This window comes from Chanos chanos, chromosome 10 (genome assembly GCF_902362185.1).
Source record: "Chanos chanos chromosome 10, fChaCha1.1, whole genome shotgun sequence".
In the NCBI taxonomy this organism is placed as follows: Eukaryota; Metazoa; Chordata; class Actinopteri; order Gonorynchiformes; family Chanidae; genus Chanos; species Chanos chanos.
The window spans coordinates 3,377,119-3,513,978 of record NC_044504.1 but is presented as its reverse complement, the minus strand read 5'-3'; the positions used below and the strand labels follow the sequence as shown (position 1 = coordinate 3,513,978).

The window sequence follows — 136,860 nt, the reverse complement described above, 5'->3', positions numbered from 1 at the left end:
AACTCCATACACTATAATAACCTGTTTGTTTGTAAGGAGTTTCACTGGATCCAAATGATTTTACCAAATGCTGTGGGGAGGTCTACATTGATAACTGATTTAATTCTCTTCACACACTGCAGTCTGCAGTCAGGTCCTAATAAAACTGTGAGACAAAAACAATTAAACAGGCAGTTAGCGGAACCCTGCAAAGAGTTGTTCTTCAACAGAGGACCAAGGTGACAGCCAAGATTAGTGCCCTCAGTCAGGAACTAACACTCCAGCTCTGACAATCCAATCCTGACAAACACCTTTTGCCCAACTGTTCCCTTCACCCTGATATGGAAATGAGATTTTTCCATCTCACTTCCCCTGTCTCGAGGGAGACAGAGAGAGAGAGAGAGGCTGTCGCCTTGGTTAGCAAGGAGTGCACATCATTGTTAAAATTATTTAATGGAGTTTGAAGGCAGTGGGCAAAATTTTATTCCCCGATGTTTCCAGGGACACTTGCATCACTGTCTCGGCTGACAGTCATCAGCACTGGAGGGATGGCAAGCGTCACTGCACAGGTGAAAGGCGGGTAAAAACAGCCAATGAGAAAGCGATGGCGGAGCGCAGGTGAAAGCGGCGAGTTTAATTGGTCATGACTGTGACTTAATACTCCAGAAATAGAAACGTCAATTAGGATAAAAGCACACTGGCCCGCGATATCTATCTGTCATGTGGTGCGTCTGCAAGAAGCTCATTTTGTGCTTGGACAATTCACATAAATCGGTTTTATCTCTGCTGCTCAGGTAAATCAGCTAACTAATAGTTTTCAGGTGTGGTTGGTCAGGGCTTTGAGGAAATAACCGGTTCCGCCTCCTAGCCTGTCACACGGTCGAGAAAAAATGAATATGCTAATTTCATTCTGAAACCTTCGGTGCACCGTGACAAAAATGTCTGCTATGCCTGAAAACTGCGAAAACTATATCCAACTCAATGAATTCCATGCCATCAAATGCGTCTCTGTGACATTAAATCCATACTTTGAAAATCAATAGAGGTTGCCTGCCCTTGACAGCCAAAAAAGGGCACGTCAAGTCGAACAGAGAACACCGTAAAAAAAGAATTCCCTAATCTGCGACAATTAATTACTGCGATTTCACACCATGCTTCTCTGCAGGTACTCGCGAGGACTGAATATCTATTCAACGGTCTCTTTATCTCTTGTTTCAAACACAGGGACGGGAATGAGAGTAATTTTTAGCCCGAAATTGCTCTAGCCACAGAGCCCCTGTGAGATGGCTGTTCGTTCATAAAAGGCTTTGAGCTTTATTGACCTCTGTCTGCCCACACAAACCCGGTTTACCCTTCACGATAGAATAGGCCTTCGCCCAACTCTGAGAAGACATTAACGCCGCTCACAAGGCACAAACAACATTAAAAGGAAGGATTTATAAAGAGGCTCTGGAAAAAAGAGACAAAACAACTATTATTATTTTTCTTCCACAATCCGAGAAAGCCTGAAGCATGAACAAAATAATAAATATAACTGTCGGTTGTCTCTTTGGTGCCATCTACCGGTGGTCTCTGGTGTAAATTACGGAATGAGATCACAGAAATCCTGCGGTGGTGTCGAGAGCATACACAATGTAACAGCCTTCCTGGTGCTTTCATTTTTTTTTTTTTTAATTTATTTATTTTTTGCCACACTGGGGCGGTAATTTCTTTTTATTCACATCAATAATACATTATTTAAAGCAGTAGCTAGGGCTCTCTCTCTCCCTCTCCCTCTCCCTCTCTCTCTCTCTCTCTCTCTCTCTTTCTCTTTGACATGTTTTTGGTAGGCTAGAGATTATTTGGGGTAAAAACACAAATACCAATTATAGGGTCTCAGTTTCCTTCCCTTCAGGTGGTGAAATCTAATTTAAATCATGAAATGTAGCCAGCATAATTGGATTGAAACATTCAGAGGAATGCTCGGCAGATACCAGGGTGCAAAGCACACTCTCCATTTCCATATTCATAAAGGGCAAACTTGGCTTCTTCAAGGTGTTCTGGTTAACATAAAATTATTCCAATTTGCAGAGTGAATATGAAATTAGTGTGATAATATGACTGTTTGAGTTACGTGGTATGTTTGACAGTGTCAGTCCCTTTGGCAAGTGCAGGTTTTGTAGCTGAGTCTCTTTGAAAATGAATACATTAAAAAGAGTGCCGACCATCTGAGCACGATGACACTGTATGTTTGAATAAAATGGGACGACGGACAAAAAAAAACAAAAAACAGATTCTGTGTTAAAGAGAATGTTCCGGAAAAGAGGCTCTGACATTTCACACCTTTTCGACAGCATTCTGTCTTACTGTACTGCCATTGATATAACGGGGAGGTTACGTCATTAATCAAGCTAAGGTTCACAACAACCTCTGGTGAACTGTCGTCAGAATGAAAAGTCCCAAATCTTTGTCGAAAAAATCCCTGTCATCTGATGAAGATGCATTTCTTACTCATTCTCTACTCAGAAGGCTGAAGAACTCAAAAAGACAAGCTGGTGCCAGCGTTTGGAGAAGAAGATGCGTTCTCAATAGGAAGGGGGGGGGGGGGGCTCTGAATCAGCTGCCAAGCATCTCAGTGCTATGCAAATGGTTCTTTTGATCTTCTGCTGGTTCCAAAACATTTAATATGAACATACAACAAATTAATGTTTCTCTCTCTCTCTCACTCTCTCTCTCTCACTCTCTCTCGCTCTCTCTCTTTCTCTCCTCAGCTCAACAGAGAAAAAAGACAGGCTTTAGAGGCAAAGCTTCGAGTAATAATATCACATACACATACGCATTCAAATTCGACTGGGGTGATATCTGATTCCACCATTATAAATCCACCGAGAGCCAATTACACAGATTTTGTGGATAATTCCAGTGTGTCCTAATAGACTAATTAATTTTTCATGAAAAGGATGAAGTGAGTTGGCGTTTGTGAAATGTGTCTCATATTCCATTACAGTAATTGGTCTTTGCTTAGCAAATCTTTCTCTAGTTTCCCATGGTACCTGTGTGTGGCAAACAAGAACCCCCCCCAAAAAATCTCTGTTTTTGAGATCAATGAAAGAATCTGCTCTGATCTTATAACTAACCTGGAGTAATATGGGACTGTAATCACCTGTATCATGGCATAGTTTGTATTGCATCATGTTGTCTTGCACTGTGTTTTTCTAGTCTTAGTATGTTATGTCGGGCTGGGCTGCGTTGTGCTGTGCTGTGCTGCACTGTGTTTTACTGTGCTGTGCTGGGTTAGGCTGTGCTGTGCTTGTTATGTTTTCTTGAATTTTTGGGTGTTGTCCTATTCTGTGTTGTGTCGTGCTGTGTCATGTTGTGTTGTGTTGTGTCATCTCGTGCTGATTGTGTTGTTTTGTATCATGCTGTGCTGTGCTGTGTTGTGTTGTGTTGTGTTGTGCTATGTTGTGTTGTGTTGTGCTGGGTTGTTTGTTTTGTATCATGCAGTGCTCCAGAACTGTTGTATTATGTTTCATTAGCAGAACACTGCCTGTATTGCTTTAAGGCGTCTGATATGAGGTGTTTTTCTTGTCTCACACACACACACACACACACACACACACACACACACAACACATACACACACTGCTTAAGGTACTAATATACTACCACCCGTCAGACTGGTCCCCTGTCACCTCCACATATGCCCCCCCCCCCCCACACACACACACATACACACATACACACACACACACACACACACACACACATACACTGCTTAAGGTACTAATATACTACTACCCGTCAGACTGGTCCCCTGTCACCTCCACATATGCCCCCCCCCTTACACACACACACACATACACACACACACACACACACACACACAATGCTGCCCATTTGGTGACCCCCTGTCGAGACAGTAGGGATTTATCTGGCTCTCAGACAAGCCAAATGGCTTAAATTAAATGTCACCCTGAGCAGTGTGGCTGATCCAAGGACAGGCCCAGTGTTGTCACTCATAGCCCCACTTTACAGGACACCCAAGGTAAACGCAACATTGATACTACAGCTTATCTGGACCCAGTAAAAAGACACACAACAAACAGGGGAGTCATATTCCAACCAGAAGTTAGAACATTTATTGTAAACAAATAATTTACTGTAACTGTGCAAGCCCATTCACTGCTACAGAGTGATAATGCAAATTATAGCTTTGAATGAATTAACAAAGAGTAAGCAGTACTATTACTCAACAATGCACTATTAATCAGTGTTGGTAATATGTTAGTGCATGAAAAGGAAACTAGCAACTACTATTACTGCTCAGCATCTACTTCAAGGGAACAAGCCACACCTCGGTCTATGCACACACACACGCACGCATGCACACACACACACACACACACACACGCACGCACACAATGTATAGGGCTGTTTTATGATAATGTAGAAATGTTAAATCAAAATTACTAAGGCATTTTCTTTAACCGTTCCTACATATCAGTCAAAATTGATTTCTGCGGTTATTTTATGAAGATATTCAAAATGGTGGAAAGAGTGTAGGAATAAGTCTTTTCTTACATATGCATATTGAACATAACAGTACTCAAGAAATTGTAATCTGTGTAATAGACAGAAATGTCATTTAAATGCTGGTTCCCTCCATTTTTCATTTTTTTAAGGATGTCATCTACATCATACTGCCTACACAGTTTTCACACCAAGCTACACTGGTTGGTTTCACACTGTTAGTGTGTTCTTTAAATTGTGTTCAAAAGGCAAAGGGGCAATTTAAGAACATACTTGTAGACATTTGCCAGAGAGCACCACGGCAAACATCTTCAACAAATGGTGAGTCATCAGAGAACATCAGGTACTTTTTTTTTTTTTTTTTTTACATATGCTCCTTTTGCACTGTCAGACAAGAAAGGAGAGAGAAATATTGGCTGAGGTCGTCTTGGTAACGTTCGGTTTCCTGTGAAATGCATCTTGAGAAAACTTGAATGAGGAATATGATGTGAAGATGAGTTCTCATGCCAAGACTGTCTCTTTTTTTTTTTTTTAATTTTAATCACTGTAAGACAGCTCTACAGCAGAACAGATGGCCTGGCTTGTTAGTGCACAGCAATGCTGTTAGTCCCCTCACACACATCTTAATCAAGCTGTGATCTTCTTTTAAACACCCCTCTTATGTGGCAAACAAGTTTCAGTCTGAGAGACTTAATGTGTGTGTGTGTGTGTGTGTGTGTGTGTGTTTATTTTAGGTTCTAGTCATCATCAAGCATGATCAAGCTGATAATCAAAGCAAGTAATAACCATTAAAAAAAAAAATCTAAAATTCCAGTTTCTATGCAAAAAATATACAGCAGCTGCACAGACTTCAGTGATCATGACTGAATTACCATGATGCATTACCTACTCTGTACATAGGCTTGATTAACATATATCATTATATATTTCGAATGTATGTATAAAATCTAATCTTCACTGTCAGTCATGTGGCATGTACGTCACACAGAGTTGGCGCCTGAATCACAGACAATAAGCATCTAAAGAAATGCATAAGCTCCTTTTCAACAAGCAGCTCGTTTACTCTAATTGTCCCATGCGGTGCCCACACAAAATCCGGGGATTTTAACGCCCTGTTGTGGGTGTTTAAGACCAGATCCCACTGAACTCATTGTGCTCCTTTCTGATCAGCACGTCAGTGCTCCAACAGATTAAATCATTCCTACTGATCATACTGCAGGTGTGATCAGTTTGACACCAACGCGGTTTCAAACAGGCAAAAAAAAAAAAAAAAAATTAAGTGGAATCAACAGGCTTTGATCAATTTAAAATCACAACATTACTTTAAATCTATGATCTTATTAAAAACTGGTTTCATAGTCTGCCAGAAACATTTGGGGAGTATGCCAGTCCCCGCCCGTGTAAATATCTAGGTCAGTTTAAGAATTCGGGGGGGGGGGGTAAATGTCTTTGAGATTCTGAGTGTTTGAGTTCAAATCTAACAAACTGTTCACAGATCGTTTTAATTTTAGAAGACGTGACAGAATGGATGCCCCTGAACATTATTTTTTAATCGTTTTCTAACCTCTTCGGTTTCTGTCGTCGCTATAATTTGGTTCGGTTTATGAGGGTGGTATCACAGAGGCAGCTAAACCTACTGATGTTAGAGATTTACTCTTAACACTAACGTGCCACCAAAGAACTTTAGTGCCTCTAATTGGTGTCAGCAGATCAGACACTGTCTTATCGCATTTCAGAAGATTATTCACATCCCTTTGTGTTGCGTTAATCAGCTATTAAGCCATGGATTTGTTTTCTGTGTGGTCCCCATATGCTTGCACAGGTATTAGCCAGCTGCCGGTGCAAACAACGCTATGGTTCATCCAGTACCATTGGACGGTACTAACGCTGTAAGAGCTATTCTAATCACAACGGGGATAAGGTGCATTTGGCATCACTGTAAACCACTAATCAAAATAATGCCAGTTTATCCATTTTAAACACACTGAAATGTATTGCTTGGCCATCCAAACGTAAGAAAATGTAAAGAGATGGTCCAATTATGTTAAGTTTGAGGTAACTCTGTCTAGATTAGCGACAGAACGGCAACTTCAAATCTAGCCTTCACCCAGTCCATACCCCTAACCCATTTGCAATGTGGACAATTCCTGAGTACTACATTCTATTGAACCAAACTTGAATATTGTACTGTTTGAGTAGAGTTTTTGGCAATTAATGCTATAAACAATAGCAGTGTGACTACTGTATGAGATTCACAGCGATGTCACGAATCCACAAAATTGTTCAGTTCAGGCCGTGAAATAATCTAGGAAGTTAAAGCGAGTTGCTGTATGTTGAATTAGGAGGTCAACTGTGATCCCCAAAAAGACAGGCGTTTGCACAGATGTGAGAATCAGACGAAGCTCGTTGAATAACTCCTCTTTGCAAAAGAGTGTCTGATCTGACTTTGCCTTACTCGTATATCTGAAAAATATTTCCCATTTGGGATGGACATTTACTGAATTATGGTCATATCCATACGGAGGTTTCATTCCCAAAAAGACAGCCCAGTTACTGTGACATACACAATTCGAATTCTTAACTAAGAGAGAAATCAAACTCTTAATTTTGTGGGAATAGAATTGTAACCATTTAGAAACGAATGACATTTCAAACTACTGCTCGTCACGTCTTGTTAACATGACGGTAAATAATATTCTAGTGTGTTCTATCCTAGGGGATTATGTTCTCCATGTCACCAGACATTAGCCCCAGACTTGGGAGTTCAGCACCGACAGCCTGTGAGCACTTACGGTGCATTCCAAATTCAGATGAATTAATGAACGCTGTTTTATAGGCCTATCAATTTTCAGTCTCTCGTAATGCTGCTGTTTTCAGGGTGTAACCGAGCAATTTACTAGAATTAGTTCTCTCCATCTCTTTCTATTTTCTAACAGAGTGAACCGTCTTTTCTTAATTGATAAACTTAGGTCTGTGAGATAACGTTGTAAAACTTCAACATTCGTATGTGTATCCGTAATTGAATCCACTTTAAAAGAGTGTCTGTGAAGTTTTTCACACATTATGTTAAACTTAAAATCCTTTTTTCTTTTCTAGTCTGAACATAAAGCAATTAGCGCGCCAGACACATTCTGTAATTGTGTCGCTATTTTCACATATTAAAATTCACGCGGGGCGCCCGTGGAGATCAAACAGAAATGGTGCAAAACCTTTGGAAGTGGTGCTGCGCAGCCCCTCTGTCTATGGCAAACAGCCTACACTAAACAAACCAGCAGTGAGAGAGAGAGAGAGAGAGAGAGTTCATTTATTAAACTACTGTTCATATTTTTCTATTTGGTGTTTGAGGCCTCTTACACTCAATCCGGTAACATGGCCTACCTGACTTCGTGATTATTTAAACGCTTTCGACATTGAACACGGATGTAATCTACGCTAAATTATTGTCCCATCACCGTGTAAAAGAAATGGACCGGCCGTTGAGATTTATGTATTGCAGAACATATGAACGTCCATTCGATTACACCATGGTCTTGTCAGCACTGAAAACCCGTTAAACTGATAAACCACATAGGTTACATTTCATAAATCGTGCTGAATAACAGGATAGCAGGTCCAGGGTTCAGTAAATCAGAACGGAACAGTATCGGTTGGTAAAGCTTAGGAAACTTCTAACAGTACTGAATTTTTTTTTTTTTTTTGCTGATAATTTTCTTTGAAACTCGACTGTACTGACTTAGACATGGCTCATAAGGATAGCGCGTCAAAGGTTTGTATACTACAAAAAGTCGGCGATGGTGTGATAACATGCCAGACAGAGAGTGAATGACTACGTGATGCGAGCGCCGTTTGGTAGGCCAGGTGAAATTCATTGGTCAGTAGAGTGACTCATTTGCATAGGTCGTGGTTTATATCCAATAGATGATCACCAGCGGCTTGAGTTCTTGTGGTAGATGATCATGTCAGTGGGCAAGTGAACTGCTTCGAGGACAGTTTGGTACATTAAAAAAACTTTGTAACTTTTGTTTCGCGCCATGAAGCTGCTGATAAGATGTGTGCTTCTCATTGTCGTAGTTTGTGCGGTCAGGAGCACAACTACAAAGTATTTTACATTTGAGGAGGATGGTGTTGGTACAGAGATTGGAAATCTTTCCAAGGACTTAAAAATAAACCCGGCAGAAGACCCTGAAACATCATTCCGTTTTATGCAGAAAACCAACTCATCTTTGATTCAGATGCGACAAATGGACGGATTGTTAACAATCGGAGAGGCTATTGATAGAGAAAGGCTCTGCAATCAATCACCGCAGTGTCTCGTCACATTTGACGTCGTCGCCTTCTCAAAGGAAAAGTTTCAGCTTATTCACGTCGAGATCGAAGTGAGAGACGTCAATGATCACTCACCTCAGTTCCCAAAGAACGAGACGCTCATTGAGATTTCAGAGAATGTTGCTGTAAACACACGATTCCCTCTGGACATTGCTGTTGACCAAGATGTAGGGAGCAATTACATCCAAAGCTACCATATCTCACATAATGATCATTTTGTCGTTGATGTGCACACCGGAGATGATGGAGAGAAACATGGTGAACTCGTGTTGGTGAAGACATTGGACAGAGAGACGGAGGATTCGTACACGTTTGAATTGGTAGCAACAGATGGAGGAAATCCACCAAAATCTGGGACAACCAAAATTATCATCAAAGTCCTGGACTTCAACGACAACAGTCCCACTTTTGAGCACAACTCCCTAAAAGTTGAACTGCAAGAGGACTCGCCCGTGGGGTATCGCGTACTGAAGGTACATGCTTTTGACCCAGATGATGGCATTAACGGTGAGGTTGTGTATGGTTTTGTCAAAGAGGCCTCATTTGAAGTAACGCGTCTATTTCACATCGACTCCCACTCCGGAGAGGTCACTCTGAAGGAAATGGTTGACTTCGAGAAGAGGCAGTCCTATGAACTTAACATTCAGGCTTCAGATTTGGGTGTAAACTCTGTCCCATCTACATGTAGAGTTCTTATAGATATTCTTGATGTGAACGACAACGCCCCAGTAATCACCATAAAGCCTATGACATCGACTAGTGACGGAGTAGCTTTTATAACAGAGGCCGCTGCCGAAGAAAGTTTCGTGGCTCTAATCAGCACCTCGGACAGAGACTCGGGTCCAAACGGCTACGTTCGTAGCAGCTTGAGCGGACACGAACATTTCAGGCTACAGCAGGCTTATGGTGACACGTTTATGATAGTGACAACCGCCGGTTTGGATAGAGAAAAGATAGCAGAGTACAATCTAACAGTGGTTGCTGAGGATCTGGGAAGCCCACCCTTCAAAACTGTGAAGCACTACACGATCAAAGTGACTGACGAGAACGATAATGCTCCTGTTTTCAGTAAATCGAATTATGATGTCTCCGTCGTCGAAAATAATATTCCTGGATCGTACATAACTACAGTGGTGGCCCGTGATGTTGATACTAACGACAATGGAAAAGTTGTGTACAGTTTGATTGACAGCAAGGTCCTAGATGATGCACGAATGTCCACATTCATCTCAGTAGACCCGCTTTCAGGATCGGTGTACAGTTTAAGATCTTTTGATTTCGAGACTTTGAAACACTTTGAGTTCACTGTTCAAGCCAGCGACAAGGGATCGCCGTCACAATCTAGCACCTCTGTCGTTAAAGTCACGATAGTCGATGAAAATGACAACTACCCGTATTTTACTAATCCAGTTTTACAAAGTGATTCTGCGGATGTCCAAATACCGTTGAACGCACCCCCTGGTTACCTAGCTCTACAGGTCAAAGCACAAGATGAGGACAGCGGAGTAAACAGTGAAGTAAGTTTTCAAATTCTTGAAGACAACTACCAGAATTTTTTTTCGATGGACAAAAAGAGCGGGGAGATTGTCTTGAAACAAAGCCTTAACGCACAAAGAGAGGACGTGTTGGAAATCAAGATTGCCGTATATGATAACGGGAGATCGCCACTCTCCAGCAAAGCGACAATCCGTTTTATTGTGACGGATACAGAACCATCCCAAGAGCAGGCAGTTATCTCTTTGCGGCCTAGTGACGAAGACTACTTTAACTTTGGTGCTTCAACAGTAAGCATTGTGACTATCAGCGGGGGATGTGCTTTGCTGCTGATAACGGTCGCGAGTGTTATAATCATCTGCAAGTTCAAAGGGAGAAAGTTTGGCTCAAAGAAAGACACGTCACGCGGACTTTATGGATCAACTCCTCTCTCCATACACAGCGCAGCAAGCGCAAATATTTATGGTGGCCCAAGGTCTTTGTTCAGCAACGACAGAGATTTCTCACTGCACTACCAGTATGAGGAGAAGAACTCAGAATCTGACGCAAAGGTATTTATTTAAATAATTTATCATTCTAGTCCAACAAATGATTAGCCTGGCATCGTAAACTTTTGAGTTTAAACGCTATCATGTTTTCGTAGCTGTTCCTGCCTTCCAAACCGTTTGGACAAACCCCCCTGTGGCAAGAAGAAAGACATTGTCTACAAAGAAGGTACTAGTCTTCCCTTAACTTGTGTTTGCTCCATTACATGTCTCCATTACATGATATTTGATTTCTGAAAACATGTAGACGGACAGGAAATAGGCCTATTTAATCCGGCTCTTACATCATTCGTATCAATATAAATTGCACATTTCTGTCTGTGACCAGCTTTAAAGATGGTTTCACTGAACCTGAGTGGGTTTTTCACTGACCACGTCAACGTCGTATAAAAATCTATCTGCCTTTGGAAGGTCATGGGTGTTTATGGGCTGATAGCATGTTATTCATGTTCCACTGAATACTGCATTTTCTCTCTGCCAGAGAAAGTCAATAATCAGATACAGTAGCTAACGTGTTTGACTCTATTCACACACAGTTGCATTGGGAACACGGATCAGCTAAGCGTGAAGGACAGTGGCAAAGGAGACAGTGACTTCAATGACAGCGATTCTGACACCAGTGGGGAGGCATTCAAACGAAACCTCACCACCTTTCAGCCATGGACAAAAAGTGAGCGTCTCTCCCCTCTTACTAAACCTTGTTCTTAATTACCTGCCCGCTAAACGCATTCCCCAAGCAGGCGGCTGTGTGCGGATTCCACGATTTTTTGAACTTTACGGTCTTAAGAATGCCTTTGTTCTCTGTTTTCAGGCTCCGTCAACTCCACTAATACACTGGGTTTCGAGTGGCAGGGCAGGCAAAGCGTCACACACGCCGGTCCCGCATGTAACCGCACAATGGGTTTTCCTCAGCCACCTGCTTACAGTAATACCCAGGCTAATCCGCCTTCCTGGAGAGACTCCTGTTACAACACCAGCCTTCCCAAAGCCAGGAGCTCCATGCATTCCATTTCTAGGACAGGCACGCTGCCATCGTACTTTTCACATCAGAAGAGAGGGATGACAGCAAAAGCCGAGGAGCAGCGGCAACAGAATCGCGAGATCTTGACAGTCGCAACCTTGTCAGAGGTTGCCACTACCTTCTGACAACTGTAAAAAAAAATGCACCAGTTCTCTCTGTATTGTCACAGTCATACAGACAGTCATGTTTATATATATATGGGAGAAAATCTGCCATGAATAAAGACTTGTGAGACACATGAACTTAACTGATGTATACATTTCTTCTGAGATGCTGTAAATATCTATTTTTATTTTATTATTTATTTATTCATTTTTTTGTAAATGTGTTTTATGTAAGTACCTTTTTTAAAAGAAATGTTTCTGTAATATGTACAATTAACAGTACTTTTTTACATGCCAAAAAAATTAAAATGTAATAAAAATGAATAAAAAAGTATTACAAGACACTTAAATGTTTTAAGAACACCGTATTTGAATTGTTGCCTTCTGGCAACATGAGAAAAACATAGGAAAATATAACATGATATGACTCTTCAAAAGTAAGTAGGATAAATTGGATTAAAAGCGTTTTATATTATTACTGTGGGTAGATAGCCTGGGTGTTTCAACAGCAATTTACATTTGATCTGTGCCTTTCTTAGCTGTCCTTTAGAAAACACAGACCATAACATGGAAATGGGAAAATATCCAGCACTGCTCTTATTTTTCCACAACCCTGGAATGAAAATCTGTCCCATTCAACTGATCGTAAGACCGCTGAGATAATTCAGGGCAAGACAATAACTCAGCAGCTAAAAACCACTCAGCTGCTCAAAAGCATTTAGGTTGCATTCTATACTTAGTGGATTGTCTTCAATCACACTAACAAAGTTCTCCTCTGATACATTAAGAGGTGACTTAAAACTCAGCTCAGCGTGGTTTATAGGCTGAGACGGAATTTAGGCCATGAGATTAAGATTATTCTAATGCGCCACTCATCATGGTTGCCACTTGGAATATGTAATCCTGCGCTAAGAAATGGAATCGTACAGTAGGAATGCACGGACACTGGCGAATGTAGTCGTGCGGTTATTATCGGTGGTAACCACATGGTAATGATCCTATACATGAGAAGATTATGACACTGTCTCATATGGTTGGGTAAGCAATTGAAATTTAACTGATGCCAAAAAAATGGAAACAGAATTTGATACAGTGAGAAAAAAAAAGAATCTACATACCCTTTTCTTTGGCTAACTGAATCTTCCATGCATGTCGATACTAACAATACAATGAACTACCCCAAGGGGACGACAAGAAACAAGTTATAAGATTAAGGGAGTATGATGGTTAAGAGGCAGATTTACTGGTGGCAAATCACTTAGGCCCCAGTGAAGAGTGGATGAGAAATGGACCTGACCAGAGATTCAGCGGAGCAAACTTCGTTGTGAACTGTATGTCAGAAGACAGAAAAGGTCAGTTCTCATCCTGCTACAATGAAACAAGCAAAGCCACAACCTTGCAAAACATTTTTTTTTTTTTACCTGAAACATATGGTCAGAGGATGTTTTACGCACCTATCCGTGTCAGCACAAAGAGATGACAGATTACACAAGTTCAGTTTATTCCCCAAAGGGGTTCTCAGACAGTTCAGAATCCTGGTAGATATCTCACGGCTATACCGGAGGAACACTTCAATTAAACATACATGTACCTCACAACATAAACCTGTGATCATAAAGTCGTAGTCACTGCGGACTCACAGATCTCTGACCTTAGTCTCCTCAGCCCTGCGACCCACAGCCTTGGAGCAGTGATCTCTCCCCATAGTCTCAGACTGGCAGAAGGAGCAGTGATCTCTCCCCATAGTCTCAGACTGGCAGAAGGAGCAGTGATCTCTCCCCACAGTCTCGGATCAGCAGAAGGAGCAGTGATCTCTCCCCACAGTCTCGGATCAGCAGAAGGAGCAGTGATCTCTCCCCATAGTCTCAGACTGGCAGAAGGAGCAGTGATCTCTCCCCATAGTCTCAGACTGGCAGAAGGAGCAGTGATCTCTCCCCATAGTCTCAGACTGGCAGAAGGAGCAGTGATCTCTCCCCACAGTCTCGGATCAGCAGAAGGAGCAGTGATCTCTCCCCACAGTCTCGGATCAGCAGAAGGAGCAGTGACCACTTGCAGCACAGAGAGTGTTTGATTTCATCAGTACAGAGTGACATACATTTGACGCTGACACTAGGTTCCTTCTAAATCCGCTGAGAGAGAAAAAGGAAAGAGAACCATCGTTTGACACATGAATTTATTTATGCAAGTATCTTTTTCAAATTCTTATTTTGTGAAACAGTAGGGCTGTCTTGTCAGTAATGTCTACAATACATTATTATGTGAATAGAGTATAGCTACTTAGAGTATACATCTACGTGTTAGATGCAATTATGAGACAAACAATTACAAAGACAAGTTATAGACTAAAAGAACATATTCCATGTAATCTATGGAATATTTGACAAAGTCTCATGTTCAGTATATGGTTATTTATTTATTGTTTGTTTGTTTGTTTGTTTGTTATGTCCATCTGTCTGTTGGCAAACAGTGGAGAAGTGAAGGGAGTTTCAAGTTTCCTACTTGAAACCTGAGTATTGATCCTGTCCTTGGTTTGACCTGTGCCAAGCCTTTTTGCTTTTCCTGGTGTCTGTGCAAAAACAAAGACTCTCTCCCTTACAAGGGAAATGCCCGTAACCGAACTGCGGGGCTTAAGCAGTCTTGGCAGCCTTTGTCCTTGTGGATGCTGCTGTGGCTGAGTTTGACCTTGTTCCCGGAACCAGCTGCACACACACACACACACACACACACACACACACACACACACACGCACGTGCACACCTCAGGCTTCTTTGTTTACTATGAGATGCTTGGAAAACAACTATGAATATACACAATGTTATTAATAATTGTTTTGTTTTTGTTTGGCAGGGACGTGACTGAAATGGATAAAAGATTGCAATGTAACATAAATAATAATACCTCATTTATAAAATGTGATAAAATCGGTCCTAAACGGCAGGTCACACAATTTTTTTTTTTTATGATTTGTCAGAGCTGATGGGGTATGACAGATTTCCAATCGAATATGAAGGACAGCTCACATTATTGGGTCGATACAATATGGAATGGACTCACTTTATCTTTCATCTAAATTTCTCCATGTAGGTCAAAGTGCCGTCCATCGACCGAGCGCTGTTCTGCTCGGAGGCAAAAGGCCTGTTTATCTGGAGTGTTGAATCACAGCTGGAACCAGTTATTAAAAAATCAGGGCAGACACAAAAGCACCGAAGATAAACTTTGACTCTATGTGGTATCCTCTTTTTTGTGTGTGTGTGTGTGAAATTCATTCTAAAAGTGTGAAATTCTAAATTTCATAAACATACATTGGCAGTGGACATAATTAAATAAATAAATACATAAATGTCACTCAAAATGTGGCCAGTAAGGAAATTGCTGGGGTACATACTGGGGTTGTGTGTAAACGCATCAGTCTAAATCTAAAAGCATTCATCTTGGGCTAAAAAAAGACCTTTTCCTGTTTAAAACAAAGTTTCTCTCTTATTTGTATATCACTGGCATCAAATTGTGGCTAATTTTTTGTTCTTCTTCTTTTTTTTATTACTAAGCAGAGACTTTGTCTTAGATGTAACAGAATTACAGTATTAGTGGAATTCCAGTTTGCCCACTTAGAGATCTTGCCAAGGTCTGGCCGTGTTCCACCACAGACGTAGTGGGCCATGCAGTCATTACCGTGATTACTAAAGGGGGACCTACACTCATAAGTTTCAAAACAACGGTGCAACTAGACGCTATTTTACCTCTGAATGATTCACAAATATTTAACTTCAGTCAGTGACGTTCTACAAGCATAAAATAAATGACCCATGCCCAATCAGCACTGGTGTTCAGCGCTCCCAGTTCCATTCAAAACCACGACCCTTCTGGACCCTCGACAGAGGGTGAAACCTAAAGGCCTTTTTTTCAGAGTACATTTAATTCATTCATTAGTCAATAGTTACGAGGTGCTTCATCACAAAAGGTCCCTGGGTCTGCCCTGCTATGTCACCACTGCTACTCAACTGGCTTGATAACTACGGTTAGCAGGTAGGCTGCAGTTTGGTAACTGAATAGTCTTTTTGGTAGGTACCACACCGATAGCCTGTCAGTGTATGTGCTGTGTGTCTGGTACGGCAGCAGGCCTATTTAATATGATGTATCAGTTGAACTTTGAACTTTATATCCTCACGTTATGCAAGGATAGCACCACATTATGTAAATCCACAAATAGCTGATTTAGCTGTCTAAAATCTTATGCTCTGCAGGCACGAAAGGGTCTGTAAACTTGCTGCTGTGAATTATTAATGTTATTGCATAGTGTTTTTTTCCTGATGGATATAACATTTAACATTTAGAACAGACTGAGTGATTCTGCATAAAGGAAGTCATCAATAAGCTCAAAACAGCCTTAAACAGTTCTCAAAACTGATACATAAATCTACATCTAATACCATTTCAACCATTTTTACCCATTTAAGATACCATTATAGCAGTCTATTTAGAGTTTCCTCATCACAGTTGGCTGAAAGGGTCAAAGGTCACAGAAGCACAAACAAAAATAGCTTTTTATTGATGACCAACATTATTTGCAGTTTTTACAAACACACAGACCTTATCAAAAACACTTGAGGATTTAAGAAGATAATGTTTTTTTCTCCCCCCCCCCCCACCGTTTTGGCAGGGGGCCGCCGCAGAGGAAGGTTAACGAATGTGACGGGGCAGAGGTGGGATTCAGCTGGCGTCAGGGGCGGCGGTCTTACTGCACAGACGACCCAACAGTCCAGCCAGCTGCAGGAGAGAGTTCACACCCTCCGCCACCTTCATATGGGTGTAGCCAATCTCCTGAGAACAGCACCACGTCACAATGACAATGTGTCAATCACAGTTAAACGCCATGAAGGCAAATATGTTAAATAAATGAGTGATAAAATAAAGAATGCTCAGCTCCATGCTATATTTCTATACAAACTCAGGGCACTTTACAACACTTTAGCCATTTTCAATTTTCCAGTGAAGTTAGCGGATATATTTTAGCGTCGCATGTCAATTTACATGTACACATTCTTTTCTGACAGAAAAAAAAAAAAAACTGTACACAGAGAGATTTTTGTTCGTCTCCTGTTGACTCACCTTAATGAACTCCAGCTTTAGGTACTCTGACATTTGGAACGTCTTACAGACTCTAAAGATGTTTCCTATGATGTCCTCTGGAGAGTAACCCAATGACCACAGCTGTTCAATTACCTGTCACAACCAGAACGCACACTTTTAACACTTTACAGAATTGAATCGACAGAAATGACGTCAACAAGACAGGCTATGCTTATCTGTTCGGTTATTTTCTGGGAGTGATTACTGTAGAGAGAGATTAAGAACCACCTTGTAAGCTTCGTCAATGTTAGCGTTGACACAATGCTCCAGCATGCTTTTCACTAGGAGAGGGTGTGGCTCGTCACACACCTACAATCCAAAAATGTCCAGAATTATGTTTACATTCATTTCAGCAACATGACTGGCAAACGACACTATGTTCAGACCGTCAGTATTTTTTTTTCTCTGTATGATGAGCAGATAATAAAAATGGGTACACTGCCCAAACACACACCTTAAACACATTCTCACTGTTGATGAAGCCAAACCCTGAATTTGTCGACTGGAGGTTATTCAGCGCCTGGGCAGAGAAACATTAAACAGGTTCAGTCCGTGGCCAGGTGTCGAGGGCCGCGTCGAAGCGACCGCGTTAAACGCTACAGGGTAAACCAGGCCCCACCTGTCTCATGTCCCCTTGGGCGGTGAAGATGATGGCCTCCAGCCCGTCGTTGGTGACGTGCAGTCGCTCTTTCTCCACCACCTCCATCAGCCGCATCATGATCTGCTCGTCCCTCAGCTTGGTGTAACGCAGGACGGCGCAGCGAGACTGGATGGGCTCTGAGGTCACGGCACAAGGTCAGAGGACACGGCACAAGGTCAGATAACAGTCACCACAATCTAAACATAATCGTTATCTCCATCTAATACGTGAAGAGTCACTGTGTTCTTCCCAGTGTGGTCAAACTGTCTGTTTGGGCCGCTCAAACTCTACCTTCTTCATGTGATGATCAATTTGATCCAAACGGCTGACGTTTCTGTAGGTTTTTGCCGTTTACGGGGAGCGTGAGGGAGTGTTCTCACCTATGATTTTATCGGAGGCGTTGCAGGCCAGGGCGAAGCGTGTGGTCTTGGAGTAGATTTCCATGGTCCTCCTCAAGGCCTGCTGAGCTCCGTCAGTCATACTGACAGCACACATCAGAAAAGCCACTGAGAATTTTACTATACCAGACAAGAACTGATTCCACCGGCCACACAAAGTGTCTGGTTTCACACATGCCCCACTTCTTCACAACGTAGTCTCAACAATTATGTATTTAAATGAAATATTAAGATTTCACATCACTGAGTGGGTAAAATCCGTTAGCCTGCACTTGCATATTGACAATTTGTGTAATATGCCGATGCATTCAGATGTGTAAATACAAGACTCAGTTTTTGTGGAAGTATTAAGTAAAGGCCACTTTGAGAATGCTTTTACAGTTTTGAGTGATCATGTGACGTCACTGGAGTGAACGTGCTAATGTGAAACAGGCAGCTAATGGTCTGTAGAGAAAGCCAGGCCGGCAACTAAGGTGATCACAGCACCGGCCGATGAGCGCACAACTCTACTGATACAGTTTTCCATTACTTCCAAACTGATACAGTCACATCATTCAAACAGTGGGGTAACTAACATTTATCACTGAAGATAAGGGCTACCACTTCTTTTGTAAGCGATATATTCCAGGGTTACAGGTGAATTAGCTACACATTATGCTGTAACTTCATCTAACAAGCCTAATTCTCTAATGTCAGCTGGTCTCTTATTGGACTGATGATCTCAGAGGACAGACATTGTGATGTCATCCAAGGTAACACCAGGCCAATCAGAATCTTAGATAGTTATACAGATATGAATATATCAAGTGCAGTGGTGGCCTGAGCAACACTAACACAAGGCAGAAGAGGAAAGATTCCCATAAACTTGAAATTAGAAATTACAAATGAGAATTACCGTTTAACTGACTGTTGTTCAGGCTAAGTATGTCTTCAGGCTAGTTTCAAACGGATTTTTATTACAGTATTGCCAACGGTTACAGGTTTCACCAAAACAATGTCATGTTGGTATACCTTTCGCTTTCTCTAACAGCTGCAACTGTTTGTTTGTATTGTTTACCCGTCTTTAATGATTTCTGTTGCTGGGAATACGGAAGCACGAAATTAAGTCGTTATTCCATCTCAGTTATAAAGGTGTTTTACCTGTCAGCTTCATCCAGAATGATGATTTTGTGACGTCCTTTTGGAAGAGTGACTTTTTGCTGTGCAAACATCTTGATCTTATTTCTGACCACATCAATTCCTCTGGAAAAAAAGACATTAAAATATAAATGTATTCAAATGTTCAAATAAACAAAATAAATAGTCTGTGTGGCTCAGTACATCAAACTTCTGCCGTTTAATATAGATTTCAAAACCAAAGTAAATCCACGTTAAGTTTTCTATTGAGCACATGACACTTATTAAGCTACTAATCTCCCACGTTTTTACGACCCATACCTGTCATTTGAAGCATTCAGCTCAAGAACTGCGTCTTTCATGGCAGGGCCGAGAAGAGCTCTAGCCAAACATAAAATACTAGTCGTCTTTCCAGTACCCGGGGGACCCTGTAACCGCACAAATCGTTGAAAGATTCAAAATGTTTTACTGCATCTAAACCTAAAGCGGTTTCAAGTTGTAAACAACGCACTTACCGCGATGATAATATTCGGTACATTTCCCTCTCTGGCAAACACCTGCAAAGGCAACATGACAAGCTATCATAAACGCATTTAAACGAGGACAGCAGTTCACAGGGGATTAGTACCGACTGTACAGTGTAAATGCATGTGATCTGTGAGCTTACTTCAAGTCTGCTGACCGTTTCTTCGTTTCCAACAATCTCGCTCAGTTTCAATGGTCTGTATTTCTCTACCCTGTACAAAATACGAATAAATACATCCGTTTGTTTTACCCGTACGAGCTGGACGTTTGAAATGTACAGGGTAGCTAGTTCAGAAGATAACTGTATTCCAGATAGTGTTTCACAAAATAATCATAACATCGGAAACAATAAAAACGTTAGACAGTAGGCACTGGCTTTACTGACAGCTCTTTCACAAGCGCATTAGCTTAGTTAGCTAACTAAAGTTACAACTAAAGGAACTTCCTCCATGTAAGCTGCGCTATCTACAACTAAAAAACTGATCCAACGATACCATGGTAACTCGTAAGCAGTGGTCGATATTTTTGTAGTAACATCCTCCGTCTTAGGTGGCGGGACCTCCTTGATTTCTTCACCCCCGACTTCTTCCATTTCTGCATCCATATTTCTCTGCAACAACTCCCGCCACGACCAAAACTATGACGCTACATCCTGAAGCCTATGGATACCACAAGAGGCCAAAAATGCAATGACGCGCTGTAAAATCACCGCAGCACCACAAATTTAAATGTGTAGGACGCACCTCGGCTGGCTTCATTTCCACAGTTCGGCTCCATCCTCAGTACTTTGCAAGCTATCTGAGAAATGAGACGAGAGGGGCAAACAGTGGCTGAGTCATAAAATTGTGGTTATCTTAAATTACAGTCCCGATTCAGCCCTGATAAGTTGTCGGTGTATGTGGCCGATCCACTCCGGCTGCCCGGGATGGATCGGGCACTTACAGCCTGTAATAGTATAAGCAGTGCAAGCCCGGATGCAATGAAACACAATGATCACGTCAGGGTATCAATTATGTATTATTACAGAAAATGCCGTTGTAATGAACTTATTTGTGTATGTTAAATAATCAAATATGTCTATGTTAAGACATTCAGATTCGTTATGATATGGTTAAATTGACAAGATCTATGAGAACAGAAAAATCACAAGTGGTGCTCATCTCCACCCTGTTAAAATATCAGGGGATCATTCCTTCAGTTGAGCTTCATGTCAGCCTCAGGCCAGCTCTAGCCGTGTCTAGACTTTACACCTGTCAGCTGCAAGTATTGCTAGATTGCTTTCTTTTTGTGTATTTTGCCAGACTTAGCCAGTTAGCAACTTAGGGCCCAACTTGTGCATTTAGGGGTTATTCCAGGCTTTTGTTCAGTTCACAGGATAGAGATGGAGCATTCAAAATAAGACCTCATCATCACCATCATCATCATCATCATCATCATCATCATCAACAACAACAACAATATCATCATCAACAACAACAACATCATCATCATCATTTTCTTCTTCCTCCTCCTCCTCCTCCTCTTCCTCTTCTTCTTCTTCTTCATAATCATCTTGGACAGGGAGAGAGAAAGACAACACAGAGTGGAGTGCAACAACATCTTTCTGAGATTCTTTCTTTCTTGGTAATGTGCTGAATTTTTTCACTGTTCACTACTGACCACTATATATCCTGTACGGCTTTTTAATTGCATGTGTGAAATGTACTGATTAGTCTATTAGTGAAATTTTATCAACATTCACAGTGGTCCAGTTCAATGCTGCATGAAACCTGAGGGGTTGAGAGATTGGACTTTGGGGAATATGTGCCCTTGTTAAATCTATAACTCAGTCATTTGATATTTAGTTGTACGGAAAGGTTAAGATCAGCTGACAGTTCCGTTTAGAAGTATAAGGTCAATGTCCAGAGAGAAACAATCAGAGATTGGGTGATTACTGAAAAAAAGAGATTATGTCAAACTGGCATCCTACAGTAAACAAGATTTTCCTATTAAGGACTTAAACACTGTGTGGTGTGTGTGTGTGTATGCGTGTGTGTGTGTGTGTGTGTGTGTGTGTGTGTGTGTGTGTGTGTGATATATTTGCAGTGTATCTAGTGTTTGTGTGTATGCTCATGCCATGATAATTTCAGATGAATTATTAGCAAAATCAGAAACATTTTGCCGATTGTAGTCACTGACTTACAAAGCTATATTTTCAGCTCACATAATGGGCCTTTTCTCTGGTCCCATTCTCTCTGAAGAATAAAGCATCCAGAAATTGGATCGATTGTAAAGATTGCTTTTATTGCTGTGGGCCTGTTTTTCATAAAACAATACGCAGCCTCGAATTTCTGCTCTTGTCTGGGTCAATTGTATATGGCTGCTAAAAAAGAGTTTCACAGCATCAGTTTTATAAAGCACTCTTCTAGTACAACTTCTCTGGAATGGAAGCCAGTTGTTGTTGAAATCTAGATCTGCTCTAGAACAGGCTAAGAGGAGGGACACCTGTGTGAGAAGCCACAATCTGAAGGACGTAATATCCCTTTGTCTGTCCTCTTGATCAGCAACGTTTCAGGACTGATGCACTCCTCTTCCTCACCTTAAGTGTCAGTCAAAAATGACTGCTGCTGGAGGAGCATTGTCTCCAGGAGATACAAAAAAACCCAGCCAGATACGAGTCTAACTACGAATCCACTACATGAGCGGGTTTTCTATAAGACCTGGCACAAAATCTTACTGCAGAATCTCATACTTTGTTCTGATAAAGATGTTAAATAACCCGTACTTCTTTCTGATAAATATGTTAAATAACTTGCACTTGGTTCTGATAAAGATTTTAAATATCTGGCGCTCTTTCCACAAATATCCCCCAAACTCTGCTCATTCAGGGAGAGGATAATGTTTATCTGATGTGAGAGTCTGTAGTGTATGGTGCCTTTAGTATTAACCCAAGGGTTTCTTCTCTAATACGACATTGAGATAACACATTATGTATGCCTTGCCATAAGCACTGAAGCCAATATCCCGCCCCAAAAATGACAGAAATAGCTGCAGGTCAAAGGTTAAGCAGTAAGGAATCTGATGTCTGTTTTGATATTGACTGAAATCCAAAAACAGGTTTTGGTCATCAAACATATTTCATTTGAATAACTATTTGATGGTACCACTGGCTGCTGTGTTAAAAACAAGTACCTTGGGACACATGTTTTCACATAAACATTTTTGATAACTAAGGGCCTCGCTGTATGACGCTGGATAGTTTAGATTTTCAGTGTTCCTACGCAGTATGGAAAAGTATGGAGTTTGATTTTAGTAATTTCCAGGTCTGGATAAGTGTGGAAAAAAGAAAAGAGAATATGGAAAAATATTTGTGTTTCCAGACTGTTGCCCCTTATTCTCTTCTCTAAAATATAAAATTCAGAATTTCTAAACATAAACTGATAATACAAGCAGACTGTTTTCATGGCATTTGGAGCAGGCAGCCAGCGCAGCCAAAAGCCCAGCAAAAGGGACTTGTAGCCCTTTTCCACCGACGTGGTGCCGGTTCCGGTGCCTAATCTAGAACCGGTTCCACGTGTTTCCACTGAAAAAAAAACGGCTCCTCAATATTGCTCGCCCAAAAGTTGGGACCACTGACGTCAGTGGCTATGCAAATGATGCCCAGGTGGATAGCTAAATGTAGAGACAGATTGTGAGATAAGACCCTATGAAAAAAGACAGATGAGAATTAGCTGAGATTATGTAATAAACAGTCTGTTGCTAGACAGGCTTAATCTTGGGCAGATCGAGTTACTACCGATGTCTGTGGCTATGCAAATGAGAATCACGTCCAGCGCGTGATGTGTTTGGTACATGACATTGTCCAGAGATGCGGGAGTAATAAATAAAGTCTGACCAAGATGGCGGAGGATAAAGGCTACATGTATGATGAAAACCTGTATAATTAAAAAACGTAAGGGCAACCATCTGTGTCTACACCAGCATGGCTTGTTGTTTACATGTTCCATGAATGTAGTCGAGGCCAGAGCGGTAAAAAAAAAAAACCTCTCTCAACGGCTCTGGTCGGGGCAAACAGACCACTGTAGCTTTATTTAAGGACTGGAACTTTTGAGCTAGGTGACAGGCTTGCTTTTTTCGCGAAAATCTCGCCCTACCACTTTTCACTCTGGGAGTGAAATTCACTGTGTGGAAGCCTAGCGTAAAAATAAATTTATAAAAAGCAAGCAAAGCAGATGCGTTCTGTCTGCCATGATTTTTTTCCCCACGGAAATGACCCCAACTTTTGCTACATAACACTGAGTTCTCAAACCTGTTGAAATGCGGACCAGTTCTCACAAGGCACCAAGGCAGAACTGGCTTGGCACAGGCACCATCCTGGTGGAAAAGAGGTATTAGACAAATTTCTCTGGCCCCCTGGTAATCCAAATTACTAAAAGACTCTGAGATCAAAAACAAATCAACATTTCAGGCTCTGGAGCACAGGGGAGCTCCCTGAGCTTCTCCCTCATCTCATGGGGGTAAACTGGCATCTCATAGCCCCTGCTATGGAGAAATAAATACAAAAATCTACATTTTGGCCTCTGGTCCCCTGGTAACCTAAAACATGAGTTTTTCTCTTACTTACTGTACCAGGCTATGGAGCTCAGGGCACCTCCCTGGTCCTCTCTCCGAACATTTGGGGGTAAATTGGTGTCCCATACCTCCTGGTATACAGCTATTTAAATTTACACGATAAAAACTGAATAACACTGCACTGTTTTAGCATTGCAGCTTGAATAAAATGCTGTGCACTGAACTTGTCTAGGTTTGGTGCTAATTGATTTGTATGAACCACAGTACCCAGCTACAGTCTTCTGGTAATTATTTAGTAACATGCAGTAATAGCATACATAGTCAGAATGTAACATACATGTTAACAGTTGGACTTCGAAACCATTTATTTACATAATAAACATCTAGCTATTTGTACTCGGATGTCAGATATGGAAATTTGAGTCTGGAAAAGAATGGCATTTTGAAAAGGAAAATGTGTAGGAACCCTGGATTTGAATATTCACTTGTCACGGCGTCCTATAAACAGTTTCTATGGACGTACACAAACACGTTCCTGAATAGTTCAGCTGTGTTGTGTGAAAAATTGCTTATTCCCCAGCTTTCATCTGAATTACATTGACTGCAATTCATTTGTGGCTATGGAATTCCTTTGTTGACATATGAATGATTGACCAAGGTGAACTGATGAAAAAAGGTCTCAGTCTGTCAATTCCACACCCTATTCATCTTCAGTGCAGTGTCCATTACAAGAGATTTACACTGAAAAGACCATGGCCTTGAGCATAACCAAAACATTAACTTCATACCACATAGTTTTTTTTTTTTTTTAAACGAATTTTTGAATTTGTTTTAAATGTTTCTTTTCTGAGCTGTTTTACGGCGGATTGTGACAGAAACTTTGAAGTCTCGTCGTTCAGCACTGTAACAGAAGCTGTGTATTACAGATATGTGGGTTATGAAAGCTTAGGAAATAAACGTCTGAATGAAGGCTTTTAAAGTCCATGGAGAAAGGCCATTGCGGCTGAGTCTCCTCTCTATGTGAGCCTGGCTGTTCTTGCAGTGGGAAGGCTGTTCTTGGGCACCTTTCTCCGCGTCCTTCTCGCTGTCTCACCACATCTAAGTTTCCCATTTAAGATCTTTTCTGTAGCAGAAACCCAATGCTCCCCAGCCCTGTCAGTGCCACGCACGACAAAGCCCTCAGCCTCAACCACTCACAACAGCCTTCGCTGGCAAAGGCCTCGGTCCAATTACCAGTTTGGCCCATCTCAGGCCTGAGCTTGATTGGCTATGATCCACTGTTACTCAGGCAGCTCCAGCCAGACCAGAGGGGGAGACATGTCAGTGTGGCTTAGCGTGGCATTGGTCAGGGGGACGGTATGTCATCAGTCAGTCAAAAGGAGTAAGACTGCGGGGGACTGATTCAATCCAACAAGCTGTTTGTTGACATCGGAGTGCTGTGCACCGCTACTGCCAACACTGTGGCCTGTGACCCCCCCCCAACACAATTACGTACACACACACACACACACACACACACACACACACACCTCCTCTCTCTACTCGGACTAGTACAATTACTCAATGAATTAGAACAAATCAGGATGTCACTGTTTTTTTTCCCCCCTTTGTCATATGGCACAAGGAGCGAGAACTACTCCAGTCCATTTAATTAACTCTGCTGTGCTGTTGCAGTTAGCCAGTTAGGGTGCACCGCGCTACCCGAGGACATGTGAAAACTGAGGTTCAGTGCTGGACGAGAGCCACGTCACAGAATAAATACTTGCCCTTTTAAAGTTGACTCACACAGTAGGGGTTATTTCTCATTTAATGTTCTTTTAACCTCTCTCTCTCTCTCTCTCTCTCTCTCTCTCTCTCCCTCCCTCCCTCTCTCTCTCGTCCTCCCCCTTTTTGTAATATCTGCTAAAGCTTAACATCACATTTCAAACCTTTAAAGATGATATAAGCCTTTATGATGAAAACATAACACTAGTTCACTTAGTCCGACCATTATATATAATGTAAGGGACACAGTGGCACTTTATACTGTTGACCATTACTTCATTTTGTTTTTGATTATTGGTGTAACTATATAACAAGCTCTGAGAATTTGGAATTTGGATCAACATTGCCACCTTGAGGATACAGAGGGAAATACAAGCATAACAGAACTATTATCTGAGATCAGGATCACTTGTTTCAAGACTCTAATCCAAACCAGCTAATTCTATTTTAGGATCTTTTTTTCTTCTACTTTTTCTTTTTATTCATTTATTTATGTATTTATGTATTTATTTATTTATTTATCTGCACAAAAAGAATTTTGGTTGTGAATACTTTGATGTCACACACAAAATTCTTCTATTTTCCCTGAGCAATGTATCTTCCAGTTGGCGAGCGACAATGAGAAAATATTACATTAAATATTGTATATGACTTAATAAATAATATATGTTTACATTATACTAACAATTTCTGAAATGCCCAGTTACGGAATATAACTAATGCCCATTTCAGTACACTAGATGGCGATACAACCAAGAGTGGGTCTGAGGAAAACTGACAATTTTCGGTAAGATTGCTCTGTTTGATTGCAGCTTGGTGCAGTGTTGGTGTAGTGGACTGTGGAAGACAGCAGCGCCGCTGTTATGTCACCATGCTAAGCCACCTCATAAACTTAAACAATTTCTTCCATAAGATCTTCCTTAGGGAAAATCTACACTACTGAGTGTGTCGAATGCAGAATTTGAGCAGGTGCTGAAGAATGTGAACGATCCCAGCTCGTCTTCAGGCGAGAAGTTCCCCTGTTCCACAGGACAATACAGTCGGCCCCCCACATTCGCGGGGTTAAGGGCGCACGGCCCCCTGCGAACGTGGAAAAACCGCGAATATCTCTACGCCCCCCCCCCCTTCCCTTAACTCTTAATAATGTAGCCTACATTTATGGTAGTAAATGATAAAATAGATTAATAATACATATATTTTATGCATTTATGACTCACTAAACTTTTTTAGGTTTCTTTATGTTGCACACTTGAATAAAACGATGTCCGAAACAACTGTGTTGATACGTTTTCGGACATCGTTTATTCCGTAACAGCATAAAAATACACATCACTCGCGAATAATCGAATCTGCGACAGTTAAACCCGCGAATGTGTAGGGTCGACTGTACTCTTAAAGTAAATCTTTTTTGGTGGCTAAAATATATATTAGAAAAAAAAATATACATGAGGTTATGAAATGTACTTCATAGTGTATTGTAATGCATTATAATTGTCATAAAATTCAGCTCATTATAAATATAACTTGGTACTTATATATAATAGTTAAAATGAGTATTGTGGTACTCAGGAAAACTCTTGCTTTACGCAAAAGGAACTAAGACAGCTTACGTGTTGAGTGAACCAACGTTTGCTATACATTTTTGTGGTGTCACGAGGAGAGTCTTTAAATGGTTACCAGACCATGCAGAACATTGTTCTGCAGCACAGACAACGTCAAAACAAAAAAACATCCCCCGAAACGCGCTGATTGTCCGAATTCAGTCTGCGTTTCTTAGGAATGAGCTTTGGCCTCGTAAAATCACAGATGGACTAAATAAAGTCCATGAGAGCTCGACTATTGGATGCCTGGAAGACCTCAGGAAAGCTCGATCTCACTGTACCATGTACTACATGTCGGCGTTTGGTCACTGTTTCATTCAGAGTTCGTATATCAGGGCCATGAAATATGCAACGTAGAACTACAATATTTTTGTCCTGAGGCTCCTTCAATGACCTCAGAGATACAGCAGCTAAGACGTAAACGAACCTGTATGGTTTCAGTAAATGGCTTAACGGCTATAGCCGGAACTATGAGGCCTTTTAAGTATAAGTTAAGAGAAGTAACCTACTTGAGATTCCGAGCAGTTCTTGAAGTGGTTTAATGTTATTCCAATAGCTCAGTTTTTCGCTGAATGGCATTAGAAAAGAAAAAAAACAACAACTTTGAGAACAGGCTCAGTCACAAGCCGCACGTGCCTGTTCTCTGCCATAAAACATTTACCAGTTACATAATCATATTTTAACATGAGATACTTTAACATGGAATTTGGAAAAATAGCTAATTATAGTGAGAGATAAACAACAAAAAAATGAGAATGTGTAAACTTCCACTGTTTCATCGAGTGTTTACCTTCATAGCATTTACGTAACTATTTCTACACACCTCAGATGTCAGTGCCTGAAAGATGCAGAGAAACAGAGAACAACTTGTCTGAATATTCAGAGCTGGTTTCTAGGGGGTGGATTAAAATCTGCCTTTGGACTAAACCGTTGAACGTGTATTCACTGAGTCCAGTTTAGTCCAAGATCAGACCTTAAACCTTTTCATCAAATCCATTCTCACGCCACTCCGACACAGGATGTGAAATACTTCCATACAAACCTTTCACCTGAATTTTGTGTTCTGTGAATTCAGCTTTACAGCCATACATATAAACATCCAGTGTTCTGTCACACTGCTGTTTTGTTTTCCTTTTTCCTTTTTTTTTTTTTTTTTTTCCTTTGGCCGTGCTTGCGGTGACATTGTCTGTCAGCGGCTCGACGGCTTATATAAACTTAAAGCTGTCGTAGAGTGTTGCAGGTACGGAGGAAGTCAGACCTGAAAAGCAGGTAGCTAATGGTGGCCGTGACAGAAAGCACGTCGACAGTCTCTCCCGTCTCTCCCGTCTCTCCCCCTTTTTTTTTCTTTCTTTCTTTCTTTTTTTTTTTTTTTCATTTTTCACAGTTTGTTTGGTTGCTATGGAAGATTAACTTTGCCCAAAGGTAATGTGTACATTTACAAAAGGGCTGCACACATCAGGATCAATGATCTAAGCGTATTCTATTTCTGTCTTATTGTCTGTTACATTTGCAGGGAAAAAAAAAAATGGTTGAACTGTCATTTTTTTTTTTTTTGATCTGAGGGAAATGATCCATGCCTGCCAGATTATCCACTTTGGTTTTACCCCCAATAACACAACTTCCTGTTCGCTTTTTTTTCATCACAACCTAGACGTTTGGCACTTTCATCTCTTCTCCTCTTGTTTGTGTGCGTTTGTCTCAAATAATGGCCAGACCAACAAAATCAACTTGGAGGTTCTTTAATCCCGTTTGTTAATCTCATTGGTACCACATTAATCCCTCTCATGATTTAGAGTTGGTGCTTTCACTTGTCTGTTTGATCCCTTGAGGTAAGTTTCCCTAGGACAGAGGGCGGGGCTGTGACAGTCAGAGATCTGGCAAAGGTGGCAACTTGTCTGTCCACCTCGCTAGACTGAGTCATCTTACATGTCAAACATATTTTAAAAAGAGATTACATACATTACACGTTTAAAAGGTCATCTTGGCCTGCAGTATGGAGGAGTCGTTGGCCCTGTAGCACGTAGAGAGTGCCTGATGCTATTTAGGGTGTAGGCTGCCGAAAAGTTCTGGAACGTTTCACACAGATGGAATATTTTATCAGCTGTATTACTGTTATGTTGTTCTTTGGCCATCGTTTACTTTGTCGTTAAAAACCTTAAAAGCGGTTCTTTTATTGTGGCGGATACCATCAGTGATTTAGTGCACTCAAACTGGAAAATGACCAGAATGTACAGTGACTGAGTACTCTGGAAAGCTTTTCTTTTTTCCTCTCTAACCCTGGTAGCCTGGTGTCCCCAGAGAAAATAGATGTAAATTTAACTTTTTGAAACCTCAGCTCTTCGCAAGATGAGCTTTGAAATCCATTTCCCTGTTCCCCAGTGGTATCACAAGGCATTGTTTTTGAGAAATGCAGAAAACAGAATTTCTTTCCGAGTTTTCAAACAAACACAACTTGTCTAAACATAAAAATCCAAATCAAACATGTCTGACTGTGCCACTGTTCACCTCCCAATTCTCTCATTAAAAACCAAGGTAAGTGTTTTGTCTGAACTTTCCCCGTAAGAACTTTTTACGGGACAAATGTACCTGTTCACCTGCTTGATTGAAGCATACAGCCTATAGAGTTCTGCTGGTTTTCTTAACAACTAAACTCTGTGGTCTCTGATTGACTGAAGAGTGCATTCAGCTATTTCCAAGGTAACGATCAATTTCTAATTATTGACAAGGGTTAAAACCAGCAGGGCTCTGGACCTTGAGTTCTGAATTAACAAACAAACACACGGATGCACACGCACACACACACCTACACACACACCTACACACACACACACACACACACACACTCAAAGAGAGAAAGAGAGACACAAAGAAGCAGCTTATAAAGCTGAAAATATAGGCGGTATTGGTGGGAACACAGCTCATTCAAATCCAAATATGGAACCAATCTTCCAATTTACTTCTTCACACAGAAATACTGCTGCATCATCAAAACATAAGTTACAGTGGAAGCTGCTGGCCATCAGGTTTCTGTTAAAATTCTCCTGAATCATAAGTCATAATAACAGTCACAATGATTGATGGGGGTATGGTGGTATGTCCTCCATGACGAATCAGGGGGTTTTGATCACTCACATCCTGATATGAAGTCAGTCAGTTACTCTTTTACTTTTGATTTGAAAGTGTTATAAGGGTAGGGGAAAGTCCAGGACAAATCCAGTTAAAGCATTTGACAACTGAAACTTTCCACAAGGACTGAATGGCTGGCATTGTATCACATTATTGTCTATGTGTTTATCTTTCGGTAGACAATGTTCTATGACAACAACCCTGTGACGGGAGTGTAATAATACAATAAAAAATCATAAATACCCTTTGCTTCTCAGTAAGTTTGCACTTACTTTATCATCCAATATTTTTTTTTGCTTCTGCTTCGCTTTGTCTTTGTATTGCCTAAATGTAGTGGGGAAGGGGTTGTGTATTAGAATATGCTATATACAAAGGGTGGGTATAATAAGATAAAGCTTTAGCCTACACCTTTTCAGTCATTTTTATTTTTTTTTTCGTTCTTTCTTTTTAACTTAATGCCTTATTGTTATTTATTTCTATGTACATTCATTTTGGAAAAAATGTTACTGTAATATAAACCGAAATAAAATTTTCTACTACTACTTCTTCTACTACTGATATTTTAAAAATAATTAAACTCACACAGGAATTAATTAAACCATCCTTGGCGGTGAAAGTTGTCTTATCCTTGGGCAGTGAAACCATCCGTGACTCCAGGGCATCTTAATGTACAACCATTGTGTAAATGATGCTTCCCTGTGTGTGTGTGCGTGTGTGTATTTGTGTGTGTGTGTCTCTGTGTGTGTTTGCATGGGTGTGTTTGTGTATGTGTGTGTGTGTGTGTGTGTGTGTGTTTGTGCATGTGTGTGCGTGTGCGTGTGCGTGTGCATGTGTGTGTGTGCGTGTGTGCGTGTGTCTCTGTGTGTGTTTGTGTGGGTGTGTGTGTGTATGTTTGTGTATGTGTGTGTGTGTGTGTGTGTGTTTGTGCATGTGTGTGCGTGCGTGTGCGTGTGTGTGTGTGTGCGTGTGCGTGTGCGTGCGTGTGCGTGTGTGTGTGTGTATGCGGGCATGTGTCAGAGCCTGTCTCCTTCTCTCTGATAATCGATAAGGAAACAGAATGTGCCCAGTCCGTGGCTTTTCCGTATGTACTTGCAGAGAAAGGCGTGTGTGACTGGCAGCCGTCAGTGCCAACCTGTAGAACATGGAAAAAAAAAAAAGGGCACAGCATCCTGTTTGGGTCCGTGCCATAGAATATCAAACGTCTTCCAAAGATCGTAAAACTGTCACTCATTTACAGGTATCGTAAATCTATCACTCATTTAGAGACACAGAGCTGCTGAAAGTACCCCAGCAAAAAAGACATTCTCTTCAGGTCTTGACTCTTCACATCATCCACTTTTATATTTCACAGAGTTTTTCAAAATCCTGATATAAACTGTATGTAAACTATAATATGACTAGGTGTCCAGAAGTAAAAAGCTGCCTCACTGAGCTAAATATTCATCCTTTCTCTGGTTTCTATATTTGGTCAAATGTTCTATTGATGGTTTTACTTTTGGAATTTAACTGATTATATTATCGGTGAAAAATATAAAATAGAAGAGGAATGACAGCACCTGCTATGCTCTCTTTCTTACTGTGCTGTTCGCATTTTACGACATTGAAATAATCATGTTTTGTTCCTGTCGCTGATATATCAGAGAGTGTGATCTTCTTTTTTCTTTCATTTTTTTTTTTTTTCTTCTTCTTCTTCTTCTTCTTCTTCCTTTTTTTCTTTTGTATCCAAATCAAAATTGATTCACGTATTCAGTATACCTTCCACTGTGGTCATTTTCTGTAATACGCTGTTTAAACCTGTATTTTATGCTTACACAAATACTAAGGGATTGCTTCATATCTGCCTAAACCTTTCATTCACATAGTTCCAATATAACGTTAACATTTATGGTCTGGATATTTCTTTGACACTGATGGCAGTTTCCCTTTAATCTGGGAAATGATCTGGAATGAGAGACCATAGCTATCTGAGGGCTGGATAGTCCATGTATTGAAGTGGTAATGTAATCCCAAAACAGTCCATGAGATGAAGAGTTACTGTAATCCCAAAGCACGGGGTGAGAAAACGTACACTTCTGAGGTGCATTCAAGAATTCCCCTCTCTTTTATTTGTTTCGTTGATTGTTTTGTTTTGTTCGGGTGCATTGTCACCAATGTTATCATTTTACGTTTTTAAAGTCCATTCGTTCACATTCAACCATAATGCCAACCATATCAGGAAAATCTATTCAGTAACATTTAATAAAGCCCTAAAGTAGTTTCTCCGTTAAAATCATATTAAAGAGAATAACTGGTCAAAGTGCCACAGTGAATGTATCATAAGAGAACAGCACATTTCATATTCCAAAAATGGCTGTGATGTCATTGTGAAACATTCTAGAGGTACTGGTATAATTACCTGTAATTACATGGAGCCATAAAACTCTTTTGTTCTATGGAGCTCATCCGGAAATGCTTACTGTAGGACTGGTTATTTCACACAGGTACACTATCAATGACCCAGAGTTATGTTTTAAGTGTTTTACGAAAAACAAATGACTAGAACACTTTCAAAACATTGTGGCCCTAAATACAACACACACACACACACACACACACACACAGATGAAGAAGCAGATCATAAAGCTGAACGTATAGCACATAATGGAGGGAACACTGCCCAGTCAAATCCAAATACAGGACCAGTTCCTCCCATTTACTTCTTCAAACCCGCCTTCAGAGAGATCACTAATAAACACTGGCACTTTTTACGGACTGGGACTCATGAATAGATGACTTTTGAAACAGATCTTTAACTCATTAGTGATTTGTTCTCAGGTTTTCAAGACATAACATGATCTGTGAAGACACAGACTGGTGAAAGTCTGCCTTCATTTATACCAGGGGTGTCAAACTCCGGTCCTGGAGGGCCGAGGTCCTGCTGTTTTTCTTGTAGACCAACTAAAAATAGAATCTCTGATTGGCTGAAGATTTATATGAATGAGTAGTGACTATGAACGAGTGCACAAGTTCCACTATTTTATATCTTAGACCCAGCTCCTTACACTAATATTTACCCAGAATGCATGTGTTTTTGCCTTTGAAATATATATTTACACAAGCACTTACATCATTAACTCATTCGTTTGACCAAAATTACGTCCAATGTATCCAATAAATCAATAAATTCAAGACCAGTAAATCCAAATGTATTTTTGTGGTACATGGCTCACATGTAAAGCTTCATCATAATGTTACAATGTACAAGGAAAGAGCGAGAGTAACACTGAAAATACAGATTATGAATATATAATAAATGAAAAATATTGGCTTTTTTAAACATACAATTATAGGTTATGTGAGAAAATGAGAGAGAGAGAGAGAGAGAGAGAGAGAGAGAAATCAAATACATACAATTCTATACATGGCCGTAACAAAATGAGGACTGTGGATTCACAGAAAAACATTAAATGAGCATCAAATTTTAAATTTTGCTTCACACATGCAAAAATGTATTTATTTTACCTTTTTATTTTTTGATGCAAAATGAAGTAACACAGGGCACTGCACTGGGTGTAAAATTATTGTGAAGTGAACTGATGTAAGAGCATTAAAAGTATCCGAACTCATCCCACACACATAGTTTGGGCTCTGAATGCTACTAAACGCAACTACATGGAAAAAGCCTGGTCCTTGCTTTATTTCCTCTCCCTTTGCACTAGAGGCGTCAGGTAAAACTCTGTCTTCCATTTAGTCCCTGAACAAGACCTGAAAACATATCGGAACATATTTCACCATACCTGTCTTCGGTGAGGGTGATGTTGACATCGTTATGAAAGAATACATTGTTGTGCAAGGCACTGTCTTTAAAAACAAGCTTTGAGTTGCCTTCAAAACTCACATTTCCCAAAGTCTTAATTCTTTTTCTCCTTCTTTTGTGCGTGTGTATGCGTGCACTTAAATATGGTGTTACAAGGACAATGAACAGTAGAAAAAGCAGAAGCAATTACGGTTGGTGGCCATTTCTTAACAGACCTAGAAACTCCAGGCATAAAAGACTGTGTCAGTATTAGGACTGAAATCAATCCTGCAAAGTAGTGAACAGTTCAGTAATGAGGGGTTAAATATTTGAGATCTGTTTCTGGGTCTTTGCTGACAACAGAAAAACCTGAAACCTGCTTGGTCCCGTCTCTGGAACCTGTTTCCAGTTCTATGTGGTTGATGCAGCAATGGAAAAGCAGCCTTTATATTTTCGGCATTTCCTGTCAGAGCAGGGAAAACCCTCTAAAAAGCAAACTGGCAAAGTGAATTTTGATTTAGAAGCGTGTATAATTACCTCACGAGTAATTTACTGTGTTTATTTTGCTTTCGGTTGGAATTTCCCCATCAATCTGCTATAGCACAGATGTCAACAACCCAATGCTTGTTTGTAGTTTCTAGGCCCGTTGTTGGGAACATCTTATCAGGACAAGTCACAGTCTTATGTTAACTGATACAAATTAAGGCAGCCGCTGTAAAATAGATAAGCAAGCAAGCTGCATCAGTAAAATCAACTGGGCTGTCATGTGTGCACACACACAGCAGCGATTGTAAAGGCAAGTAAGATGTGACAGACACTACGTGTAAGCTATGAAATGTGCTCTGTACCAAGCTCATTCAAAGTCTGTGTTTATCCTGAATGAAATGTGAACACTTTACAGAGTATTAATATTTGGTATCAGCTGTTTCATGTACTGACACTGTAAAAATGAAAACAAGGCAGACCATGAGTCCCTGTACATTTTTCTTTCCCTAAAGGAAATCCCCTAAACCTGCTGCCATTTCTGATGAATTATTTCATAATTCCACTGAGATGCTCAACTGGGTTGTCAACGTTAGGGTCAACAAAGGTGGCAGCTCTTTTTCTGTATTTATGGCTTTTCGTTCAGTGATCAGTATCACTTCTGGAATCCGTGGATCCCCCATTATGTTGTTCCAAACAATCTCATTTTGATCAATGACCAGGTTTTCTGCCTCTATGTCACATTTTCCTAAAACAGTGTTGCTGCCTTCTTTACGTACTGCATCGCAGAGCAGATATAATTGTATTTATTTACAACATTTACATAGCTACATCTGGCAAAGGATAGGACTACAGAACAATGAAATAAAAACCAAAACAAAACAATTTTTGTCATTTGTGACTTTGCTCATGCTCAAAAAGCATCAGAGACACTAGCATATAAGTCCAAGTGTCAGATGATTTCCTATATTGGAATATTAACTATTTTTTTTTAGATCTGTACAGTAAACTGGTATACACACGGTGATCCTTTCAGTTGCTCTGTTCTTTTCGCTGGTGGGAACGGACAGCCTTATGCATTGAAACAGCTGGCTTGGCTTCCCTCAGGAAAGTACATTTTATTAACTAGCGGTGAAGAGAAGGCTCCATGGAGTGCCATTGGGTGACTTGTTATCTGTGGAAATAACATAATGTTTAGACATCTGATTAATCAATAATATGGTATTCTATAAGAAATAAATACAAAATCACAAGATATATTATTCACAAGACATACGTTTCAAATTTTTTCAGTGTGTCTTCTAATTCTATAGACAACACTAACATGGCAATGACAGTCTAATTCAACACTAAGGGTTGACTTTTTAAAAAAAAATTAATAGTTGGTTTGGTGTTCTTTTGTATACTTACATGTGTCTGTCCATTGCAGCCAAGGTATTGTTCCATGACAGTCTCTGGTGACGAGATGCCGGGAAAAGATGGGGGACTGATGCAAGCGTCCTCCTGTGAAATGGAGGATGTGCCCTCAACTGGTTGATTCTGGCTCCACTGAAAATAGCAGGATGCCTGCGGTGGACTCTGATTGTTGGGAATCCTCGTTTTCCAGCATGATGAGATGGTTACCGCCTGCCCAGAACCATGCAGGTTGTCCCCATTCGTATAAGAGGGAGAGAAGTTTTCAAACATGCAACTCCTAAGTGGAGAAGGCTGATTATTGGCAAGTCCACCCTGTGGAGAGTGATAAATCCCATTGGATAAGTTTCTGCATTCCTCTCTGCAACTCGGAGAGGTCTGCAGCCATGGGCCCACTTGAGATATCCTTTGGGTTTTCCTCGCCTGGACAAATCCATCAGGTGTGAATCTGCTCTGTATTGCATTAGGAGAAGGCTGATCTGGCTGTAGTTGTGTACATTGTCCTTGAGTGCGATTAATCTGTGATTCGAATGATGGGCAACTTTGAAGGTATGTGTTCTGAAGAGGGTTTGGGACATCGGGGATGCAGTGTTCCCCTGTTGTTTGAGGTCCTGCAAAGTCCATTGCTTGGACAGGAGAAGCATTTTGATCACAATTATTTGATATTACATTGCTCACCCCATTGCCCAAGGCATGATCTAATTGGTTCAAACTATTTTGCAAATACGTATTGTTATTGGACTGATTTTGAAACATATTTGGCTGGTGCTGGATGGAAGATATTCCATATCGTTCCTCCATAAACTGGTCCACAGTACAGCTGGGATGGTCCTGCATCTTTTTCTGGTGGTATATGCCATAACTGTTGGACTGAATGAAACTGGATGCTGACGGTGTAGCCATTGAAACTTGGTTCCGACTTTGAGCCTGTGTGCAAGATCCTATCATGGAAGGTCCAAAGCTAAAATTGCCATTCTGACAGGAACCATTTAGGTCACTGGTGTCAGGTATCTCAAGAGATGGAGGCAAAATGTCTTTCAACTGTAGCTGCTGAAGAGAAGGCACGTTAAGCCCTGAGGAACTATGTTCTGGACGTGAAAGTCTCTCTGTGCCTCGTGCTATGTTGGGTGCTCCAGTCACGGCTTGTCCAGGTGTTCCAACTGATCCGAGTCCTAGTTCCTGCTGGTTTAAACCATTCACTGCGGGGCTTTTGCAATCAAAATTCTGCCCTCCAGATAATCCAAAATCAGGTATTAACTGATTTGCAGGAAACTCTGTTGGCAGGCCCGCAAGTGGGTCTTTCATGCCGTTGCTTGGTTTTGGCGGTGCTACATGGCACTTGTTGCTATCTTTGAGCAAGATATCCTCCACACAGGAGATAATGTCATTGGTGAGAATGTCATCCAGACTTAGCGCTTTCTCGCTGCCGCTCGCTTCTCTGGTCAACCTTAAGAGTGCGTTTTCCCATTCTTTCAGCTCCACACTGTCCACGTCCAGTTTCTGAAGAGCTGTGTACAGGTCCCTGTTTTGTGCCATCTGCTCTAGTGTATCAATCATGGCCACCACTGCGGATTCCTCCTTCACATCAACAGCTTTTGGTGTCTCCTCTTGCCAGGAGTCACTGGGCACACTGAGAAGAGCCTGAGTATCCATGAAAACATTGTCTGCGCACAGCTGAGGCTCTGCTTCATTGAGGTAGACAGACTTGTCTTGTTTCAGCATGCAACCCAAAAGTGAATCAGGATCCAAGGCGTTCTGGGCCAGGTCCTTCCCAGGGGTGGGGACTTTGTCATTATGTTGGAAATCTGTTACATCAGGAGAGGGATTTGTCTCGTATAGGACAGCCTCTCCTGTGGTGAAACTGAATGGGAGCTGCAGCTTCCTCTGGCGTAGGTGCTCCTCACCCTCTTCGTTACTGAAAGCAGAAAAATCAAGATAAGACATGGAAAAGCCATCTGTCTCAGCATTTCTTTCTACCATAGCCAAGCAGCTGACATCAGATCTAAAGTTGATATTTGTTTTATGACTTTCAGAAACATGGGAAAGAAAGAAAGAAACAAACAAAAAAGCTTTAACACTACCCATACAGTGACATCATGTATTTTGAATGTTGTATACTTAATATCATATAAATATATGTTGGAGGGTGTAATCTATGTCAAGATTAGCTAGAGACCTCAAACTTTTGCCTCACTTGACATGAAATATGTACTTACTAAACAGCTGAACTGTACCAATTCAAAACTGAAAGATGCTTCGATAATGCTTATGTTGATTTCTACAAACCTGGCAATCTGAAGAAAGGTTTAAAACATTCATACTCACGCAAGGGCCCGTTGCCTTGCAATGATAAAGTCAGGCTTTCCTCCTTTGTACACTAGCTTGGCATTAGCTTGCACCCATATCCATTCCCCAGTCTTTGACAACAGTCTGAAAACCGTGAGGCCACTTTCACCTGTTTTCATCACTGAAAAAACCCCCATAAAAAATCAGAAAAAAAAATTGCCTGTCAGAAGAGCCAGATATTACATAAGAATTCACATGCAGATTCAAAATGCAGATATGGTCAACAGGGCTTGCAGCGTGTGTGTCAATGTCAATTCCATGTATGTGACAAGATGATCCATTTGGTTTTATTCAATCACATTCACTCAGAATGTGAACGATGAAAGCTAATAGAGTTGTGAAAGTGAGTATGTTGAGGAAAGCGTGAGATAGAGAGCATCAACATACTTCTGATATGGTTGTCTGCACAGTACATCATGTCAGCTGCATGAATAAACTGATATCCAGACCCACGCATACATAACTCCATCTCTGTATAACCCAAGACAACCTTGCCCCTGCAAAGAGATATGAAAAAAAGCACACTCCATTGGATATAGACCACCATTTACTTAAATCCCCCCAAAAAAGGACCAAGTACTACTGAACGTTAACTATCAGAAGTGGCCGCATTATGCAGTCTTAAGGTAACCTGGTGTCGATGCCCAGGGGTGTGAAGTCCAGCTTATGCTTGGTCTGAAATATGAGTGTCTTGGTGCGTATTTCCAGAATGGATGGAGGCTGGACTGGAGTGGCAACGGCAAAAAGGGCTAGCTGGGGCGGGGCCGCCGTCCCATCCGCATTCCTCTTCTGCTGTCCGTGGAGGTACTTCAAACGGCCTTGGAAGTTCAGAGCCTAAGAGGATTGACAGAGGTATTAGAAGTTCACGTCAGGGAATTGTGTCTTCCAAATGTACTGCATCTGTTAATATTGTTTGCTCATGACTATCATTTAATGAAATTTAAGGTGGGAAGACATGGGAGGCCAGTATTTGCTGTTGGTGAAGAGATAATTAGTAAAATGTGTGGCAGTTGGCAAAACCTACCAGGAAGCCAGAGGAGTTGTCAAGGAGGCATCGGAAGCGACACACAAAACTCCTCTCCAGGAATGAAGAGTTCTCTGGTGGGATGTGCTGAGGGTCATAGGTCACAATATTTCTTGTGATGTCACTGCTGATTTGCATATCTAAGGAAAAAAAAATATCATAAAACACCTGTTAGCATGAATGCACCCATATCATGAAGTCCCAGTGCTATTTTAGTGTAATGCATATTATAGTGAGAGGTAGACTTGCTAATCAGCTTTAAATGAAATCTTTAAATTATTATTCAGTAGTTCACATACACTTCCCATCAAATTGTATACACTCTTAGTGATGTTTTCTTTATTCGCATTTTCCAAACGAGATGTCACTCACCATCTTCTCCTTGGTCACCACTAAATGACTCTGGGTTTAAGGCGAAGTGGAGCTGTCGACAGAATATGGCTCTGTCGTCGACATGGATGAGCTCATACACACTCTGGTGGATGACATCGGACTGACGGAGAAAAGACAGGAGATAAGCTGCAGCCTCCAAAAACAGTGCAAAAATATGCGGCGTGTATGCTAACTGTATTGTGCTTGCTAATGCAGTTCTTAACTCCTATTACAGAAGAACATCAATACTGTTTTTTATCAGTGACATAGACCTGAATTGCCAATACCTAACTGTTACATAGCTACACAGTTGACGACTACACAGCGGATTGAATCAACACAATTGTTCTGGAGCAAGGCACAAAGGCAGGGCGTCTGATTTAGCGCACAGTATAAATATACCACGGTAATAACACTGTAGGTCTTTGTTAAAAGAGAAAAGAAAATAGAAAGAAAAATAAATGAAAGCAAAGCACCTGTTGCTATGACACAAACCCTTCTAGAACAACAGAACTACTGTTCACTCTTCAGTGGCACTAACCCAAGACCAACAGAATCAGCAAACAGAACGCGGGGAGGCTGGACTGCTCAAGACTGCTCCAGCTTAACAGAGGGCTGGGTGCAGGTTGTCAAAGAATGGGATCACAGTCTTGGCTAACAGCGTGGGAGACCTGGTAAGGCAAATCTGCTGACATGCAAACTGTTGTAAGCTACTCTACCAACATCTAAGGTGTTGTGGAAGTCCTCCGCTAAGAACTTGGCGCTACTCAAGAGACAAAGATCTATTTAATCCCCTCAAAAGGGGGGAAAAAAAAAAAGAAAACAGAAAAACAGAAAGCAAATATGAAAGCGTCTTGGCTTGGAACTTTCTAGAAAATGGCACGTTGCATGGCGACTGCGTAATGCAAACTGATAATGACATACTCATACAACAGTTCAGACAGCAAACTGTAAAGGAAAAGCTTTGGCTCATATCAGTGACACTACTCTTTATATATGAGCTCTTCAGTTCATTTTGGACTAAATGGAGGAGACCAAATTAGTTGTGGTTCATTACTGTCCATTCTACAATTGTAATTTTAAATTTAAGAGGCTACCAGTGAACGTACCAATGGGAGAACATGTCCATGTGTACATAGCTGACTGTTTTTTTTTTTATTTTATTTTATCTTTTTTTCTGGTGGTTTCTTTCTTTCTTTCTTTCTTTCTTTCTTTCTTTCTTTCTTTCTTTCTTTCTTTTTTTCTTTTTTGGCCTTCCGTGTTTTAGGTTGTAACTGGAAACAGCTGTTTTTTCTAGTTTAGGTCTAAGCCAAAACCTTGCTGTTTACAATGGTTATCACTGTTGAAGCTGTAAGCATCTCATAGCCACAGTTGTTCAGTATTGGCAATATTATGGCCACTTTTACATAAAACAAAGTGGGGGGTGGGGGGTGGGGGGGGGGGGGGGGGGGGGTTGAAACCTGAGGTATCTGAACTTTGTAATGATGATTTTTCAGATGACCATAGAAAAGGAGGAACATGAAAGCATGTGTTGGGCAACGTTTTCAACATCATTAAGAGGTGTAAGGTTTAAAATGGACAATGCACTGAACTGCAGACAGACAGTGAGACAAATAGTCATATATTTCCTATTAAGGTCAGTTGACAGGTTAGTGAGCTACACACAAAAGCTGAGATCTTAAATGTAAATGTAATGTAAAATGATCAAATCATTTAATTATGTACTCTTTCTTAAAACATGAACTATTACTGGGACTGCTACACTCTTCAACGGTGGACAGTTCTAAGGCAGTTTGTAGCTGTACTTAGCTTGTTGGACTAACAAAAAGTTCAATAAAATCTCCCCCCTGTGGTATGTTTGGCTGTGTTGGGAAATAACTGTTGAAATGTAGCTAAACCTACAATTAAGCTTGTTTAAAATTGACTGGAGAAAAGACAACATTTAACTTTCATCTGAAACACTTTTTAGTGGCACTGACACTGTCTCCAGGATATGAGAAAATAAAAATCCTAATCTGATATGCTGAAGCAGAGTCATACTCTTTGTGGCGCTCACCTGCCGGAAGCCCAGGTAGTCCATAATGGTGGGGGAGGCGTAGAAAACATATCCCTCTGCTGAGACCACCAACACAAAGCCATTGAGAGACTGCAAACACAGTTAGGATAAACAAACACACATGGCGTCAACACTCTTCACTGTATACACAGCCAGTCCCAGTTTCTCTCTCTCTCTCTCTCTCCCCCTCTCTCTCCCTTCCACTCACATACACACACACACACACACACAGGGAAAGAGATGCACAACAAACACACAAGCAATGCATCCATTAAACTGTTTTTATCACTGATTTTGTTTGTGCGTGTGTGTGCGTGTGTGTGTGTGTGTGTGTGCGTGTGTGTGCGTGCGTGCGTGTGTGCGTGCGTGCACTGAAATGTTCTGTTTTTTGGATGTCGTTCTGTTCTAAATTGAGCGAGTCAGGTGTTGTCCGCCTGGAGAGTAAGCATTCCAAAAAAAATCCAGAAACACCAACATGTCGGTCGATGTTCTTGTGTATGAGAGTGCTTTTGGGAGAGAGCACTGTGTCTTTTGTTCCCAGCAGCCTGACCGTGACCGTTCTGAGGCATTGTCTCGGTTGCCAAAACGTTCCGCTTTTAAAAAGCGCAACCTGGATTAACTCGATCTGCCCAAGATTAAGCCTGTCTAGCAACAGACTGTTTATTACATAATCTCAGCTAATTCTCATCTGTCCTTTTCATAGGGTCTTATCTCACAATCTGTCTCTACATTTATCTGTCCACCTAGGTATCATTTGTCCGCCTTCTCTCAGCCACTTAGTCAATTAATTTTTCACCTTCAGTCCATTAAATTATCCACTCATCTGTTCTTTTTCTCTTCTTGTAGAGGCCACCATCAATAATCCTATAAAGTCACACCCTTCAAACATGCCCATCCACCCATCTGTTCATCCATCCATTCATCCATCCATTTATCCATCCATCCATCCATGGAGAAAATAGTTTTTTGTTTTTTTTTTTACCTGAAGGAGGAGCTCTCCCTCAGAGAACTCAGGGTCGTTCAGCCAGTCTGTGTCCATGTCATGCTCAGCTGGAGACCCTGCGCCGTTTTTCTGCATAGCAGCTGCAGGGAAACAGAGAGAGGAAAATCAGCTCATGTGCACATGCAAAACGTCCACATCCGTCCGTTCACTGGAGATAATTCATGTTCTTACTTTAGACAGATTTAGATAGATTCTTTATTGACCTGTTTCAAGGAAACGTGTTGTCACAGCCTGTACAAAGCCTCACAAAAACACCTAGGATACATAAGTACATAAACACGTCAGCAGTTTTCTCTCACAAAACAAAACCGTCCACCTCACTTAAGATCACTTTCATGAAAGCAAACTAAATCTTATCAGGCGACTATGCTTGGTATCAGAATCTCTGATAAAGCAAAAAAGAAACTGAAAAAAAAGAAGAAGAAAAAAGCGTTGAGTGTGTTCTTGACTGAAAAAAGAGTAAGAGTTAATACCACATCAACCTTAACAGATAGGATTAAACACAGGCAATCTATTATGAACATAACAAACATTTTTCTTGGATGTTCTCCAGTAGAGGCGTATGGTCCTTTGACTCTGTTGCGTGTCAAAGCCAGAGACAGTGTGTGGTAAGTTATGACTTTCCTCGCAGGGTGCCATCATTCACTAGATCAGCCTTGGCACCATAACAAGATGAGGTTTATCAGCTTCGCTTTAAGCATTTGTTTGCTTTTATGGGAATCACTTTTGGCTCACTTCCTTTGGTTGATGTGCCTTGAGACCGCGGGGGCCTCTGCCCTGGGGTAATTAGTGTCCTTGTCGAATATTGGTCACGGTTAAAATTCAACGCTTTACAAATGCTCTCTTCAGTTTTCACTGATAAAAGCTTATATATCGTCAAACAAATCGGATAGAGTTTTGAATGAGTGTTTTTTTTTTTTTCATTGTACCGTGGGGTCAAGAACATATCCTTCTACTTTTTTTTCTTCCAGGCGTGTTTAACAGATGAACAAGCGAGGGAAGGAGAATGTAATAATTTCTAAGAGCTGCTGAATTCAAGGGCTCTTTGTATCTTATACCCTAAGACAGGGGTGGGCAAATCTGGTCCTGGAGGGCCACAGACCTACTGTTTTTCTTGTCAACTAATTAAATACAATCTGCGATTGGCTTCAGAGCATTTACACCTGTCTTCAGGTCGAAAATCAACATGTAACTAAGAAGCGAAAACAAAAACCCGGCAGGACACTGGCCCTCAAGGACCAGATTTGCCCACCCCTGCCCTAAGAGGAGATGTCCTTCAGTATGGATTGCACTGTCTGAGTTTATCTGAGCACTGTAAATGTGACTTGATAGATCCATAGTTGGAGGATGGGTGTGATAATTCACCTCAGACAAAACTGTTAGTGTAGCATTACGCTAGTCTAATTCACCACATATTTCAAGTGCCATTGGCCATCAACATTAGATGTAAACGCAGTTGGATGTAAACACAGCTCCAATTGGAAAACGTGTGAATCTAAAGCCCATTATGTTCTAGCTTCTCCTCTTACTAGTTCACGAAACCTCTGTGGACTGATACATACTGACGGGACCCGCATGGATCCAATCAATCAGTCAGACTCCTCAAATGGAGACTCAAGTGCTGAATGCAGCTTTTGTTCTCCTATCGTGTCAAAGTATCATCTGTTGCAAAGCAGGTTCTGACCTGCCAAGCTACCACAGAGAAAGAGCAACATTTGTGTGAGAGAGGAACGAGGCCTGACGGAATAGGACAGGGATGGACTCAAGACTCTGTTTTAACCAATCGCAGTCTTTGCACGTCAGCTCCTCACCTAAATATCAAAGACTTCCTTGGTCGAGAGACTTAAGGTCAAAGGAGAAAACAGACAGCCTCTGCTACAGGCTTACATTGATTGATTTAGGTCATGTTCTTGTCTGGATATCATTGGGTACCTACAATAATGGATTTGGGTGTTAAAGTTCAAGTACTCTGGAACAAACTTTGTGTTCAATGTCTTGACTGGAGGCTCATCACCACAGACCTGTCACATTTGGGATTTGAACCCCCAAACCTCCAGCTACTGAGACTCTTCCCCACAGCTGATTAGACTGGATGACATTAAAAGAGACTATAGTATTAAACAGAGTCTTTTCTGAGAGACTATCTGGATATGAGGGTTTGTACATATTGTCATTAAACATCCACATTCATTTTAAGCACTGATGTGAAAATCATGTCGTATGTTTTGTAATTTATTTATTTGTTTACAAAAGAAATCCTCTTCCTGAGAAAACTCACAGATTCACAGACCCAACCTGTATTTGTTGACTTGAGGCTTTGCACTCATAACATCAGTCCACATGATCAAAGTCTTACACATGTCTCATTATGAGCTTGCTCCTGAACCTCCATCAAATATAAACTCAGAAACAAAGCAGGCTTGTTCTGTCCTGTCAATGTGTATCGTGTTTTAGAAGGATGTTTTTAAAATCGCGTCTCTCTCCCAAGGCACATCAGTTCCATCTTTATGTGATAAAGCCTGTCCACAATCCTTTGTTTACACTTCATGTTAACTGCGTTTATGTTAAGGATGTTATAATAAAGTGAGTAATGTTCATAATGCATAATTCAACAGAGTTCACTTTTGGGTGTCCCTGTAGATTCGCCAATGATAAGTATTACCTAGCGTGAAACCCTCTGCCCTCTGCCTTGTTTTACATTGCAAACTAACTGAGCTCCTGAAGCACAAACATCTTGTAGAAGTCATTAAAAGATAAGAATGTAGCTGCTATGGAGCATTTAATATGTTAAATGCAAAATCAAACGACCCCCTTAATGTGGTCTAGACTTAAGGGACAGCCCTTAGTTCAATGAAATGGCTGTGAATCACTGCAATGTAATACAAGAAAACAAAATAAAGAGGAAAAAAAAAAAAAAAGACTAATGACATGAGGAGAATGGACCATTCACATTAAAGAAATGTAAAATGATAAAAAAAAAATAACACAATAAAGCAAAAAGAACGAACCCCCCCCCCCCCCCCCAAAAAAAAACCGAGTGATGCTCTGAAGGAGGGGTCGTGCACAGACGAACAGTAAATAACGAGGAAAAAAAACCAAAACAAAACGCAGCGATCATGTCTATGGGCCTGTACTATTAATGAGACAGTGGAGAGCTAATGGACTCTGGCCAAATAATTGCGTGACTGGAGTGGACGACCGGACCAGGGAGAGGCCACATCCTGGGATTTTCCTGTGACAGTGTCTCAGATAAGGAAGCATTCTTGTCAGGACTCTGGAGAGACCCTGGGGGACCCTACAGCAGTGGAAAGAGTGTGTGTGTGTGTATGCATGTGTGCGTGTGTGTGCGCGTGTGTATGTGTGTCTAAGACTGGCCTTGTAGGAGCAAAACGTGCTCTCTGGCACAAGACCAGGCTTTAACACAATCAGCATTCATCACTGCCAAATAGTTTTTTTCTTTTTTTTTTCTTATTGCTACTTTTGCACAGTCTCTTACACACACACACACACACACACACACACACACACACACTGCTCCAAATCTTACAATAAAGCTGCAAGCGGCAATTAAGGGGGCCAAGGCAAATGGGTTCAGTTGGTAAGTGAAGAAAGGCTGCAATATGGTGAAATCACAAACATCAAATCACATGTTTTGCCTCCAAATACTCACACCAACTACCACTGAAGGTTCTCGTTTGTTTGTTTGTTTGTTTGTTTGTTTGTTTTCAGAGAGGTGTAGTCAAATCCCCCCAAAAAGCATTTGTGGTATGAAGGTGTTAACAAGGGATAATTATTCAACTAACCATAATTATGTTTCTTTTGTTTGTATGGGTATTTTTGCCAAGCTTCAGCACATTTAGGTTCTTTTCATGTCTGCTGATGTGCATGTCTTATTAGCTAATTAATCTTAATGAGAACCTTTTTAATTTCTTTTAATGATCTTGTGGGAAATTGAGCTGAGCAGTTATTCTGAATTAAGTGCCAATCCTAGGCTGATTAATACTGGTTTTGTCATTCTAGGTTGATCTGATTGCTGATACTGCCTTTTCAAGGTTTGTTTTTTTTTTCTTAAATATAGTTGCTTTCGCGCTACTGAGTAACCAATCAACGGCTCTTCCGTTCTCTGTTAGCTATTAGGATATTCACTATTAGCTCTGTTTCCTGTAAAACCCCAGTTTTAGAAGAAGAAGAAGAAGAAGAAGAGGAAGAAGAAGAAGAAGAAGATGAGAATGCGTAATTGACACGTTTGATGCTTAGCCAGTAGAGCAAAAGCAGCGTAACAATGTTTTCTGTTAATCACCCCAATCTAGACGATGTGAACATGGTGACTTCTGAACTCAGTGACACTGATCCACGGTCGCTACAGGTGGGTTACACTGACTTAAACAACCCTGAGTCTTTTGTAAACAATATTGCATTCATTGGACTTTGATAAAGCTCAAGTTGCAAACTTAATCCATGAGTTCAGTCTGTTTAGGGAGGATCTTTAAAAGGGATCAAACCAGTGAAAGTCATCATTGTCTCATTGCGGTAAAAAAAACAAACAAAAAAACCCCTCAGTATATCTATTACAGTCTCTGTACCGTATTTATGAACAAAACCAAAATGTCAAAACAAAGAGAAACAACTGCAGCAAACACAGCTCATGTTCACTCTCGGCCTCTCTTTGAAATCACACACACACACACACACACACACACACACACACACATACACACAGAAAGACAGTTTTTGTGTATACAACATTCAAAACCCTTTTGTTAAGTTTGGCATTCTTGTCTTTGTGATCAAAAGACAAAGTTAAAAGACAAACAAGGGCATTTCGGGGAGCTGGATTTCCAAATCCAATGCTAAGACTAAAACAAAACCAGCCCCCCTTGTGTTTTGAAAGGAAAACCGGATCAGCGTTCTTAGAATGTCGAGCGGCATTACAAAGATGTATAGCTCAGGTCCCGACCCAAATGTATAGCTCAGGTCCCGACCCGATGTATAGGTTAGGTCCCAACCCAGTGTTGATTTGATCAACACACCTAACCCGTGAGTTGAGGGTATGTGTATTAGCTTACTAGCATAACTGACTGTATTTAGCTGATGGCTAATGTATGGCTTGGCTCAGCTGGTCCACTCTGTGCTGTCTTGCTCTGTTATATATAAAAGTAAGGACATGTATAACATACTGTAAAAAACACTGGTCATTTTGATTAGTGGGCAAATATAAATCCTTTTGTCCACATTACTTGTCATTTTAGTGCTCAAATCCTTCCAGCTTTTCAAATGTGTTTACAACGCTGCAATTACCACATTTCAAACTATGAACCAAGCTTTTGATGCTATTCAAGGATATTCGTTCAAGCGAAACTCCCTCACTGTACCACAAAAGGAAGGGTTTAAAAAACTACTAGTTACCCTAAATGATTTACCAGCATTCTGACTGTATGTAATTAAGTAGAGTTAAAAAAAACAAACAAAAAAAAAACAAATGGAAAGAGCGTATAACCTGGAAATCACCCTTTTGGAAGAAAAAGAAAGAGACTCCACATTCCACATCTTTTTTTTTTTTTTTGTGGCTTAGCTGTGGTACACCTGATTCAACATCAAGCTCCTAGTTAACTGAATCAGATCACTGGGTCTTACCACGCGAGCACAGAAAATATGTTCTAGACAGTATGCAACAACAACAACAACAGCAACAACAAAGATGACAGTTTTCAACAAGGAAACTTTTCAACATTCAGTGATTGACAACCAAGCAACATGATGTCACTCTTGATCGAGCTGATGTGAGAACACAGGAGACGTATGCTGCATGCTTCCCCATAGCAGCTGTGGATGATGAAAAGCAAAAGGACTCAGCTGGCCCTCTCCTAAATCCAAACATCTTGTGAACTTGGTCAAAAGCGGGTCTGTGCTCAGGACCTCAGCTTAATCAAGATATTGTTCCGTGCTGATCCTTATCGTATTCCCAGCAGCCAATCAAAGCTAAAGCAAAACTTCTTTGCTGCAACAGCAAACGCTCAGCGGCTCTGAAAACAATAAAATGTTTGAAATAGCTCCATATATGTCTAAATTTAGCCTCCGCAATCTGGTTAGAGCACAGGTCTTGATTGAAGACCGGAGAGGAGCTGTTTGATTGGGTGCATGCTTTGATTTTCAGGGTAATAATAATAACAGTTTGAATTAGTGGCTATTATACTACTTTTCTTCTAAGATGCCCCCCCACCCCCCAAAAAAAAACAAGGCAGAAAATAGTATCATAGCCTGGTAATGGTAACATCCATGATATGAACTTCACTCTGCAAAAACACTTTTGGTCACAGGGAAATGAAATGTTTGTTTGTCTGTTTTTTCTCTCTCCAGGGTGCACGTCTGCGTTTCTGACACTGTTGACTCTTCACTTTGTTACAATACAATGCAACACTGAAAAAGTAAATGGAGCATTAAGAACATTTAATTATAGGATTATAAAATGTCACCATCAGATCTTTCTTTCCTTCTTTCTTCTTCTTCTTCTTCTTTTTCTTTTTAACAGAATTAGAATTCTGGGTACTTATATCACAATAGACAGAATTCACATCCTTAATCAGTGTAACCAAAAAATAAGCATATAAAATGGATCTCTCGATGCAGAGGGCAAAGTTTTATCAGCCGTTCAGTGCTAGCTGCTTATGACTGATCAGTCCTGGTCTGACATGTGATACGTGTCCGCGTGCATGCGTTATAAAAAGGGAACAATAGCGTCTCAGCAGGTCAAAGCCTTTACAGTTGTTCTCAAATCCAATGACCTAAACCTTTATGTACCAGAACACAGGAAGAATTCCTTCGGGGCTGTTTACAGAAGCTACATGCCCTAAATATGGTTAATTTACGTAAGTTGTCTTTGTCTGTTTTGTCACAGCGTTAAGAGAGCCTTTATCAGACACGTTTGCCTGTTCCTACAGGACAGTTCAAAAGTGTTTTGACTGGAGTTGTCTCCACATGCGCTAAATAAACTTTCAACGCTGTTTTCTCTGCTGTTCTCTAAGGCGAAAAAGAAAAAAAAAAAGAACCTGAGTCATTTTAACCTTTTGTACAAATCCAAACACCGCTGCTGCCCCAAAAGATTCCAAGCTTAGCAAGAAAACAAATATTTACTGTTCACTGAGAATATGCCTTTGCTTTTGACTAATAACTTCTTTTGGAGAAGCAAAACGTGGAACATTTTCATTCTTATTCCATCTAAGTTACTGAATTATGCTCTATATTGGATTAGTGAAAAGAAAATCTTTTTTTTATTATTATTATTATTATTATTCCATAACCGCCTTTTTTTATTATTATTATTCCAAAACGTCTTTGCGTGCTTAGTTCTTCCTGAGTTATGGAAGTATACATTGGAAGTGTTATTGTATTGTACTGTAGTGGGAAACAGTTCATGTTTTATGCTCTTTGAGCTCTTTCCAAGTCATTTACCTCACTTGTCTGGATGAATCGTATCCCATGTCCTATATTCATTGTCATATCTACAGCCAAACTCAACTTGGACTCCACACAGATCTGAAACTGGAGGGTGGAAAACTGAGACAATGAACGCTAAGAATGGCATCAAAGCACTGTAGGGACGTCTGTAACTGATACGACGCTTTGGCACGTTGAGGCCATTTAACAAATATTACTTATTCATCCACCATTGTTCACTTAACTGAGGAACCCCTTCTCTCCCCCTCTCCCCTAAACACAATGTTAAGTCTCCGTCTGGACACAGTCACTCAGTCTGTCAGGCTGGTGGTCACAGGGCAGACTGGCACCTCCACAAGCAGGGGTGGGGGGGGGGGGGGTATTGTTGGCAGGGGGACTTCGAGATCCAGTACCCACTTAAGTGTCCACTGGGGATACAGATCACAATGCAAATCGAGATAAAGATCAGAGTTTCCAGGTAACTGACTCTTGCTTCTGTGTGGAATCTGAATGAGCCATTGTGGTCATATTCGCCAACACCAAGGCTCTTTTCAACCAGTCAGGGCCAAGTTCCGAACAATGACTAGCAACTAACGCCAAGAGACAAATCTTCTCGCATATTTCTGTGAGATAGGCGCAGAGTCTAAATCCAGAAATGCTGTTCAGTTACTGAAGTCAGTTCCTAAAGGATTTCGTGGATTAGGTGTCTGTGTCAGTTATCTTATTATGCTGTCAACTGAAAAAGGGAGATTTATTCTGTAGGTTGACATGGTCTGCTAGCCTCTTTTGTAAACACAAGCCAGATCTCTGGTCTTTTGTAAAAACAACATGTGTCAACCAAACTTTGATGAACGGATTTTTACTTGTCTGAGAGTCTCAAAAGAACTCGACTCTAAAAAAAAAAAAAGAAGAAGGAAAAAAACTCAACACAGAATAACATATACAAAATGTTTTTAAAGGGTCACTCTCAGAGACTGAACGTTTGACCATAACTCATTACTCATGCTAATCTGATGAGGAAGGAAGAGGAGGTGAAAGAGCAGAGTATTAAGTACTCAGGTCTTAAAAGGCGGCTTTTATAACGCAATCTCTCTGTAATTAAAAGGCGCCATTCTGTCGCCTGCCAGCAACACCTCTGCCATGGAACGCCACAGGGGTTTAGTGAAACTGGCCTTTTTCACAAACAAGCCTTTTTTTTCCCCCGTCTTTTCTTTCATTCTGTCTTTCTTTCTTTCCTTCTTTCGTTCTGTCTTTCTTTTTTTCCCCCCTTCTTTCTTTCTGTCTTTCAAACCCGCCTTTTATCCACAGCGTGCCTGTGAAGCTAGCCTCAAGCACTATGTATCAGCTCTGCATCAAACGCGAGGGCGACACGTCGAGACACCCTGGGCTGCCGGCGACGTTCTCACGAGCTGCTCCGCTCTTGAGCAAGAGGAAGAAAGCAGGTGAGAGTGCACACACGAGATGCCACAAACGGCATCCTGCAGGAATGTTGCCTTCTCAGGCACTGTCACCCACCCATCCATTCAAAAAAAAAAAAAAAAAAAGAAGAAGAAAGAAAGATTGAAGGAGAAAGCAACTGGTTGGGCCTTTCTCCACCACAGGAACCAGGGCCATTTTTGGCTCCTGAACCATAGCACCTGAACTTTTTTCAAGTACCAACCCAGAGCAGGTACTTTTTGATGGTTCAGGAACTATAGGGGTGGAACTTGAAGCGCTGAATGTTGCAAACTGTAGCAAGTGCGAAATGGTAGTAAATACTGGCATTTTAAGAGGTGATCTGTAACAAACTGTAAAACCAAAAACACACCAAAAGAGGAGGAAAAATAGACCTATGAGGAGGTGCAAGCTTTACTTAGCGTCTGTTCGGACGATGAGATTCAGAGGGAATTTTAGTCGTTGACTAGGAATGAAAATATACATCGGAACATATTGTTGCAATGAGTTGAACTGAGCACACGCCCCACTACAGAGTGCTGTGAAAAACCTTTTGGGAAAATTAAGCAGATTCACAAAAACCACAATAACCATAGTGGATCAGAGTCTGCATGACATATTCTTAATTTCAATATTCAATATTCACAGTTCTTTTGGTGCAGTGGGAGAGCAAACGAGAACACGTTCAAGAACACTTCCCATTCTGCATTAGTTGGCAGAACTCTTTAGTTCCTCAAATAGTTTCTTAATCTGAACTTTTGTGGAAAAGCGCTTGTTGTCCAAATTGTGAAGGGCTGCTTGCCTTTCCTCCTTCTCCTTCTTTATAAATAATCAGGTTTGAAGCACCAGAACGGTGTGATCAGATTATTAATACATGAAAATGCACAAAAAAGGAAGGTGAAAAAAAGATATGGGAGAACATGTCAAACTGCAAAGCGACACGAATGTTCACAAGTGGCTAATGTCACATTGGATTTGTATTGGTTCGTAGCAGCCTGTTTGTTTTTGAGGCATTGTGCTTAACCAAGAAGGATGTCAGAGGACAACAGAAAATGAGCTTCACTGTCATCACTGGCAGCTAGCCGCGGACTACATGCTAAACAGCGCGTCTCAGAAAACGTCTGCTTCATGAAGCCATGAGACAACTCAGCTGACTCACCACTGCTTTACGTAATCCGGTTAATGATGATGACTCAGTGGTTTCTTTTTTACACATATAATGTATAAAAGCAATACTGAGTCACATTCTTTGTTCTGGTAGGAGTGCCTTTCTCGCCTTTTTGAAATACACTGTATAGCAATGAAAAGCTATTATTCAGATAGCAAAAGCTTTTGTGTCAAAGGATTAATTTTTTGTTGTTGTTATCGTTGTTTTTTCGCATCTTATAGCCGTGCAGCTAAACCAGGCTGTTTCGGTGCGCGTGGTTCCAGTTTCATTTCTTGAACGTCTCGGTGACTTTCGGGGGGGGGGGGGGTTGAACATACCCCCTTTTCCTTGAATCAGATTCCACGCATGCTTAGCATTCATCAACAACCTTGTCTCAGCAGAATGTCTCCAGTGTGGTGCTGCTCCATTTTCCTGACTCTCTCTCCTGTATTGCTTTAAAAATGCAGCGTCACATAGCGACAACATCTGAAGATTCTTTTTCAGACAAGAGCTATCAGAACGTTGCATTTGATCTGAGCTAGGAGTAAAGAATGAAAAGCTGTTGTTGAAATATTTAAGGTGGTATGGTCCTTAGCAATACCAAGCTACTTCATGGTATTTGAAGCCACCCGCGCCCCCATCATCTTAATTATGAATTAATAATCTTAAGTATTATAGATACAAATGTAAGATTTTTTTTTATTTCTTTCATGCATTTCATAATGTCTCAATTCAGTTCTGAACACAAGATGAGTAATTTAAAATATTTTCATAACTCACAGCCTTAAATATCATCATCTCGTCTCCTAAGTACTTGTTTCTAGTAATCCTTTGACACTGACCAGTAAGTGTGGGGTTTTGGGAAATGACAAGGGGGAAACACGACAAGCTTTATCGATCGATCTGAGACAAGCATAGTTACTGAGGCGGCAGACCAGCCGTACTGACCGTTGAAGAAGCTCTTGACCTTCAGGTAGCCGACACTGAGGCGCAGCACAGACAGCTTGTCCAGCCGACAGCGCACGTTCTCGGGGAAGGGCAGCAGGTTGGTGAGCCTCTCCAGCTCCCCGTTCAGCCGATCCCGATGCCGCTTGGAGGGGTTGGACAGGGCAACTTCGCTCGTGGGCTTGCTGTCGAAACCAAGAGAAAAGCAAAGAAACACAGAGTTTTTTTTTTTAAACCACTGGAAATTCATTTGGTAAAACCATTAAAGGAATGACTTAGATGCTGAGGAGAGTATACCACGTCTAAACCATTGCACAGCAAATTTACCACAGCTTTATTATAAATGATCATTTATAACTCACTAAGTGTTTAGTGCAGATAAACACCCTTAGATCTAAAGTGTTGCATGCTCCCATGATAGGAAACTTATACATTCAAAACAGAATCCATTGAAAACTGAGTTTATCATGATAATCTGGTCACATAATATTATTCGGAGGTTAAGCGGTGTGAGTTTGTCATAGAAAGAGTGAAGAACTTTTTACAGTGCGCGTGGTTTAAGGCCAGGAAGTTTGCTGTGCCCTTCATGTCAACCGCAAAAGAAGCTTCCAGTAACAACAGGCCCCTCTCAGATGAAAGATGTTAGTGCTGAGTCATGACTGCTCAACAAGGAACGAAAGGAGGTGGATCTATGGCCCAGACGTGAGGTGTACACCTCCCACAGCACACAACAAAAACCTTGGGAGAACAAAGCGGGCGAAAAGCAAAAGATAAACATTCGAGTCTAAAGATCAATAGGTGGTCCTTATAAACACAACGCCTTCGCGCAAACAAACAAAGGCGTTTGTTCATCAAGCGATTGTGAGGGTTTCTACAACGGGGACTTGCAGAGGACGAGTAAAATCATTAACCCAGGAAGGGGAGAGGAAGCAGATGTGAACACGCCGACTTCAGATGGTACAGTCAACCACCCCCCGTAAAACTCTGACACTGTATGAGATAACCCAGACAGTCATCTTTTGGGGGGTGGGGGGGGGGTGCTGAGAGACAGGACTCCAGGCACTTGTATGATTGTATGTTTCAATCCAGACGCTCATTTGCATCAGCAGTGGCGAGTCACTGTCAGCCCAGAGCAGGAATCCTGGAGCAGACACCTTCCTAGTATTGACCGTGTTGTTCACGACAATTGTTTCATTCTGATTGCCACTGGATTTATTCACATTATAAGCTACATGGGAGCAAGAGCAAACCCAGAGCAAAAAAAAAAATATAGAGCTATGTGTATCACGTGATCCCTTCAATATGGCGTTAAAATATATTTCATATGTCTTTTATAGATGATACTTTTAGCTGAGTTGCCTTTCATTGCGCTGAAGAAGGGGTAGGAAAACAATTCTCACCTCAACACAGTCATCAGATTCACACATCAAATGAAACTCACACACCTGACTTGATTTTTGTGCGTAGTTGAGTGTCTGTCAACTGAGCAAAACTAAGTAAACATGAATAATTGTTGGGTTCATGCGAACCTGAATTAGCCTTGGGACAGTTTGGGCTAAACAGTTAAACAAACCACAGCTGATCCTCGCGGCTGTTTTAAAAATAATTACGACGAATGAACAAAATTTTAAACATAAGGAGCACCTCTCTATTGATAGGAAATGCGTATGGCTCTTCCCCTCTCCTTTCTTAAATACCCGTTTTTGTTCCAGCCTTTCTGTCACTCTAGCTTTCTTTATCACGTCCACACATAACCTGAGATATCTCGTGTGTGTCGTCGTTCCATAAATAGAGCATAGCTGGCATTATTTCCTAAAATCGATTGATCAGACAGGAGATTGCATTCATTTCAGTTTACCCCTAACTTTGATTGGCACTGCATGATATTACAGTCACTTATGAGGGTAATGGATACAGGTGTCGGAGTGGATACACATATTCTACATTCCACGCTGAGGAATAACATTGAATCAGCGGGTGAAAAAGTGAGGTAGTCAAACCTACAGATCCTGTAGATTATTAAATCAAATCTGAGATTAAATGTGGTCTTGTAGCCTAACATACATGGCGGTTTAGTCTCTGAATGAGTGGAATTAGCTGCGGCTGCAGCGATAAACCTTTGAAAGGTCAGTAACAACAACTGGTACTTAGAATGTTTTTTAAATCTATGCAGTCTGTTTACTGTGATCACAAATGCACATGTAGGCAGACACACGCACACACACGCCCACACACACACACACACACTCACACACACACAAACAAGACACACAAGCTTTGAAATTATGAGGACTCTGTGAAGGAACATTCTGCCAACAAATCAGGAAACAAACTGCACATCCAAACCTGTTTCATTCCACAACATCCTATCTCTCTCTCTCTCTCTCTCTCTCGCTCTCTCTCTCTCTCTCTCGCTCTCTCTCTCTCTCGCTCTCTCGCTCTCTCGCTCTCTCTCGCTCTCTCTCTCGCTCTCTCTCGCTCTCTCTCTCGCTCTCTCAGTGTCCTGAGATGAACCCTGGCGTTCCACTTAACCTGATTTTTTTGGTATCAGTCGCAACTTTGCTCTCTCCGTCTGGTCTTCTCCACTGTACACTTTGACCTGTGACCTTTCTAGAATCATGATGCCTTGCACTCCCGAATAGAAGGCATGTGTTGTGTACTGGTCCTCATTGGTTATGAAAGAGAATGACCGACCAAACCCAACAGCCACAGAATTTAACAGTGAAACAGACTGTCATAATGTGGAGCCAGAGCATATTCAACATTCCTCCACATGGCCTCTGTCAGGATCCTTTGCATCCATCTGTCTGTGTTCTGTACTATTTTATGTGGCTGAAAAACAGTCACTTTGTGGGCAGTTAACCATTTGTTGGTTGATTCTGAGGTATTCATGGAATCTCTGCCATACTATTAAAGACCCATTTGCGGCTAAGGTTTAGATTTCTAGCAGAGGGAACGGAGTTTGTGCCCAGAATGTCACAGCCTTTGAATGAATATATTTGCAATTTAATTGGCCTAAACAAGTGCCCAGTGGATGCTAAACACCTAAAAAAAATGTAGTCAAAGATCCATTTCCATAGCATACCCTTAGCCAGTTCGCTATAAAAACAACACTAATTTTTCGTCATAACTTGCCTCACAGTATGCTGGAACTACTTAGCCAACTTGATAAACGGCCAAAAAGAACACATTTGAGAGCTTTCCTCTGATTGAATGATACACTTAATTTAATAGTTGTTCTTCAACAGTAGTTCTCCTCAGGGCCCTTCTCAAACTACCAAAACAGGAAACAATGGAGTAATGAAGGATTGAACTACGATCCTAGAGAGAGAACTCTCTCTCTCTCTCACACACACGCAACACACACTCTCACACACACACTCTCTGTCTCACACACACACGCACACGCACACGCATACGCACACACACGTATACTGAAACACACAGATCTCACACAGTAGGATCTTTGCCAGAACAAATTAAGATATACAAGCTAAATACATTATCATGTGTCATACCGCAATTACATTGTGACATGTGTGAAATATGGGTAGACACTGATTTGAATAGCATAGCAACAACAATGTATATATACATACACAGGCACACGGACCACAGGCACACATACACACACAAAACATATCCATAAAATGCTTACAGTAACAAAACAAACAGAATGAGAGAGATGGAGGGGAGCAGTGGGATGGGGATGGAGAGAGAGAGAGAGAGAGAGAGAGCGAGAGAGGGGGGGGGGGGGGGGGCTATGGGGTAGCCACAGCCTTTTTTACAAGTGATCTTGAGAATCAGTGCAGGTCCAGATGTCTCTTCAGGAAACCCTAAACTTCACTGGCCAAATTCCATGTCCCCATAAACAAGCCCGGGGACAATTCGAGTCATGGGTCTTTTCTTGCTATTTTCGGACAATGTTTAGGCTGCCTACACTTCATTTTTATTAGCACTTAAGCAGTTCCCTCCATGCACACAGAACAGAACACAACTTTACTTAGGCACACAGGACACAAGAAAACAAGCCAAGCATTTACATTTGTGAGCAAAGCAAAAAGAAAAAAGAGACTAAGAGAAAAACCCACCCATAAGTTGTGCATTTGTTATTCTGTGTTAATGATATCAACAGCTTGCTGTAATTTCATGCTTTACTTTCAAGTGTGTTAATATTCATCTTATAAGACATAGATTATAATTTGCAAGGTCTGCAAAAAATGTCAAATCCAGCACACTCATCTTTCTTAAAAACAAAAAAAACCCCCAAACTAATAATTCTCTTACAAATGTCATTTGACCCGTGTTTTAGGAGTCATGTGACCTATTATCAGTCATAATCAGTTTGCTTTAAAGACCATGACAAAGTCACTGACATCGTACTTATGCATAACAACACAGGCTATACCGTGTTTACATTGTAGTTGCATTTTGACACCAGAGGTGTCAACTCGCATGTGACAATAATGCCTATCTATATGACAGATTTCATAGCGATGCGACAGAGGTTAATAACCCCCCCCCCCCCAAACAAGAACGAGAACTGATTGAAAGTAGTGTGCTGAGACCGCAAATAAGCTTTCATTAAAAATGATCTTGTGTCGTTTCATGTAGGACAAAGACTTCACGAGTCAGTAGCAGATAGTTTATGAGGACAGCTGTAAACTTCGTCTCTCTCTAAACCTTTATAATGGCTCTCTGCTATTTTACCAAAGTTGCGAAATGATAGTTGCCTGCCTCGAGATATATAAACTGGGAGAAAAAGGGGTAGAGTCACAAAAAGAGTGTTTTCGTAATAAGTTTAGAAAAAAAATATATCGGATTACAATAACATTACTCCAAGCCAAAGAACCCCGCTTCCCCTCCCTCTTCTAAACATTGCGTGAGAGCGCGGCTCGACTCAAACTTGATTGTGATAAATGCAGGAGTACCATTTCCATGCCAGACCGAAACTCCATTAGAGGGGACAGTTAAGGTGACTCCGAAAAGTTTAAGAAACTTCGACTACACTCTGTGTTTGAGAAAATGCCATATATGTGCATGAATACCGTAGAAGGAATAAAACAAATGTCGTGAAATTTCGCATGTAAATTAACTTTTTTTTAAAGCTACAACTTGTAGCCTACCCTGGAACTCCGCATAAAATCGCAGTATCCTGCCATTATAGAAATGATAAATTCACAAATTTTCTTGTCGTTCTTACATTTTTTGGACAGGTTTCTTCCGCTTCTTGACAGCATATCCATCGTTACTCAACATGGTCACGAATTCAATTAAAGGTCTTCGAGACAGGCGCTGTATTGCTCCCCTTCCAGACGCACTCTTTCTCTTGCAGACGAAAGTAGTGACAAGTTGAAGTTAAAATCCAGATATGGATAATATTCTCATCAGAACATTTCCGCAGTCATCGGACTTTATGGGTTCCCTTTAACGAAACATTGATGACAGATTTAAGCGAAGGGACTTGCCCTTGATCGGTCCGCGGTTAAAATATCGAGCTCCCGAAAAATAAATAGATTAATAAGCAAACAAACACAAAAAAACAAAGTTAACGAAAAAATATGTTTACAACAGAATGAAATTTGAGAGTTGAGCAGAATCCCTCTGTTCCTTTCTGCAAGAAGTTTGCCGAGCATAAGGCAATAACTTTAAGTCCCGACCGCAATAATTCACAACAGTGTAGATCTACTTGAGCTGGTCCCGGACAGTTTCATAAAATCTCTGAGGTTCATTTTAACCTATTGCTGAAGGCGTTGGGCGTTTCAGGAAATGGAAGTGCGATTGTCCCTTAAGGTAGACCGGGGAAGGGAAGGGGAGGAGTAACCCTGTGTCAGTTTTTTAGGTGACCGTCTTCATCGTTCAGTCATACGTGTAAATGCAAATCATCTTTACTTTTGCTGGCCATCCTAATTCTGAGGCGTACATAAACAATCTATAAACTAGGCTAACGTGTAAATCCATACAATGAGCCCAGAAGGCGCCAGACTCGCATGAATGAGCAGTTTGCTGCGTCAAAAAATGACTGACGATCGGTTCTTTTCTTTCATGACGTGATTTATTAAAACAATATGAGAGCGTGACCATTCATGTTTTTAACTGGCATGCTGAAATCGTCGCTTTTGTCATTCATAACGTCTCTTTTAACTGGCGCGCGAGGATAGGCCTACCGTTTGAAATGCTCCATGCTTCGGGTTTTTTGGGGAGGGGGGGGTGACAGTTGTAATTGAATTGAACTGCAGTTCCCATGGGATTCCGTCCGACAACAAACTGAATTACATGAAAATATAGTATTGTAGCCCAGTTTATATACGTTTGTGCGCTTGAAACATAAGCTCTCTGGCCGGAGTGGTTCCAAACTGCCTTTGGAAAAAGTTTGCGTTGAGACATCAGAAAGCAGAAATCTAATGCATTGACACTGGAAATGATTGAAAAGCTCAGTTTCTGGTTCTCTAACTTCTTGCCAAAATTGTAGCCAGCGGTCACAGCGACTCCATTTTTGTTCTGTTTGCATTTCTCGCATTATTTGTAACCATATTCACAAGAGCCAGCGCCTAGTGGTTTCAAATACAGGCTGAATGAGAAAACAGATGGCACGATTCCCTCTGAATAAGCAAACAAGCTTAGAATTAAGGAGATCAAGCACTCGCAAGTGCGTCTCGGTGTATTCCTAACGTATATAGACTGCTTACATCAGTTTCGAATACACTACAGTCTAGACCGACTCAAGTTTTATAGAGAACCGCTCAATCTTTTTTTATAGATAACCGAAGCTTTAATGGTCAAACCAAAACCTTGGGATCTGCCAACTCTCTCACAAGATGAGAATTATAGGTCCAACTCTCCTCCAGTTTGCTGCCCTGTGGCTAGCCCGTAATATTTCCTTTTTGGAATAGTGCTGAACAGAACGAGTTTAAGTCCACTTTCCTTTTGCAAAAGATTTCTTGGCTCTTACCCATGCAGCTGATGTAAAGCTTCAAACATCGGTCTGGTATCACTGCTAAAATGACCGACGGCTGGACCACACAGTGGAAATACCAACATTGAGAAATAAATGATTTTTTGGTATGCTCTCTCATTTTTTTTACCTGCTTTTACGAGTGCATATTATAAGCTACACCAGGCTAGGTTACATTTAAACATGCACCTTAACCTGTACATTCATTCATTCTTGCTCATAAATATTTCTACAGATCACTCAGCCACATCTTTCAAACTTTTCAAACATTATCCTTTTAACAGTATGGTGATTAGGTAAGACTCTCGAAGAAAAAAATGAGTGCAGATCACTTTTTAGGAATTTTAAAACGTCTTTTTGTCATTGATGCACATCTGACTTGGTATGTCCTGATGACACTGCAAATATGCAATACAAATTAAAATTTCCTTTTGTTGATTACTACCAGGCTTGAGCGTCTTTTGTCTATCATTATTTTCAAATTATATGTGGGACTATCAATCAGAACTTCTAAACAAGAACAAAGAAATGTCAACACTTCATCAGTGATGTAAAAGAGAGAGGTCTTCATGTATCACAGCCGGGAATGACACAAATCTAATTATAGCACTTCATGAATCGGCTCAATGTAAGTCAAAGAGAGGATTACAAAACTAATTTAACGTTTCCCACGTTAAGTGCAGACAGTAAAACAGCCCGTATCCAGACCAATATCTCCACCTACTGGTGGTATGGAAGATCGAGGTCTTTAGCGTTACAGGGTGGAATCATTTGATTCAATGTGCCATGATTTTATTTAATAAATCTATTCATCCACTCTTTAGTTGTTTGTGTGTTTGCATTAGTCGAGGACAGAACACCGTGGAAACTGTGTTTGGTCGGTGAATTGCTTCTGCATAGTCAGAAACCTCTTATCCGCAACGTAAATTGCGTAATTGAATAAATCACGTAGTTACTGATGCTCTGATACTACTGTGAAAATTCAGATGATAGCACAATGACTTGTTACTAGTCTCTCTTGGTCTTTCTTCTGTGTGAAGCATGCGTATTGAATTTTCGTTAATTTGGCAATTATTGTCAATCACCCTGTGTCATGCCATGTGGGGCCGAAATATTCAGTAGTTTCAAGTTTTCAAGACATATATTGTACTTTAACTGTCACTGTGGTTTACAACTCCTGAAATAATCAAAACATGTATATAATATAAAGATTTTCCTAAGAAGAAGTATAGGCTATTTTCTGCGCTGATTTCTTAAAGTTCAACCAATGACCTCCGTGACAGCAAAGGCTGCACGGGCGCAAACGGGAGCCCCGTTCATCTTACATGTGATTGGACAAAACAGCAAACTCGTGAACGCGCAAGCTCTGACGTGCTTTCCCGTGTATCCAGGAGATTTAATCATTTCCCTTAGTTCAACTCTTTGGTTTAATCCTCATGCTCGTTCTCGTGCAAATCTGTGCCGGCCTCTGACACAGGAGGAATGCGTGCGCACAGTCATGAGTCGGAAATTTCTTGCCTATGATGCGAGGTTTCGTTAACCAAGAAGCAGAGGTTTTGCAAAGTAATTTTACAGAAATGTCCACACTAGAGTAGCATACTGAGCTGCGCGCTTTCGAAGGGATAAGCTGCTACTTTGGGAGCGTTGTGCGTTCGGAAACACGTCACTATTGCAGTGACCAATGGATATACCCTAAATAATTGCGATCGCTGATAATAACTTTATTAATTTCAAACTTAATAGTTGTCTGCGATCAGCATTCTTCCAGACGGATTAGAGTCACATTCAGCCTTTCCCGAATCTTCAGAAGTTCTTCTGGATTTCAGTAGATCTGCTTGCCCACTGAGCGATGGAATTGTGGAGAGGACAGGCACCACGATGTTGTTAACAGTTATCGGATAGGAGATTTTCCTCTGTCCATGGATTTTCAAGCAACATAAATATAACCCTTACTTTTTTAAAAACGCGTTTTGACTTAATGCATTTCACCCGTTGGAAACGAAATGACTGTTCTTGAAGCCACATGCAACTTTCTGAGCACAATTCGATTGTATGTTAAATAAAATACACGCTTGCAGCATGTATGCCGGACGTAAGCGAAGAAAACCTGTGCAGAGAACGTAAGTGCACATATAATTGTCCAAATTTTAGCTAAATATGAGTATACGATATTTCAAACATAAGAAGCAAGTGCAGCTCTCTGACATTGCTGCGCTTATCTGCTTGTGGCCAACCTCCTTACGGCTGGCTGAACTGGGACCATCGGCAGTCTTTGTGGATTCAAGTTCATGGAGCTTGAGGCGTAAATAGGACAGGCAAAATATTTACTTACGCACACACACACACAGACACACACACACACACACACACACACACACACACACGTGAGCCACAGACGTTTTGAATGCAATCCACGAACTATTCATTAGGTTACTTTTTGCAGCTATTACAGGAATCATGTAGTCATTGAACACAATGTATATGTAATGTACTCGGGGATACTTTCCATATCTAGTGACAACTTGAATACAAACAAACCCATTCACAATATGTTACGCACAACAGCCTCTGGCACTGCAATACATACCTTGTAAACGTGTACAGTCATTACCTGTCGGCTACTCATGATAATATTACAACGAACGCGAGGAGAAGAGGCGTTCATTGCGAATCTGCTGAATTGTTAATAATTAATTTAATATTATTAAACAGGCACACCAGATCATTTCTGTATTCCAATTAATTACATTAAGCCTGTATTTACATATTACAAAACGCTGTGTCATAATTCAGTTCTGTTGATTTGGGAATGTTTTTTGACAGTTATTTCTTTTTCTGTGTAAAACGCATCCAGAAACTCATATTCCAACTCTTGGTTTGGTTGGCATTTGGTAGTTTTTTTCACGTTCCAGGCTAGTTCTTTTTATATCAATTTGAGGAAAAAAAAAAAAGAACTCATTTCATGTTCCCGTCCTTTAACTCATGAAGCATAAGAGTATGAAGAATATGGATACATCCAAAAAGTCACATGTCGCTTTACCCCAGGGTCAAACAGCCCGCTTCTGAAGGGACCAAATCCAACCCATCCAAACGTCATAGGGACAGGCTGAACTCCGAGTTGGAACGGCTTGCCAACCTGCTGCCTTTCCCGGAGGAGGTCACCTCCACCCTGGACAAACTCTCCATCCTCCGCCTCAGTGTTAGTTACCTACGGGCAAAGAATTTCTTCAGAGGTAAGAGCTCATGGTGGTCTGCATGTGAGCCAGGTGACAGAGCAAAAGGAGTGGGATGTTGACATGTAGAACTAGACAAACTTAATGACAGCTTTCTCTGTCAACTTTCAGGTATGCCAGCTGTGCGTTTCACAGCAGTAATGCAGTCCCTTATTGAACCAACACATCTGTTACTGTTGTGTTACTTACAGAGTAACAACTGATTTTACAATGATTTTTGTGTGTGTGTGTGTGGGGGGGGGCTGAGATTCAACTTTTGTTCAGCAACAGTCAAAAAACAAACTTTATTAGATGCTCACGTAGAGGGCATATTTCCTTCCCCTGTACCTTGCAATCCTGTGGCAACTTTGAGATGGTAATGGCTAACCTTGTGACCTCACACGGTCTGTTTCCTGACACCTTGAAGGTACACTTCATCAAGTACGATGTTGAACCAGCACCATCAAGAGCACTACCCTGCCCCATCAGTTCACCCCCCCACCCCCACCCCCCACCCAGCCCCCCGAACCCCCTGTCAGAAAGCGCTTCAATATTTCATGGCCTTTTGATGTTTCCTTTATTTTCCTACTAAAAGGAGACCGCGAAGATGTCCAGAGAGATATTTTCGCGTTGAGGAAACAATGGCACATAACAAGGGAAGATGTTCTTCGGTTTCTGCGACGGGCGAAAAGAAAAGTTAATATTACCAGAGACCGCCTCTGAATGAGAAGGCAGCAGCGTGACTGTGGAGCGTTTTTACAGCATAAATAATGGAGAAGAGGGGGAAAAAACCCAATAGTGTAAAGAATTTATGAAATGGAAGCAAGGACATTTTTATTTAAAACATTGTGGTTCTTTAAAATGGCTGTTTTGGGTATAGGTGGGCAGCATCCTATACCCACGCTTAGGGGAGTTTTTCAGAGATGCACGGAGGGAGAGAGAGAGAGGTCGCTTTGTGAATGTGTTTTGTGAAGGGTGTAAAATTCTCTAAGTGCTCATGGTTTGTGTCAGACCTGCTGGCTCAGAGGTAAACTCAGGATAAATCGCTGACACCATGCTATGCCTCTGTGCTCAGAAATGATGTGGAATTTTTTTTTTTATTGGATTTTAGTGAAATAATGCAGTTTTTGTTTCCAGTGTGTCTTTTACACAACCTCCAACCTTTCTTTAGGTTTGCTTGTCCACTGGTTACCAATACACCTGATATGTTGTATAGAAACTGCCTGCCAGGGTTGGACATATCAGTAATCAGTGGTATGTTTGATAAATGGTATGTTTGTTTCTTTAAAACGTCTCAAAATCACATTTTTTGCGTTCTTTGTTGCATACTTATGCCGCCATGGTGCGGACTTAGCCTTATATAACACATCCATCTCTCTCTGAGAATTGGGCAATTCAGATGTTCATTCGTCTCTGGCTTGAAATCAAACGACCTCAGGTCTAACCTTACCTTGATGCATGTAAACATTGCATAGTTTGAACGTCCTTGGACTAGAGCTTCCCTCAGGGTCTCTGAGCATTACAGAAGGCCTTTTTAGTGGTTTGACAGTCTACATTAGCTTTGAACGACATACAGCAGAAGTTAAATTCAAGATGCTGTCGGCAAAGTCCTAGATCATGAGGTCTAATTACCGAAGCTATTCATCTCATTACGTTAATCATATTTAACCAAAGATTCCCTCAGGACTACTCTGGAGGTAATCTTTGGGAGGATGCAGTGATGTTATATTTTTCATAGAAAAAATGCTCACGCCCTTTCCTTAATGTTTTGTTGATGAGATTCAGACCACTTGATACTCAAATTGTCATTATGGCTCAGTGTGAGCTGTGTGTGTTGTAAGGGTTATGAGGCTTTGAATCAGCTGGGGCCTCACAGAGTGAGTGTGTAATCAAGAGACTTTTCCATCTTAAACAAAGCCTTGTGGAGTCTGGTTAATCCATTGGATGGTATTATCCTGTCCAGCTGCTCCTTCTGTAAACTGGGTCCAGCTCTTCCGTTGAGGGATTGATTCAGTTGAGAGAGACACAGTCAAGGTCGCCAAAACAATCAACCTGGAGCCAACCTTTACCAACAGAGGGACAGAGACAGAACCTCACCAGAACACCCCCATACATTCCAACGAGAGACAGTTATATATAACATCATAGAATTCCCGACTGTTCACAGTCACAAACCCCAATAATGATGCATAGAGACCCCTTGAATGTTGAGGAGTACAATTCAACCATTGTTAAGGTGATTCGACTAATGGTTTTCCCTTCGAACTAAGGTCATGTTTTGCTGTTGTTTATCAGCTTGTATATCTAAATATTAGTTTAAAGCATTAGATTTTAAATTACTTTAAATTACGTTAAGACAAATTTAATATTGACCCCATGGAATTCTGTCATTTGTATCAAAAGTTCAGACTGTCATGATACTGGTACCACATGCCTCGACCAGAGGGAAGGTCTGAGTGTGGAAGGCTGAAGGCTTAATGGCTTATGGATGTATCAGATTTTTCCATAAGTGCATGTGCCCCCTATCTGTTTGTCTTTTTGGTTTCTTAAACCACTAAAGTGGATTATGGCACCCCCTTTCTTTGTGTGGGACGAGCCACATATGATCATTACAGAGGGCAGGCAAAGGGCAGGGGGTGAACGAAGCCACTTGTCTCTGCTCAGCCATATTTAAATTGGAGAATTTCCTACTCAAGCTGTGGAATAGTTAACATAGCTCACCCTATTAGGGGAATTCTTCGAAGAATTCTTGACATACGCTTGGAATTGTTCTCTGGGAATGGACAATCTTTTTGTCCACCTCACCCAGCGTCCAGTGGTGATTCATCCAAATGACCCAGGTTCCGAGTGTTGGGGGAATGGTTTGACCGCTCACTTGATGAAATGAGGGTAAGGGTGTAAATAGTGAAGACGTGTGTTTGTTACGTTGTTTGGAGAGAAAGAGGAACCTCATTGGGTAAACGGTGTCTGAAAATGCTAAACAAAAACGTCATATCAGTGAGCATTGTGTGTTTTTCTCGTGTCTGTCATTTCATATGCGAAATGAAAAAGATACATCAACGATACAGCGACTCTAAAGAAATACGTTTTTTTTTTTCTTTTTCTTTTGGTGTGCACAGTTGCCATCGGTTTCCATCACTCTTCATGGTGTCACACTGTCGTGCTATCTCCATAGTGTCACACATACGCTACATGAGCATGCTTGATCCATGACTGAAGCTGGATGATTAGAGATCACATAACAGAACATTTCAGCTCAGAGCCAAAAATCCATGGTCCTGTCACCTACATATGAAAACCAGTTCAGTGGGAAAAACAGACAAGCTGTATTTGGCTGATCATGAATGTCTGGGGTAATGTGTGTGTGTGTGTGTGTGTGTGTTTGTGGGGGCGGGTGGGTGTTTTCGTGCACATTGCAGTCATTCATGTGTGTGCGTGTTGCGTGTTCATTCATTGAGCTTTCACAGAGGCCCTGGGAATAAGCATGGCTATATTTAAGGCCTGTCAGTCAGGAAGGAACTCTATTCACCCAGCGTTAGCATAATTAACATACGCACTCCTATGAACACAGATGTACGCTCACGCACATGCGCTCGTTAACACGCATACCCATTTGCCTCAGCAGCAAGAGGACAGAATGAGTCACATATTGGTATTGCTCTTTTTTTTTGAAGAAGCCTGTAGGAACTGTCAACATTTCTCCTAATTTACATGCCCCATTCGGGCTTTGGTAGCGGTGAAAAGACGCCAGAGGCTGTCCCCTCTCTCAGGAAAAGCCGCCCCTACCCCTGTCCTTGATGTTTTTTAGGGAAGAGGAACTTCAAGGAAGATATTGATGAATGTTTGGTAATGCTTCCCAGTGATATCACCGCTGTGGGACTCACCAGCAGTCTCTAATGAACCCATCTGACATGAGCTTAGAAACTACTGCAGTTTTAAAGACAGCACAAAATCACGTCTCATGTTTGGACGTATCTCTCCAGGCTCATTTTTCTCATTTTTGACAGTTACAAACGTCTTACTATGCAAATAACAAATCACATCATTTACTGACAGGGGCTTACTGTGAATCCAGTCCCTAAGAATGAGGAATTATCTGAATATTTGCTTGTGTGTTTGTTTTGATCCTCGGGATATATTTTTATTGTTAGGTTTGACTGTCAGTTATGTTGAGAGGATAGCCATTTAAATGACTGCTTGTGTGATGGGAAAAATTTGCTGGAGCTTTGCATCAGGATTAAAAAGGTTGTGAAGAGCCCCGGACAGCTGCTTAATCCCAATATTAACAGTGGCATGTTGTTGAATACGCTGAGATGGCAAAATGCATTTAAAGGAATTGATGTAAAAAAAACCCACACACACACACACACACACACACACACACACACACACACACACACACATTTATATATATCACTATTAAGTATTATGTATGTCTAACTTCAATTTCTTATGTGAATACAACATATCGTTTAAACAGGTAGATGCTGCTCTGTATTTTCACATCCACTGTTCAAATGAGAATGACCCCATATGAAAATAGCATATGAAATACGCAATATAACTTATGTCTAACGTTAATTCAGACTAATATGAGATCCAAAATGGGATCGTTAAATGTTTGGCTCATTGCCAGGAAATACACGCAGTCACTTAAAATCTCTTTTTCTAACTGGTCGCACCCCCCCCCCCCCCCCCCCCCTCACATGGAGATGTAAGCACACAATGTGCGCTGGCAAGGTTGAATATTTAACCCCCCCCCCCCGGCCCCCACTCTGTAAACCTGTGCATTGAGGGTTCACTGTCAACTATCTGTTATCAGTGCACTGAGTTTGCACTCTGTGCTGTGTGCCTCTTTCACAGGCTGTTTGATGATCTGGGTCACTTGGTGCTTCATCACATTCTCAGTTAAAATGAGGGCAAAGGGGATTGTGCTCTTTGTCCTGAGCTGAGAGTACATTAAATATGTTGGATTATTATGCATGTATATATTTATTGTATTGAAAGCCCTAAACAGTATGTATTTCTGTAGCACTCCTATTTGAAAAAAGTTTATATTGCAATGCATGTAGCTCCTTAACCACATGAAAAAGCCATAGCAAAACAGAGGACAATTAAGATTCTTTCTCTCTCTACAGTTAATCCATCAGTAAATTATGGCTTCACAGTCATTCATGTTCTGATTTAGAAAGAACCACAACAACAACAACACAGAGAAATATCCATAACTCCAAAGATTTCTGTAACTATGAAGGGAATCATTTTGACAGATGGATTCAATATTACATAAATTGTAATAATCTGTACAGTGCGCACACTGCCCAGGTTGGTACACATTGTCCTGCTGATCAGCCGCAGATGTGCTGGCCGTGGATCCCATGCGATCGTCCATGCAGCGCGGTGACGAACCCACCGCAATAGCATCAATATCCACTAAGCTGTCTTTGACAGGCTGGTTAGGAAATCGCCTAGCGAGCTTAAGAGAGCCATTGAGATCCTGCTTTACAGTCACACAGTACCTCACATCGTCACGCGATGTGTGTCAGCAGCTGGCGTGTTGCCTATATAAAGACTGAAAATGCATATGAGAGGTCCAGTAAAGAACATGTCGTGTGCATGATGTGAAGAGTTGATGTTTCTGACATTGGCTCTTGGTGGATGAGATGGAGGGCTTAAGGGCTGTTACCGGGTTTATGAGTCAAACCCACAAAAGCTCACTGTGCATGGAAGCATAAACTGCAACATGCATATATGCAGAAATATGTTTGTGTTCTCATGTATAAACACACACATGCGCGCGCACACACACACACGCACGCACACACACACGCACGCACACACAGATACACAATGCGTATACACCTATACACACAAACAGACACAAACACAGAAACGCACACACACACACACTCTCATGAGATCACATGCAGTGAATAAAGACTCGTTCAGTTTAGAAACATCATTTGCAGCACAGCATTTTTTTTTTAAATCAGAGGGTTTTATATCATTTATTAATATGAAATTAATATCATTCATGTATGTGTTCATATCTATCTACATTCCTTTAGTTTTTAATGATCACGTTTGATTATTAAACAAATTCTTTAATTCACAAACAGTAACAGCCTTGAGATGACACACATTGCTGGAGGAATGAGGTCAGATGGGTTTCCCCTTTCTTTTGTTTTGTTTTTTCTCTGACTCAGTAAATGCAGCCAGACCCTGTGGCCTCACACTGAGCAGTTTCCATTAGGTGTGGTGTTCAGCACTCCTGCTATCTCTCCCTGTCTTTCTCTCCTAGTTTTTCCTGTCATTATCCATTAGCTTGAAGTTTTCCTGAGACAAAAGGACAGGCTCCAACCCCAATAAGGCGTATGCCTGAAAAGGTTAAAAGGTCATTATGGTTCGGCACACGGGGCTCGGGTAAAAATGAGATAAAAATTAGACACTTTCCTTTTGTCATGACGTCCGTGGGCATCAGTGTGCATTCGCACACGCTAACATGGCTTCACTCAGTGAAACGTCCCCACAAAACCCTTATGCTCCATATCCTGCTGTGCTAGAATCACATGGTGTCTCGTGTTTATGTTAGAGCCTAAATGCATTTCCACCAATCATGGCCACTTCATGACCATTTGACCACATACACACAGGTCTGAGTCAGTCCCAGCACTCTGAATCAGACTGGTTCCTTCTTACCATGTTAGCAGATGTTAACTGACAAGATATTTGGTTTGACAGAATGTGACCTTGTTAACTTTCCTTCAGTGTTAAATTGCTGAAGTGAGCGGGGACCACAGTTCAGAGCTCCATAAGGTGGCGTGAACGATGGTAGTTCTTCAGAAGGAACTCGGTAGATTTTTTTGCCAGCATGGACGGAAAAGGAGAAAAAAATGACAGAAAACATGTATTGTAAATACACACTGACACCTGGAGGATCTGTCACCTCATTTGACCCTAATTGACCTTTACAACAATGCTGCATTTTTTAAATGTATTCGTTATTTAGCTAATAAATGTGCTGAACTTGTGGCTCCAAAGGAATTATCTATTTAGATCAAATGGTGACAAAGAAACTTATGTGCTTTGGAAAGCAAATGACAGGATGGAATTGGATGAATTCTGATTAAAGAACTTACTACCAGTGCACTCAGAATATGTATTGCACTAAACCTAAAGCATCAGGACCTGCATAGCAGTGCTTTATAAACCATAATACAGTGACAAAGCCCTTTCTCTCTCTCTCTCTCCCTGTATTTTTCTCCCCAGTGGCTGTGAAGAACCATAATTGCAATGGAGTGGCATCCAGCGTTGATAATCATGACTGCAGTAAAACTGTGGGATTGCCAAGCAGCTGGAACCCCGAAAGTGAACTTCTCCTGCAGGTCAGAGATCTGGACCTTCAAAAATACCACAACCCACGGTGTATATAACTGTCTACACAAATTTGAATTGTCTGTTTTTTTTGGGCAGACAAGTATTTGAATTTTAGAGGGAATGTTTCATTTAGAAATCCTCTGTTACTCCTTGAACAACTGCACTCTATAAACAGTTATGTTCCATTTTCAAACGCAATAATATTCTTATTTCTTCCCCGTCAGGTGTGTATGTAACAAGCACTCCCATGTCTTTTTCAATCCCAGGCTCTGAATGGCTTTGTGCTGGTAATCACTGCTGATGGCATCATATTCTACTCCTCCCACACCATTCAGGATTACCTGGGCTTCCACCAGGTACTGTCTGTAAAACAACCTCCCACTGGTTCCCCTCTGTGAGCTAATTCTTGGGTAGTCACCTCTTAAAACACATAGATCTGAGATTTAAGGTCACTTTCCAATGAAAAAAAAAAAAAAAAGTAAATGTCTAGGAAAACATGACAGGGTCTGAAACCTTCTACATGACCTCTCCATATCATGGTGACGTGGTTGGTTATCTGATGGTATTTGGATCATTACTTTTGTGTGCGTGTTTTGAATTAGTGTCTTCGATGCAGTTTTCTGTATGTGTGTGAAATGTGATTGTGTATTACAGCAGCAAGTGACGTGGAGTTCAGTGTTGTATATGAAAGTTTTCTAGAGCGGTGGTGTAGTTGTTTCTACATTGAAAATGATGTAACACTGGCTGCTTTGAGAAAAGAAATGCCTATATTTTCTGACTTGGTCTGTGTTGTGTAAATTGACCAGATCAGTTCCTTTTAGGAGGTACAGACAAGCTAAAAAAGATGGGCACACCTCTAGAAAAATAACATTCGTTATGCGTCAGTTACGTTTTAACGCATAATCAGCATTGTTAGATCATTTTACGTTAACCCTGCCTCACAAACACACACACACACACACAAACACACACTGAGAGATCAGGCACTGGGTTCTTCATGAGGAAAACTCACATAAGGAGGACTGTCTTGATGCTAATGAGCTAAGCTGGTCTCTGACCTATGCTCATCTGACAGGACTTTGAACTCAGCTGATTGATCGTGTTAAAAGGTTTGGCTTTGCGCGGACAACACTTTGAAGTGTTGGGAGACGATTGTACAGGACGGCTTTTAAATGTGGGTTAGTTGTAAAATGGTTCTAAATGCCTTTTAAATGTGGGGTTAGTTGTAAAATGGTTCTAAATGCCTTTTAAATGTGGGGTTAGTGGTAAAATGGTTCTAAGAACCCTTTGAACTGCTTGGAGTGTTTTGTTTTCAAGTGCGTGCTTGTTTATGAAATATGTGTACTTGTCTTATTCTGAAAATGGACTTTTTTTTGTTGTCATACGTCATTTTGGGGAGACCCTGGGATTTCAGGTGCTAATGTTACATTATTTATTTATTTAATGTTCCTTACTATTTTTTAAGTAGGGCCTGTCAGCTGATAGACTCTTCAGCTCATAATCCTACAGGCCCCCAGGGACCGTCAAAGTCTCTCTTTACATCAAACTGATATCAAACACAAACTTGGAGCATGTTTTTCCCTTAAGTCTCTTCAATCTCAAATGTACACTCGCAGCATGTTTTTTTTAGAGCGTATGTTTTATCATGAGTACCTCTCTCTCTTCTCTCTCTCACCCCCCCCCCCTTCTGTCTTTCAGACTGACGTTATGCATCAGAGTGTGTTTGAGCTGGTCCACACAGAAGATCAGCAGGAGCTCAGGAAGAACCTCCACTGGGCGTTCAACCCCTCCTCCACTTCTCACTCTGCTCCTCTGGAAGCTTCTCAAGGTAATGACCTCGCATGCTTGTCACATGACTCTTCAACCCAAAACAGCACACGTCATCTCATGGTTCCCTCAAATGTGGAGAGAAAGACTCGAGGTTGTGAATTCTACACAGTCAACGTTCCTATTTTGGTATTCAATCCCAGCATTTTCATTCAAATGTCTCTCCTTTGCTTAAACATTAAGAAAACAGCTTGGAGAGAAAGAAAAAAACCAAGACAGCAACTAATGCACCAATCCTTACTGCATTACCAGAGTCCTTATTCAATCATAAACGCTCATTACCAAAGACAATAACTGAGACACTGGCATGCTCACCCCTCTCTGTGTCCTGGTTGAGCGTAATCTTCCCGCTGCTAGTTAAATACTGTCATATGACATGCCAGGAGTGGAACTGACCCTAAAGGCTAATAACATAAGTATCTTTGCCTTAGCAGAGACCCTGTAAGGGTAGACTTGGGAGTGGGTACTCAACATTAACCAGTAGTAAGTGGATTATTACAGCCACGAGATAGCCATTTTGCCCAAAAAAGCTCTCTAATTGCTCTTTCATAACTTTTGTTCGCTCCTAATTTTCGGTGAATAGTTAAGGAAATGTGTATACCTTTGAGCATATTTATAGAGATTTATAGAGCTCTTTGAATCAGAATCTCTCAGCTTTTCCATATTCAGGCAATAATGAGAAGCGTGGTTCAGAACATTTGAATTCTAATTCATGATATTAAGCTGCCCTTCTGTTCAAAATCACTGGGGGAGGACTTCAACCATTTTCAATACCATCAAGTCTCTTTGTCACAGGACAGTAACTTCCAACGAGGAGGTGAAAGCTAAGACATGCTATTGCCAGTGCATCTGAGATCAGGACTGTACCTAGCCAATTATCATCAGACAGTTTTACAGGGTTCATAGAGAGCTTTGCTCACAAAAGTCCACACACAACTGAGTATCTTGAGCCAGCTCATGTCGAGTGAACGGTTCGATTTCCATCAGGCCATGTGGGCAAACGTCAGTTTGATACACAGCATTTGATCAGATAACAGCAGGCAGTGAACAAATCAAGGGTTGTTCTTGAGCGGTAAGAGAGCATGGTTTAATATGCAGATGTGGCCATATGTTTTGTTCTTCAGAAGTGGAGCAAGATTGTGGCTCCTCCCTGGAGTCCTATAACCCAGAGGAGCTGCCACCTGAGAACTCCTCGTTCCTGGAGAGGAGTTTTGTGTGTCGCTTTCGATGTCTCCTGGACAATTCCTCTGGATTCCTGGTCAGTAGTCTTAATTCTAAAAAATGAGAAATAATTGGCTATGGGCTTCCTTCCTGTCCAGTGCATGACTGAGCATCACTGAGTGTCATAGGTCATATCCTGTCTAGAATTGCCTGTCTCATAATGCCCTGTAATTTACCCATGAAGATGTGAGCTGTTTATTAGAACAGGGGTTTTCAACGTTTTTCAACATGTGCCCCCCTCCCCCTCCTTATTCATTGTACTTGCTCGTTTGCGCCTAAGAGGGCATCCTGTCATGTCCTTTTGATATGAATCTAGGTTATGATATGTATCGGCTGGGTCCTAAAGCCTAAAGCCTAAAGGCAAACTTAACGGTAAATTTCGCACACCTACCAGTAAAGTCCAACAACTCCTACCTGTAACATTTCAGGTGTCCACAAGGGGATTCATGGGTATCTTCAATATTGTAATTTTTTTTTAACAAATAGGAAGATTTATCTTTAGGTTACAGGTTGTATTTATGCTGATGTGTATTTTCGGACATATTTTAATTTTTGGAAGGAAAAAAAAGTTTGGGATCAGATAATTTGGCGGACCCCCTGCAGTAACTCTGAGGACCGCCTAGGGATTGCTGACCGCCCTGCTGAAGATCTCTGATTAAGATATTGCCAGAGAGCAGTCAGAAATATCTGGAGCAAACTGATTTGTCTCTTTTTCCATCTTTCGTAGGCTCTGAATCTACAAGGTAGGCTGAAATTCCTGCATGGCCAGAGCCGGTGTTGGGAGGAGGCGGTGAAAGCACCGCCTAAGCTGGCACTGTTTGCAATCGCAAGCCCGCTTCTACCTCCCTCCATTTTGGAAATCAGGACCAAGAATATGATCTTCAGAACCAAGCACAAACTGGACTTCACTCCCATGGCCTGCGATGCCAAGTTTGTTTGTTTTTGATGCTAATATGCTTAGTTGAATGCCATGATAATCAATGGTACAAAACAGATGTCAAAATTAATGAGGAAAAAGGGACAGTTCTATCATCTAATTTTACAACTTTTAGGATCTAGAGCATTATGCCAACAGCACTTGTCAGAATCAGAGTCAGAAAAAAAGAGAGAGAACTGTGATATCTTTTGTAAGCAGCCATTTTAACTTCTACTTAGATGGATCCTGTAGCAACAGCCGAGATAACTTAGTAACTTAGATGGGTCCTTTAGCAATGCTGATTTGCATGGTTCTGAGGTTGCTGCACTGGTCATATAAAAATCTTATTGCTACACAGGGGTAAAATTGTCCTGGGGTATACTGAAGCTGAGTTGAGAGCTCGAGGGTCCGGTTACCAATTCATCCATGCTGCGGACATGTTGTACTGCGCTGAAAACCACGTTCGGAGTAAGCATGAACTCTCACTTAGCTGCCCTTCACTTCATTTTAATGGACAAGATTATAGAAAGCTTTCTTTTGAAAATTACACGCCATATTATAATAATTCAGTGACTCCAGAAGTAACAGACAGTGACTAACCACAGCATCTCAGTGGGGAACGGCAAGTCCAATGTTATGATTTCTGTTTTATCATGCCCGAACTGTCCCAGCAGAAGCAAGTCCAGTTAAACGCAGCTCTTATCGGAGAGGTCCACATTGCTGTCCACCAGGTCACCAAACCCTGGCCGCAGCACTTACTATAGTTTATCAGATAATCCCTTTGTATTAGGAAGCAGATTGTACAAATCTGAAAAGCAGCAAGGGCACGGAGACAGGGGACAAATCCTTTCCCATCAGAGTGCAATGGTTATCCTGAAACATGTACCTCAGGGTTGCACCAGGAAGTCTATCCTTATTCAACTTAGCAGAGTCTGAGCCAGCCATAAAGCAGATTAGCTAGCGGTTGTTGCTCATTTTCAGAAATACATTTCATTTCAAATACATACGCCCCGGTAAAAGATCATTTTGTTCTTTATCTCTTGTTGTGCACTAATTTTGTATTCTGTTTGGTTATGACCAGCTTATCTCATCTTGTGCTTACAGTGATGAAGACAGGCGAGAGTGGACTGACGGTATTCCGGCTCCTCACCAAGGACAATAACTGGAAATGGGTACAGGCCAATGCAAGACTGGTATACAAAAATGGCAAGCCCGATTACATCATTGCCACCCAGAGACCCCTTGTGTAAGTCCGTCACAAACGGCTCTTGTCTTAGCATCTTGCATTTGATGATGTTAGTAAATGATGTCTGATCACAGATAATATGCGCAAAGAACAAGAAACAAGAATTTGAAATTCCATTGTTTTGCATCTTCTAGGGAGGAAGAAGGCGGAGAATATCTCAGGCAACGCTCTCTGCACCTCCCCTTTACCTTCACCACTGGAGAGGCTACGCTCTACCATACAAGCCATCCAATATCAGGATATAATGAGGATCGTCAGAGCAATGCAAAGACAAGCAGCAAATCCAAAAAGGGCCGAACCGACTCCAAGGATATCCTGGACCCATGTTCCCTGCTCGGTGCACTCATGAGCCAGGATGAGTCTGTCTATGTGTGCCAGCCAGCTTTAGAACCTAAGATGTCCTTCCAAAGCAGTTTGCTTGGCTCGTTGGAGGAACTACCTCACATCGCTCACTGTAAAGCTTCGGAGGCTCTGCGAGATTGGAGTGAAACTGAGAATATTGTTTTAACTCCGGGACTGCCTGAATCAACTTTTGACCCCCTTCTGGACACCTTGGAATCACTGTGTTTGGGAGGCAAGGTAGTTGGGGATTTGGACGGTTGTTCTAACAGGGAGCTGTTTAGCGCTTTGGACGGTCTCGGATTGAGTGCAGAGGATCTTGAGCTGCTTTTGCTGGATGAGCGGATGATCCGAGTTGAAATGGACCCGGACAGGGTGCCCACACTGGATGATTTGCTCACCAATGATGAGATTCTGACATACATTCATGATTCCCTTGAGCAAAAGATGGAAAGCCAGGTGCCTTCAACCTCAACACCGACAACATTACTAACAGCCACAACCACAGGGCCGGAAACCTGCCCTACGTCTTCCCTCAGCGTGCAGGGGCGGTATGTTACCCCTCGGCCACCTCTGATTGGTCAGCAGCCCATTGTACAGCTGTCTCAGCAGATGCAACAACACCTGGGCGTGACACCAGCAAAAGCAGCTCTAGACACTTGGGGTCTTGGCAGTCATTCAAAGGAGCATGTGGTGAAGAGGCAAGAGCAACAGGACTATTCACGTCAGGAAAGTGACTGGTTGGATCACCCTGTAGCAACCAGGTCCAGTGGACTTGACAATCAGTGTAACAAACAAAAGATGTCTGTGCAGAATGGAGAAACTACTGAGCAACACCAGCAGTACCTCCAGGAACGACAACATGGGGAGATTCCTCATCTCCATCCCCAGTATCCCACAGTTCAAAGAGGCTACGGTCTCAATGGGGTTTACCCTATGAGTACGAGTAATGCTGTTGGCCTAGACCATGCCATGAGCAAAGACTACATGCAAGTTTATAATCACAGTCACCAGGGACAAACAACAAATGGTCATGTTTACTTCTACGACGCAAACTCTGCACTCACTGGGACTGCAGTGAATGCTTGTGTGGATTATAGCCTGGCAGCCATTCCTTGTTTGAATTTTACAATCAACAGTGGGTTGCCTCAAGAAACTGGTGCCAACCAGGGGACAAGAGCAGCCGTTGCATCTTATCAGAAAGGACAAGAGCAGCTGGCTCAGGTCTTGTCCAGTTTTTCGCAGCAGATCCTGGGTGACGGCCCGACGCGTGGGCAGATACCTACACAGGACCCGTTCGAAATGTTTATGTCAGAATCTCATGATGCAGTACAGAGCAGCAAGGTAAAAAAGAAGAGACCAGTGCTGTAAACACTTTTAACACGCTGACAAATATTATCTCTATTCATTTAATCATAATTATTTGTTTTTTTGTGACAATCATTTATTCAGTAACTGAAAGTTAACAGCTAACAGTACTGTGGTGTCAAAATCCCTGTGGCATTTAAGAACCAGTAGCTCAATTTCTAGCTCTATAACATAGGGTCAGGAAGTCTGACTGTAAAATGTGTAATACATAAAGAGAAGAGTAAGCTGTGAGTTGTAACCAACTTTGTCAACGACAATCAGATATCAGTGGAGCAGATTTAATTCCTCAGCTACAGTTGAAAGAGGGGCAGCATTTCACCGAAGGTCTGACAGTCTTGGAAGGACAATATCTGAGTCTAATTTGGATAAATTCTGGGCAAAGTCAATCATATTATTTTTTTGGGAGAGACTATAATGATACGAGGGGGCAATAACTAGAGCATAAAATGGGGAGGGATACCAAACATGCATCTTCATTGGCCATACTGAAATACACTGAAATCTTCTGCCTTCAAACTCATTTTAAGGCTGGATTTGTGAAAGAAATGCAGAGGAGTCCACTCTGGCTGATTACTGGACAGGTTGTCAGCCTTAGTGGTTCAAATAGCCCTTCCAAATCATTGCATTATGGACAGAAGGAAGGAGGGGAAGAAAGACAGTAAGAAATAATGTATTTGGTATGGACATGGCCACTAAAAGCTATATGTGGAGCCATTTTTGGAATCTTAAATGATTAATCCCCGTTCTTTGCATCTTTGTACATTTCAGTGTCATTGGTGTAAATTGTGAGGACAGGAGTAGAAAGCTCAGCTGGGCTGCCAAGCGGCTGTTTCCCTTTTTTTTTTTCCTCTGACCTAAAAATTCACTTGTCTGCCATGACCTAATAAAGATGCACAGGGGCAGAGAGCAGGGTGCTGAAGAGAGCATGACACTGAGAGATAGAATATGCTAATAGACTGTGCTAATGGAATAGACTGAGTCAGCTTTTTCTGATCCAGCCAATTTTTTTTTTTTTTTTTTTTTTTACCGCTGACCTGTCCTAACGAAAGAGGGAGAGAAGTAGGCTTGAGAATTGGTTTGAAAATCCTTTTTTGTGAGTTATATATTGTGATATGGGGTCACAATGCATCTCTCAGTTCCTGAGATGACTTCTACCAGGTTAAGGGACAGCAATCAAATGCTTATAAATATTCTTAATTTTACTGAATGATTTAACCCACAAGATAAGTCTGAAGGCTTTTTTTTTTTTTTGCTCCCCCCTCCCCCTCATCTTTTTAAATCTCTGCTTTCCACAGCATACAGCTGGAGCAAGACATGTTTCTTCACAATGCTATTTTGATTTGTAAGCATTTCTTAATACAAGCAAACTGACAACATGACCAAACAACCAGAATAATTTGTTTGTTTGTTCTAGATGGAGAATGGGTGTATTCCCAATGTCGGCTATGCTGCAGGCAGTGCCTTGCCCAATGGAAGTGCAGTAACGCTCTCTAGTGGTGTGCTGGCTCATCCGGAAGCGATTCCCAGTCTCCCAGATCCACAGCCCACTGGTTTTCTAATCTGACCTGAACACCAATTTATTTAGAGGAACTACACCTGCGAATCATTAAACTACTATCTGGTCTAACGCCAGTTTTGTAGTATTTGAAGATATTGTTCAAATTAAGTAGAACATTTTTTGGTTAAACAGCTTCTTAATTCTGGTAGTTAGACTTCCATTTTTTATCCAGTTTTTCATTATCATGTTTACAAAAAGCCATGAGAATTAGTGGAAAATTATTATTATTATTATTATTATTATTATTATTATTATTATTATTTGCACAAGTACTTGAAAAGCTGGAAGAACATTAAGACAGAGCCATTTTAAAGGTGACTGGTTTTGCAGTTTAACAGGTCTTTATTGTGAATGACAGTGAAGAGTGCACTTTCTGTCTAATGTCAGTGCAGGGAGCCATAACTAGACACAGTAAATAGGGCGGATTTTACTGTGGTCTAAATGTAGCACAGTTTAAACACTGTGTATTATTATTAATATTATTATTAATATTATTACTATTATTTAAATATGTGACATTCTTTTTGTTTCCTCTTGCTTTATTTAATGTTGAAATGTTGGCAATTGGACAGACAATACTAAGATAGTTTAGTATGTAGAGCTTTCTTTTATCATTATTTTTTAAAACCATCATTATTATTATTATTATTATTTGTTTTCTGTTAATGTTGTCTCTTTTTCAGTTTTCTTGACATTGGCTAAAGTGGGACCCCTGTGTCATCATGATAAATGAACTGTCAAATAGAAAGGGTATTTATAACCCGTTATTTTTCTAGACTAATATACTGACTGCGTGACTGTTTCGTCCCATTTGATGTAAAATCTCCCCATTGCCTATGTACACCAGAATAACACAAGGAAATTCCAATTACTGTATGTAATTCAAATCATGTGCTGTCATAATGACAAATGTTGTCTAATTACCCATTGGTGATGATTATGTAAATTGGGTATAATGCTATGCTTTTGTTACTGAGCTATCACACTGTGCTTATCCATGCAGTGATTATGCAAATAAGTGGATTTTAGAGGCCCTTCCTAAACAGTGGAATCAGTTACTCAATTATTGTACCCAAACCAAAAAGAAAAAAAAAAATAACAGTCAACTGTTGATGGAGTTGTTGGAATCTTCTTAATAAAACCGATCACCCGAGAACACAGACTTCTAAATGACAAAAAACTGACCAAAATGCTAAATGGGAAGCTGTTTACATATTGAATGTTTTCACTGTCACGTTACAGTGAATGATTCACACTATGTCATTTTAAAACTTTTGAGTGATACTGGGAGTTATTATAAAGTGTATTTTACTAAACTGTTTTATAACATGGGTTTTTCTTAACTTTACTGAACAAAGTGTTTGTCTACGACTTGGAAAAACGTCTTGTAATTACTGTTCATGATACAGTCTTATAAGTGTTAATTAAAAAAAGGACTGAAAAAAAACCCCTTAAGAAACAGTGATATGCAAATGTCTTGTGTTTACATTTCACTTGTTTCAGAAGCACTGGTGTTTATCACTCTTGTGTACTGACTTTCATTCAATGTCAATGACTTTTTTTTACTGTGTAGAATCAATTTCCAATCAGGCTCTGCTTGGGAGAAACATAATCCTCTGGTGACATGTCAAGGAAATGGTGCCATGCTACTGAAGCTGGGTTTTTAGAGATGGACATTGTAAAATGTGTTTTTTTTTATATTCACTCTTAATTAAAGTATCCTGTGAACACAACTCTCACTGTGAGTACTGAAAATGAAGCATGTTTTAACTGTATGGCACTGCTGGTCAGAAATAAAGGATTTATGCACTTATATGAAGGTGTTATGATAAAAAAAAAATACTCATATTTCCACAAATGAACTATAAAGAAAACGTAACACAATAGTGTTTTCACAAATTTAAAACATAAATTCATGTCACCTAGAAATGATTTCAACCAATAAAAATGTTGTTCAGGATGCTGAATTGGACTGATAAAATGTGACATCAAACACAGAGCAATCTCAAACTACAAAAAAGGATAAAGAAACAGGTCATTATTGAAATAAAAAAGACTTTCATGTCGTGTGACTGTCCTTTTTCTTTCAGGGTCCCCAGAGAATTGGGTATGACACAGAAACTGTTTAACCCTATTTACCATGGAGATACTCAACTAGAAATTCAGGGCTTTTAAACTCCCTGGCTTCAGTTGAAGGGTAATTTGGCATTAAAAATTGAGGAGAAAACAGAGAAAATTAGAAAAAGGAAAAGTGCTCTAGGTAATTGTTGTATTGTTTTATGCACCCCAGATGTCTGAGTCACAGCTGAAGACATGAAATGATTCAGAACTTGGTTGATAATAACTGACCTAATTTTTCAACTAGCAGGATAAATCTACTACTCCCTGTCTCATCAGGGGCAACTTTTACAACTGGATTCAAGAGCACCAGCTGAGAAATAATTATCTCATGCTGGGGTGGAAAAATCAATCCCCCTAATCAATTATTCCTACAGATTAACATTTGGATTATCTGAAATGATATACCAGTGTTGCATGTTTTCAATTATTGGGAAAGTATCGAAAGATGCTTATGTAATATAAAGCACAAACAACATCAGTTCAGAAGATCATTAAGTTGAAATGGGACTATGTTGATACTTATTTCAAGAGCAATGTGTATAGGCCTTTCCTGTGGCCTTTCCTACAAAATACATGTCAAATAAAGTTTATATCACCATGCTGGTTCCCTGTAAACTTCACCAACTGAAAGAAAAAAAAAACAAGGACCCAACTGTTGCATTCAAGATTAGCAATGCTCAACACAGAAAGAAATTCTGCAAGTGTTTAAGAAGGCAAAGTCAACGTAAATGTGACGTCAGCTATTGCAAAGTAGGCTGCCATTAAGCCAAACACCCAGTTGGCGGCAGTAATGGGTTTTTTTCACATCAACTCTTATCACAGAACTAACCGAAGAATGTGTTTCCATAGTGATAGTTACTATCCAGCTTCTTCGTCATTCAACATACACCATAGAAACAACAAGCAAGCTAGCAAGCTGAAGAACTGCATTGACTGGTGATATCACAAAGCAGCATTGGCTAGTTTCAGGTATTGTACTTAAGACGAATAAACAAAATATTAATTTATGTTTAACTGCTGTTTATTCTACAAGACCGGTGTTTCTTAATCTATATCTTTGGGTGCCAATATAGTGGCATCTTTTTTCTAGCCTTAGCGACAGTGACGCGTACTAAGTTAATCAAGGACTTGATGATTAGTAGCTAGACAGGTTAAATAGGGAGTGCCAATTCTTATCTTGGCGAGACCATTAGATGTGATGTCCAATATGTTCCGCGAACTGAAATTAACGATCACTGCATAGGGAAACCATTTGCTAATGCTTACGGAGCTTCTAGTAAATCTTAACCACCGCTAACTTTAGCTATGTTCGACTAGATGCTGAAACAGTTCTTAGAACCAGAGGAACGCAAAGGTTTTGGTCAGACAAATGTAGACAGGTAGACGTTTTTTCTTTCTCTTCTGGGCAACACTAAACAGTTAAACCCGTACTAACTTCGCCCAGCTACTTTCGGCAAAGTTATGTGACATCTGTAACATATCAGTTTGACAATCCGAGACAGCAAAAACATAATGTACAAGAATGTGCTCAGATGCAACGTTTTAAAGAACGGTGGTCTGCGTTAATTTGTCCTACCTACTACTGTTACATGATCTGACTGAACCGGTTAGCGAACTTCAGTTTGTAATGCCCACTAAATGTACAGGTACGTGGATTACCGCTGTCTCTGGGAAGACCCGCGCACGTCTGAGTAATCGCTTGCTTATTATGCCATTATCTAACCAAACCTAAGTGGGTTCACTTGCTTCATCTTCTGCGAATATCCGACCTCATGCAAGATTGTGTAATATTTTTTTTCCCAACTTTTTTCCAAACTCCTGCGGAATGCCACATAAATTCGTCCATGACATTAACGTCAGCCATCTTGACAACAATTAATATTAGCCTGGTTTGAGGGAAGATTCGGGTAGCTACTGTCGTTTGATGGAATAATGGAAACCGGTGTATGTTACGCTAGCAGCCGAAGGAGACCTGGTTGGCTGGTACAGCGAAAGCAAAATCACACCGTAATCTCGGAGTTCTTATTGAGTTCGCAGATTCCAGGACTGGTGGCAGTGGACACTGCAGGATGTCAGGCGACCTAGTCGGTGTGTGGGAGGTAGCGCTGAGTGACGGTGTTCACAGGATCGAATTTGAGCATGGCACAACCACGGGAAAACGGGTTATCTACATCGACGGCAAGGTGAGAGCAGTGAGCCGATCATGAACAATTAGCGTCTGTTTCCCGCACCAAACATAAATGCTCCAAGCGCTCCCACACACTTGCCAAATGATCCTGGCACAGTTTACTGTATTGGTTTTATCCGTTAATTGTGTGTCATGACTTCAAACAGTGACCGATGAAGTAACTCAGTGGTTTATTAGGTTCATGTGTGTTATTTGCCGTCTTGGTTTGCTTTGTATCTCTTGAATGTAATATAATATTGACAAAAAGCTTTTGAGGTTTCAAGACTACAGTGACTCCAGACTTCTAAATTCATTCAACAGAAAACCAAAGTGACAGTGGGCAGCATTAGTATATTCTGCACTTATTTCTTGAATTGTATTGTCAAATGTATCTCTTTCCATGTCTTGCATGTGTGGCAGCTGTCCTTCTAAAGGTAAAATTACAAGTACTTTGATGGCAATGCCTTGAAATAAATTTCACAGCTGAATTCACATCCCTCTGGAACCCAAGTGACAAATACAGAGATTTGGTAAAATTATTTAATAACAAACAACCCTGTTTAACATTAACAGCAACACTCATTACTACAAAACAAAAGAACCTCTGGTGTGTTTGATTTTCTGGACATTGTCTAGTTGTAGATTAAAGTTCACTTTGATTTGGTTTTCTTCATTAAAAAAATCCTGTTTATTCCAGGACTAGGTTTCTTCATCAGGAACTCTGTGCACTGAAACAAATAAAAGTGTCCAAGTCTGGGTTTTGAAAACTAAAGTTAACTGTAGTAGAAGTATAAGAATTCCCATTATTGGAATTTAAGCAGCAACATGGAGGTGGAAGTGTAGCTCACGTCTGGGGGGGGGGGGCACGTCGGACGAAGAACCTCTAACACCGCTTCCATTCCTTTTCTTAGGAAGTCCTGCGGAGAGACTGGATGTTCAAACTGGTCGGGAAGGAGACGTTTAACGTCGGGAACGCAGACACCAAGGCCACCATCAACATCGACGCGGTCAGCGGCTTTGCCTACGAGTACACTCTGGAGATCAATGGGCAGAGTCTGAAAAAGTACATGGAGAACCGTTCCAAAGTCACCAGCACGTGGCTACTCAACCTAGATGGCATCGACTGCAGGGTAGTACTGGGTAAGTCGCTCTTGGTTACTGCAGCCTCTGGACGACCTAGCCCAATGATGTGATGTGCTGTGAGATTGAAAGTTGTGTAATTACATTGCATTTTCTTCCCTTCACTCACAACGGTACTGAGATACTGGCTACGGCTACTTAATGCCACAGAGAATGTGATTATTAGTTATGCTATGAAGACATTACACACTGCAAGTGTCTTAGCAGTTGTAGCCAGTAGCCATGGGACACACTGCTTAGCATGGTGACAGAGAGGAGTAGATCTTGCTTTGTTATATAACATGCCACACTGTGTATTGCTACACTGTGGAAACTGATCCCGAGACGTTTTATCAAAACCGTCGGTCGTTGTTCGTCTTGAGAAATCGGCGCTGCTGTGTCAGGACAATGAGTTAAAGTTAGTTGACAGTGTGTTGTAACACAACAACAACAACAACAACAACAACATGCTGTCCGCCTAGCAAGAACACATGACATGACAACGTGTGTCATCGCGGAGACTAAAAATAAAAGAGCTTCCCTCCCGTGGCAGGCTTTGATGTCTTAGCCTGCTTTAAGAGTACACCATCTGCCTGCAGTTGATCTTTGGGGTCAGCAGTGCATTTGTGCAGGTCTCCCTTATCTCCTCGAGTCAACACCCACCCGGTGATCAGCACAGCTTACCATGCACTTCACAATCACCTTAACTTGCCGGGCGGTGTGCGTTTCTGCAATCCTGTCGGCCCTCCAGGTGGCACTGGTTTTCTTCCAGCGTTTATGGATGTCAGGCCTGGAGCCGTCACCGCGCTGTCTCTCACCGGAATCACGTGCATTTATGGAAAACCGAAGACAAACCTGTTTTCTTGTCGGCTGCTCACGTATGCAGGCTTTATGAAAGGCAGTGCGAGCTTTAGAAAAAGGTGTGTCACTGAAGCATGTGGTTTTCATGCTCAGGTGCTTTCCAAACCTTTGGCCTTTGAAAATGTCCCACATATACTTGTTTTTTTTTTCCCTCTCGGTAAATGGTGTGTATATACTTGGGATTTCAAGGAACCACAAAGAAAGATTTGCAGTATTCTGCTGAAAAACAGGATGATGAGGGTCGTAATTGGGAAAGGGGTGGTACGTGAAAATGAAGTCACGACACAGCTGTTTTACAAAATTCTGCTTCACTGAGTTAGATGACAAATTTGCCTTATTGTACGGGTATATTACATGTTTGCTTTGGTACAGTGATTTAAGTTAAGAAAATGTTAAGAAGATTACAGGTGGCACTGTTGACCATAACCATACCCATGAAAAGCTGTTGAACATAACCGTACCATAACCATGGCACTGTTGAACATAACCATAGCCATAAAAAGCCATAAAAAGTGTTACTGACCACCCAAAGTCCTTCCTGCTGTCTCTCATGTGTTTTCACTCAACAGAGAAAGACACCATGGACATCTGGTGCAACGGACAAAAAATGGAGACAGCGGTAAGTGCGGAGTAAGGTTTCACAGTCCGCTTCTGGTTTCTTTATTTCTGAAACGCTTTAAAGAGGAAGGTAATCTTTTTGGACACACACTCATCATAACCCATAGCACAGCACCCGTCGCTGGTACCAGTTAGATTCTGAAGAACTCAAGTGAAAACGCAGAGATCACAGGTAGAGAGGGGCCTCCCTGTTTAGTGGTAAAGTGAGCTCACAAGCAGGCATTCTCTCATGTAGTGTTACAGGCCCACTGTACTTTATAGCCCTGTCTAGAGGTGGGCCCTTATCTGGACTCTGCAGATGTGTAACCAAGGAGACGGCGCACCATGAATCAAACGGGCCGAACGCAGCCCAAACCAGGCACAGGGGAACGGGATCGTGGCAAAGACAGAAAAACGGAGTGCGGGGTGTGCGAGGTCACGGGAACTTAAACTAAGACTAAACAAGACAGTTCAGAACAAAAAGGTCACATGAGAGTTCAACGAGAGGTCAGATCCCCTCATACCTCAGACAGGCTGTTGTTTTTCTTATTGTTCACTAAAACACACATTTTTTTCTAATAACCTGTAAAATACTCAAAACTACATTTATCTACTGCGCTGGTTCCTTTTCAACAGTGAATTTTTGACTAAACGACTTATGCTGTTACTTTCATGGCCAAGATTAATCAGCATCTCTTCAGTATTAGCGTCAGAGACAGGATGTAGAATGATTTTTTCCTGTCTCCGGATCGGCCCACAAAAGCTGTTTGTTGATATATGCACTGAATTGCAGAGTGTGGACATAAAATGACATTTAATTTATATACTGTATATATGTGTTTGTAAAATACAAATGTTCATCTGCTGAAAAAATGTGTCAGAGAAATCATGCTGACAGTTAGAAGAAGACAGTGGTCAATGTTGCTCCAGGTGTTTGATCTAGATTCAGATCCAGATCCAGATCCAGAGCAAGTTTGAGCTTCTCCATTACAAGGAAAACCTGATCATTTCCCCACTTTAAGACTTTCTTTTTCTTCCTCGTATGTTTATTCACATTTAGCTTCTTTTTAGCGTACACTATGTCGTAATATAAAAACTAATCACAAATTCTGGATTTGATTGCTCTTAGCTTTGTTATTATTTCAACATGAAAGTTTACAAGACACTGCAGTCACCAGTGACAGGCTTCCTCAGACCTATCAACACAGAAGTATCAGCTTAGCTTAAATACACACTGTGTTCCCTCCAGCCAAAACTCCACACCCGGTAAAAGGGTTACAGCACAGATACTGTTCTTTGGGTCACAGCCACTAAGGGATGGGGCAGAAATAAGACCTTTTCTCTCTTTTTTTTTTTTTCTTTTCCCTCTGACCTAGGGTGAGTTTGTGGATGACGGCACGGAGACTCACTTCACGCTGGGCGACCACGACTGCTGCATCAAGGCCGTGAGCAGCGGCAAGAAGAGAGATGGCATCATACACACACTCCTAGTGGACGGCACAGAGGTGTCCGAAGCCACAGAGTGATGTGTGGGAGTGTGCAGTTTTTTGGGTGGTGGTGTTTTTTTTTCTTTTTCTTTTTTTGGTTTGGTGGAACTCCATTCAGAAGAGCGCTCTGTGCAGCAGTCGAGGAGCTGTGTGTGTGTGTGTGTGTGTGTGTGTGAGCGAGAGCATGTTTTTGTGTGTGTAAAGTTCAGCAGTGAGGCACTTGAAAGGGTTAAGGTTGTGACTGAGTTAAAGCAAAGAATGTTGCAAGTCAAGGATCTGAAAAACAGCTGTCAGATACCAGTGATATACCAGACCAGAACTGCCATTCCACTCCACTCCATAAATCACGGTCTTTTAGACGAATATATCACACGTTGTTGATTATCATAGATCACCATTAGATTACTGTGAAATACTGTGAACCTTCTAGTTTTGTTTCAGTCAACATATTGCATGTTTACTAAGAAAATGAGTGGAAAGACTTAAAATATCTTTTCTATGTACTCTGATTTTTATAACGTGTTTCGTGTCACTGTCTCATAGGATATGAATCAATATGTTTACCAAAACATGGTGAAAATGTTGGCTGAAAATGTTGTAGATCGTTCCTGAAAGGGAACTAAAGTTGAAATGGCCACAGGTATGTGGTGAGGAGGAGCGGTAAGTAAGGCAATAACATTCTCAAGGAAGTGCACTTTGCCTGCCTCTGTCTCTGTCGCTGATTTGTATGTCTCAGCCATTTCAGGAAAAGCATGTGTGTACTGATACAGCCTGCAGCAGTGTGTCTTCTGCTGCCATCTCCTTCACTCTCCAGCAATAGCTTTATTAGCAGATAGGTTGAACTGAAATCAGTCTTTTTTATCAATACATATCGAACTGATAGACCCAAATGAATTTCATGATAACTGAACTTTAGTATCTCTGAGACACTGCTGGTGTATATTCTGTGTTTAGGTCTTTGTTCCGTCACACACACACGGTGCATTCCACATACGGATTCTTTTTTTAATCTCTTGGTTGCTTTTCTTTTCTTACAGGACAATCACACATGGGCCAATGGAATTTTTAATTAGAGCTTTAGTCTCATGTGCAGTAGCAGGTTTTGAAATATAATTTACAGAACTCTCCACAGTTATGCCTGTGTATTAAGACTCATATATAGAACCTGAATGTGAAGCTATATCTCCATGTATGGTGTGCTCAGATGTCATCTACATGACATTTTTGGGTTAAATGTTGACAACAAAGTGGATTAAATAGTTCTGTTTAGTCTGTCACGTAGGGAGACGATTGTGTGTGTGTGTGTGTGTGTGTGTGTGTGTGTGTGTACGTATATATATATATAAATATATGTATATTTGTGATGTGGATTCCAGGAATCCTAAACATCTATCTGTTGACCATAATACCACACCTTTAACTATGTCTTGATTCTTACCTTTATTCGACCATTTCTTTATATGTAATAACCTACATATAGAAACTGTTCTGAAAGATTTTACTTGTGTGTTTTTTTATGTTCCAGTGTTTGCCAATCAAACATAACTTGTGCTACTACATTAAAACCCTTAAACTGAATTTCAGCCAGGAGCAGTTCTTCCCTTAGTTCTGTTTGTAGATGTTACTGCTACAGGTAGAACTTCAGCCGTCAGTCAAAAGAGTAGGGCCAGAATGTTAACATGGCTGTGTACACATTACTTGCCATGATAATTACCAAAAGACAAATGTATTGTTTTTTGTTTTGTTTTGTCCTATAAGGGAAATTTGAAGTCTTCTGTAGGGAGTGTTGCTAAGTCTCAGAGACTACAAACTTCAGATGTGATGAATCATTTCTTCTTTATTTTTATATTCACGGGACAAGCACACCTCAGAGATGAAGCACAGTTCTCGCTGAGAGAAAGAAATGCCAAGCTTTTTATATGTTAAGACAGGCGTCTAAGGTCACGTGTGGAGGCCCAAAGATGACCTTTCAGAGAGCAAAGGATAATTAATGTTTGTTCTCCGAGCGGTACAGACACCCAGTTCACCACTCCCTGAGTGGTCCAGACTAATCACATTTACTCTGGCCTTGTCTTCTACATGATACATGCTCTCTATTCTCCTGCACAGAAACATTCCTGTAGCACATAGTAATTGCTCTTACATACAGATATGTTCTTACGGCATATAGTAAATAAGCAAGCACTGATCCCCATCATATTAATGACGACTGTCACGAGGCACGTTTACCCTCTAAGAGTTACAGCTAAAAAGCAAAGCAATTTATTTCCCCAGATCTGCATAAGGTCATGGTTAAAAAAATAACAAATATCTCTGGATTTCATACACACCTCGTCCCTCCGTTCCCAGTCTGCAATAACAAAAGCAAGTGTTTTGAGTTTTAGTTCTTTATTTCAGATAAAAGCCATATAATACAATTTATGTTTGAATTTTCATCTACCACTGAACTTTGCCCCTATGTAAGCAAAAATAAACAGTGACTGATTAAGTCTTCCCTTTGGTTTCACCATTTATGAGATTTCTAAATGATAGCAGTGTTCATAAAATCTTATTACAAGAATTATGAAAGATAAATCAAAAGTAAATTCAGAAAAATAATGACCAAACCCCTACTGTCTAACAACTTTAAAAAAGACTTTGAAAAAGAATTAGAGACCATTGTTGAAATAACCCATAAAACAGTAATTAACTTATTTAGGGACAATAAACATTTAATCAACATCTTTGTATCTGTGACTTTGTATCACCATGTCAAGGTCAGAGTCCTGATCATGTGGTTCCAGAGAAAAATCTGGAAGGTCCTGGCATGTTGCCAAGCACTGAAATGCTACCTCTAAGTTTCGTTTTCATTCTGAGTGACTGTCTCACTGCAACAAGCAGTGAGACAGTCACTCTCTCCACCAAAGCAAGCCAAATTACTGGTGAAGCTATTACACTTATTTACATACAAAATAAAATCTTTTTTGAAATTCTTAGTACATAACAATAGATCAACTCAACAGTTTCATGCACAATAAAATGTTTTTCTTTCTCACCTGAGTACTTTATGATAAGTCCACAACTTAAAGAAAGTCGGAACCTGTCATCAGACTGTGACATAACTTGGTGAGTTAGGATTAAATGACAGATCACTAAAGCTCAGAAATTCACATGGCTTAATCAAACAGAAGAGGTGGTCTGCCTACGAGGTTTGCATGTAATCAGGTACAGAGGGAGAGCCTGCTGGCTGCTGAAGATCACAGATATGTTTTGACTTGAATCTGTAACGCTGTCATAACGGACCAGTGGGTCACCATTAATTGACGGTGGTATGATCATGTCTGATGAACCTCTGGTGGTCTTCCCAGCGAGCACTTCAGCTTCGAAGAAGTACATGTACTCCTCGTCTCTGGGGCCCCTCCACAATTTCCTGGCTGTGTCCAGATCAGTACTGAAGTAGATTCCTGCTCCATACTTTTGCTCTGAGGACAACGGACATTATATTTACACTTCGTGTACTTAAATTTGAAACCTGAATACAGCTGCCTACGACTAGCTGAAATATTTAGATGAGGGGTTTTCTTTAATACTGTATTGAAGTAAATTCCAAGAGACAAGAGTGGTCTTGGTAAATTCCAAGAGCATTGTTTTGAGTGCTGTACCTTCATACTGTTTTTTTGGTCTATTAAATACCATAGATTGTGAAGAACAGACAATAGGTAATATCCTGATTTCGAGCATTGACAAATAAAATGGGGTAGCCCTAAAGAACTAATTCTATAGTTCTTGTACTTCTTACCATCAGGTGGGGCGTACTCCCTCTGAAATCCCACTCTACAGATCAGCTCACAGAACTGAGCAGACACACGCTGGTATAGACGCCGAGGTTTGCCTGATACTCTCTTTCCGTTCAACTCGAAAAGTTGCCTGAGTGCCATGTTCTCAACACGCTCCACCTGAAACAACCAACACATCCACATTCCAACTCAACACTATGTCTGGCCGTTTAGATTCACATGTGTGTAGGTTCCACATAATTAGTACTTTTCATTTCAGATTTGTGAACAAGAATTAACACTTGAATAGTACAATCTCTCTTTCATGTCAGAAGCTTTTAATTCACCTTGACAATTTGAAGTCCATTTTTTTCAAATATTTCCTTTCTCTGCCACGTAGAATGACCGTCTTTCATAGGATCCCTCTCATAAAATGACCCACTGGATAACCTGTGTTTCCCATAGGAATCAAAAAAACCTGTGGTATACAGAAACAGTATTATAGTAATTAAAAACAATCCATATAATGTGACCGTCTTTTGTGTGCTACATCATTATTATGAATGTCAGTGTTCCATCCACTTACAGATCCTGGAAACATCACTGGAGTTCCCTCGATCATTCTCCACCTTATTTGTTCTTAAATTCACCCAGAGATTCTCAGAAAGCCTTACGGTTTTGTCACCAGCAAGATAGGCCTTTTCTACATCAGCGTTTATCTTTGGTTCCTGCAAGTCTGGGAGATCTTTGCATTGCCAGCGCACCAGGGAGTGCAGCATGTCACTCTCTTCAGCCAAGGCAAAATCCTCCTGAGCCCTGCAGCACATGGCCTCTATACGAACAGCTGCAGCCTTGACATCTCCAGAGTCCCCAGTGATGGTAACTCCAGCCCGACCATCTCTACAGAACACTCTCAAGTTTACATTAAACATGGTCTGGAGAGACAACAATTCTTCATGATCTTTTTGGCCAAAGTGCATGACATGGTTGTTATTTATCGTGGTGCTCTGATGCTTCATAAACAGATCGGTTATCCATCTTTTGGCCTCTCTCTGTGCTTCTGGAGAACGCGCACGGAGCTCAATGAGTGGTTGAACCTCACGACCAGCTTGTCGTTCATGAGAGATGGAACCTAACAAATATAGTAACAGGTGAATGAGGGGCATCTGAACAGTTTTAATTCTACTGGAGCAATTAGAATAACTGACAGGGGACAGGCAGATTCTTTGATTTGATATCTGGGGCACTGAAGTATAAGTGCGTGTGAAGTATGTGTGTGTGTGTTAAATAAAAATAAATTCTTAAATAAAAATGGTAATAGAGAAGGTATCACGCTGAAGTGTGTATATGAAGTTGTATGCAGTGTTTACCTTGGTTGACAGTGGACCTGAGATTCATTTGAATCGATGTCAGTTCCTTTTCAAAGGCCTAAAACAAGGTGAAATGAACATATTGATTACAGTCATAAAGAAAATCATAAGACAGTCATAAAATTAAGACCAGTCAGTAACAATGATTTAAAGAGACAGTAAAAATGACCGTGTATATGTCTTTATCAGGGGGGTACAAAATGAAATGGACATCCATAGGGCGTCCCGTGTATCGTTTGGAAAAGTCCACCACGGCTGCTGTCATGATATCAGCAACCTCATGGCTTTTGAAGCGCAATTCACCAGAGCCAATAGCAGGGAAAGAGATTGATGTCATGTTATCTCGTGCTGCCATGTGCAAACACTTTGAAACAATTTCACCAAGCATCTGTAAAGATAATATTTAGAAATATTTACAAGTATTTTCACTGAAAATCTTTGAGAAATACAAAGAAACAAAAGCTAGGTTTATAACATATTAATGAGCAGTTTGGGATTCCTCTTTAAGGATTATGGTTAAGGCATATTCAGATTAAATAACACACTGTACCTTTTCTGCAGTCCTATCACCTTGTACTTTATGCTTGCACAACACGTGGTATACAAACTGGCAGTCAAGTTTATATCCTTTTGTTTTAATGACATCTCCAAAGTAAGCATAATATGTTTTTCTGATCTCAGTCTGAAGCTCTCTCCCAGCCTTATCCAATATGGCTTTGGAAATGGCGCCAACTGCCAGGTCCAGTTGAGGAGATGTTGTGTTCACAATGACACATGTCTGATTAAAGTAAATGTAATAATAAAAACTAAAGTTAATCACAATGGTAAATCAACTATTGCTTTGAGTGCTAGTTCATTTTTAAGATGATCTTAACAGATATTTAGACATTAAAATGCATTACATGTTTCAGGATGTTATCACAGAAGTGCATTCAAGGGGTTTTGTACATGCCAAAATGAAATTTAATGTCACTGCAGGGGCTACTGAAACTTATTTGCACTGCAAGCAGATTTTTCAAAATTGCCAATAGTCAATGAGTGATGTGTTTTAGACTTTCTAAATTCTGTGACAATTCACAACATCATAACTGTCAGTAGTCCCAAAAAATAATTTCATAAAATCTGGCAATGCTCTCATGCGATTGTTTATGTATACATGTGTCATATATGTTCATGTAATATGTCACATCTCATAAATAATAACCCAGTTGCATTCATAGACATGAAAGATCCTGTTTTCAACATCCTACCTGCTCTCTTTGAATATATCCTTTTTTAATGTGGAGAGAAACGGCGTTCATTTTGACAGAACGGGTATCAGAGGATGTTCCCATGCTCACAGCTTTACTGTATGAATTAGGTTCAAGAATCTTGTGACATGCTTTCTCCATCTCACTCACTGACGGCTCATCGTGATTCACCAGACGAACTTCAATGGCCTGACACTTGCTGACTGGGCTGGAGTCATGATACTCTTTCAAGGTTCTCACAATGATCTCAGCACAACTCTCCAATGGAAAATTGAAAAGGCCAGAACTCAGAGCAGGAATGGCAACAGACCGAAGGTTTTCTTTCTGTAGGCACTCAAGGATACTGATGACTGCCCTCTGTAAAAACGGTGCGGCCTTTTCAACGTCTTTCTTACTTGGATTGGGCTTAAGGTATGGACCAACAGCATGTATGACCCTTTTGCAGAGAAGATTTCCAGCACGAGTGACGACCGCATCTCCAGTTTTTACATTTCCATGATTTTTTATTATTCTCTCACTCTCTCGTGTAATCTCTGGTCCCCCAGCATTTGCAAGTGCTAATGCAAGACCTCCACCATGTTGGAGTTGTTCATTGGCTGCATTAACCACAGCATCCACCTGATGAGATGTGAGGTCATCCTTCCAGACGGAAACCTTGAGGCCTTTGGGAAGCTGTATGGAATACCTCTTCTCAGGAGTAACTTTTTTGGGTTGCATGCTGCCATTGAAGGATGAACTAGAAGCAGCTTCAACACCATGAAACACTGCAGTGCAGCCAAATTTGGACTCCAGACATAGACTTAGTTCAGATCCACATGTATTTACAATGTGTGCATGCTCCTCCAAAAGTGGGAACTTTTCTGTTTCATCCATGGCAAGAAAGTGGTCTAGGGATACAGAAATTCACCTCAGAGATAAAACCAAACAAAGCCAGACAAACACAGAAGCAAAAACCCAAAACAAAGCAAAAACAAGACAACACGAACAACGACAACAACAAGGACAACATCAACAAAATTTGATGGACTAGGAATATCTGCTGCTTAACAAATTACTCAGTGCATTTTAGCACTGCAGGCAGTATCTTGTAATACAGTCTATAGTCTTTTTTTCACTCACCACACATGAGAACGTCAACATAAACACAGTTTAGTACCTGAAAATTGATGAGTGTTGTTAGTGCTGTTACTTCAAAGTACATATTAAGCTGTGTCATCTGTAGAGAACCATGTTTATCACAGGTTCCAGAAAGCAAATGTCACATTATATTTTAAATATGGCTAAAATGAAATGATTAATCCATTTTTATAATTCTTCTCTCTTTTATCATTTTCGTCACTATACATATGGGAGCATCAGTGTTGCCAATCGGATTAAAGAAGAAAAGTAAATATATTTACAAAGGCAGATTCATGTATTACCTACCACAGGCTGTTAGTGTACTGACTGATCAATGATCAAAATTATGAGCTAAACCCCCGAGGTTAATTGTAATTAAACAAATGAGTGATCTAGACTAGAACGACTTATTAGTTGTTACAGGAGTTAAGAGTGACGTCATTAGAAAGCGTAAGTAGACCTACATTGCTGAGTTAAGCAGCACGGAGAAATGTTCTGATAGATTTAAAATTAAATCATAACTTAGTCCATTAGTCACAGATGATGATTTGATGACGCGGGTTGTTTCTCACAATTCTCCGAAAATGGGACATTACAGTTAGTTTATGCTTTTCATACCATTTTCATACCCAACCAATTCTTTTCATTTAACACGCGTGGACTAAGTGATTTCAGTCATTTTGTGTCATATCGTTTATTTACTGAGAAGAGAAACCCGATTATCCAGTTAAAATCCAACAAAATTTCCAACCAAGTTTACTGAGATGTTATAACTTAGTGAAAAGCTACGGATTTAAAAAGACATTTCTTCCAGTAAACTGAAAATCTGCAAAACCATTTTGTGCCCTGAAGGTAATATCGATACTGTTGCTGATGGACAAAAATACACTTAGCAGCCGCCTTGTAAACATTCGCTCACGGTCATTCGCTTCACAATCAGTTCCATCGTATAGCCTGTTTCTTAAATTAGTTCCAGTCAATTTAGGCCTATTAGAAATTATAGCAAGAACAGCACATTATTGGCATAAATCAGTTAAGGTTATAACTTACTTGTTCGCAGTGAAGACTATCTGTCCAAACCTCGGCCAAGACAAAGTTCTGCACAAATGGAAACGAAAGTAAAAGAACTCTTCACACTCCCTGTTGGCTATAGCCTAACAAACAACCCCTTTACTTCCTGAAAAAACCTTTCACTGAGTTGCACTTTTTGGCAATACCTTTTTAAAACCTTATTTTTAAGTTGAATGCAGTGTTTACTTTTCCCTACGGATCAGTCAGAGAATCCGCTTTCAGCAGAAATATTAGCATCGCATACGCAAAGTTTAGCTGTGCTAAGAATTTATGACATGCGGATTATAATAGGATACACTTTTACCCGCTCCGAATTTATGACAGATTGGGTTGTGATAGGGTACATTCTTCAGTTCGCACTAGTTTAAGAAATTTCACAGCTTTTACATTTCAGATTAAAACGATTTGTAATGACACCTACCGTCGTAGCCTACGGAAGCACTTTCCAGTCAGTCTAACTCTTTAAGGAAAGGAAAAGCGAAACTGAACAATTCAGGTGGTGTAAGTTTTCAAGTTAGTTGTCATTTAGCACAGTCAGCAACGGAGAGTGAATTTCCCTTCCCAGTGCTCGTAGAGGCGGAGTGGGATCCTAAAACCCCTAAACTGAAAAAATGCAATTTACTTTCAAAGTAAAAAATCTGATTTTTTGGCGGTGATTGTATCGTGCAACTAGATTTATCTGGACAGAGACTGTTGTACGTTTCAAAACAGAGGATGGTAAGTCACGCAACATTTAGCAGCTGGCCCATTCTGAAGCCAGATCTCAAAGAAAAGGCTACAACTACTTATTTTGAAAATGTTGGAACAACAAAACGGCTATATTCAGTAGCCTATGTGTTCTGTATGTATTGTGTATCGTTTATGTATATGTCAGAAATGTAGTCGGACGTAGTCAGCATGATGAATCTTGTAACTTTAACGTGATCCCGTTAAATAGGCGCAGAAACTAAAGTGAAACTTTGTTCTGAAAACAAATCTGAATTCTTTTGAACAGTGAGGCAGAGGGTTCTTCAAAAGCAAAGATATGAGCTGAAGTTGGACAAGACTGTTCTCAGACTTACTGTGCGTCTTTCGCCAGGAGAGGAAGGGGCAGCTGAAAAGGTGAGATGTATAATACGGGAGACACGGGTGGAAAATCGAAATTGTTAATTAGTGAAAACGTCGCAGTCAAAAACAGTTCAACAAGTACTGTGGCATGGAATACCCTCATTTTATCTGTCTCCTCTTAGAATTAAACGCTCCAAGCAGCTGGAGTGAAACAAGTAACTTCAAAAGCCTTTGCCTAATCAGTGAAGTCAAAGTAATGAAAGGAGTCGTGGTTTTCATCGTTCAGTCAGCCATGACATCATCGAGCTCGGTACAAGGTTCCAACTCAGATGAGTGTTAACGGTACACACATTTTAGGCTTATCTTTTTAGACACATTTTCGGTTCCAAGTTATCCATTTATTCCAAAATCCGAAATTTTGTCAGACTCAGAGAAAAGCCAACTCTTCATCACACCCGACAATTATACTCCAGTACATTTCCACAAACATGCATTGTTACTTGCTTCACTTTGCGTTGTTAGTTAGGTGCCATTGCTTTATATTTATTTTTGTTTTTATTGTGAGGTAACTATTCTAACTGATGTGATGTACACAAACAGTTGGAAGATTGTGTGTGTCTGCATGCCACCAATAGTACTAACACAGATGACCATCCTTAGCCTTATTTAAAACAAAGGCTTACTTTTCTTTGTGTACAAAATGATTCATACGAGATGAGGTGCTCTGGGACAGGAAAATTGGTGTCTTAATGAATTAACCACCAAACTTCAACAAGGACATGTTTTCACTGTGTTGTATAGAATGTGGTATTTTTTCATCTTGTGGGTTTGAAAACTTAGTACATTAAAAGGTTGATACACTGACACTTCAATTTATTTATTTATTTATCTATTTATTTTGTTATTTATTTTTAAAGGATGACTTGTACTTTTACTGGAGTCATTCTTTTATGGTTGAGTCTTTTATGTCAAGTATGATACCGGAATACCTTCACTACCCCTCCCTAAGAAAGGCCATATTTTAAACCACCTGTCAGAAACTTGGTTGCTTTCAGCACATCTCAGCACTGGTGTTGCATGTGTCTGAGACATCCTTTAGCCTCACAGCCTGCTTCTTTGCTGTTGTCCCTTTCTGCAGCTTATAGTCTTTCTCAGCATGAAGCACTGTTGCTTCTGTAACATTCTGTAACACAGCCTTATTGTGATCTCTGTTTATGAGGTAATAGGATCTGACTGATGCACTTATTGTAAGTCGCTTTGGCTGAAAGCGTCTGCTAAATACCAAATTGTAAAATTGTAAATTGCATTGTAAAGTTTTAATTCATAAAGTAATACATGTTACAGAACCTTGATGCAATACTGAAAAGAATCTCATTGTGTAAGGTTACCTTCCTAAATCACTGCACATGCAAACCAGCGAGGGACTTCTCTCTCGTATATATCAAAGTTTATTTATTTCTGTACTCTATCACTTCCCTTGCGTCCCTGACACATTACTGGAGGACCCAATGTTTCTAGTATGTTGGTGGCGAAGTCCAAAGTCAAAAAAACGAGAATTGAATCCAAAACAAACATACTGGAAAAACGCAAGAACAAAACTCACAAAACTGACAAGAAATGCTATGAACCGAATGAGGAAAAATAGCAAGGCACAAACAGCAAGAGAAACAACATTATCTAACAAGGACAGGGAGAAACAGGCAGGGCATAAATAGAAAGAAAACAGGTGAAATTAATATTAAGTGGACTGTGCGCTCTCATTGTGAGAGCTGGAAGAAGTGGATATCATAACTGGAATCCATTACAGTTGTGTATGTATGTTCTAAAAGTGCAGGGTTAGCTGTAAACCCATTCAGGGCTCAAATTTCACATGGGTGCTGTTAATATGATTTATCACATTAACCTCATAATGTCTTTCCTTTAGTGTAGAATTGTAGGATGATACAAAATCAGCAATACATGCTGTAAACTAATTTGCTAACTAATTTATTTACACCAGGGATCAGTGGTGAAAAGGACTGTATGTATCCTTGAAAAACCGTTCATATGCATTTGAAAAACCCAAATGGTGGAGATTAGGTGGAGGAAGAGAAACCCTTTTGTGGTCTTAATTTGATTAGTTTGATTTTAAATGTAAACTCCCTGAAGACCACATTAGAGTTTTGCTATTTCATAAATTACATGGAAAAGTATGTTGATGCAGTGCAAGGGAGAAAATATTCTGATAATTGATCAACAACAACAATCCTGATGTAGTTGTACAGTTGAAAAACAACATTGCTTGAATTATTAAAAGGGGCAAATTTGCTTATTCTGGATAATGGGGCAATTTAATGTCATCAATAACTTTTAAACAAAGCACATAATGGCTACTGCTCATTCAGTTTTCCTATAAAACATCACATTACACATACACTGCCAGAGGACAGCACAGAGGGGTCAGAACCCACAGTGTAATCTCTGGATGTGTATGTTTTGTTTTTCTGATTGTTGGAACTCCATCCAGGAGAGAACTGTATGTGACATTTGGGGAACTGTTTGTGTGTGTGTGTGTGTGTGTGTGCGCAATGTGTACATATGTGCGTATGTGTGAATGAAAGCATGTTTGAGTGTGGTACCACAGCAAGCCATTTGAAAGGAGGTGGTGACTGTGTGAAAGCAAAGAATGTAGCAAGTTAAGGAGCCAACAAACCGCTGTCAGATACCAGTGAGATGCCAGACCAGAACTGCCATTCCACTTCATTTGAACATTTGAACTGTGGTCATTTCAGTAGAATCATATGATGTTAATTATCAGAAATCACTGTAATGATTATTGTGAGATACAAATAGGAACGGCCTAGTTTTGTCTCAGTCAACCCGTTGAATGTTTAATAAGAAAATGACTGGAGAGACTCTGAAGTTCTATTTTTATTACTTTACTTATTACTTTGTTTTAAAAATATTGTAGATCATTCCTGAAAGAGAACTGAGTCTTAATAGCCATTATTTTGTGATGGAAAGGTACAATAAGTTGACTATGTCTGTCTTGGGCTGTCATCTCCTTCCCTCTGGGGCAACAGGTTTAAATGTGCAGAAAACTGAAACCATTTTTTTTTATCAGCACAAACTGATGTGAAAGACAAGGCTTTAGTGTCCTAGAGAGACTTTGCCAATGTGTATTCTGGCCTCAGTTCATTGTGTATCACACATAAACAGTCCATGTTCAGCATGGAGATCACATGTCTTCTTTCTTTTTTCTTCAGCTGGTTGGTTTTCTTTTCCAGGAATCCAAAATGTCTGTGTTGACCAAAATACTATTTTACTTCCATGTTTTTGTATTAAAACCTTTCTTTTGTAATTATTTTGTAATCATTTGTACGTATATTTTGTATCATAACCACTGTAAAGTAACTGTTACAAAAATAATTGAACCAAATTTCACCAATGAACAGTGTTTTTTAATTCTATTTGTAGACGTTTCTTGTTGTGCTAATAGCCTGCATAATCATCACCTACTGCTGACGTTTGCCTCAGTGTAAGCAAAAGTAAACAGTAACTTATTAAGTCCTCCCATTGGTTTCACCAACTATAAGAATTCTAAATGACTGCAGCATTCATAAAATCTTATTACCAAAATTATGAAAAATAAATCAAAGGAAAATGCAAAAAATAATGACTAAACCTCTACTGTCTAGCACCCTTAAAAAATGAAGGAAAAAGAATTCGACAGCAGACAGAGCAGACTGTTAAAGGCACAATAAGGTCTTTTCCCCAGCTCCTTTGTGTCTGTAGTTTTGTAGGCCAGAGGCCTGATCATGTGATTCCAGAGATAAATGTGGAAAGTCCCGACATATTGTCAGGCACTTAAACGCTAGCATTCCTCTTCATTTCCTGACACAAAGCACGTTGCCTGATGGCTGAAGCTGTGACATTTATTTACCAAAAAGTAGTGAATCAGAACAGATCAGCCCAGGAGTTTCAAGCGATTGTACAAACTTATATGTACTTGTGGACATTTAATAATATTTAATTACATAAACAATAAAATAATACATTAATAATAAGTATTTATAATGCAGAATATTTATTTATTCTTATGTCCAAAAGTCGGAAGTGGTCGGCCCAGCACGTTCATGCTTAATAAAATGGGTTTTTTCGTTGTCACACCTGAGTACTTTATGATAAGTCAGCAACAAAACAATGATGTTTTTGTAAAGAAAGTCAGAGCCAGTCATCAGACTGTGACATAACGAGGTGAGTTAGGATTAAATGATAAATCACTGAAACTCAGAAATTCACTTGGCTTAATCAAACATAACCAGATCTCCGCGGTTTGCATGTAATCAGGTACAGAGGGAGAGCCTGCTGGCCACTGAAGATCACAGTTATTTTTTTAGTTTTATCTGTAACGCTGTCATAATGGACCAGTGGGTCACCCCTCATTGGTGGCGGTGCAGTCACGTCTGGAAAACCATGGGTGGTGTTCCCAGTGAGCACTTCAGCTTCAAAGAAGTACATGTACTCCTCATTTTCAGGACCCCTCCACAATCTCATGGCTGTGTCCAGATCAGCGCTGAAGTAGATTCCTGCTCCACATTTTTGCTCTGAGATAGATAGATAGATCATATTTACTCTTATTTACGCTTATAACTGATGTCAAACCCTGAATACATCAACTGCTTATGACAGTTACCAAAAAAAAAAAAAAATCAGATGAGGCTTTGTTAATTGAAGTACTGAAGAACAGAAATTCAAATTCACAGCCACTGGAATAACATAAAGAGACAGCCTTTTGATATGTTTCTGGGCAGTGATAAATACAATAGAGCAATGCCCAAACATTAATATTAACTCTAAGCTGAGTATCCTATGGTTCCTGTACTTCTTACCATCAGGTGGGGCGTACTCCCTCTGAAATCCCACTCTACAGATCAGCTCACAGAACTGAGCTGACACACGCTGGTATAGACGCCGTGGTTGGCCTGATACTCTCTTTCCGTTCAACTCGAAAAGCTGCCTGAGGGCCATGTTCTCAACACGCTCCACCTGAAACAACCAACACATCCACATTCCAACTCAACACTATGTCTGGCTGTTTAGGTTCATAAATATTTAGACTTCACTTAATTAGCATTTTTCATTTCAGATTTGTGAACAAGAATTAACACTGTTTGAATAGTACAATCTCTCTTTCATGTCAGAAGCTTTTAATTTACCTTGACAATTTCAAGTCCTTTCCTTCTGAACATTTCATCTGTTTTCCACTTTGGATGGACGGACTTCTTAAGGTCAACAGTCTCCCGCTTGTAAAATGACCCTCCAGACAACTTTTGTTTGCCATAGGAATCAAAGCCTGTGATGTAAATAAACAAGGCATGATGATTATGATAAAGCAGTCCAAACAGTGTTATTATCTACTGTGCTGTTACTCATTTTTATGTGTGTTAATGTATGTTCCATCCACTTACAGTTCCGTTCAACACGCGCACAACGCCCGTGATCATCTTCAACCGTTTTCGTTTTAAAATTCACTTGTACAGCCAAACCATTAACAGAAAGCCTTTTGGTTTCGGCACCAGCAAGATAGGCCTTTTCCACAACAGCATTTATCTTTGGTTTCTGGAGCTCTGGGAGACCTTTGCATTGCCAGCGCACCAGGGAGTGCAGCATGTCACTCTCTTCAGCCAAGGCAAAATCCTCCTGAGCCCTGCAGCACATGGCCTCTATACGAACAGCTGCAGCCCTGACATCTCCAGAGTCCCCAGTGATGCTAACTCCAGCCCGACCATCTCTACAGAACACTCTCAGGTTTACATTAAACATGGTCTGGAGAGACAGCAATTCTTCATGATCTTTTTGGCCAAAGTGCATGACATGGTTGTTATTTATTGTGATGCGCTGATGTTCCCCAAATAACAGATCGGTTATCCATCTTCTGGCTTCTCTCTGAGCCTCCACAGAACAAGCATCAAGCTCAATGTGTGGTGTAATGTCATAACTAGTCTGTCGCTCATGAGAGGTGAGACCTAGCAAAATACAGTAACAAGTTAATCAATGGCAACTGAACGGTTTTAATTCAACCGGAGGAATTAAAATAAATAGGAGGAAGAGACAGATTCTGTAATTGGACATCTGAGGTAATACATTGAAACACTGAAGTATAAGTACGTATGAAGTGTGTGTGTTTGTGTGTATGTATTCATGTATGGATGTACTGGATTTGACCCAGAAATTGGTATATTTTTTAAAATAAAATGGAAACAGAGAAGGTATCATGCTGAAGTACATACATGAATGTATAACTGTATGCAGTGTTTACCTTGGGTATCCACATTGGACCTGGGATTCCTTTGAATCAATGTCAGTTCCTTTTGAAAGACCTATAAACAGGGTTGAATGCACATATTGGTTATAGTGGTAAAGAGTACCATTATACTATCACATAATTAAGGCCAGAGGGTATCAGTGATTCAAAGAGACAGTGAAAAATTACCCTGAATATGTCCTCATCAGCGGGGTACAAAACAAAACAGACATCCATAGGGACGCCCCTGTATCGTTTGGAAAAGTCCACCACAGCGGAGGTCATGATACTGGCAACCTCATGGCTTGTGAAGCCCAACACACCAGAACCAATAGCAGGGAAGGAGATTGAAGTCATGTGATCATTCACTGCCATGTGCAAGCACTTCAAAACACTCCCCCAAAGTATCTGTAAAGATAATATTTCAGATATTTTCAGGTATTTCCACTGAAAAACTTACAGAAATATAGAGAAACCTCTGTTGAAAATAAATCTAAGTTTATAACATATTAATGAGCAGTTTGGGATTCCTCCTTAAAGACTATTGTTTAAGGGCCGTTCACATTAAGTAACACACTGTACCTCTTCGGCAGACATTTCACCTAGTAGTTTGTGCTGGCACAACACATGGTATACAAACTGGCAGTCAAGTTTGTATCCTTTTGTTTTAATAACATCTCCATGTTTAGGATGTTGTTGTTTTTGTCTGATCTCAGTCTGAAGCTCTCTCCCAGCCTTATCCAAAATGGCTTTGGAAATGGCACCAGCCACCAGGTCCAGTCGAGGAGATGTTGTGTTCACAATGACACATGTCTGATTAAAGTAAATGTAGCAATAACATTATTCAGCTATTACAACTAAGATTCATCACAATGTTAAATCAACTACTGCCTTAAGTTCCAACTAATTTTTAAAATGTTTTTTGATAGGTATTCACATATTAACATATTTGTTATGTGCTTCAGAACATTACCATGAAAGTTTATATGCATTTAACCTCAGTTTATCCAAGGGGAATTCACATGCAAAATGGAATTTAAAGTCATGGCTGAGCACACTGAGAAACAAAATGTACAAGTTACTCGCAGAGTTTTCAAAACTGGACTACAAAAGCAGTGTTTGTGTTGCAGACCATCTTGGAGTCTCTCACTAAATAATGCTGCCAATAGTCCAAACAATAAATTGAACATAAACTGGTAATGTAATCATTGGGTGATTACATATTCATGTCTCAAGCATAATTATGAAAGGTGTAATGGTTCTGAAACCGAGACCTAAACTGCAGTGCAAACGTCCACGGTCTTGTGTCACGGTTCCAGAAGACGTTTAAGCTTTCGAGTGAACTACAGTAGCAATGGGCAAAGACAAGAGGATGAGGTGAAGGCAGCGTGCTGGCATTGATCAGCTGAAATCGGGTATGTTGCTGGCAGCGTGTCATACATGATTATTCATTTGAGACGACATCATCCAAATGTAAAATATCACCAGTACAAGGAAAAAACAGAGTGGAGAACAAGCTGGAAATTATGGCCAGTTTACCATTGTTTACAAGTTTGTGCAAGTTTATAAGTTTTCAAGTAAATTTATAATAAATGAGAAGAAATTTCATATTTTGCATGTCTTTTTTCACTGTACCAAAACCGTACCAAAACCGTACCAAACCGTGACTTCAAAACCGAGGTACGTACTGAACCGTGACCTTTGCGTACCGTTACACCCCTAATATTTATATGAAATTCTTTAATCATTAAGTGATGACCTAACTGAACGTAATTTATTGACTCAACAACTAATCTAAAACTAATCCATCTATCTAGGCATGAAATGAAAACAGCCTATCTCAACTTCTTACCTTCTCTCTTTCAATGTATCCTTTTTTAATGCTGAGAGTGACAGCATTCATTTTGACAGAATGGGTGTCAGAGGATGTTCCCATGGTCACGGCTGTACTGTATGAATTAGGTCCAAGAATCCTGTGACATGCTCTCTCCATCGCTTTCACTGAGGGCTCATCATGATTCACCAGATGAATTTCAAAGGCCTGGTTCTGGCGGCCTGAGTTGGAGTCATGGTATTCTTTCAAGGTTCTCACAATGATCTCAGCACAATACTCCAATGGAAAATTGAAAATGCCAGAACTCAGAGCAGGAATGGCAACAGACCGAAGGTTTTCTTTCTGTAGGCACTCAAGGATACTCATGACTGCCCTCTGTAAAAACGGTGCGGCCTTTTCAATGTCTTTCTTACTCGGATTGGGCTTAAGGTGTGGACCAACAGCATGTATGACCCTTTTGCAGAAAAGATTTCCAGCACGAGTGACTACCGCATCTCCAGTTTTTACACATTCATGATTTTTTATTATTCTCTCACTCTCTCGTGTAATCTCTGGCCCCCCAGCATTTGCAAGTGCTAATGCAAGACCTCCAGCGTGTTGGAGTTGTTCATTGGCTGCATTAACCACAGCATCCACCTGATGAGATGTGAGGTCATCCTTCCAGACAGAAACCTTGAGGCCTTTGGGAAGCTGTATGGAATACCTCTTCTCAGGAGTAACTTTTTTGGGTTGCATGCAGCCATTGAAAGATGAACTAGAAGCAGCTTCAACACCATGCAACACTGCAGTGCAGCCAAATTTGGACTCCAGACAAAGGGTTAATTCAGATCCACACTTACTGACAGTCACCACCAGGTCCTCATTAAGTGGAATTTTATCTTCTCTGTCCATGGCAGGAAACTGGTTTAGAGAAATAGACCTGAGAGATTCATTTCAGGGACAAATGGAAAAAAAACCAACAAAACATATGATGGACAAAGAATATCCTTTGCCTAACCAATTATTCAGTGCATTTTATCATCGCTTGCACTATCCTGAAATCAAGACAGCTGAGACGGAAATGAATTAGGTTCCTGCAGTTGAAACGCAATCTATAGCCTGATGTTAGTTAGTTATGGCTAGTTCAAAGTGCACTTTTGTCTGTGTTAACAACCTAGTTGTTAAATGAGTTAAGCTGCTAGACTGAGGCCATGAGACAGTTTAAACATATCCTTGAGTTAAACAGCACGAAGACATGCTTGTAATAGGTTTAAAACTGAATCGTAACTAATTTCACTAGTCATAAATGATAATGACTTGATGACACAGGTTGCTTCTCAAAATTTTCCGAAGGATGGACATTACTAAAGTTAATTTATTATTTTCATGCCATTTTCATGCACAAGTGTTTTCATTTAACTCAACACACGCGTTGGCTACTGTAGCGCAATACAGAGACTAAAATAATTTGATACTGCAGTGGAAGAAAACTGCCAGACTCTATATTGAGTCTCTATATTTCTCTAAGTCACACAATGTGATATCAATCATTTTGCGTCTTATCATTAATCAGCGATTGAGAAGAGAGACCGGATTATCCAGTTATTGATAATTTCCAACAGACTTTCAGACCAACTTCACCAAGATTTCATGACCGAGTTTCAAGAAGAAGCCTCCGATTTAATATATTTCTTCCAATAAACTGAAAATCTTCCAAATCATTTTTGTGCACTGTAGGCAACGTCAATACTATTGCTGATGAACAAAAAAAGCGGATTATATTAGGGTAGGCTACATTTTTACTCTTCCCCTTTATTACAGTAGGGTAGACCTACGTTCTACACTTCGCACTTTTAAAATAATTTCACAGTTTTTACATTTCAGATTAAAACGATTTATAATGACACCTACCGTCGAAGCCTGCCGAAGATCTTTGCCGTCACTCTAACCTTTCACGGAAAGGAAAAGCGAAACTGAACAATTTAAGTGGTGGACGTTCTCTCGTTAGTAGTCATTTAGCTCAGTCAGTTATGGAGGGTGAATTTCCCTTCCCGCTCCTTGTAGAGGGGGAATGGGATCCTAAAACCCCTAAACTCAAGAATAAACTGATAATTTATTTTCAAAGTAAAAAGTCTGATGGCGGTGATTGTATCGTGCAACTTGATTCATCAAGCGGACAGAAGGCGGTTGTACGTTTCAAAACGGAGGATGGTAAGTTAAGAAACATTTAGCAGGTGGCCTGTTCTGAAGCCAAATCTCACAGTAAAGGTAAAAACTACTTCTTTTGAAAATGTTGGAACTAAACGGCTGTATTCAGTAGCCTAAATCATACCGTAGTGTATTCGGACGTAGTCAACATTGTGAATTCAATAACTTTAACGAGATCCCGTTAAACAGAGAAACGAAAGTAAAACTGTGGTCTGAAAACAAAATCTGAATTCTTTTGAACAGTGAGGCAGAGGGTTCTTCAAAAGCAGATACATGAGCTGAAGTTGGACAAGACTCTTCTCAAACTTACTGTGCGCCTTCCACCTGGAGAAGAAGGGCCAGCTGAAAAGGTAAGATGTGTAATACGACAGGAGACACGTAAGGAGAGAACAATCGTATTAGTTTAACTGTAATGAAAACTTCCACAGTAGGCCTATAACAGTTCAAGTACTGTGTCATGGAATAACCTCGTCTTTATTTGTCTACAGGAATTAAAAGCAACAAGCAGTTCAGATGAAACAGGTAACTTCAAAAGCTTTTGCCTTGTCACTGACAAAAATATTTTTATAACATACGTAACAGGGCGTTCAGGATTCGCTTTCGGCCACACTCTGTCTCCATCTAGGGGAACGAAAGGAGTTGTGGCCTTCCTCGTTCAGACAGCCATGACATAATCGAGCTCTGAACGATGTTTTAATTCAGATAGGTGTTAACTGCGCACGCATTTTTAGACTTGTCCATTTCAGACATATTTTCATTTTTTAGTTCCGAGTTATCCATCTATTCCCGTATCCATAATTTGTCAGATAACGCAAACTCAGAGAAGAGCCAACTCTTCATCACACCTAAGAGGAAGTCAGAGGCTGGTCCTGTGCAGCAGGCAGTTTTAGACCTCAAAAAGAGACGAGTTAATGGTTAGTAGGTTCCTGCGCATACTCTTTATGTAAAAGTGCTTTATTTGTAGGCATTTTGGAAATTTATTGCAATCATAATAGTTATCACACTCAGAAAATCTATATTGTTAAGTCCTTTGACAGAGAGCTGGTCTCACTCAAAACATTATGACACTGATGATTCCATGAGTTTGAAACAACTTTCAGCCTGGCACTCAGCTCCTGTGTTGTTGTCTCTCATTGCCACACACAGTCATTCCCAACACGAAGCCCAGTTGCTTCTGTGATGTGCTAAATGGGTTATTTATAGAATAATATATTTTTAATATGAATCTTAACAGTTATTTAAATGATCTCTCCTGCTGGATCAATAAGATGCTTTTTTTTTTTGTTCTTTCGACACCTGCTATATGTTGTTTTTTTGATGCACAGCCGACACAAGTCCAGAAGAAAAGCATGCAAAGGATGAAGAAAAGAAAGACACAGCTGAACCTTCGGTTACTGAGGAAGAGGCAGAGGTGACCAAGGACAAAGAGGACCCATTGTCTAGATCAGCAGTCATTGGAAACGTCCAGGAATTAACTCGGATGTTCTTGGATATGTTGATTGAAAACATTCATGGCTCTTCCTCCAAAGACGAACGTGGCTTCAGTATTGAAGTTATCAACGAAATCGGCTGTGCTGTGGTGACTTTTTCAAGTGTTAAAGGTCTGTCGTGAACTTTTCTTGAGTGTGTTTCTTTGTATGTTTGATGGTGGCCGAGAATTCATGACTAATGTTGCCATTTGTCATTTCATTGACAGTCAGTTCACTTTCATTTTCATTTTTTTGGTCTAGGCTTAGTACAATACAGTTTGCCAGTTGTGTTGATGGAAGAATTATTGTTAGACCAAAACAGCTGGTTATATCCTTGTTTTCAGTCCTCTTTGGGAAATTCTTTGGGAAATGTATTTTTGTGGGTTAGAGGGGTTTAAATCAGTGGTTCTCAACTCCAGTCCTGAGGACCCCCTATCCTGCAACTCTTTGTTTTAACTCAGGACTGACACACCTGATTCTACTGATCAATGAATCAATTAATCATGGGTCGTGGCCTAGAGGTTAGAGAATCGGGCTTGTGACCGATTGTCTGGCTCGATTCCCAGGACCAACCGAAAATATTCACGACTTGAGCAACTTGGTGTGTTCACTACCGATGTAGGATGGGTTAAAGACAGAGTGTGTGTAATCACAGGATTCTATAAAGTCCTTGATTAAAAGTTAAAGCAAAAACATGCAGAACAGGGGTCCTCAGGCCTGGGGTTGAGAACCACTGGTTTAAACTCTATGAGAATGTGGCTATCCAGAGAACTTATGTTTCATGTGTGAAGTAGGCTGCACCAAGGACTGCAAAATTTAGAATAGTCGGGATCTGACGCAGGTAACACAGGTAGTTTAAAGAAATACGTGATTTCATTTCCGAATTTCGAGACATGTGAGAAAGCAATGCAAACACAATCATTTGTCTAATTGTCTTATTCTTTTGCTCTTTAGATATGGAACACTTCATTTTACATGGTCCGAACAATAGAATGTTCAGACAGAAAAATCTGAACGTAAGACGTCTTGAGGTCACTGCAAAAGTAATGGCTGAAAACTTGCCTCCCGACGTGGACTCTGACTATCTTTCACTGTTCTTCTCCAAATATGGAGAAACGGAGGAAAATGTGGAAATGCTGGATGACGAGCAATCGGCCATCATCACCTTTAGAGATTCCGCAGGTAAATGCCGATAACTGTCACACTATGGCCAAAGTATGTACTACGCTAGCAAACTTTAACATTTGCTTTTGTTTTTGCAGATGTTTCAAAAGTCATCAAAGAGCAGCATTTTATTAAGAAACATCCTGTCAAAGTCTTCCCGTACTACGAATCACTTGGAGTTGCCTTGTATGGCGCAGACAGGCCTGCTTTGAAACTTCCAGATGCCTTCACAGAGAACATTGATAAAAGTGTATGGAGATACTTACAAGACTACCCGAAATCTTTGGAGCTTATCTGTCAAAATATGTCCAACTTTTTCTGCAATCTGGATTTTAGCCACCCAGCTGTTAAAATCACCCCCTTACCATCTCTGCTACAGCAGGGTGGACAGACAAAGAAGCTCCTCTTAGCTTGGAAAGACAGCGCTGCAAAGGAATTTGCTGCAAAAATGTCAAGATTCAAGACCGTTCAGCTCAAGGTCCAAGCAAATGCATGGAAGGAAACTGAATCAGATGTCTGTCAGGCAGTATCAAATCAGGCTGTAACAGTGGTTCCAACTGAGAATCTGGGAATCTTGGCAGTGGCAGGCCTAGCAGAGGATGTGGACAGAATCAGTGATTTTCTGAAAGGGATTGTAGATAGGATTACAAAAAGGGTTGAAAGGGAGACATGTAGCGTGACAGAGGAGATTGACTTGGTTCCTTCCATCTATAGGTTGCTAGATGATGTGGAACAGGGATTGTTAAACAAATATCCTGAGCTAAAGCTGACATACAACTCCCAGAGTCAAAAAGTAACTATTGTTGGTCTTCAACAAGAGGTGTTGGACTCAAAGAGCAGGATCCTGCAAGAGGTTGTAAACTTGAATCGGAGGATGATTGAAGTGGACGAACCCATACTTAACTTTCTGCATGATGGAGACCAAGAAGAATTTGTCAATAGTTTATTTATATCAGAAGGTGTTTCTGCATCATTCCAGATTGAAGGAAACAGGGTGCAACTTCTGGCAAGAGCAGAGAAAACCTTAAAAGAAGCAGAATTGCAGTTGAAGACACTGTTGTATCATCAGAGTTTGAGTGTAGAGGATCCTCATGTGCTTGGGATGGCAGAGTGGCAGGAGCTTGTCGCCAATTTAAAAAAGTCATTCATTTCTCCTGTTGATATCAAAATATCTAACTCTCAACAAATTGTAGTTTCTGGTTTTGTGGATGAAGTCAAAAGAGCCCAGGATCAGCTTTGTGAATTCCTTCACAAAAACTCAGTTATTAGTAAAACCCTGAATGGCCAAAAGATCGTTATCCAGTTTGTTCAGAATCATGAAAAAGACAAGTGGTTAGATGTAGTGAAAAATAAAGTAAAAGTAGACTTCAAAGACGAAACCATCTCACTCAGTGGCCCAAGGCTTCATGTCTCTGAATGCCTGTCATTATTTCAAAGCTTACTTTCTTCAGTTCATTATTGTGATCTAAAAGTTGCCAGACCAGGGGCTAGAAAGTTTTTCAAGAAAAATGAGTCAATGTATGTTGGCTCTGCCATGCACCAGACAGGCTGCTTGGTCCAACTTGTAGATGAGAATGACACTCTCCAGGGCTCAGGGAACAAAGGCGAAACAAAGCCATCCTATGAGGTGCAAACACAACACGGGGTGGAGATTGCAGTTTGCAAGGCTGACTTGTGTACATATCCAGTGGATGCTGTTGTCAATGCAGCAGATGAGGGACTTCAGCATAATGGAGGACTGTCACTGGCTCTCTCAAAGGCGGCTGGCCCCCAGTTCCAGCAAGACAGTGACAAGGTCATCGGAAAGCGAGGAAAACTAAAAGTAGGAGATGCTGTCATTACAGGTGCAGGAGGGAAACTCCACTGCAAGCATGTCATCCATGCAGTTGGACCTCGGTATGACAAATCTAACCCTAAGAGGTCTGTGGAGCTTTTAAAAAAGACAGTGAAAAGGAGTCTAAATCTTGCCGATGGTGAGGGTTTCCACTCTGTGGCAATTCCAGCAATAAGTTCCGGCTCATGTAACTTTCCATTGGATCTCTGTGCAGATGCCATTGTTAATGCAGTTAAAAAACACTGTGATTATGAGGGAGGAGACACCACATTGAAGAAGATACATCTTGTGAACAATGATGACAAAACAGTTAAGGCCATAGAAGCTGCCATGCAGAAGGTCTTTGGGAGTCGTTCAACCACTCAGCAAGTCATTGTCCCACAGAGCCAAGACAAGAGAGGAACACGAAATTCAGTAACATCTCAAAGTGCTAAGACGAAAGAGGGTTTGACCATTACTCTCTTTAAGGGAAACATCCAGGATGCCACTGTAAGTCACGACTGTCGTTTTGTCCTCTTCTTGAAAAGCGCGTCAGATTATTTTCAATGTATTGTTTTTACTCTATTTTTTTCAATGTCTTGACAGATGGACATCATAGTAAATTCGGTTGCTTCAGACCTTGCACTTAACCATGGAGCCATCTCACAAGCCATCCTTGGTGCAGCAGGTCCACAGCTTCAGACTTTGCTTAATCAACAAGTAACTGCTCAGGCAAAATACGGAGATGTGTTTGTTACCGATGCCTGTAACCTTAAAAGCAAATTTGTATTTCACACTGTTGTACCCCACTGGAATGGCGGCAAAGGCTCAGAACAGAAGGTATGTTAGTTAAACATTCTAGTTATTACACAGGTCCCAAGGATCTCATAGTTTTTTCATTCTTTTTCTTTCTTTCTTTCTTTCTTTCTTTCTTTCTTTCTTTCTTTCTCTCTATTGCAGCTTAAATTAGGTATGCCATTAAGAACTTGGAACACAGTAAAGCATTCATCACAGTTTGTATCAGGTTTTGGAATTTGGTCAGTGTGCAGCCATTACAACAATGTTTTGTATTAAACAGGTGCTTGAACGTATTGTGGATGAGTGCTTGGGACAGGCTGAGCAAAAGCAGCAGGCATCCATTGTTTTCCCTGCCTTTGGCACTGGACAGCTGGGTTTTCCAAAGCCACTGGTAGCCTCAGTTTTGTTAGACTCAGTCCTTAAGTTTAGTAAGAAGAGGAGTTCCACTCATGTGCAGGAGGTGGTGCTTGCTCTTCACCCTAAAGATGTTCTGACCATTCAGGTAGGTGATGGCTGTGTATGTTAGAGGTAGAGTGACATGGTTATTCAGAGTAACTCAGAGAGGTTGGAAAAAAGGATAAAATTTTAATATATCAGTAAGCAGTCGGCAAAATAATGATATCCAGGTTCACTGTTACTTAACTTTGACCCTTAGCATTTGGATATTGATTAAAACACGTGACAAATGTTTTTATTAATCCTGATGAGTGAAATGTTTTATGCATAATGCAGAGTATATCACTTTTAAATTTTATATCTCCTGTTTCTTAACAGGCCTTTACTGATGAGTTCAATAAAAAATTTGGAATCCAATCAGCTTCAGCATCTGCCAGCAGTCAAAGTACAGGTGCAATTTTCAATCAGTTTGTAGCTTTAATGAATTTTCAAAACATTTGCTGTGGTCAGTGGTGGGAACCAAGCTGTAAAACATATAAAAATAGTTACTTTTTACTTTACTTCTTTATTGTCACTTGTAGCTACTGTCTCAGCCATTGTACCTGTAATAACCTATGATTGTTTGATTTGGAATTCACAGGTGGTTTCTCAAAGGTCACCTCCCCAAAAACTGGGCTGTATGAGAGCACAGTGGGAGGGGTGGTGGTTCAGCTCACCAGTGGAGACATAACCAAAGAAACTACAGATGTGATTGTAAACTCGAGCAATGATGATTTCACCTTGAAAGCAGGTATATCTAGCCATTAACCATTCACTGAAATCTTCAAAGGCAAATTAAATTCAGTCTAACATTCATTGTAACATAGTATGATAAAGTTTATGCATTGGTTATTATCACTATTTATGACATTATCTACAAACAATGATGTATTACTTATGATTACAATAGTTATTATTATAATTATTTATAATAGTTTTTTTTGTTATTAAGTTACTGATAACTATCTTTTTAACAGGGGTTTCAAAGGCAATTCTAGATGCAGCTGGTCAAAACGTAGAGGTTGAGTGCAAACAACTTGGTAAGAATTACAACTCAACACCGACATTAGTCGAATTCAGATTTCAAACAGACACTTGTGCTCATGTAGGCTAACACCGTTAAGTAGCACACTTGCTAAACCGATGAGTAATTAAACAATTGCACATCTGTACTCCTATAGGGGCACAGCCAAACAATGGAATAATTATGAGTCAACCTGGCAACCTGGGCTGTAAAAAGATCATCCACCTTTCGGCCAAGAATGACCCCCAGACAATCTATCAGCGTGTTTTGGAGGCTCTCCAAATGACTGCTCAGCAAAACTTTACATCCATCTCCCTCCCTGCCTTTGGCACGGGTAAGGACTCATGACACATGATATGAAGAAAGTGTGACACACATGGAGAGTGCTTGAAACTCAGACACATGAATATCGTACATTGTCATGAGCCCCTGGTGGGTGATGCAGTGTCCTTAAACATTTTAAGCTCATTTAACTTAATTTTAGCCTCGTTTCCCATGTGTCACCTAGATACTAAGGCTATCCATAACAGGTTACACGCATCTGAAAACATAGTGAAATGGTTTAAAGCCACAAACATCATTCATAATGTGCATTTCTTATTGCCCACACATATCTGGGGATTTTAGGCATGGATTTGTTTTTACAAACAAAATCCTTGTGCTGAAATATATCGATTGTAGTGCTCAGTGTTGATGCACCTTCAAAATTTGCTTTGTTCTTGCTCTTTACTTGTTTGTGATACAGATTGGAATCATTAATAAATTCTTATCCATTTGTACGCTTGACTTCTAAAAGCAACATGTTCAGGCTGTTTAAGGGTGACCATTTCTCCTTTAGGTCAAGGAGGGGTTCAGGCGTCCCAGGTGGCAGATTCCATGCTTGATGCTGTAGTGGACATGGTGAAGAAGACTCCCCAGTCCTCCCTCAAACTGGTTCGCATAGTCATTTTCCAAGCCCCAATGCTGGCAGACTTCCACAACAGCATGCAGGGCAAAGAGGGCACTGGGAATCTTGCAGCAACTGTGCAAAAAGCAGCGGTGACCCTCAAGCAAGAGAACACATGGTCCAAATTGAAATGTATGATCTTTTGAATATTTTTCAATGTTCTGAGCACTTTAATTGTTGTCGCTTATTGCATCATTGTGCATTCACAGAAACATCCAGATCTTATTAACAGTACTGAACTGTGAACAAAATGTTGCACAAAGTCTTGTCTAAAATTTCGTTTAAATGTCCAAAGGGCTAAATGTAAATGCAGCTAGTACATATATTTCCTCCATCAATATCTGTGATTCCTATAGAAATGTAGTGTTGTCATTATATCCACCACTACTTGTGTTAATTATGAGAGGTATAGTCACTCCAGTATAGCACAATTTAATTCATATTAGGTCATGAGTAATTATTTGATGAAAAACTATGCCTTGTTTTTTTTTTTTTTTTTTACAGCATATGCCAACAACCTGAAAGCATTTCTAACTGGAGGCCTAGCAAAGGATGCCGAACAACACAAAGACAAAGACTTTGTAATTGAGGGTTTGGTGGTCAATCCTGCTTGTTTCCATATCTGTGGGCCATCACAGGTTGCGGTGGACAGCGCCAGACAATGGATCGAGAAACTGATCAACGAGGAACAGTGCTTTGAAACCATCTCAGACTTAATGATCCTGAAAATGTCAGACAAAGAGCAGAAACGCCTCAAAGAGCTTCAGACAAAGACCGACGTCAGCATTAGATTGGAGTACAAGTCTACCGACAGCTTGGGAAAGGACGAAGGTGGCGAAGCCCGGATCACAGTGGAAGGTCTTAGCCGAGATGTGCTGTCAGCTGCTAGCGAGATCCAGGCCATGCTTAAGAGACTTCGAGATGAGGAGTTCCGCAGGAAAGACATGGAGGTTCTCAGTGATGTTGTGGACTGGCAGTATCAGCAAGGTGTACAGTACCACAGTTTTAACCTTGAAGACAACTTCTATTTGGAGGAAGCTTTTAACACCAGTCAGCCTCATGTAGACGTTAAAATCCAAGGTCAGGTCTATAAGGTCACATTACCAGATGGACCAGCTGTGGACAATAGGGGCAACCAGCTGAAGATCAGACGCATCAACAAATTGGAAGGTACTGACACCAGCTGTTTTGGAGATAGCACTATGTGTATATGCTTGTATATTTACACATTCTTTGAATTTTGTGGTTTGTCTTAACCATGGACAACCGTAAACACTGACTTTTACACTTTCGCTGTTTTTTTTATTCCTAAGCTAATGACACTCTGCCTGAGCATTGGGATGCAATGACGGGTAATCTTCTATGCAAGGCGTGCCAAGTGCAATCTGGTAGCCCAGAATACAATGAAGTCCTGAACCTCTTTAAAGCTACCTGCCAAAACAACGTTCTGAAGGTACATCTTTCATCCTGAAACCCAAATGGTATATTTCGAACCAGGTGACATGATGAGCAAAATTTGAGAATGTGCTTTAATTATGCACAAGGAAGAAAGTGCTCTGACTGGAATCATATAGGGTTCTTTGGTCTGTCCTTGCAGGAGAACACTTAGGCATAATGGTTCCAGGCAGAATTGTTTGTAAAGGTCATGCCTAAAATTCTATCAGAAAGTTCTTTTAAGAACCCTACTAGCAGGATTACATCTAGCCCGCTATGAAAGGAGTTCAACCAAGAACCATTTTAAGTTCCAAAGATCCCAGCTAATTACTGAATAATTGCTACTGTGAAACTTTAAATACTATTTTAAAACACAATCGGCAAGCAATTTACAATGCAAAATGTTTATTAAAATGAAAACCTACACCTTCTTTGTAGAATATCTCTCTAGTCAAAGATTTCTTTAAGAACTCTTTCATCCAAAAACGGTTATTTGACTGAAATAAGATAGAGCCTTTTCTGTTTCTCTTACAAAGTATAGGAAGATCTGCCTTTTAAAAAAGAATAAATTGAGTGTAACGAAGAGTATGACCTCTAAAACAGCTCATGGCATTGTTTTTTTAAAATTTGATATTTAGAAGAATCTGTCTATGTCACTGCTTGATCTGTGATTTTTCAGATTGAACGGATCCAGAACCCTTGCTTTTGGAAGAACTATCAGATTAAGAAACAAGGCATGGAACAGAAGAATGGCCACAAAAACAATGAGAGGAGACTATTTCATGGCACCAGCCAGCCAACCATAGACCACATAAACCATAATGGCTTCAACCGCAGTTATGCAGGGAAAAATGGTAAGGGCCTTCACAGGACTAGGGTTCGTAAGACTTTTGTTATCTTAAACAACAACGAAAATTAGAGTGAGATTTTCCAGTCGAGGTTCACTGACTATTAGACATGGGAATTTGTCCGATGCTCACTGTGTAATTGTTTTCCTCATGATGTTTCTGTCATTGCATTGTAGCTGCAGCCTATGGGAATGGGACCTACTTTGCAGTCAATGCCAGATATTCAGCAAGCAACACTTATTCAGTGCCAGACGCTCAGGGACAGAAGTACATGTACTTGTGCCGAGTCCTCGTTGGTGACTTCACTGCAGGACGGTCAGGAATGATAGTCCCTCCAGCCAAGAGCAACACAACCACTGATCTGTACGACTCTGTTGTGGATAACCCTGCAAATCCCAACATGTTTATTGTGTTCCATGATGTTCAGGCTTATCCAGAGTACTTGATAACCTTCAAATAAACTTAAGGGTTTTCTAAACTCCGTTTGCTATTTTAACACGGTTACTAATTAGTATGAGTATGAGAATGATTACTTGAATTTGACCGTGTTATGTACACTGTGAGTTTACACCATAGAGCCTTGATGCAACACTGAAAAGAACAACAAAAAAAAAATCCAAATATATAAAGTTATACTTTGCAAGTTTTAGCACTAAGATTTAAATTCAGAGGGTTTTTTTTCATTTAAAGCACAGAAAATGTATTTCTGCATCCTATAACCTCTCCTGTATGCCTGACCCATTACTGGAAATACTATGTTTCTAATATGCTGGTCTTTCTAATATGCCTTGTGGTGAAATTAGGATGTGTGTGTTTGCTCTGAAAGTGAAGGACTAGTGCTGCAAACTCATTCAGGGTTCAGAAATCACATGGACGCTGTTAGCATGATTAATCATTTTAACCTCAAAATGTCTGTTTTTTCTTGTGTGAAATCTCTGAATGTTACTAAATCAATAGTGAATAAATACTCCATCTATCATGGACTAATTTGCTTTTAAAGTTTTTATTACTGCGCAGAAATCAGTCGTGAAGACAACTGCATTTATCCTCGTAAAATTTGGAAAGGGCAAAATGGAGGAGAACATGTAGAGCAAGTAAAAAAAAGAAGAAAGAAAAGAATATTTGGCATATTTGGTATAATGTACCCTCTTTGAATCTATAATTAAGTTTGTTTTATTGTGATTAATCTTTTTTGTTTTAATTCAGCTCTGAATTACTTTCAAAGTCCTTTGAATGACTGCATGGTGTACTTAATTGACCTCACGCCAATTTAGTATTATTCTGATGGCAAGCTGTTTCACTCATAAAGAGTAAATAAAAATTTGGCATTAATACAGTGATGAGGGAGGTAAACGCATAAAACTCAATGACCTTTCCCTTCCTTCTCTGCCTTTTTCAAATTAAAATGTCTCATTAGCCTTTTTGCCCATCAGGACATCTGGGGTCAGTTTTCCCCAGTTCTTTGACCTATGACACGGGTCACAGGAGAGGCATCTGTACTGTGATGTAAGGAGGGTGGTGACCCCCCCCCTCTAAAGTCCAGCTTAGACTTCTGAGCCCGCTGATTAATGAACAATGTGAATCAAGTGGGTTGACGCTGTGATGGAGAGAACACGTTCTGCTATGATTCAACACTGCCGTTCTGATGCTGATGCTTCGATAAGTCATTAAGAGGGATAAGATGAGAAAAAAAAACCCATTTGGGATAATGAGGCAAAATAACATTTTTAACGCATTTAAAAGACAGCCTAGAGCTCACACTATCCTTATGATTGGTGAACTACACTTCCTCAAAGTCTGAAAAAAATGGTTTTTTGAAAGGTTTGACTGAATGTTTTGAAAATGTCCGTTTTTGGGGGTAGGCAAAGTGACCCTGTGGACAGCCTAAGACGTCTCATACTTGATTGAGCAAGCAAACTGGATTTCATTTTATTTTTTTCTTTGTTTTTTTTTTTTTTACCAGAGAACACATTACAGAATATGCATTCTTCATGTACATGTACAGTTCCAAAGAAAATTATAGTTAATCATATAGTACATCATCTATATACACAAAACACAGAACCTTTGCAACAAAAAAGAAATCTGAGATCTGACAAGAGAGTGAACTGATATCTGTGCCCTGTATAATGTCAACATGCATGAAAAATGATAAGCAAAACAAAACAAAACAAAACAAATTTATTGTGGTCGCACACAATTTAGTTAATAAAAAATAATCAAGACCTTCCATTTCGAGCACATTTCATATTTATATATTTTATATATTTCATATTTATATAGTTCCATTCTGTGCAATATTTTATTGTTCTTGTTGTTAAGCAGTAGTGTGTCTGATTCAACAAATATGTGTTTCTGTTGGGGTCCAATAGGCACATAGCCAGCATGACATCTTGTATGGTAAAATTTCCATTATACACTGGCTATTGTAACATCTATGTGCAATGCTAAAGAAACCAGCCGGTAACCCCCCCCCCCCCCCCCCCCCCCCATCCAGCCCTTTGTTAGATCTGAATTCATGGAATTAAATTAAATTGGAATTGAATTCATTTCAGTAGTTATTAGCCTCGGAACCAACAGAAATTCAATGTTAACGTGTAAAATTTGATTACATATGTTTGTAGTAGTTCATTTTCAGTGGATTTGTGTAGCTGGTGTCGCTGAGGTTTTTTGTTTTGTCCTGCATAAATTGTCAGCAATCTGTCACCAACCCTTCATGGCAACTGGAGGTCTGCACAGAACAAAAATCTCAAACAGAAGTAGTTAGCACAGGCTCTATAAAAACTAAAACAAAAACCAAAAACATCTGATAAAATGTTTACTAGTGGAAGGCAGGCAGACTGAATATCCTTTTATCTTGAGTGAAGTGTGTTGTTCACCCAAACCCAGGTGTAGTCTGTAAATAGTTCTTGAATGTTTGAGTGTAACAAATTTTCAAAATGTAAACAGCACAGTCTTCCGTTCTGAGTATACTCAGAGAGCACAGAAATGACTTTGATTGTTCCCCTGTACACAGCCATCTCACTAATGGCACTCCACTGTGTGTGTGTGTGCGCGTGTGTGAGTGTGTGTGTGTGTGGGTGTGTGTGTGTGTGTGTGCGTAGGTGGAAAATCAGTCTAGTTGGTCTTCTTCAGCCCTGGGATGGTGAGCTCATACCTTGTTTGGAAAGAAAGACACAGACTTGTGAGGTCAAGCCATGCTACATCAGAGCCCTTTCTTCTCACCCAATCAGGAAAAGATCAGGTGGTCTAAGCTAAAGGTGTCACATTTCTGTAGTAACAAATCTTTACAATATCCTGTAAATACCTAATGAAAAGCAGCTGCATGCATAAGATGCTGAGAGCTGTTTTCCTGACAGGCCTGTAGGCCAACCAATCTATTTCTAAAATCACATGCCCCGCCCACCCTTACCATTCCGTGCTGCCTTTGAGCAGGTCCACCTCAGCCAGGTCTATCTGAACCTGTGGAGAGTTAGGTGAGATAAGAGTGTGAGAGACAAGCACCACAATGATGTGCTATGAGAATTCACTTATCAATTCAGAGAACGATCCTCCACATTGAATGGGAGTCTTGTATTTAAGGCCACTGTGAGTTGCAGGGAGTTGTAGGAACTACATTAGACATGTACTGAGAATATGTAACAATACGCTTTAAAATAAATAAATAACAACGTCTTTGTCTCCGTATTTGCCTACCATTCCGATCTCCCTCCGTTCTCTCCTGTGGAACATTTTATTGTTTTTTACAGAAACATCCAACTTCCGGGTTTTAGCCTCCTCAACTGACACAGAAAACTCAAACCTGCAAGGAGAGAGTTATACCATTAAACCTATTTGACTTTTTATGATATAGTTTTCTTTTCTTTTTTTTTTTATGAAACATGGCATACTCACTTTTCATTAAACACAGGGTTTACAGTCTTTCTCTTGACACCTGTTCGCATGCGGTGCCTCCAGCTCTGGTCTGGTAGCAGATACATACGAACATACACATCTGATCCATTCTCACTGCAAGGGAACAGGTTTCTGCAGAGCAAGACAGAAAAAAACAGACCAGAACATTACTTGACAATACCTCTCATATTATAACAGCTGAGCTTTATATGGATATGAACTGAAAGTATTTGAAAGATCATTTAACTGTTATCTGTAAGATGATGTGTGTGTGTGTGTGTGTGTGTGTGTGTGTGTGTGTGTGTGTGTGTGTGTGTGTGTGTGTGCATGCATATGTGTGTGGGCATGTGCACGTCACCTGCAGGAGTTAACCAGCACCATTAAGCGGCTCCGTAGGGTGCTGTAGCGAACCGTCAGCTGGATCTCCCCAAAACTGCCCTGGTGATTCAAGATGGCCCTATGGATACAAAGGCAAACCACAAATGGAGTTTCAAGCCAATGAACACAAATAAACATCCAAACTGGACATCGTGTACAGTGGTGGAAGTCAATACTCTCTACTCAGAATCTTAAAACACAGCCAAGAAATCAAACAATGGTTCTAAGGTGGGTGTACAAGTAGGAGATAAAATGTAGTGTTAACTCCTTTGGCTTGTTTGACAAAAACAAAGTGGCATTCCATGCATTTGTTTTAATAAACAAATCTTAAACAGCCTCTACACAAGCTAAACAAATGCGGTAAACACATTTAGTGACTAAAAGAAAGAAAGAAAGAAAGAAAGAAAGAAAGAAAGAAAGAAAGAAAGAAAGAAAGACGCTGCTTGAACATTGCATTTGGTCAGTCATGACATTCTCTCTGTGCATGTAGCGACATCTACTGGCTATAGTGAGACATGCTCCCAGTGCAATCTAAGCAAGGACTTCTCTTGCAATTCACCGGCAAGAAAAACATCTGTTACACACTAAAACCACAATGGTAGGCATCATAAAACTCCATCCACACCTGATGTCTAAAAACTATTTGAGTCTTACCAAAACGAGGAAGACTCAAAACATATTCTGAGGTCAGTTTGATCGACATCACCAGTAGTATGAGCAGTAAGTGCACCTGATGGCACAGAGAGAACACATCACACTCACTCTGGGTAGGGCACACCATCAGTCAGGTCGAGGCGAGAAGAGGCGATGGAGTTGTCCGACAGGATGCTGTGGGAGTCGTATCGCCTCATGTTACTGGGAGTAGTGGGGACGGAGCGGTTTACGTCCGGCAGTAAGACCGAGCCTCGCCGGTGGGGCACGTACTCGGACTGGAACCCGTTGGTGGGGTGGGTAAGAGCTGGGTCTCGGGACGATTTGCCAGAGGAGGAGGAGTTGGGAGAGGAATGGGCCTGTTCGAGAGCTTGATGCGGAGTTTGAGTGGAGGACTGCGGCTGGGAAGACGCCGCTGGTTTAGTCTGAGACGGAGGAGTGACGACAGGCTTGGGTTCAGGCTTTTCCAACTTCAAGACCTGGAGAAGAGTGGAGAAGAGTGAAGAGCGGAGAAGAGTGAAGAGTGGAGAAGAGTGGAGAGTGGAGAAGAGTGGAGAAGGGTTGAAAAGTGAGTAATAACTGCCCGTCTAATGATTTAAATAATGACTTTATTCAAAATTTGGTATCAATAAGTGCTTTTTCCTCCTCTCTTTAAGCAACCTACCCAAACATAACAGCACCAGTATTTATTTATTCACAGTTAGAGTATCTGACTAAAATATTGACCAGACTTTTATACGGATAAACCAAGTGAAACAGAAGAACTCATGTGAGATAAGTGGTTCAGTTCAGCTGCTCTAGAAATAAGTCCTTTTTAATCACTGTGCCAGCGAATTTATCTAATGCCACAAAAAAAGTTTCAACACAAACACATCAGAGTAATCCCTGATCCTCAAAATCAGTCTCAGTTCTTATCTAACCCCATGCCTTTAGCATAAGAGCTGATTTCAGATCAGCTGACTCACCCTGAGCAAGACTTTCATCTTGATCTGGCTGTTGGCCCCAGAGCGCTCCAGCTGGAAGCGCTGATCCAGGGTCATGTCTGGGGCGCCGAGCAGACGGCTCAGGGGCAGAGAGAAGGTGCCCAGCGCCTCCTTTTTCTCAGGCTCCTTCACCTTTAATCAGTGCACATGTATACAAGTACAGTCAAAACACTCAGTGTGCATTACTGCTTTTCTCTCTTTCTGTCTTTCTTTCTTTTTTAAAGAGGCTCTCTCACTGTGACATGCATCAGCTTAAATGCCAAATGTGTGTATATATATATGTATGTATATACACATACACACACACACATGCACGTGTATATATATATATATATATACACACACACACACACACACACATACATACATATATATATATATATGTGTGTGTGTGTGTGTGTGTATATACACATGCACGTGTATATATATATATATATATATATATATATATATATATATATATATTTTTTTTTTTTTTTAATTTAAGGGTCATGAATGTTATAATACAGTGAGTGACTGAGTGAAATGAAAATGTGGTGAGTGACCTGAAACTGGGTTGTTCTTTCAATGGTAAAAGAGTTTTGTCTGTTACTGGGGTGAACGGCAAACAAATGACAACATTTTTCTCGTGTTTGTTTGTGAGAGTGGTGATGTCAGTCTTGGGATTGACAGAGAGAATCCCTGTGCACTCTTACAACTTCTGCCGGTTTCTAAAGCTATTAAACCCCAAACACTGGAGTTCAGCATATTTTCAGCCATCATTATTCCTTAGGTCTGGTTTTGGCAACTGAAAGATTAGAGTATATGGAGGCTCCTGAAATAATACACAATTTAGCTTCACGAAGTAAAAGAAAACTCAAACCATTTGATTAGACAAAACGTAATGACAGCGTACCTGGACATTTAGCACCTGGTTTGTCACACTGTGAACAAAGAATGTGAAACATTCCTCATAGACGGGATCTTTGGAGGCGTAGACCACCTGTTAGGAGGCAGGACAACAGTCAGACAGAGCCCTGACTACCTCAGACACGCTGCAAGAGACACAAGCGCTCAGACTACACGGGATGGGTTAAAACAAACAAACAAAAAACAAAAAAAACAAATACAGAAACATTACAATGACTGTGAAACGACCAGTCTGCTGAGAGTAGTTTTGTACCCCTTTTCCACTGCCGCGGTGCCGGTGCCCGATCGAGCACCGGCACCCGCGCTTTTCCACTGACAAAATACTGGTGCCGGAGCCGAAAAGCTGGCACCGGCACGGCACCACAGAAATGCTGGTCCCAAAAGTTGGAACCGCTGACGTCAGAGGCTATGCAAATAAAAACCACGCGAGAACCAATCAGTTCAGCGTTTGATACGTGACGTTCTTTACAGAGGCGGGAGTAACAAAAAACGTCTGACCAAGTAGCGGTAGGCTAAAGGATATTTGCAGCATGAAAATATGTATATGATTAAAAGATGCATGAGTAACAATTTGTGTCTACATCAATACGGGCTGTTGTTTACATGTTACATGAACGTAGTCGGACCCAGAGTGGTAGAAAAAGACACTCTCTCTCTCGGCTCTGGCTGGTGCAATTAAACCACTTCATGCAGACCTTCATTTAAACACTCGTTTTAACTTTTGAGCTAGGTGACAGACTTACTATTTTCATGAATTTTGCCCCCAGAGCGAAAAGTTCTGGGACAAAATTCGTGATGTGTTTCGCTGTGTGGAAGCCTAGCGTAAAAGTAAATTTATAAAGAGCAAGCAATGCGTTCTGTCCTACGTTATTTTTTCCCCACGGAAATTACTCAGACTTTCGCTATGTAGCGTTCGGTTCCCAAACCAGTGGAAATGCGGGCCGGTTCTCAAAAGGCACCAAGGCAGCACTGGCTCCGCACCGGCACGGGCACGGGCACCAGCACCGTCGTAGTGGAAAAGAGACATTAGATGTTTGGAGACATCTAGTGTCTGTGACATATAAATGACATGATAAGGACCCCAGTGAACACCAGGTTCATATTTCTGATCAGCTGTCAACCTGCTGCCAAGTAATGCCAGAGCATCGCAAAACATGAGAAAACATGAGAAAATGTGTTTGTTGGTGGAACGGAAAAGGAATCGAATACCAACAAACATTTATTAAAGGATGAAATACCTTGCTTTTCTGGCTCTGCTTATCTATGGAGAATTCCACATAGGAGCTGGGGTTGACGGCCCTCTTTGTGAGCTGAAACAAACAGGATTGGATGAATTAATTTGGCTCAGAACAAAAATCTATTTAAAAGAAAAAAAAAAAAAAGAAAGAAATTGTTCCGACTGACTGAACTCAGTAACGGATCAAAGCCCAAACTGTATTTTTATGTAAACAACTGAATCATTTCATTGACATGAAAGAGATGATGCCTTCTGGTCTTACACACTCAACAAACAGCACAGCGCGCCTTTTGACGAATGACACGGTTTAGACGGTTATTGCAAATACGTGAAAGATATAGGTCAAATCTCCGGAGGGAGAGAAGCCAAAACGTGGCTTGTTGGTTGAGCACAGTGGGGGTGGTGGGTGCTTTAAACTTTGGAATGTTTTAGTTTTTCCCCCGAGGCAAACTGGCGTGTGTCTGCATTCCCAAAACATGAGGGAAATCGAAAGAGAGAAAGAAGAGGTCTGACTGAGGGTGAGAAAAACGCCCGCACGCCTCTGAGGAGACCTTCCCGTCTGAATCATGACGATACGAGACAGGTCAGGTATCTCTCCTTTCCTAGAACTTACTGAAACTTCTTCAGCACTTTTATGTCCTTTGATAATAGGAAGAATGAGGGTGGTGGATTGACTAGGCAAGCAGCTCCCTTTGTTTACAACATGCTAACAATAAACATCGATTAAACACGCCTTTTTAAATTCCATCAGACAATGTCATAACACGAAGCAACAGCAATTATACTTTGTAAAAAACAAAGTACAAAATCAAAATCAAAATAACAAAAAAACAAAACAAAATCAAAATGAAAAACACCACAAAACAAAGTTCTGTCTAGTTCTGTCTAACAGCCATATGAGTGGACAAGTTAAGTTCAGTAATTCTCACTTAACAGAGATTTAAAGCAAAATGTTTCAGGACAGTGGATCCTCAGGACAGTATCTATCTGAGTATCCATCATAGAGTAGAGGAGATTCTGTTTGATTCTGCAGTACCACAAAAAGACCAGCAGAGGGCCCACAGCATGACTGCTGAGAGAAGGCGAGCCACTGAAATGCATTAGCAAAGGTTTTAGTAACACGAATAGTACAACAATGAGCTCCAAGTGATCACGCCCTCACCTGAATGTCAGGTAATACCAGACAAACTAGGTGAGGTTCAGTCGCAGTCTCTGCTCCGTTTTTAATCACGTTCATTCCCAAAGTATTCAAAACTTCAATAGCATTTCAGGTTTATGATTTCAACTCCGACAAAACATAATTGTAATTCCTCTCAAATACAAAGTCAGTTTCAGTTAATTAAGTTCTCCCAGTTGCATAATAATAATAGTGACACACAGGCCACACATACTACATCTGTGCTGCAAAAAAAAAACCCCCAAAAAACTTGTAGTAATAAATGAAAGGATGGACAATGGTCTTCATCGCTTACCCTGGTCTCTTTAGAGTGTTTTCTATGCTTCTCATGATGACTGAATTCATGGTGGTCTTTCTAAAGTCAGAAACAAAGACAGAAACAAACACAAACACAAGCAAAGACATTCAGTAAAACTGCTGTGAACCGCCTGTGTCCTTGACAGGACCCGATGAAAGAGGAAATGTAGAATCATTTGCCTTTAACACCACACCGTTCAGGTCTGGGTTACATAACTGAAAGAAAGTGACCTACATCTTTATGAGTGCTTAGAGGTAAGGCGAAACGGCAAATAAAAAATTGTCGTAAAAAGAGTGGGGCGGGGCAGGTGAGGGGCGGAAGGGAACAGCCCCACGGGCGTTCGGTTTGGTTGCTAAAGGAGAACGCTTACAGGGAGGTTGGAGGCGTTATCCAGGTACACGGCAAGCATGGCGCAAGCACAACCGTCCGACGTCTGAAAACACAAAACAGAGGTCACGGTCACGTTCACCGAGCTTTGGGCTTATTTAGCTACTTATAGATTTGCTCATTTCCAGCTGAGTTTTTCTCTCTGTTAAACTTGAATTGTAACCTGTCCCCAGAGGACATTTTGAATAGTCACTTTTGATGAGTGGTTTAATCTTGAATTGTAACTTGTTCCAAGAAGACATTTTGAATAGTCACTTTTGATGAGTAGTGTTTTTTTTTTTTTGGTAGAGAATACTTGATAGTCTAGCTATATTTTGTGCTTGTATTCCATCATTTCTAAGCATTGCTATGAGACCTGAATGATCAAAGCACTGAGAAGCTTATGAGGAGCTCACCTCCCTGAGAAGGGTCTGGTCCGTCTGCAGGGACAACCACTGCAACTTCAGATGCAATTTTCCACTTGACACCTCCTCAAGGGGGAACCACTGAAACAAAAAGGTAATTGGTATATTCACTCTGAACGAGGACACACTTGACATGTCACTAATATGACCACTAACTTTCATGTATACTTGTGTAACCTTCTTATTGCAGAAGTAGGCACTGCTACTATACAGACATACTGACAAAGTGACACAGTTCTAACCTTTGTAAAATGGATTAGTTTCAAAGGAATGAGTCTTAACATTACCCATGCAAAAATAACGCCGTGTAATATAGTCATGGCAGAAAGGTTATTTTAGCAATGATGTGAAGACTGCTTTTTATTTAGTATTATTATCATTGCCATTATTATGATTTTCTTTCTGCTGAAATGTAAAAGCTCTTTGAACTACATTCTTTGTATAAAAAGTGCTATAGAAATAAAGTATTATTATTGTTGTTGTTGTTGTTGTTGTTGTTGTTGTTTTAAGAATATGGTTCACTCATACCTCTTTCATCTCCTTGTTTTTCTTCACCTCCCCAAAGTCCAGGTTAAACCTGTGGAAAGCCAGAGCCGAGTTATTAATCAGCATCCTGGGTTTTCAGTGTGGAAGGACAATGATTGGCCAGGCTGTGAATTTATGGAGGATTATGGGAGAGCGACGGTGGGCTTGCCTGCCGAGGAAGTCGTCTTTGTCTGTGTCCTCATCATAAACCTCCAGCTCCAGCTCCTGTCCGGGGGCTTCATGAATGACAAACTGTTCCCAGTATCAGAGACAACATCAGTGAAGACTTAACCTCAGAAACCATTAGACAAACAAACAAACAAAAACACTGTATGTAGTTGGAATGTCTACATATGGTACAGGGTGTATTAATTCCAGCATGAAACTGCAGGTCTTCCTTTATGATTGATGTGTGTGTGTCAGTGTGAGTGAGTAAGAGTGTGTGTGTGTGTAGACAGGGAATTAGACCATACCTCACGCACTTCGTTCCAGTACGGGTTTAAGTTCTCTTTGATGGTTTTGCTTTTGAACTGGATGTGACCCACTCTCATGATTGCATAGGGATCTGACTTGCCCTTCACCAGGCCCATCATGTACGTGTCTTTGGCCAACAGGTCCTGCGCTTCAATCAGGTGAACACGTACGACCCCCTGAGACAGAGACGCCAGCTCTTTACAATATGCATCACTGTCAGGGACTGCAGACTGAATGCTAGAATATGAGTGTTACCTTCATGGCTCCAAGAGAAAAAAGCATTCTGTGGACAGGAAGGAACTGTTTTCGCCCGTGTACTTACTCGAGGAAGTGGGAACCGCATTTGGTCGACTTTGACTTGGTCTATGAGTGGGAAACACATGCGGTTGGGCAGAACCATCAGAGAGGCGATTATGTCCACAATGGTGGATTCTGACATATGGCTACAGGACCAAAGAAAGACACAATAAAGCATTAAATACAACGGGCTTTGGGGATCACGACGGCACTTAACGTTTGAGAGACAAAGAACTGTCCTCAAAGTGTCACCCAGGAGCAGACACAGACCTAAAAGCAGGGCTGTCCAGCAAGTTGGTCATTCCCGTCCAGTTGATCTGTAAGGTCTAAAAACAAAAGTTCATTAAGATGATGATATGAACAAGTCTAACAATACATGTAAGAAGAACTAAATGCTAATCGATAACAAGTGAGCATCTTCAGACCTCCAACTAAGGGCTGTAAGTTGTTAAGTTTAAATCACAATTCACAAAAAAACGTCAAATTGCTTTTGTACAGCCAAGTCATGACTCACTGGACGACGAATGAAGAACATAGTAACTCCGCCCACAAGGGGTGCCTGGCCAATCAGAGGTTCGAGAATCACACGCAGCATTCCTTGAAGCTGAAAAGGAAAATGAATGTCTTTCAGGCGTTGATAGGTTACATTTTTGGATTACATTACCTTTACAGCCTGTATACGGATGATTTCGAACAACAAAATATTTTTCATTTAGATTTTTCCAGTATGAGAACGAACAAAAATCAAGAAGTGACAGTGGCACACAATGCTGCGATAAATGATGCTCCACGATACTGTTAGTCAGCTCTGAGGCTCTGGAGAAAAGACAAAATGATTCTACACCCCATTTAAAGAAAGACCAGTATTAGACTGGACTGGGGACAAGGAACTGATCTTTCTGCGCTTTCCCAGGTTGAATGGAATGAGGAATGGAATGACAAACACCTATTCCTCTTTACAGTGTGTTACACATACATACCTGAAGACTCGCATACACACATGCACGCGATCAATAACAACAACACACACAAACACACAACAACACACACACGCTCACTGCCACACACATACACACAAACACACTCACATACACAGAGCGTTATCTTTGCTGTTTCTTATGAAGTGTCTTTTAAAGATTAGGTCAGCGCTTCAATGCGACCCAACCTGTTTGGTGGGCACAGGAAAGGTATCAAAATAACCAGAGCATGAAAGTCTAAACCATGGCCACAGGGGCCATCCTTCACACCGACACACAATCACAGCACTCAGACACTCAATAAAATCCTCTCTGATTGTTTATGAACACAAAACAAACACGCTAAAATATACATGCACCAGATCTTATTGGCTTGTGACGTTACGTGAAAAGGTAAGACAACCATAACAGGGTACGGCTCTGTTCCCATTCTGCCTGCTCAGTTAAGATGGATCCATTCATCGTAAAACCTCCCACCATCTCCCGAAGTGTTAGATTTTTAAAATAATGGTATGCTCTAAACCCTCGCCTGCAATAACACTGTAATTCATGTTCACTTCCTTGACGCTGACTATTCCTTTCCTCTTCCAGATTATGAAATATGACCTGAGCCGGTCCGTGACCTACCTGCAGTCCTTTCACTCCTGCCGTAATTCCCGCCTTCACATCTGCATCAATGTCTACATCTCCTTCATAACTGCGAGGCATAATAAGCATAAATTCAATTATCCACACCAGAACGTTCACCTTTCAGCGTAAAAGACATGTGTTTAGGGTCTAAAGTGCATACGTTCAAACAGATGGGAACATAATTAGAGGATGTAAGAACATCAGAATTAGATTGTAAAGACACAAACAATGTTATCAATGTCAGAATTACATGGACACAAACGCAGTATAAAACTACTTGTGCGAATGAGAGCGTACAGTATGTTGAGGTCCAGGATGACCTCCCTCTTGTCGACCTCGTGCGTGTACGCCCGAATGCCGGTGATTCTGGGGGGCTGAGACATAAAAAACATCGACAGGAAACGATTAAGTACCAAGGGACAGTGCAAAGTGGCTAGCTAAGGCTACAGCCAATTAAAATCATAAGGCTACAGCCAGTTAAAATCATAAGGCTACAGCCAGTTTAAATCATGCATTGTTCTGCACTTTACTGTGTAAATGATTCACTCTTACTCACGCTTTATAAACATGACCATACAAGTGTTTGCACTATGAAAAAGAAAAGAGGGCTGTGCAGTTGCATAATCAAAATCACGACTAACACAGACGCAGAACCATTAAGCGCTAAACCGTATCTTACATGCTACACACTAGCTTATTGTAAAGCCAACACTTTCTTTAGTGCACTGTTGTTGTTGTTGTTGTTGTTGTTGCTGTTGTTTTTATCGTAATACTATGAAGCTAATATTTCCTGTGCCTCACCCGCTGTCCAAAGTGGACCTTGGTGAAGGTGAAGGTTTTGAGGTGGGGGCTGGAGGTCCTGACGGAGGTCTGAATTGTCTCCTTCAGCAGTTTTTCCATAAACATGCCAAAGAACGGCCAGGCTTGGCGAAGAACCTGAGAATGCAAGGGAAAACTGATTATAACTCTTTTTTTTTTTTGAGTGAGTGAGTGAGTGAATGAATGAATGAATGAATGAATGAATAGTTGCATCTTTTTATCTTATTTTACTCTATGTTACTGCCATGCAGTTCAATATATTCATATATTTACAAAATCAGAGACAACAGTTGCTAACAAGTATCAACTGCACATTTTCTGTGTACTAAAATCTTAAATGAACAAGCCATTGCTGAAGTCTGCCGTTAGCAAGCCAGGACATTCTTCTGTTGCAAAAGAGGTTATACTCTCTGTCACAGTCTGATGTACACTTAGGACAGTTTAATTTAATCAGAAATAATATTGGCAAGGCAGAGTGTGAGGCTAGAGGTAAAAGTGTATGACTGAGTCAGTTACTGATACCTGCCTTATTAATCCAGTCAGCTTTCTCAACCTCCGTAAACTGAATCTGTGGGGTTTGGAAACAAAATATAGAAAGGTTGAGTTAGAAAGACTATAAAACAAGTTGGAAACAAAAGCTAAATTATCCTTAAAAACTAAAAAAAAAAAAAAAAATCAAACACAGCGTGTTAATCTGGATCAGTCTGAAAATTTGAACTAACGAGGTGCTTGCTTAATATCTAAAAAGACTTCTGAAAATCTCCAAGGGTTAGTCTTTACAATATTCATCACGTTATTACTGTGTTATATCGTAGCCATGAAACCCTTCCAAAGGAAATTTGAACAGGCTCTAAGACGTGTTTTGAGTCTAAGCTTGCGCACACTGCCGGATGTGTTCATGACGACATGTGGCGTGTGAACGATGTGATTTGCATTGACCCTACACACAGACTACGACGGGAGAATATTTGCCTCCGCTGCTTTGATCCATCCGATCGTTCAAATGACCTGCGCGCTAGCATGTGTACACCCGCCCGCTAAGACTAACATTAACACTCACACACACGCACGCACTCACTCCTTCTCATTCACACAGACACGCAAATTTCCATCCATTAGATGAAGCTAGGGGCAAAAGAGCCCGTGTGGGATTGTACACTGGCCGCACAGCAATTCATATTTATATTGTGGCATAAAGCATAACATTGACTGTCACCTCTAAAATGAACTCGTTCACTCAAAAGTGAATAACATGTCAAGTCAGTAAAGAATATTCTCAGATTACTTTGGGATTTCAGGCTTGTGCATCATACCTTGCGCTTTGGAAACAGCACTTTTCTTTCTACGCTGTTCACTGTACAGTGCGGTAAGTTGTATCACGTAACTGACTACCAGGGCTCCGTGATTTCTAGGCTATACTCGTCTGGGGTCAGCACCCACATAAACCTGCAAATTCATTGAACACTGTTAACCATATCTCTGTTCTGGTGCTTCCGTCTGGTCATCTTCATTCAGTCACTGAGGTACTTCCAATAGCCCTCAGAGCGTGACAACGTCACATCATGACTGTTATTATATAAACTCTATGTCAATATGTAACACCAGTGTCTTGTGCATACATGACTCATACAACACTTTAGGGAACAGTAATGCAGAACATGCGCGTGAAAAGTCCAGTACAATACTAGAATTTGTAATAAATCGGGGAACGTTGTTAATCATGTGTAAGCTAATTATTTGTACCGGATAAATCAACAGAAATGCTTAGTACCCTTCAGTGGTTTTGAAACACGACCACATATCTGTTAGCCCATGTTTTATCAACTATAATGATTAATCTAAACTAGCAGTTCTCAGCTCCAGTCCTGGGGGGCCACTGTCCTGCACGTCTTTGTTTTAACTCTTCATTATCACAGTTAACTGAGCTAATCAAGGGCTTGATGATGAACTGATCAGTGGAATCAGGTGTGTCAGTCCTGAGCTCAGGAGAGTTAAAACAAAGATGTGCAGGACAGTGGCCCCCCCAAGACGGGAGTTGAGAACCACTGATCTGAACAATATATTTCCACAGCAAGTTCTGGTGATCATCTGTCTGAAGAAAAAGAATGAATAAAACCTCAAGGTTCCCAACCAGGGAAAAAAAAAAAATACTGGAATGTAAAGTGCATAATTCAGATGCCCTTTTATTCCCCTGCTGGCACAGACAACGACTTGTCTTGAAGGTCTATAAAAGACTCCAGTGTGTGTGTAGACAGCAGAAACATGAGAGGTGCTAATAAGGACAATGACTTCGTTGGGTGGTGTTTGGCTACATCTCTACACTCATTACATCGTCCAATTACGCACTGGACATGCAGAAACACGCGAGCACACCTTCCTAACCTTTAGGTGTACCCATGCTGCGACAAAACAGTGTGACTGAAGTAGTGTTTCGCGCCTAGTATGCACATATATGCTCACCTCATTCAGGAATAAACCTTTGGGGTGTTAAATTTTGGGGCTGCAACAAGGTGAGTTAAGTATACTTTTTTGTCTTTTTTCATCCCAGAAATTAAAGTCCTAGTGAGGTCGCGATCAGGGCAATAATTGGAATCAAACACGGTTTGATATATTATATCTGCGATGTTCCCAAGCAACACAGCAAGCAGCGACCACACCTTTGCAAGCTCACAAATGTGGAATGCATGGAAAGTTTTGCATTCTTCGATTCCTGCGAAGAGGGCATCGGTGCTACGATAGCACTGAGATTAAAGCGGTTCCTGAAATCTGCAGTCAACTGTCAGTCAGTTTGACCAAGCGTAGGAGAGGACAGAAGGCTCGAGAGAGCACATAAAATTGCGCGTGGGAGTCTTCCATATGGACACTTTCATATGTAACAGTAACTAACACAATACATTTAAAATGTACAAAAACACACATCTACACCATGTAGGCTATTCTTTAGTAACATAGATGCATAATCTGAACTGTCACCATTTTGCGAAATAGCGGTGTTCTCCTTCGCAACCCTGGTGTGAGGCAGTGTGATGGCTTTTTAAAAAGACAACACTCACCCAAGCTGGCATATTTAGGGCTTTCAGTTCTGTGTCGATCACGTGGCTTTCATTTTCCAAAAAGTTGATTGCTGTGTCTATCCGTCTATCCTTCCACCTGCGATTATTTTTCCATATCGTGAACATGACCAAAATTAAGAGAATCCAACTGATGCTGAGCCCTAAGGAGCCAGTCAAGTACACGGGATAGAAAAACAACAAGGCTTTACCCATGTACATGAGAAATTCTAATAACATCCGATTAACATCTTTAGGGCTAAACTTGTCTCCATCGGTTGTGGTTGCGGAGTGCGCCTGGACGCTTCCTGTTGAATCCACAACACTCATTTTGGCGATGGTCTATTCGTTTACACGGCTAGATTCTTGAGAGGGTTGAGTCCGTTCTAAATGCCTGTTATCCAACAGAAGTACATGTCTACCTTGCCCCTTTCCCCAAAAAAAGTTTGGCGCGGTTTTAAAATCGCAAAGAACACAACGCGTATCAGCAGTGCAACAGAGGCAGTGGACACTTTTTAAACATTGTCTGTACCCGTCCGAACAGCAGAGGAGCCGAATTCCACACCCCACTAGAACTGCTTTAAACCCTTCTTGTCAAAAATTCTGACTTCCGTGTTGACTTCTTAGCCAGTCGACTTAATCTGATACTGCCTCCCAGGTAGACACGCCCGACAACCACTCCCACCCCAAACTCTTGGAGCAGCCAATACAAACACAGTACAGACTTGGGAACGGTGAAACAGTGCAAATAACATCTTCTTTAATGAAAGAAATAATCTAAATAACTTTTCAGTTTATTGAAATAACTGACGGCAGGTTTGGTTGTGTAGCTGATAACTGAAGTTCTTGGTTTTCACTGTCGCGCAACCTGATAGCCTGATACTAATAGTGGTCGCGCACAGCTCTTCAAGCCAGGAACCTTGTTTCCTTGACGAAGCCGCACATCGCTCTCACTACAGACACAACGAAATGAGTGTACTGAAAATGAGAGATCCTTTGGCTCCACCTCCTGGCAGATTCACATAACTGCACGGTAAACACGGCGTTAGACACTGCAGGAAATGAAACCCATCTCTTCAGCGTGAAGTCGTACATCTGCTCAATACCATGTCCGCACGAGGTCTAAGCATAAAAAGTTTCTAAGAGCAGATTGTGAGAAACAACTTTGTGTGTACCCGTGTTGCGCCTCTGAACCATGTGACATGTGTACAGCAAACAGCAAAAAGTGTAACTTGACATTCAGTATCATAATCATTTCATGGTGAGCTCGAACGGTCCACCAAGTTAGCGG

The 136,860-nt window shown here is 40.7% G+C and overlaps 9 protein-coding genes across 9 annotated transcripts; 4 read left to right on the top strand and 5 right to left on the bottom strand.

Moving 5' to 3' along the window:
* The first annotated feature begins 8,519 nt into the window (after nt 1-8,519).
* On the top strand, nt 8,520-11,999 carry LOC115822660 (protocadherin 8). The gene is made up of 4 exons (XM_030786571.1): nt 8,520-10,859; nt 10,952-11,022; nt 11,390-11,523; nt 11,665-11,999. Exons 1-4 carry the CDS (start codon nt 8,520-8,522, stop codon nt 11,997-11,999), a joined length of 2,880 nt encoding a protein of 959 aa, XP_030642431.1.
* Nucleotides 12,000-16,674: 4,675 nt separating this feature from the next.
* On the bottom strand, nt 16,675-20,388 carry rfc2 (replication factor C (activator 1) 2). Its single transcript, XM_030787050.1, has 11 exons — nt 20,279-20,388; nt 19,927-19,996; nt 19,775-19,816; nt 19,581-19,687; nt 19,284-19,385; nt 18,126-18,226; nt 17,725-17,882; nt 17,560-17,625; nt 17,334-17,414; nt 17,085-17,198; nt 16,675-16,796 (listed from the first exon to the last, which is right to left on the bottom strand). Exons 1-11 carry the CDS (start codon nt 20,386-20,388, stop codon nt 16,686-16,688), a joined length of 1,062 nt encoding a protein of 353 aa, XP_030642910.1. The 3' UTR covers nt 16,675-16,685.
* A 16,221-nt stretch (nt 20,389-36,609) lies between these two features.
* On the bottom strand, nt 36,610-59,536 carry LOC115822658 (aryl hydrocarbon receptor-like). Its single transcript, XM_030786569.1, has 11 exons — nt 59,462-59,536; nt 54,262-54,443; nt 43,278-43,378; nt 42,296-42,385; nt 40,240-40,360; nt 39,868-40,007; nt 39,475-39,677; nt 39,231-39,340; nt 38,823-38,964; nt 37,316-38,412; nt 36,610-36,710 (listed from the first exon to the last, which is right to left on the bottom strand). Exons 1-11 carry the CDS (start codon nt 59,515-59,517, stop codon nt 36,610-36,612), a joined length of 2,343 nt encoding a protein of 780 aa, XP_030642429.1. The 5' UTR covers nt 59,518-59,536.
* A 3,273-nt stretch (nt 59,537-62,809) lies between these two features.
* LOC115822215 (aryl hydrocarbon receptor-like) lies at nt 62,810-80,362 on the top strand. The gene is made up of 11 exons (XM_030785937.1): nt 62,810-63,333; nt 64,259-64,446; nt 71,695-71,810; nt 72,069-72,158; nt 73,501-73,630; nt 74,754-74,887; nt 75,578-75,780; nt 76,125-76,234; nt 76,871-77,012; nt 77,147-78,695; nt 80,134-80,362. The coding sequence occupies exons 1-11, from the start codon at nt 63,266-63,268 to the stop codon at nt 80,281-80,283; spliced, it is 2,880 nt and encodes a 959-aa protein (XP_030641797.1). The 5' UTR covers nt 62,810-63,265; the 3' UTR covers nt 80,284-80,362.
* A 4,105-nt stretch (nt 80,363-84,467) lies between these two features.
* faima (Fas apoptotic inhibitory molecule a) lies at nt 84,468-88,668 on the top strand. The gene is made up of 4 exons (XM_030787260.1): nt 84,468-84,581; nt 85,477-85,705; nt 87,115-87,164; nt 88,519-88,668. The coding sequence occupies exons 1-4, from the start codon at nt 84,468-84,470 to the stop codon at nt 88,666-88,668; spliced, it is 543 nt and encodes a 180-aa protein (XP_030643120.1).
* Nucleotides 88,669-91,699: 3,031 nt separating this feature from the next.
* LOC115822657 (protein mono-ADP-ribosyltransferase PARP9-like) lies at nt 91,700-95,877 on the bottom strand. The gene is made up of 8 exons (XM_030786568.1): nt 95,005-95,877; nt 94,305-94,532; nt 93,924-94,142; nt 93,755-93,812; nt 92,971-93,516; nt 92,732-92,862; nt 92,408-92,564; nt 91,700-92,090 (listed from the first exon to the last, which is right to left on the bottom strand). The coding sequence occupies exons 1-8, from the start codon at nt 95,875-95,877 to the stop codon at nt 91,789-91,791; spliced, it is 2,514 nt and encodes an 837-aa protein (XP_030642428.1). The 3' UTR covers nt 91,700-91,788.
* A 6,654-nt stretch (nt 95,878-102,531) lies between these two features.
* On the bottom strand, nt 102,532-107,252 carry LOC115822656 (protein mono-ADP-ribosyltransferase PARP9-like). The gene is made up of 7 exons (XM_030786567.1): nt 106,380-107,252; nt 105,110-105,340; nt 104,717-104,935; nt 103,692-104,226; nt 103,440-103,576; nt 103,113-103,269; nt 102,532-102,827 (listed from the first exon to the last, which is right to left on the bottom strand). Exons 1-7 carry the CDS (start codon nt 107,250-107,252, stop codon nt 102,532-102,534), a joined length of 2,448 nt encoding a protein of 815 aa, XP_030642427.1.
* Nucleotides 107,253-108,370: 1,118 nt separating this feature from the next.
* On the top strand, nt 108,371-119,021 carry parp14rs1 (poly(ADP-ribose) polymerase family member 14-related sequence 1). The gene is made up of 16 exons (XM_030786488.1): nt 108,371-108,551; nt 108,792-108,926; nt 109,889-110,149; nt 110,972-111,199; nt 111,280-113,504; nt 113,601-113,834; nt 114,073-114,294; nt 114,567-114,633; nt 114,829-114,978; nt 115,205-115,267; nt 115,409-115,585; nt 116,090-116,329; nt 116,702-117,367; nt 117,511-117,650; nt 118,311-118,485; nt 118,656-119,021. Exons 1-16 carry the CDS (start codon nt 108,371-108,373, stop codon nt 118,937-118,939), a joined length of 5,448 nt encoding a protein of 1,815 aa, XP_030642348.1. The 3' UTR covers nt 118,940-119,021.
* A 2,575-nt stretch (nt 119,022-121,596) lies between these two features.
* Nucleotides 121,597-135,899, bottom strand: esyt3 (extended synaptotagmin-like protein 3). The gene is made up of 23 exons (XM_030786565.1): nt 135,573-135,899; nt 133,046-133,087; nt 132,502-132,636; nt 131,998-132,074; nt 131,698-131,767; nt 130,608-130,697; nt 130,364-130,419; nt 130,119-130,239; nt 129,796-129,972; nt 129,492-129,574; nt 129,326-129,374; nt 128,789-128,878; nt 128,377-128,439; nt 128,004-128,063; nt 126,533-126,604; nt 125,281-125,367; nt 124,368-124,517; nt 123,514-123,881; nt 122,732-122,830; nt 122,374-122,505; nt 122,176-122,281; nt 121,892-121,941; nt 121,597-121,636 (listed from the first exon to the last, which is right to left on the bottom strand). The coding sequence occupies exons 1-23, from the start codon at nt 135,897-135,899 to the stop codon at nt 121,597-121,599; spliced, it is 2,544 nt and encodes an 847-aa protein (XP_030642425.1).
* Nucleotides 135,900-136,860: the final 961 nt, after the last annotated feature.

Coding starts and splice junctions, on each gene's coding strand:
- LOC115822660 (XM_030786571.1), top strand. CDS start 8,520: ATGAAGCTGCTGATAAGATGTGTGCTTCTCATTGTCGTAGTTTGTGCG. Junction 11,023..11,389: donor AGACATTGTCTACAAAGAAG/GTACTAGTCTTC, acceptor ATTCACACACAG/TTGCATTGGGAACACGGATC. Junction 11,524..11,664: donor CTTTCAGCCATGGACAAAAA/GTGAGCGTCTCT, acceptor CTCTGTTTTCAG/GCTCCGTCAACTCCACTAAT.
- rfc2 (XM_030787050.1), bottom strand. CDS start 20,388: ATGGATGCAGAAATGGAAGAAGTCGGGGGTGAAGAAATCAAGGAGGTC. Junction 17,199..17,333: donor ACATTGACGAAGCTTACAAG/GTGGTTCTTAAT, acceptor TGGTTGTGACAG/GTAATTGAACAGCTGTGGTC. Junction 16,797..17,084: donor TAAAGCTGGAGTTCATTAAG/GTGAGTCAACAG, acceptor TGCTGTTCTCAG/GAGATTGGCTACACCCATAT.
- LOC115822658 (XM_030786569.1), bottom strand. CDS start 59,517: ATGTTGAGTAACGATGGATATGCTGTCAAGAAGCGGAAGAAACCTGTC. Junction 40,008..40,239: donor TGGTGACCAAGGAGAAGATG/GTGAGTGACATC, acceptor TTTTTTCCTTAG/ATATGCAAATCAGCAGTGAC. Junction 38,413..38,822: donor GCAAGGCAACGGGCCCTTGC/GTGAGTATGAAT, acceptor TTCTGCTTTCAG/TAACGAAGAGGGTGAGGAGC.
- LOC115822215 (XM_030785937.1), top strand. CDS start 63,266: ATGTTAAATAAAATACACGCTTGCAGCATGTATGCCGGACGTAAGCGA. Junction 64,447..71,694: donor GGCAAAGAATTTCTTCAGAG/GTAAGAGCTCAT, acceptor TTTTCTCCCCAG/TGGCTGTGAAGAACCATAAT. Junction 73,631..74,753: donor TCCTCTGGAAGCTTCTCAAG/GTAATGACCTCG, acceptor TTTGTTCTTCAG/AAGTGGAGCAAGATTGTGGC.
- faima (XM_030787260.1), top strand. CDS start 84,468: ATGTCAGGCGACCTAGTCGGTGTGTGGGAGGTAGCGCTGAGTGACGGT. Junction 85,706..87,114: donor CGACTGCAGGGTAGTACTGG/GTAAGTCGCTCT, acceptor TTCACTCAACAG/AGAAAGACACCATGGACATC. Junction 87,165..88,518: donor GACAAAAAATGGAGACAGCG/GTAAGTGCGGAG, acceptor CCTCTGACCTAG/GGTGAGTTTGTGGATGACGG.
- LOC115822657 (XM_030786568.1), bottom strand. CDS start 95,877: ATGGATGAAACAGAAAAGTTCCCACTTTTGGAGGAGCATGCACACATT. Junction 93,813..93,923: donor CTGATAAAGACATATACACG/GTCATTTTTACT, acceptor ACCTTGTTTTAG/GCCTTTGAAAAGGAACTGAC. Junction 92,091..92,407: donor GGAGTACGCCCCACCTGATG/GTAAGAAGTACA, acceptor CGTTGTCCTCAG/AGCAAAAGTATGGAGCAGGA.
- LOC115822656 (XM_030786567.1), bottom strand. CDS start 107,252: ATGGACAGAGAAGATAAAATTCCACTTAATGAGGACCTGGTGGTGACT. Junction 104,936..105,109: donor GTGAAATGTCTGCCGAAGAG/GTACAGTGTGTT, acceptor TTATCTTTACAG/ATACTTTGGGGGAGTGTTTT. Junction 104,227..104,716: donor CTGATGAGGACATATTCAGG/GTAATTTTTCAC, acceptor CATGAGCGACAG/ACTAGTTATGACATTACACC.
- parp14rs1 (XM_030786488.1), top strand. CDS start 108,371: ATGGAGGGTGAATTTCCCTTCCCGCTCCTTGTAGAGGGGGAATGGGAT. Junction 108,552..108,791: donor ACGTTTCAAAACGGAGGATG/GTAAGTTAAGAA, acceptor TCTTTTGAACAG/TGAGGCAGAGGGTTCTTCAA. Junction 115,586..116,089: donor CCTCCCTGCCTTTGGCACGG/GTAAGGACTCAT, acceptor TTTCTCCTTTAG/GTCAAGGAGGGGTTCAGGCG.
- esyt3 (XM_030786565.1), bottom strand. CDS start 135,899: ATGAGTGTTGTGGATTCAACAGGAAGCGTCCAGGCGCACTCCGCAACC. Junction 132,637..133,045: donor AAGCTGACTGGATTAATAAG/GCAGGTATCAGT, acceptor TTGCATTCTCAG/GTTCTTCGCCAAGCCTGGCC. Junction 128,064..128,376: donor ATAACGCCTCCAACCTCCCT/GTAAGCGTTCTC, acceptor TTCTGACTTTAG/AAAGACCACCATGAATTCAG.